Below are 143233 nucleotides of genomic sequence, written 5' to 3'. Positions count from 1 at the left end.
CTGCTGGTACACAGGTATGATCCTAGAGCCTTGTTCTGCGAGAACAATGGGCTCTTTTCTTGTTATTAGTCTGGACTAATCAGGGTGACATTTTCTCCAGCAGTGCAAGCAGCTGGTAACACGATCAGAAGCCAGACGACTGCTGATCCTGCATCCCAGGCCCACCCCCAAAATAGTGGCAATTCATGGTTCTCCCTAGGACCCCAAGACACAGTACTAGAAAAAAGGATCAGCTGCACACCCCAAACTCTGAAATTAGAGTCAGATCTCCCCTGAGAGCTTCAGAGCTCTGTGCTCAAACCTCCACAGAGTATTAAAACTCCGAGACAAATTTTTTTTTTAAAGCATGAACTTGTGTTTTTATCTTCAATGAAGAATGTTATCTAAACAGTCATATCCTCAAGGAGCTAAACAGAGAGGTAGACAAGACCCTCTGTCACCCCTTTAATGGGGTACCCACCAGTAATGGGGCTGCTCTTTTGGAATTGTCCATCATTTCCCCCACCTAATTCTCTTGCTAGAGGAGACCCGCCTGGATGGTTAAGACGTGAACTGCTAAATATGATCTTTCTTTAGATTTATGGAATGCAGAATGATGACCTTTGTAGTGCCCTTGTGAGAGGAGCAAACAATTTTGGATGTAAGGGGAGCAAATAACATAAGAATGTAAAGGAAACGAATGGCAAAAGTAACTCCGTCTTAGATAAGAGAGACAGGAAGACACTCCTAAAAACAAACATCGAAGGAGACATGAGGAGCAGACTTCTCACCCAGAAAATAAATACAGCCATCTTTCTCCTAGATAAGGGAGACAGAGAAGCATCTTTAAAAAGATGGGCCCTGAACAAGGATGACAAGCAAATTCATGAAGCGGTCCATATTTTAAAAAAAAGAAAAAAGAAACACCTAAAGAGATGGAAAATCAGCTCCTAAAGGAAAGTAACACAGCAAACTTCCCTCAAGACAGCGATGTAAATGGTGGGTCTCACCGAGAAAGCAAAGGGCAGTCACGTAATGTATATGACAGGCCTCAACAACAGAATGGACTAAAAGACCCTCCTGGAATGTCCAGTTTGATAAGGATGGTGTTGGTGGGGGGGAGCCAAATGGTTGGATTCAGTGAGAAGTTAATGAGATGATGTCTAATTACAAATGTAGCTTCAAAGTGGAGTAGGGGGAGCCTAAGTCAAATAGAGCCCTATATTACCCCCTAGACTTCACCCTTTCTTTGGCTCAGCTTTTTCACTAAATCTCACCCATCAGGGTGCTTTGCTATAAACTTTCAATAAACTTTGTGCTTGCTTTACTCTTAACTCCTGGTCTGGTGTCTTCAATCATCAATTTTGCCAGGAAGGTATCAACAATCCACTATCACCCTCCCAAGACATTAGCTCTATGGTAAATGGCACTTACGGTGTTGCCAACTAACACAAAGCATGTGAGCTAACTTGCAGAAAGCCAGAAGTCTGCCTAAGAAAAAAATGAGGAGCTGACCCCAGTGGGCTGAAGTCAAATTCTATCTCCAAGTTACAAAGATGGAAAAAGAAACACAGTCCTGGACGCTGAAGACCTTCTGCCCTTGGTCTCCTGTAATCCTTGCTTCTGAGTCCCCCAGGAAGGGCTTTGTGACAGAAGTCGGTTTTTCCTCTCCTTGAACTGGCTTTCCGATAGCCATCTTTCTTGCCTCAACGCCTTGTCTCTGGTCTTAAAGGACCTGTTGTAGAGCTGAGGAAATGGACAGGTCCAGTAACACATCCATTTTCCTTTGATCTTCTAGAGAATCAAATGACACCTTTATGAAAGGATAACAGATAGTATGTAGAATAGCATGAGCCAATCTAGCATGGAAAAGGGCAGGCATGTGTCTGTCTGAGGTGAGTTTGAGTCCCTCCTGAGTTGGGGGGATGGGGGACCTTCAGTGGATTGCTTGATGTCTTTGAGTCTCAATTTCCTGAGCAAATATAAATCTTTCATTCAACAAACATTTAAGAAGTTCTCATGTTGTTCCAATTCTACTGTCTCTCTTAACCTTACAAATTTCATGGAAAAATACATGAAACGACACATGGAAATGCTTTAAAAATTGTAAATCCAAAAAATATTTCTAAGTTACTGTTACAAATAAAAAGAATTTCTATTGTTTTTAAGACTGAAACCAAAGCCAGGTGTAGTGGTGCATGCCTGTAATCTCAGCACTCAAGAGGCAGAGTCCAAAGGAATTCAAATTCAGAAGCCAGTCTGGGCTATATGGCAAGACCCTGTCTCAAAAAAAAGACTGAAGCTAAGACCAAAATAAGTAACTTTTGCTGCATTGTAGAACAACTACAATCAAAAAGTGCCCACGGCTGGCTTTTAGGGACCACATCCAAGACCATAAATTGCTGACAGCCAGAGAAAAGAAGTATTTTCTACAGATCCAGCCCACAGGACTGCACTGAGGAGGCCACACTGAGTTTGATGCAGTGTGTTCATCTGATCCCTCTCACAGGGGTCTTTAGAGAAAGAAGGACCGAAGGAATTCAGAGATGAGGATCAAGGATGCATCACCAGGCCCTTCATCCTCTCACCCCATCCCATGCCTTGGCATCCTGATGTCCTAGAGTGAAGACCAGACACCATCACCCCACATGCAATTGCAAACACTGAGCAATCCCAAAGTCAAGGGTTCTGCCACCTTCTCGCTCTGAGCTCCACGGCAAGGTGCTTCTTGTGCTGGGGTTTATCCAGCCAAGGAGTGCTGTGCATACAGACAGCAGTCAGATGCTAAACAAAACCAAGAGAGAAGCTCATTCTGTTCCAGAACCCACCGCAATCAACGTGTGGACAAAAATGTCAGCCAAATGGCGCAATCAGCAGGATTTGGGAGAAAATTAAAGCCGAGAAAAAAAATGAAACAATAAACCCCAAATGTGAAAGTCACAAAGAACAAGAAAATCCAACAACACAATAATCCTTAAGCTCATCAAAGCTTCAGAAAGCAATGCTACACTACTACCAATTGATACACAAGTCGAGTTCAATACGTAAAAAAGATAACTTAAAAAACTTTCTATCCAAAGATAAAAGATTAGACTACGAGGAATACAATAAACAAAAACTAGCAACCATAACCCCCGCCCCACCCCAAGCCCCCAAGGTGTGCCATATTTACTATACAATAGTTTCAAGATATTATCACTACAAGAAAGTGACCATTTGCTAAATAGAGGCCACTGTCCACAGTGCCAGGATTTAAAGCACATCACTTTATCACTCGTACATCTTCCCAATGCTATCCAACCCCACCCTGGAAATAACAAATGGCTAAAGAGATGCCCCTTTGGCAAATGGACCCAGGTTTTAACTAAGGTACTAGAACTATTTCCAAGCCTCTGACATTTTTACATTTACAGACTGTGACAAAAGTCTCACCTTCTTTAACTCTAATGTCATTCAGTATGCCTTAAACATCTCGATTATATCTTTAATGTGTCATTTACTCTGCAATAACCCACTGTACGAAAAGCCTGCTGCCTCTCACACAGAAGATAAGTACATAACAAATCAGCTTGCAATGATTTTTTTTCCCCAGCTCCTACTCACAGGGAGCTCCTAAATTTTCATTTTATTTTATCTTTTACAATTTGACAGCCTTTCTCCTCCTCCTTTTTTTGCTACCTCCCCCAGCCTACCCCTTTGGCACAACTGCCTACCCAGGTTTTACCACTCCTACCAGCCCTGCTGCAGCCACGGCCATCGGGGAGGAGAGAGCTGCTAGGGTCTTGGAAGAAGAGCATCTTTCTGGAGAAAGTCTCTTGCTCAGTGGGGCAGAGGAAGACACACAAGACCTATTTGCATAAGCTTTGATTCCATTTCCACACCCTGCACGCTAACGCTCTCTGGAAAGTCCCTTCTCAATTCCCTCCTCATGTGGCAATGAGGGAGGAAGGGGCTGGGCCGGAATGGAAGGTTCCAGCCTGGCAGTGTCAGTATCTGGGGGGTGGAGGGGAGCCTCCAGCTCCCTCCTAAAGTCAGCAGGGTCCAGACTCATGCCGGTGCAGCCTGGACCCTTTCCCAAAGCCAGATCAGGAGCCACCACCTGCTCTGGCCTGCACGATCTAGAGAGTTCTTTGCAGGCTGCTAGCTGTGCTCCAGGCTCCCCTGAGGAAGTGCTGGTCAGGCGCTGGTCCCTGGCTTCCTGTCTGTACACTCCACAGTGCTGCGGGGAAATCCCAAGAGCTTTATCTGCTGCCCAATGAGCCCGTTGGCTTTTCAAGTAGGTGCTGGCTGAGTTTCGGCCAAAACCTCAATTTAACGTTAACCAAAAATAAATAAATAACATGTGTGGAGGCATTTAAAAAAAGAGAAAGAATCAGCCTTTAGGGTTCCGATTGGGCAGAAAGCTCTTTGTAGCTGCAGAGACATAGGCCTGGATTTGCTCAACAGTTCAACCAAATGATGCTTTGAACAGTAAAATGGCAGCTTAAAGAGAGAGCATCATCCTGGCAGTCAGGAGACTCAGAAATCCCTTCCCAAGCACCCTTCTCTGGAAAATCAGTGCAGTCATGTGCTTCGATTAGTGATTACACAAAAGCTAAATTCTAGTGGGATCCCACTAGGCACTCTGCTACGTGTCTGGAAACATGCATGGTATTCCCCAATCCCACAGCAATCCTTTTAGCTATCCAGTATCATAATCCTCATAGAGAATTTTATCTTTGGTGACGTTAAGGGGACTTGCCTAAGGCCACACAAGTAGTAATTACCTCCAGAAGTGCCCTTCCCTGCTCTTTTTCCCAAACTGAAAAGACCTTACAAGCCCCTTGGTATGTGTGAATAAAAATTCAAATTCCCAGACAAGATAAATATTGCCTCCCCAGGATTGGCCCACAGACAGAAAAAGAGACAGTTCAAAGGATTTTGCTTCCAGTCACAGGTAGTCACTCCCCTGACCTCCCCCAGAAGGTGTTCATTGTTCATCTTGCTGGACTTCCAAGGATTTGCTGAATTTCTATTACAGATCAGTTTTGAAAAAGCAAGTATTTACCTACTGCATGCCAGATCCCATACATATGCACTGTCCTTATTCAGTCTTTCCAACAACTCCAAAAGCAGATAATATCCTTTTCCCCAGATGATGAATGAGGAAACTGAGGCTCAGAGGGATTCAAAAACTCATCCAAGCTGTACATTAACAGAGCCAGGGCTTGAAATGATGTTTGTCGCTCTCAAATCTCTAATGTCCCCCTACACTTACTGCATTGCACTGTTTCTCAAAAGATCCACCTTAAAACTCTTTCCCAGCTGGGTGCCAGTGGCTCACACCTGTAATTGTACCTACTTGGGAGGCTAACATCCGAAGGATTGTAATTTAAGGCTAGCCCAGGCAAAAAGTTGGACAAACCCCCATCTCAACCAGGTGGCATGCACCTGTCATTCCAGTGACAGCAGAAAGTGTAAAATAGAATAGCAGTCCAAAAAGCAAGACCTTTTCTCCAAAATATACAAAGCAAAAAGGACTGGAGGCATGGCTCAAGTGGTAGAGCACCTGCCTAACAAGGGTGAAGCCCCAGTTCAAACCCCGGTACCACAAAACAAAAACAAAACTCAATTCTTTCCTTAAGTGAAATTCTCTCCCACTGGAAAGGCAGCTCCTTAGAGTACAGGCCAGGTCCCATCCAGGCTCTGAGCAGACCTGAAGTTGCTAGCCAGCATTTGCTGAAACGCTGGGGTGGGGGGGCGGCGGGGGGTGGTATGGGGGAGGCAGCAATTAGGATATCAGAAGAGTTAAGAGCCATGTCCTGTTAAGGAGTAAATGATCTAATTGTGAGCCTTTATAAAAGGTCAAGAACTCCACAGTGTCAATTAGTGACGATCCTGTTTAAAGAAATGTGAAATCATTTGGATCCATTAACCAGGGTGAGACCAGAAAGGGATAAACAGGAGGAGCTCAGGCCTGGCCAGTTCCTGCTAACACGTTCATTACCCAGTTCCAGGCCATGAACTTGTGCATTCCTAAGGGTTCCTTCTCATTACCTGCTGCTCATTTGTGATGGTTTTCCAGAAGCAGGCAAGTGGATGCTTGAGGCAGGATTTAAATAGCATAGTTTCCTTATGCTGCCTGCTGGTGCACTGCCTTTTGCATCCAGAACAAACTAAAATTGTGAGGCAGGTTTGCATGGATGATATATGAATTGAGCCTCTTCCTTTTACAGTTAAAATCCATATCATATTTTTTTATTTTGTTGGGGGAAGAGATGGGGGTGGAAGTGAGTTTAAACACTGTTCATGGAATGTAGAATCCACACCAGGCAGTCTGGTGCACTTGACCACCATCATCTCAGTGCTTATGGGATGAGTTTTACCGTCCCATGCAATGGAAATCTACAGCAGACAGCCGCTCAGAGAAGTGAGCAACTTAAAAAAGAGTCAGTTGGAGATGCTGGGAGGAAGGGCGCTATTGAATGCGTATGACTTTCCCTTGGTGATAAGAGCACTGTTTTTCCTGATTTGGAGCCCAAACCAAACCACCAATCATGCTACAGTCCCAGGCTACAGGCAATCAGAAATGCAAGAATTAATGGAATTATTGGAGCTATTTTTTACTCTGGTGCTGGGAAGCAATCTTCAACACTAGTATGAAGACTTTGTGAGTCCTGAGCTGTTTTTTCTTTTCATTCTAAGCAGAACCACTCTTCCTTTTGAATCTCTCACTCCTCCCCTCACCCCCACTGCACCATGTCCCTCAGCAAATACTACATACAGCCTGTCCTCAATCTTGCACAGTGCTGTGTTACTGAAACTTGCAAATGCCAGAATCATGAGCTCAACTTGCATAATTCTGTGATAATGTGGATTTGCGTTAAAGTTGATAAAGTAATATAAAGCACTTAATACAAAATTTAGCAGTTTTGATTTTATAGTTCCTTTTTGAATTTGGGAGCCATTTTTTCCCCATGAGCCTTGTAAAGCATATATACACAATGCCCAGAGTCACTGATGTTAATATACCTGGTTCTAGGTTTAAAGCTTGGTTTTGCTCCATGTTTTACATGAGACATACAGGGGGCTCGAGAATCTTGCCACTGGTCCCCTGAAATGTCACAGTGGGGGTTCAAAGATATGAAAATGTACAAGTGGAAAGGTGACCCTCAAGTGTGACCAGGTACCATGAGGACATCTCCACCTGAGGTCTTGGGCGATCAGACTCTTTGATCTGCTATTTGGAAAGTGTGACACAGACGGCTCTGAGAAATACCCCAACATCAGGACGGTGTTTATGTTTCCAGCCCACTCAGTAGCTGACATGCTTGAGGCTCCTAAGCCCAGGAAATCCCCTACATAAGCTGCCACATTGGGGCTGAGGGTTAGAGTTGCTACCTTGATCAGCATGAAGTTCAACTGTGGCCCAGGCTTGGGATTCAGCTTACCTTTGGCTCCTGCAGATTCAAGGGAGGGTCAACTCTACCTGCTGGACTAGCCCTCAGGCCAAAGGAAAATGTGGCCAAACACCCATCACCCAGGTGCTACAGACTCAGCAGTAGGCTTATCACAAGCCCCCCAGGCTGCAAGTCTCCCCTTATTCCTCATAGCATGGGACTGTCTGGCTTGGACCTTATCCCATTTTTTTAACTTTTCATCTGTGCACACTCATCTCACCAACTGACTTCTATGCCTGTGAATGCAACAAGGAGCAGTAGAAGGAGCCAGACCCCTGGACTACAGCTGAGAAACACCAACGACCTCTCTGAGCCCTTTTTCAAATAAAATCAGGAATCACAAGTGGACATCCAGAGAACTATGTTAACCTTTATGAAAATCCACAATGCAGGGAAGCAATAATAAGGCCAGTTGCATTCCTGGATTTTCAGAATCTGGTTTTTTTTTTTTTTTTTTTGAGGTATTGGAGCTTAACCTCAGGGCCTACACCTTGAGCCACTCCACCAGTGCTTTTTTTGTGTGTGTGAAGGGTTTTTCTGAGATAGGGTCTTGAGAATTATTTGCCCAGGCTGGCTTCAAACCAAGATCCTCCTAATCTCTCTGCCTCCTGAGTAGTTAGGATAACAGGTGTGAGCCACTGGCACCCAGCCAGAGTCTGCTTCTGAAATTGCAAATATATATAGGGAAAATCTGCATCACTGGAGGTAGAAACAAAGGAAACAGACCTGTATTCACCCATTTCTGTTGCTGTTACAAAATGCCTGTGACTAAGGACTTTATAAAGAAAAGAAGTTTATTTAGCTTACACTTTTGGAAGCCGAAAGCCCAAGATTGGGTAGACACATATGTCGAGGGCCCACATGGCTGAGCCACAACAGGGAAGTTGGCACCACAGCACAAACACGTGTGAGAGGGAGCGATCGATCACCCAGGGAGTCAGAGAGTGAAGGAGAGCGGTATGGTTCTTTTATAGCAACTTGCTCCAAGAGACCAGCACGAATCCCTTGTGAGGGATTGACCTAATCACCTTCCTGTAAGCCCCACCTCTCAAAGGTTCCACCACCTCTTAACTTCACACTGGGTACAGATCCTCCAGTACATGAGCCCTGGGCCAGGGTGTGCAGAGGACAGGGGAGGGGATGGCAACAAACAAATCCAAACCAAAGCAGTGCCTAAAAGTGAAGTCAGGCATCCCTCCCTTCTGAAGGTGACAAATGCCAAAGAGTGACTGGACACACAGGGGAACTGGTATCTGTCTTCACACTGACATGGAAGACTTCACCCTTGGGGAAGGCAAGCAGAGGAAGGTCAGGCACTACCTACCAAGAGGGAATTATCAATAAGGAGATCAGCAATATGATAAGGAGGGGAAAGCTTTAGCCAAGTGATGTTCAGAGTAAGGCTGTTTAAACATCAAAAACTGACAACGATCCAATTGTCCAAAATCGGAAGCTTGTTAAGTAAATCAACAAGTAAACCTACCAAATGAGCACGTTGACTCTACTTAAAATGATAACATTTTTTAAAGTCCCCAGATGTGTTTTATGTTGGGGTTTGAATTCAAAGCCTCACACTTGCTAGTCAGGTGCTCTTGCTGCTTGAGTCACTCCACCAGCCCCTTTTTTTGTGTTGGGTATTTTCAAGACAGGGTCTCTCGAACTATTTGCCCAGGGCTGGCTTGGAACACAATCCTCCTGGTCTCTGCCACCTGAGGAGCTAAGATTACAGGCATGAGCCATCAACACCCATCTCCCTAGATGTATTTTAAAAACCCTAACCATAGTGGGGATACATTGAGAAATCACTGACAATCAATTAATTCCAATTGACTTGGGAATTAATAAGGAAAGACAGGACTGTAAAATAGGTACTGTGGAAGGGAGGGGGTGCTTGTGAGGGGGGAGCATGAATGGAGGATATGAAGCTGAGGGGATGTGGCTGATGGGCTTCGTATACATATATGAAATAGGATGGTGAAAATTCTTGCAATTGCTTTAAGTAAGGCAGGAAGGAGGTTGTGAGGGCAATCTAAGCAATGTACAGTATAAGGCTATTGGGAATTGTCACAATGAATACTCCTGTACAATAAATATATCCTAATTAAAAAATAAATAAATTTTTAAAAAGGGAAAATAACACTATCAAAGGCTTGAGATGGTCATCTAATTTCTTGAGAAAAAGTGAAGGCAACATATCAAAAAAAGATAAGAGTAGTTAGAGAAGTGAGATGGGGCTAAGGGAGATTTTTTCCCTATCTTTTCTCATCTGTGCTTTCAACACTTTAAAAAAAATTCAAACGTATTACACATTACAAACAGGGGAGAGATTATAATTTGAGAGAGAGAATAAGGAAAAGAAGAGAAGGAGGTTGGAAAGCCAAGGTTCACAGACATCTTCCCATCAACTGTCTCCTTTTACACACCTTTCTGTTCTGACTCTTCAAAGCTTCAGGACCAGGGAAAACAACCCTAACCAGGCTGTGACTAAAAGATTACGGATGAAAGACCAGGAACATGCTAACAATAAATATTTATAGATCAAAGATAAGTGCAATTGAAGGGTAATTTTAAACACAAATTGCTTTGTCTTTCCCATGTACCCCCAAGAGCATGAAAGCATTCTGAAAATACCCAAAAGCTTTCAACTAAATGGAATGACCCACAGCAGTGTGTGAACATCTTCTTCAGACCCAATTTACAGCAAACAGCATTAGGAAAGTGACGCTGTGGAATAGAACCTCTCGTAGGTCCCCACCTGCATCTGGCAGAAACCATGGCAATAGTGTAGCCTCAGGGAGCAGCACTGTCTAGGGCCTAAGGAGCCAGATGGCTACCAAGTAGACCACCTGTTTGATCCTGTTCTGCCTGTTTATTCAACCTGAAGATTGAAAAAAAATTAGTGGTGCCCCAGAGGGCTTTTATTAGGATTAAAGAGTTGATTCGCGTGTTGGATGCTCAGAAATAGGTGGTTGATTACTCTGGTAGACAGTTCCAATGTCCTGACTGCCCAGTACCCACTCGCCTTCCTAACACTCAGAAGTTACCACTCTGCTGTGTTCAACCCTATATTCTGGGTGGAATTGATCCAACTCTCGCTCCCAAAGGTGAGCACTGATCGGCTTACTCCATTCTTCTGAACATTGATGGGGTTCCAGAAAGGGCCCATGACCTAAGAGAGGCCGGTGAGCAATCCTGAGGTTTGTGAAATGACTCCAGAAGACAGCCTTCCCCACCACCCCTGCAAGTGATGTTATGGACGAATGTGGGGCCTGCAGCTGCCATAGGCATTTGGCAGCCCTAAAAGGAAGTCTAGAGCTGCTTGAGAGCCCCTTCTAAGAACTGAAAATGAAAATAATACCAAAGAAAGCTCTCACTAAGGTCACTGGAGTGCCTGGATCCAGCCATACCTGAGATCTTAGTGACAGGAAGCAATGAATTGTCTGTTATTTAAGCCAGTTGGCTTTGGTCTTCTGTGACTCACATGTAGGGAGCCCTAATTGGTGTTGCATGAAAGGAGAGAAGGTTAGCACCCCCCTTGACAAGGATGGAAGAGACCCTTGGGCCTAACAACACGCATGGCCACCTAGTCTGTGGCTTCTAATCATCGTTTTTGTAAATTTGTGCAGAATGCTCCAGACCACACAATCAAAGGGAATATTCTAGATGATATAAGAGTTTTGTGTATCACTCCTCAAGAACTGTGGACTATGTATTCTTTTTTTTTTCTTGGCAGTACTGGGGTTTGAATTCAGGGACTTGTGCTTGCTAGGCAGGCACCCTACCTCTTGAGTCACTGTATTTCTAATTCTTACCCCTGAGAAGCTTCCTGCTTCTCGTTCTGTTGTCTGCCTGTAAACTCAGCTGCATGGGAACCTGTGGCAGGCCCATTGTGTAAGCCAATAAATTGGATACTAGCAACAACCTGATTTAAACAACAGTTCAGTAAGAGGAAACTAAGTGCATACTTCTGTAAGGTGCCATTCTTCTGTAAGTTGTGTTAAAGCAATGTGTTTCAGTTTCATTTGTTCTGCCTTAAGTCAGTTGATTGGCTATTTATACTTTGATTTAGAACTGGATTGATGAGTGTATTATAAACATATATATATATATAGTAATTTTTCAGGTGGCTTAATTTTATGCAGCATTTGAGTAATTGTCATTAATGTGCCAGTCAAGAGTGTTGCTGGGCACTGGTGACACTCACCTGTAATCCTAACTACTCAGGAGGCAGAGATCAGGAGGATCAAATTTCAAGGCCGGGCTGGGCAAAATGAAAGTGAGGCCCTATCTCAAAAATATAAGAGGGAGTAGTTACTTCCCTTTCAATCTTGCTGTCTTGCTCTATCTTTTATTTTTTACTGATATGATATGCTTTGATTTCTTTTTCTTTGTCATTGGATCTCTATTAGAAATGTATTCTTTGTACTTACCACGAGGGTTACATAAAAATATCATATGGTTATTATATTCAAAATTTAGCAAACAAAAACTTTGCTACAATTGAATATAAAGACTCTACTTTCATTTCATTCCCACTGCATGTTTAAAGTTATTCACGTCATACTTTATATCTACTCTATATCAAGAAAATATATGTGTATTTGTTTTTAATGTTTGTTTTCACTTATTGAAATTAAATTTTTTAATACTCTGAAAAAAAGGAGCCCTAATTGATTTGCTTTTCTGAGTTGAACAATTCTTTGCATTTCTTTTTTTGTGGGGGGAAGGCAGTATTGGGATTTGAACTCAGGACCTCACCTTGCTAGGCAGGCACTCTCCCACTTGAGCTACTCCACCACCCCTTTTTTATGCTGGCTATTTTTGAGGTAGGGTGGCGTGAACTGTTCTGCCCGGGCTAGCCTCAAATCGAGATCCTCCTGATCTCTGCCTCCTGATTATTTTTGCATTTCTTTATCTGCACACCAACCATGTTCCAGGCATTCCTGCATCAACAGAATTTGACCAAGAGTTGACTCTCAGAAACTCTGAAGGAAACAAAAGTAAATCAGCCTTCAGCTGCCCCCACCCTTTCCTCCTCCTCTATTTCAACCCACCCCAAGTTCCAAGGTTACCTCCCAATAAATGGTTAGGACATTTAGAATAAGAAAAACAGAGGAAATAAGTCAAGTGCATAACACTCTTTGTTCCCTCTGTGTGTGCTTCAGGCCAGTAACTACCCAAGAGGAGAAGGCAAGAAACATGACTTGTTACAATCTAGTCACCCATGATGATGAAGTTCCATTCCAATACAGATGGTTCTAAAATTCGAGATGAACTGCTAGAATGGAGCACACTGATCACACAGCTTTGAATCCCCTCGACACTTAGGCCAGTGTTTCACATCTAACAGATACCAACACACTGGTAGAATTAAAATGACCATCACATTTGAATGCTACCCGGGCAAACCACAATTGCAGCCATTTATGGAGCACTTACTGTCCACTGGGCACTTTTCTGGGCAATTCACACAAAGCCTCTTAGATCATTTGCCTCAGAGCACATCTGCATGGTCAGTATTGCACTTCCCTTCCTATTTATATAGGAGGAACTAGGCTCAGGCAACCTGCCTGAGGCCAAACAGGTAGTCAGTGATAGCGCTAAGATTAGAGTCCTCGCCCAATATGTAAAAGACACATTGACAGTGAAACACACATCACATGAAGATCAGTAATGTGGTTACAAGATGTAAAGGTCACGGGCAAAGATATCTAAGAGGTAGGAGGAGGAGGAAAAAAAGCATAGGCGCTTTCTTGCACAGCTGCTAATCAGGCCACGTGCCCTTCAGCAGAGAAGCCATTCAGGCTTTAGATCAATGAATGTATTAAGAGCCTTCTCTGTACTTAGAACTCAAGAAATAATAGCAAATGTGGCTGGACACAGTGACAAGGTGGTTGGATCTTGAGTTCAAGGCCAGCCTGGGATACATTGCAAGTTCCAGGCCACTAGTTAGTGAGATCCTATCTCAAGGGACAAAAGGGAAAAAGAAGGAGGGGAAGGAAGAGTATGAGTGGGGGAGGAAGAGGAGAGAATGGAGGAGGACGAAGAGGAGGATGGACAAGAGTGGGAGGAGGAGGGAGAGGAGGAAAGAAAAGACAGTGAATGAAGCAAAATTGTGGAACACGGAATCTCTTAAAAGTTGTAGTCATGGAAAGACCCTTTGAGACCATCTGGTCCAATTCTCCCTGTGACAGAGGGAAGGACTGAGGCCCAGAGAGAAGGGTGGACTTGCCCAAAGTTACACAACAGTGGGTTTGTGGCTGAGCTGGACTAAAACCCAGTTCTGCATTCGGTCCACTATGTGACTTCACGCACGGGAAAGCTAATGGCCTGCTCCGGCCCCACCAACTCCCAAACCCGAGCATCTGCAATCGCAATCGTGTAAAAGGCTTATTATCACGAATAAAGACGCCTGTCGCTGCACTGTCAGAGTGCATGCACGTGTACACACAAAGACGCTGCACTAGAAACAGCTTACTGTGTGCGTCAAGCCAGGGGCTGTCACATAAACTACAACATGTTACCCTAGTGCGTGCTACAGAAAACCTAAGAATGACAAATGGTCGATCTTTTTGGCCTGGGGTATGGCTATAGTGTCTAGCTACACAAGAGCAGAAAACAAGCTGCGGACGAAGGAGTGTCACATAATCTCATTTCTTACTTATTTCTTGGTTTTAAGAAGAAAATGTAGATGTGTTTATATGTTTTGTACCCTCAAGTTTGACCACAGAAAAAGGTGTGAAAAGACATACAGCCCTGGTTTTTCTCAGGAAGTAGGACTAGGTGACAGAAGGGGGAAAAATATTAACTTTTTCATTTGGCTTGATGAGAGAGAGAGAGAGAGAGAGAGAGAGAGAGACTAGGGATCAGCCTCAGGGCCTCTCACATGCTAGGCAAATACTGTACCACTGAGCCACTGAGCCACACATCCCCAGCCTTATTTACTTTATTTCAGACGATGTCCCACCAAATTGTTCGGGCTGGCCTTGAATTTGCTATCCTCTTATATGAACTTCCACAGCAGTAGGGATTACAGGTGTGCACCACCACATCTGGCTAATACTTTACTTTTGAATAGATAACATATTCACATGGTTCAAAATTTTGAGAAGAGTAAGGAACTGGAGGTATAACTCAGTGGTAGAGCCACCTGCTTGGCACGTGCAAGGCCCTGAGCTCAATCCCCAACCCTGCAAAGAATGAAACAAGCTTAAAAGATGAAAACAGACAAAAGCATACACAGTATCCCACTCACTCTGTACTCTAGAGTAGGCACTAGGTTTTCTAGAGGTGTCACTTTCCAGAATGTGATACACAAGTCTACACTTTGACTTTTTTCACTTGAAAACTTGGTGTCTTAAGCTGTCATATTGTCTCAGGCATCTCAGGCTGCGATAACAGAATACAATAGAGTAGTATATTGGTGGCTTAATAAAATATTTATTTCTCACAGTTCTGAAGGATAGAAGCCTGAGATCAGTGTCCCACCATGCTTGGGTTCTGGTGAGGGCCCTCTTCTCAGTCTTTTTCCCTGGGTCTGAGACAAAGAGAAAGATGAGAGAGAGAGACAGATAGGTGAGTTGGTGAGTGAGAAAGGGGGAAAGAGAGAGAGAGAGAGAAAGAGAGAGAGAACAAGTTCTCATGACTTACTTCCCAAAGGCCCCACCTCCATCTATAATCACATTGGGGATTCACTTATAAAATACAAATTTTGGAGAGATGCTGACATTCACCCATCATATACAGATCTTGTCAGTCTTCCACTTAAGAATCTCCTGTGGAACCTGCTTTTATTCAGACCAAGAATGAAAACCCTTCCACTACACAGCCCAGTGGAATCTGCCCCTCACCTCACCCCTCAGCTCTGGGACCTCATTTTCAACCACTACCCTCTTCCCTTTCCACCAGGTGACAAAGTCTCGGAGCTGTTCCTTGGAGCTCTCCTCTCAGCTGTTCCCGTGGCTCCCGCCTTCACCTCACAGAGTTGCCCCTGTTTTAAATAGCACACATGCTTCAGTTCTTTTCTTTCTGATCAACTCCACCATTTTATCTCACACTCACAACCTTCTAACACATTACACACCTTCTTATTTGTACATTAGTTGTCATCTGTTCCTTCCACTAAAAGGCAAGCTTCCTAAGGACAGGAATTTGTGTCTGGCTCACTCACCCATGTTCCTCCAGTGCCGAAAACAGTAATTGACACATAGTAAAGACTTAATAAACACTTTTTGAATGAGTGTGAGTGAATTTCACAGGTATATGAGTATAATTTTATTACATAAATAGTTTTACCAATTAAAGTGTAGGAAGGAGGAAGGGCATACTGTGTTTGGAGGGGAACAGAGGAGCTACCTTTGCCTTTCAAAGCAAAAACTTTGCATAGAGCCATAGTGCATAGCTCATGTCATTGGTTTGTTTGTGTGACCTTGAGTGTGCCTCTCATTCAATCATCACAGTAACTTGTGAGCTCCACTGTTACTCCCCTTGAGAATGGCCACAGAGCAGTGAAGCAGTCTGCCAAGGGTCACACAGTGGGAAGGCAGAAGGAGCCACAGATTGAATGCAAACACACGTACCCTGGTTCCAGAAGCATGCTCTTAACCAGCACACTTTAATTCAAGTTTCAAGTCTCTCTCTGCACTTTTTAAGGGAAGTAATAAATCATCAGAGTTCAATCTTCTTAATGTTATTTTTACATGTCCACACATTCGCAACACAAGAGAACCGGGAGCCTGGTCCAGGCTAATGACACACTGAGATTTAATGAACTCACTCAAGGTCACAATGTTGCAGGTTCTGGAGCCAAAATTTGAATCTAAATATTCCTCATTCCTGAGCTTACTCTTAAGTACAATACCACTGTGCTTGTACTTGAACCAGAATGAAAGAAAAATAAGTAGGAGGTTTGGTTGCATGCAGAGGCCAAGGAGCTTCCAGGGATTTCCTCATCCCCAAGGGCTTACACAAGCCACCAAGGCTGCCATCTTCTCTGGAGACTTTTGACTTACAAGGTTCTTTCAACAGGAAATGTTTCTGGCTCAAATAGCACCTTGATCAGAGGCTGCGAGTTCTTGCAACATTGCTAACAGAACACGAGAGAACACACTGCAGGCTTGAAATATCATCTAATATCCTCCAGACTACCAGTGTGGCCATCAGGATGTCTGAGTGATAGACAATGTCAGCACACATTAGGCCCCCAGACTTGTTCACTGCTGTCCTCCACATCTCCTATTGGGACATTATAAATCAGAATTCCATCTCAAGTGATGCATCCTTCCAGGACAGCAGACGCTGACGTTTAACCTGCCACTCATCTAGAGCAGGTGACACCTGTCTGTACTTGTGAATAAAAATCAAGTTTAAGGCTGCATTTCTTTATGGGAGACTTCCTAGGTTTAACCTATTTTAAAAGACAACAGCACGAGAACTGGGAGACCTGAGTTGAGATGACACCTCTCTGGGTACGAGTCTTTTCTTCTGTAGAGTCAGCAGCTGGGACAAGGGCTGTGAATTCAGGCTTAGCTCCTCTCTGAGTGCTGACCCTGGCCAGTTCCAGGGCCTGGGATCCATCACTTCTTTGGCTATAGCATTTCTCATTCCCAGCAAGCACAGAAGGCAGACTAAGACTGAGCTAGGGCCTCCCAAAAAGCAGGGACACCAAAAAAGCAACTGATATTTTAACAAAAATACCAAGATGGTCCATGTGGAGAAACATCTAGATTTTTTGGGATTTTCTTAGACTAAATTATGGTTTTTACTTATGAGTGAGACACCCTAATCTTTCCATATTTACAACTTTCCAATCTAACCCTGTTCTCCAACCCATTGTTTCAAAAAATTCCTAAAAACCTCTTTGTTCCATTTTAAAAAGGGAAGGGTTGCCCAGAACTACTCCACAAGGGTACATGTTTACATGTAAGGAAAACAGATTACTGACTGTGAGGGCAAAGTTTGTACAAGTCTATCCTTACAGTGTTGTAATACCAAAATAAGAGAAATTAGCTAAGTGTATATGGGCACAGTGTTTATTAAATCAACCAGCTACCCACTGGGGAGGACTGGCATGTCAGTTCTGAGAGATACGAGGCTCCTCTTAAAGAGGATATGGTACATCTGCATGTGTGAAGTGAAATGCTCCCCAGAATCCATTTCTAAGAAACAAAAGCAACATGAAAAGCAATGTGTACAAGGATCTCACTTGGCTGGTTTTTTTTAAAGGAATCTATATTCACATATGCTGATTTATACATGGAATTTTTCCAGAAGGATAAACAAGAAATCATTACCATTAGTTGCTTCAGGGATTATACTAGACAGCCTGACTACAAGGAAACAAAACTTTATTTTTATTCCATGCACTCTTATACTGTCTTCTTATCATTCATGTACAGCTTCTATTTAAATAAATAAAAAGTCCACATTCATGCAGGGTATTTTTACCAATATCAATGACAGAAGATAGTGATGATCACAGTCCCTCAATACTGATTAAAAAGCATTCATTCATTGAAAAGACGGATGGAGTACAGATTGTGCTGCTGCACTGGCCTTGCAGAGATGCCCAAGATTGGGCTCCTTCCTTTGGTCAGTTACCACAGTTGTCATCCCAACCTCTGGGGGGAAGCAGAGTAGATTCAAGTTGACCCCCAGGATTCACCACTTCCTTACAGTTTGAGTGTGGGAAAATCAGACCACCTCAGCTTCACTATCTGCAAAATGAGGGTTTTCAAAGAACCTACTTCTCCTACACCACAGAGCTTATATGAAGAACTAGGGAAATAAAGCAGGGAAGATGCTCAGCCTTGGTTCCTAGTAACTAGACAAACATGGCCATTATTATAACCGTTGTCTACTCTACCTGTTCTCTACCTACTTACTCTAGAAATAAGGAATCTCTTAATTTTTGGTAACCCATTGCCCTTCCTACTGAGGCATGCTATCTGTACTTGAAAACTAAACAAATTCAGAGAATAAGGAGCTATCTTTACTCTTAAGGATCTTAGAGGAGGTTACCAGACTCTGGTGGCTCACACCTGTAATCCTAGCTATTCAGGAGGCAGAGATAAGGAGGATTGGGGTTTGAAGCCAGTCTGGGCAAATAGTTTACAAGACCCTATCTCAAAAATACCCAATATAAGGGTTGGTAGAGTGTCTCAAGTGGTACAGCACCTGCCTAGCAAGTGTGAGGCCCTGAGTTCAAAACCCAGTACTGCAAAAAGAGAGAGAGAGAGAGAGAGAGAATCTTAGAGGAGGAATCTAAGCTAAGCCTTGAAGGAAAAGTAGGACTTCAATATACAGAGGAGGCCAAAAAAAAAAAAAAAAAGAGAGAGAGAGAGAATAGGAAGTCCTTGCCAAGAAAGTAACATGAATTAAGAGAATAAAAGAATGAAGCATTAAATGTGTCCACATAACAGCCAAGAACCCAGATTGAACTCCTCCATCCAGGACAATCAAAAGGTCAAACAGGTTGAAGTGTCAAATGCTGTCATGAGAAGCTTTAAGAACAAAGTAGATACCTAAGATTGAAGAGAAATGGAATTTTTTGACCAAACAAGAAAGCAATGAGGGCAAAGACATTGAGAAGGGGAATGAACACATGGAACCTGAATGACCCTAGGTATGGACTAGCTGAGGTTTGGTAGCCTTAGCTAGTCCACCAAAAAAAAAAAAAAAAACTGGGTGCTTAAGTTAGGGAAGGTGAGGAAGAAGTAGAAGACAAACTGCAGGTTTCTAGTTCATGCACTCATTCCAAGCTTTCCTTGACAGCAGCAGGGGAGAGGGGGCCGACGGGAGTACAAACGATGCTGCCACACAGTTCAGCCTTCTGGTTTTAAAGTCCAACTGTTGGAAGCACTGAGCAAGTTTCTCTTTCACTCATTCAGTAAATATTTATTGAGCACCTATTGGGTGTCGACAACTAGCCAGAAACATGACAGTGAAGAAAACACAGCGCTTGATCTCAGACCTGAAAGTCTCCTGGGGAGCACAAGCAAGCTGACAGTCCAGGGTAATCGTGACAGGCTAGGCTAGTTTCTGGGACACTGGGATTTCAAGTAGGGACCTCTGCCCCAGCAAGGCTGTCCACAAAAGCTTCCCAAAGAAGTTCAAAGTTGAGAATAGAAGAAGTAGGACTGAAGAAGGCAAAGGCCAGGAAAGAATATTCCAAGCAGAGAAAACAATAAACATGATGACCTTGAAACCTGAAGGAGCTAATGCTCACTGTTTAACATGATTAGATGGAGAACGGAGATGGGGTGTGGTGGAAGGAAGGCCGCGATAGGAATATAAGGTTTCTGGATTTCAAGGAAAGGAGCCACTCTCTGGGCATCTCTCAGTGCCAGCATGAAGCAACGGTGACCCCCCTTTCGCTTCAGTTTTCACACAGGAGAGGACTGGCCTCCAGGCACAGAGACCTGGAAGCCTCCCCTGAGCCTAGATAGAAGCTGAGTCAGGCCAGTGAGGCAGACTGTTGATTGCAAATGATGACCTTGCTTTTGTATCAGATTTCTAAACAGGGAATTTTTTTTTTCAGCCCCACCAATGTCATGTGCATGGAGTTCCTCCTTTCACAACTTTTTTTTTTTTTTTTTTTTTTTTTTGCGGTACTGGGGTTTGAACTTAGGGCCTATACCTTGAGCCACCCCACCAGCCCTTTCTGTGTGCATGTGTGTGATGGGTTTTTTCGAGATAGGGTCTCTCAAACTATTTGTCTGGGCTGACTTCGAACCAAGATCCTCCTGATTGCTACCTCCTGAGTAGCTAGGATTACAGGCATGAATCACCGGCACCTAGATCACCAACTCTTAAAAAAAAACTCATGCAAACGTTCATGTGAAGATGGATATCCTTGCTGGTACAGAACCAAATACTTCCTTTGGCCACAACAATGGCCACCAAGACCCTTATATCCATCACTCCAACCCAGGACAAAGTAAGAGCCTGTTTTATTTTTATGTCAGCTCTAACACTTGGAAATACATAACTTGCCTAAGGTCACCTAGCAGTTTGTGGGTTTGAAAAGGAAGGATAGCTTGGTTTACTGTCTTACTACTTACCTCTCCCACTCTCTTCCTCTCCACTCATTTTCCCTTCCCTTCAGTTGCATATAATAATTACTTCTTTGCTTGCCTCAAGTCATGGCGATAAGGGAAAAATGCCAGCAATTAATAAGCCAAGAGAGGTAGGGGAGGCCAAGACCTTAAGTGGAAATAAAGGTTGGGCAGAAACATTCCAGAGGTCAGTAGGGCATATGCTGGTCCTTATCCAAGGGGGGCCCAGGGACACTCAACAGGAGGTCCTGCCATTCCTGTGATGCAGCTATTTTCAGGGAGTTTTTGTACCCTGCCTCCCTTACCAGCCATCTTTACAGTGGTGTTTCTCAATTGGTTCCTGGAACTCTAAAGAAACATGAAAATTAGGTGAAATCACTAACCCTAGATAGGATCCAGAGCCTTATAAAGGACATTGTCAGGATAACTGGTGATGTGGTATTAATGATAAGATAACAATTCTGCATCCATGTTGAATTTCCCAAATTCAAGCACTGTACTTTGACTATGAAAGAGAATAGCCTTGCTCTGGGGATTTAAATACTGAAAAATTTAGAAATAAAGGGGATGATATATGCAAACTATCCTCAAATAGTTCAGAAAAGGGCTGTGGGAGAGAGAGGGAGATAAGGAAAGAGAGAGGAGAGAGAGAGTGTGTGTAAATGCAAAAAAAATGCTTAGTCATACAGTTATTGAATCTGTTGAAGAGGTATACAGAAGTTCTTATTCCTGGAATTGGGAATTCAGCTTGGTGCCAGGGTATTTGCCTAGCATATTTATGGCACTAGGTTTGATTCTCAGCATAGAAAAAGGCAGGCAGGAAGGAAGGAAGAAAGGAAGGAAGGAAGGAAGGAAGGAAGGAAGGAAGGAAGGAAGGAAGGAAGGAAGGAAGGAAAGGAAGAAATATTTAAGTTTGAAATTCTTTTAAGAAATAAAATTACAAGAAACAAAATTAGCTTTTTTAAAGATCCAAAATGTGGTCCTGGACAAGATGCATGAGATTCACCAGGGGGCTCGTTTAAAATACCATTCCAGTGCCTAATTTCCAACCCAGAGCAATGGGCTGTGCATCTCCAGGACTGAAATCTGGGAGATGGCGTGGTAAGGAGGCATCTTAAGTAACTCCTGGGGACATTGACAAGCCTGCTTTTCACCTGTTGTGTCAGAACCTCACAACTTCAGTGCCCTTGGTATTTCATGGGTCAAAGCTCTCAGTAAAGAGACTCCAATGGCTCAGCCCATCTTTGGATACCAGGCCCTATCACGGGCACCTACAAACTTACTTTTTGTCTGCTTTGTGTTCAATGCCTGAACCAACAGCTCTGGCTTAGGAGCTTCATCCCTGGTCCTCTTGGGAAGGCCACTTCAACTTTCAAAAAGCAGATAAGAAGAAAATTGTCACTGACTCATGTAGTGCATATTCTTACTAAAGATCCCACAGCAGACTATTTCAGCAAACATCATGCATTTCTTTTCCCCAAAAAAGCTTATTGACCCCTGGAAATGGGAAGTAATGAGAATGTTTTACCAATCTAAACACAGTCTTTGAAAAGCAGAAGCTTGGGACATCTTTACATAACTTAAAAGCAAATATTGCCCCCAAGGACCAATGGTTTCATTACAGAGTCATAGACCATGTAATGCATTTGAGTGCATGAGACATAAATGGACTGAACAGTTCTGTCGAGACTTTCTGAGAAGATTTCAAGATGGCTGAATCGAGTGCCCAGCACTCACTTCCTCCTCCTCCATAAAAAAAGAACCAAAGTAACAGGTGTATAGATGCATTTTGAGGTGAGTAACCATAGAATAACACTGGAACTCAGCAAGAGAGGGACTGAAACCTTGCAAGATTCAGAGACCTGGGACAATAGCATAGAAAAAAAATACCCCAATATCTGCCACTCTGACTCCACAGTGAAGGGAAGAGGAGTCCCCCCTTTTACAAAGTAAGGGGGAAAGAGGAAATCCCAGCAAACTCCATCAATCACAATCCTCCAAGCTTGCAGCACACTTAGGTAAGTAACCTGGAAATCTTACAGTTGCTTTGGAAAAAGATCTCACATCATCTCTCAGTAAACCCCCAGGGTGCCATAACCAGGTGCCACCTTGAGAAGGGCCCTACTGTCTTAATTTGGACTTTGCCAGGGATCAGAAATCCCTGCATATTCCCATCTCTGGAACCCCATAGAAAACCCACTGCACTGGTTCTGGGGGTAGTTACTTTACAAACACAACTTGGTCCAGCAGACTGACTGTGACCCAAGACTACTAAGTGTCCTGCACTGTAGGGGACAAGTATTATGACATGGAGGGGAACAAACAGTTCTGCCATTGAATACCAGATCAATGAGACCAGGGGTTTGGTCAGTCACATGTAGGCTTGTGTCAGTGCCAGGACTGAAGACAGGTACCCACATGATTCCTGCCACTCCTCCACCCTGCACTGTGCTCAGGCACTTGCTGCTAACAGAGCAGGGAGTGAACACAATAGTTCCCAATGTTACCTTGCCCATAGAGCATACTCAGGAGGGCTGGAGCAATTCTGTGGCTCCAGTTATCACCCCATCCCTGGGTATGTTATCAGAGGAGCTAAAAGCAATTTTGCTGGCTGTCGGAACAGTCCCACTCCTGGAACAACAGAGAGGAACACCATGGTTCCTGCTGTCATGCCACCTATGCAGTTCCCACTGCACTGTACTCCTGGGCTTTGTTTGACTATGCACTGTTACCAGGAATGGGTGTGAGCACCACAAAGAGTTGCTGCACCTCCCACCACTGCCCTCTCCATAGAGCATCTTGTCTTGCACCACTGACTGGTTGGAGGACAAGTGCATCAAGCTCAATACCAGTACTGGGACCACCAGTGCAAAAGACTCTTCCACAACAGTACCTGAGGAAATCCTCATCACCCAGTAAGGGCCACAACTCCCATTTTAGGAATAGCCACATAGTAGACATCCCACAGCTACTGCTATCTACATCACACCTGCCTAAACTGCTAGTATCCCCACTATTGAATGGCCTACAGAGACAGTATGTCTCTTTCACTATGGTATGCAGTGTGCATATTAACTGCCCAAAGTCATTAGTCACAGCCAAGGAAGCTATGACGACACTATGATGTCAGTTGCATAACAAACACCTTCAAAATAAATCTCTAGCAACAGATTCCAAACAAATTGATATGGATGAAATATCTAATGAAGAATTTAAAAGATTATTATACAAACAACTCAATCATGGGATAGGGCTATGGCTCAAGTGGTAGAGTGCCTACTTAGCAAGTGTGAGGCTCTGAGTCCAAACCCCAGTGCCAAGAAGGAAGAAGATGAGGAGAAGCTATTCAATGAGGTCAAAGAGAACATAGATAAACAGTTAAATGAAATAAACAGTGTGGGGTATAAATGAGAAATTCAGCATTGAGCAGAGATTTTTTAAAAGGAACCAAACTAGATTTCCAAAATAAATTTTGGAAATGAAGAATTCAATAAGTCAAGTAAAAAAATACAGATGAAAACCTCAAAATAGACTAAATCAAGCAGAAGAAAGAACATCTGAACTTGAATATAGGTCTTTTGAAATATCCTAATTAGACAAAAAAGATAGAAGAATGATAAGAGCATTCAAGAATTTTGGAACACCATGAAATGAACAAGCACCCACATTTTCAAAATACCTAGTGATAAGGAGAAAGAAGTTAAGAACATAGAAAATCTATTCAATGAAATAACAGCAAAAAATCCTACTAATCTGAAGAAAGATACAGATATCAAATGCTAAAAGCTTATAGGACCTTAAGTAGACATGACCAGAAAAGATACTCACCATAGAATATTATAGCCAAACTGTCAAAAAATACATGACAAAGAAAAGTTTTTTAAATCTTCTGGAGAATGCATTTAAAGGTATATCCATTAGACTAAAAGGAGATGTCTTAGCAGATGCCTTACAGGTCAGGAGGGAATGGAAGAACATATTTCAGGCACTGAAATAAAATGATGTGAACCAAGATTACTATACCTATGAAGGCCAATCTTCAGAAATGAGAGAGAAATGTGTATCTCCCAAGATAAGCACAAATGGAGGAAATTAATAACCATCAGACCTGCCTACATTCAGAAATGAAAAATAACTCTACCATCATGACAGCATGACGAAAAGTAGATACAGTGGATAGTTTCAGAACAGTAGCTATTACAAAAGAGAAATAGAAAGACTCTGCCAGGTGCTGGTGGCTCACACTTGTAGTCATAGCTACTCAGGTGGCAGAGACCCAAGGATTGTGGTTCAAAGCCAACCCAGGAAAATAGTTTGTGAGGGCCTATCTCAAAAATATCCAATACAAAAAAGGGCTGGCAGAATGGCTTAAGTGGCAGAACACCTGCCTAGCAAGCACAAGGTCCTGAATTCAAGCCCTGGTACCAGCACACACCCACACAAAAAGAAATAGAAAAGACTCAAGCACCATTAATACAGAAAATCATCAAGCCACAAAGATTAAAAAGAATAAAGAATACTCAAAACTAGAAAGAAATCAACAGGAGTAAATCTTTACCTACCAATTGTAATATTGAATGTGAATGGATTAAAACCTCCAATTTAAAAGATATAGCTTGCTGGTGGAGTGGCTCAAGTGGTAGAGTGCCTATCTAGCAAGCATGAGCCCCTGAGTTGAAATTCCAGTGCCACCCAAAAAAGAAAGAAAAGATTTAGATTGAGTGGGGAGAAAAAAAAAAAAAAGGCTCAACAATATGCTGTCTACAAGAAACTCACTTCACTAGTAAAGACACACACAGACTGAATGGGAAAGGATAGAAAAGGATATTCTAAGCAAATGGAAACCCAAAGCAAGCAGGAATGGCTATACTTATATCTGACAAAGTAGACTTTAAGACAAAAACTAAGAGATAAGAACTATCTAATGATCAAAGGATAAGTTCAACAAGAAGATACAATGATTGTAAAGCTATATGCATTTAAAGTCAGAACATCTGATTTTTTTTAAGACAAATGCTATTAGACCTAAAGAGAAGAATAGTACTTGGGGGATTCTAACACCCCACTTTCATCAATGGACAGATCATCCAGAAAAAAATCAGCAAAAAAACCTCAGAGCTAAACTACTATTTATCAAATGGACTAAACAGACATTCATCAAACATCCCATCCAACACCTGCTGAAGACACATGCTTTCATCAGCACATGGAAGTCTCTCTGGATTGGAGCATATACTAAGCCCTAATGTTAAGTCTTAGCAATTTCAAAAATATTGAAATCATTCCTGTATCTTTTCTGATCAAAATGGAATAAAACTAGAAGTTAACAACAAAAGTAAATACAGAAATTATACAAATACATGCAGACTGAACAATGCACTTTTGAATGTACACTTGTTTCACTGAGGAAGTTAGAAGAATATTTAAAATTTTCTTGAAAAAATGAAAATGGAATCACAACATACCAAAACTTGTGGGATGCAGCAAATATGGTACACGATGAGTGCCCACATCAAAAAAAAAATAGAAAAAGGTGCCTGCCCCCTCCTATAAAGATCGATGCTGCATAGTATTGTGACAGTGGCCTCATCTTTACCTTTCTCCTCTCCCTGTGTGGACACTGCCCCACTCCCATCAATCTCCAGCCCACCATCTTCTTGAGACTGAACACCACATCTTCAATTAAGTTGCGAACTTTCTGACTGAGTGATAATTGAGGTTGATGTAGAAATTGTCAATCTGTAGACATCAGAACCATTTTTGGAAGATTTGGGAACAGATGATGAAGGAGAGGATGACCCAGTTCCTCTACCAAATGTTAATGCAGCAATATTTTAAAATGTCATTCACTGGTGCACCTATCATAAGGAAGACCCTCTTTCTCCTGTGGATGACGAGGATGAGAACAAAGAAAAACAAACAGACAGCATCCACGTTGGGACTGAGAATTCCTGAAAGTTGACCCAGGAACACTTGTCCATCTTGTTCTGGCTACAAACTACTCGACATCAAAGGTTTGTTTTGATGCAAGAATATTGATATTAAGGGGAAACCTTCTGAGGAAAGTCACAAGACCCTCAATATCAAAAACAACTTTTCTGAAGCGAAGGAAACATAGGTGTGCAAAGAGAGCTAGGGTGTGAGGAGAAGAGAGATGCTGTGCCTGGCAATGTCACATCTAAGGGCTGTCCCAAACACTAGGTGCACTGTACATATCCATTGCGTGTTGTTGTATACTATACAAACGGGAGGCAAATGCAGCAGCACCTCAACTGTGTTAGCTTAAGACTGTTCCCATTGATGTGCAGTGTGAGTATAATTCTAAACCTATGTCTGAGTTCTTTCTAGTATGAGTAAAAGCCTCCTATTTTCCTTACTCTGAATAAAACTGAACCATGGGCTCTCTGTAGAGCATGGTATTTTGGGTATTCCTTCTATCTATAAAGCAATTTCTTTTTTTAAATTTTTTAATCTTTTTTATTATTGTTGTACTGGGGGTACATTGTGACATTTACAAAAGTTTTGACAATATGTCATAGTTGGATTCACCCGCTCCATCATTCTCTTTTATCTCCCCTCCCCACCATTCCTGGAATAGTTTCAATAGATCTCATTTTTCCATTTTCATACATGAGTTCACCCTCCTATACCCTTTCCCTACATCCTCCCCCCTCCCACTGGTACTATCCTCCAGACAGTACCTGTTTTACCTTCCAGTTCTCCATTTTTAAAAAAGATATTTTTGTTTGTATAAGATAATTTCTGCCTAGTTTATTATTGTCCAGTTATCTTTAGTGAGGTTTTAAAAGTTGGCATTGGAAATAAAACAATGAACAAAAGGTTTTCTGAAGTAGAGTTAACAAAAGATTATCTTTATTCAAAAAACTACTTGAAGTTAGTGTTCTGAGTGGGAGTGTTGGTCTCCTAGTGTTAAGAAGTACCACTGGTGCTGAGTAACCTGTGTATAGTAGGCCTCTCTTAATTGGACCATGGGGTTTTAAAAAATAATAATAATAATAATCTTTTCAGCTTTGAATGTGTTGCCTAGAGACTCAGTTACCACCCATGCTGTGGTTTGTAGGGAGAAATGTGACTAGACAATTTGTTAGCTTGTCAACAATTCAAAAAATACAAAGATTTCAAATAAGCAACCTGCATCTCAAGGGCTTAGCAGAGCAAGAACAGAGCAAAGTCAAAATTAGTAGCAGGAAAGAAATAACAAAGGTTAGAGTAGAAATAAATTAAATACAAACTAAAAAAATACAAAACATCAGTGAAACAAATAATTGGTTCCTTAAAAAAATAAAATGGGCAAAACTTTAGCTAGCTTAACTAAGAAAAAGGGAAAGGATACAAATAAATAAAATTAGAGAAAAAGGAGACGTTACAACCGCTATCACAGAAACACAAGGGATAAAACTATATGCTAACAAATGGGAAAACCTAGAAGAAATGGAGACATTTCTGGACACATATGGCCTATAAAAATCGAATCAAGAGTATATAAAAAAAGACTGAATAGACCAATAATAAGAAATGAGAACGAATTAGTAATAAAAAGTCTCCCAATAAAGAAGAGCTCAAGACCAGATGGCTTCACAGCTACATTTTACTGAAATTTTAAGGGTCCAATACCAGCCAGACATCAGTGTCTCATGCCTATAATCCTAGCTACTTGGATTCAAGGCTGACCGGGGCAAACAGTTCCAAGACCCCACATCCAAAATAATCAGAGCAAAATGGACTGGAGGTGTGGTTTAAATGGTAGAGGCCTCCTTTGCAAGTATTTAAGCAAGTTTTAAATCCCAATTCCACCAAAAAAAAAAAAGGACCAATAACAATACTTCTCAAACTGTCCCACATGAACCCTTCTAGATTCTATGAACTCAGTATTACCTTAGTACCAGAGCCTGACAAGGACACGACAATAAAAGAAAACCAAAGACTGCTACCCTTGATGAACAGCGATGCAAAACCCTAGTAAAATACTATACAAACAAATCCATCAGCACCTGTCTCTCCTTCTGCTCTCTTTTCAACTGTCTCCCAGTATTCAGAAAAAGGGAAGTGAGAAGTTTGGAGACACCCACAGAGGTCCTGCTTGCAGTTTCCTCAGCCCTACCCCTCCCAGCTTTCCTCCCTGTGGCAATAGATCATCCCCCCTCTTAGTCAGCGTGTGGTCCTTCCTGCCTCAGGCTGTGCAGGGGCCCTTGCTCAGCCCTCTCCATGGAGATCTTGGGCCTGAGGACATGTTTTCTCTCATACTGAAACGTAAAAAGTCGATCTGAAAGCAGAATAATGATGACAAGGGATTGGGAAGAGTGCAGTGGGAAGGAGAGGTTGGATTTCATCAGTGCACACTGTGTATGTGTGTATGAAAATATCACACTGAACACCATTAATATGTATAATTAATATATTAATAAAAAATTTAAACACCAGATGTGGTGGTACACACTTATAATTCCAGCTACTTGGGATGCAGAAGCAGGAGAACTGAGTTTGAGGCCAGCCCAGGCAAAAAAGGTGGAGACCCTGTCTGAAAGAAATAAAAAGGTCGGGGAGGGGAATCTGGGCATATAGCTGTAACATGCATGAGACCCCAAGTTCAATCCCCAAGACCATACAAAGAAATAAATAAAATTAAAATATTTAAAATTTCTAAAAAGATGGACTTCCCCTATGGAATCTGTGTGTGTGTGTGTGTGTGTGTGTGTGTGTGTGTGTGTGTGTGTGTGTGTGTCTGGGGTTTGAACTCCAGGCTTCACGTTTACAAAGCAGGCGCTCTACTCCTTGAGCCAAACCTCCACTCCATTTTGCTCTGGTTATTTTGGAGATGGGGGTCTCACAAACTATTTGCTCTGGAAACCACTATCTTTCTGCTTGATCTCAGCTTTGCAACTAGCTAGGATTACAGTCATGAGCCACTAGTGCCTGGTGGAACCACAATCTTGAAATACCATTATTGCTGGCTACTTTTAAGTCAAGGGTTGAGCTTAAGAGGTGTGAAGGTTGTCAACACCAAGATGAAGTCACCTCTGCCAAACTCAGACTAAATAGAATCATGAGGCTAAGAAGGGAGCTTCCTCATGTAAGCATGCCTTTGATAAGACTATTATGAAGACGATGAAGGGCTTGTATACACATATGCCTACAACAAGAACTTCCACTGAGGAATTTCCAAACTTTAGGTTGCTATGTGAGGTCTTACAAGGAAAGCTAGTCGAATGTGCAAGAACACTCATTTGATTCTTTGGCTCCACTAATGAACTGACATCAATTCCTGGGATAAGCCCCTGTGACTGATGTTCTCAGTTTCAATACAACTTAGTGCAGTCTTTTGAATTTAAAAGCTTCCCCTCTTAACCAGGAAGTGGTGGCTCATGCCTGTAATCCTACTTACTTGGGAGGCAGAGAAGATCTCAGTGAATAGTTCATGATACTCTATCTCAAAAACACCCAACACAAAAAAGGGCTGGCAGGGTAGCTCAAATGGTAGGTTGCCTGCTTAGCAAGTATAAGGCCCTAAGTTCACACTCCAGTACTGCCAAAATAAAAACAAAAAAGATGTAAATATATATGCACTGAACATCGGTATACCCAATTTCAAAAAATCCAGCATTACTGGACAGAAAGGGACAGATAGGTCCAGATAAAATAATAATGGATGACTTCAAAATCACACTCTTAGCAATAGATAGATCATCCAGACCAAAGGGGGAAAAAAAATAAAAAACTTCATAGTTAAACTGCACAATAGATAAAAAACCATCTATAGAATATTCCATCCAAAACCTACAGAATACACATTCTTCCCAGCAGCCTATAGAACTTTCTCCAAATTATATCATCTTAGTCCATAAAGGCTGATATAACAAATACAAAAAAATGTGGAGTAATTTCTTGTATGTATCAGATCATAATGGAATAAAATTATAAATCAATAACAAGGAAAATTATAGAAACTATACTTTTTTGAATGATTGGTCATTAAAAAAATCAGGGAAGATATTCAAAAATTCCTAGAATCAAATCAAAATGAAAATACAACTTACCAGAAGCTTTGGATACAGCAAAGGCAATTCTAAGAAGAAGGTTTTTGTTGTTGTTTAATTTGTTATTACAATATATTCATTATACAGGAGAGGATTCATAGTAACAATTCCAGTTAGGCTTATACTGTACATTAGTTACATTGCCCCCATTATTTTTTCCCCCAACTTCCTCCCCACTCCACTTAAAGCAATTGCAAGAGGTTTTTTTGTTCTATTTCATCAAGGTATATGAAGTTCATCTACCACATTCCCTCACCTTAATCTCCTTCATTCACCCTCCTTCCACCCACTAGTAACTCCCACATATACTGTATCTATTTTACAGTTCTGTCTTCTGCTATTAATATTTAAATTAATGTTCAAACGGGTGTCTCAATGTATCCTCACTGTGGGTGTACTTTACTTTGGTCCATTCCACCCCTTCCATTACTCTCCCTTACCCCTTTACCTCCTACCCTCCATTTTTCAACAGCTTTCAATACACATCCTTATATTACATACCTTCACAGATGCTATGTTTTAAAATATTGCTGATGCTCTCTCATTCTCTTTTCCTTTCCTTCTTTCCTCATGTTCCATAGAGTAATTCCACCTTTGCAAACATGTCCTACAGATGAGTTTCAGTATGATCATGCTTGTTTTTGTGTATGTTTATCTTTAAGAACTACCTTCTACATATGAGAGAAAACATGCAGCCTTTATCTTTCTGAGACTGGCTTACTTCACTTAACATGATGCCCTCCAATTGCATCCATTTACCCTCAAACCACATGTCATTATTCCTTACAGCTGAGTAATACTCCATTGTGTATATATACCACAATTTCTTGATCCATTCATCGGTTGTAGGGCATCTGAGTTGTTTCCAGAGCTTGGCTACTGTGAACAGTGCTGTGATGAACAATGGTGTACAGGTGTCTCTACTGTATTCTGTTTTATGTTCTTTTGGGTAGATGCCCAGGAGCAGTATCACTGGATCATCTGGCAATTCTACCTCTAGTTTTTTGAGGAATCTCCATACTGCTTTTCATAGTAGTTGTACTAATTTTTGCATTCCCACCAACCATGCATAAGGGGTCCTGTTTCACCACATCCTCACCAGCATTTGTTGCTGTTATTACTCTTGATTCTGGCCATTCTAACTGGGGCAAGATAAAATCTAAGTGGTGTTTTGATTTCCATCTCTTTTTAGCCAGGGAGTTTGAACACTTCTTCAGGTATTTACTGGCCATTTTTATCTCTTCCTTTGAGAATTCCATGTTTAATTCATGTACCCACTTTTTCACAGGGGTGTTGATTCTTTGGGGGCTGAGTTTTTTGAGTTCCCTGCAGATTCTGGCTATTAGTCCCTTATCAGATGAGTAGCTGGCAAAGATTTTCTCCCATTCTGTTGACTATATCTTGAGTCTGGTGACTGTTTCCTTTGCTGTGCAGAATCTCTAGTTTGATGCAGTCCCATTTTTTCATAGTTTCTCTTAGATGCTAGGCCTTTAGAGTTTTGTTTAGGAAATCGTTCCCTATACCTATCTGTTCCAGTGTATTTCCTACTGCTTCTTGGAATTGCTTCAATGTTTCAGGTCTTTGATCTACTTTGCATTGATTTTGGTACAGAGTGAAAGACAGGGACCTAGTTTCAGTCTTCTACATGTGGATATCCAGTTTTCCCAGCAGCATTTGTTGAAGAGGCTGTCTTTTCTCCATTGTGTCTCCCAAGACAATGTTGAAGACAAGCTGGCTGTAGATGCATGGGTTTACATCTGGGTGTTAAGAAGGAAATTTATAGCTATGAGTGCCTACATTAAAAAAAAAATCAAAGATCTCACTGGGTGCTAGTGACTCACACCTATAGTCCTAGCTACTGGGGAGGCAGAGATCAGGAGGATTGTAGTTCAAAGACAGCCTTGGGCAAACAGTTAGTGAGACCCTATCTTGAAAAAAAAAATCATGAGAAAGAACTTGCAGAGTGGCTCAAGCGGTAATAGTGCCTGCCTACCTAGCAAGTGTGAGCATGAGACCCTGAGTCCAAACCCCAGTTCTGCCAAAAAAACGTCAGAGCTTTCAGATAAATAACCTAACTTTGAACCTCAAAGTCTTAGAAAAATAAGAACAAACCTAACTCCAAATTAGTATACAAAAAGAAATTGTGAAGATCAAGGCTGAAATTAATAAAATTAGTACAGAAAAAGAAATAATAAAGATCAAGGCTGAAATTAATGACATGGAGACTAAAGGAACAATACGAAGACTCAACAAGACAAAGCTTGGTTCTTTAAAAAGATCAGCAAAACTTTGACAAACCCACAGCCAAACTAACCTAAAAAATGATGCAAATTAATAAAAACAGATGTTATAGCAGATACCACTGAAATCCAGAGGGTCACTACAGAATATTTTGAAACTTTGTATACTCCAATAAATTGGAAATTTTAGAATGGATAAATTTCTAGACATAAATAACCTACCAAATACCCTTAAAAAAACCTGTAATGAGCAATAAGATTTTAGCTGTAGTAAAGAATCTTCCAACAAAGAAAAGCACGAGATCAGATTCACTACTGAATCCTTCAGAAGAGGTAACAACAATGCTCCTCGAACTATCCCATAAAACAGAAAGGGAAGGGACACTACCCAACACATTCCACAAGGCCAGTAGAAAACCATAGACCAATTTCCTTGATGAACACAGACACAAAAGTCCTCAACAGAAAACATGCAAGCCAAATTCAGCAACACATTGAAAGATCAAATTAGTTTCATTCCAGGGATACAAGGATAGTTGCACATATGTAAATCAATAAATGAAATACAGCACATAAAAAGAATCAAGGATAAAAAAAATCACATAATCACCTCAATAGACACAGAAAAGCCTTTGACAAAATCCAACATCCCCTCATGATAAAAGCCCAGAAGAAACTAGGAATAAAAGGATCATAGCTTAACATACTAAATGACAAACCTTTAGCCAGCATCATACTGAATGGAGAAAAACTGAGACCATTTCCTCCAAAGTCAGGAACAAGGATGCCCACTTTTCCCACTCTTTTTCAATATAGAGCTTGAATTCTTACTCAGAAAAATGACGCAAGAAAAAGAAATAAAAGGGATACAAATAGGAGAGGAAGGACTCAAATTATCCCTATTTGTAGACAGTATGATCCTATACTTAAAAGACCCTAAAGTCTCCACCAGAAAACTGAGACCTGATGACCACCTTCAACCAAATAGCAAGGTACAAAACTCAACATACAAAAATCAGTCACTTTTGGGAGGTGGGAAGGACTGGAATTTGAACTTGAGGCTTCCACAAGTACTCTACCAGTTGAGCCATGAACCCCTGTCTAACCCTTTTAGCTATAGCTATTTTTCAGATAGGGTCTTATACTTTTTGCCTGAGCTGGCCTTGGACTACAGGATTCTTACCTATGCCTCGGACACAGCTGGGATAACAGGCATGCAGCACCACACTCAGTTTGTTTGTTGCATAATGTCTCCTCAACTTTTTTTTTTTGGTGGGATTGGGGTTTGAACTCAGAGCTTCACGCTTACAAAGCAGGTGTACCACTTGAGCCATGCCTCTTGTCCATTTTGCTCTGGTTATTTTGGAGATGGGGGTCCTGCGAACTATTTGCTTGAGCTGGCCTCCAACCACTAACCTCCTGATCTCACCTTCCTGAGTAGCTAGGATTGCAGGTGTGAGCCACTGGCACCTGGCTCTCGATAACTTTTTGCCCTAGCTGGCCTTAAACTACAGTTCTCCCAATCTCTGTCTTCTGAGTAGCTGGGATTACAGATGTGAGACACCATGCCCCACCCAAAACTCAGTAGCTTTTCTATGTACCAATAATAACTATGCTGAGAAAGCAATATGGAAAGCAATCCCATTCACCACAACCTCAAAAAATTAATTCCTAGGAATGAACCTAGCAATGAGGTAAAACACCTCTACAATGAAAACTATAATAATTAAACAAAGAAATTGAAGGAGACACTAGAAGATAACACCTTCCATGTTCATGGATTGGCATAATTAATATTGTGAAAATGGCCATATTACCAAAACAACCTACAGAGTCAATGCAATCCCCATCAAAATTCCAATTACAATCTTCACAGAATTTTTTTTGAAATCTTAAAATATATATGGAAGCACAAACACTCCAAAGAGCCAAAGGGATCATGAGCAAAAGAGATCACACAATATCTGATTTCAGATTATAGTAACCAAAACATCATGTGAACAAATGCACAAGAACATACATGTAGATAAATGGAATAGAATAAAGGATCCATAGATAAACCCCACATAGCTACTGCCATTTGATTCTAGACAAAGGTGACAAAGCTGAGAAAACCAGGTATTCACATGTAGAAGACTGAAACTTGACCTGTCTGTCACCCGGCACCAAAATCAATTCAAAATGGCTCAGATGCCTCGATGGAAGACCTGAGACTTTGCAAGTACTAGAGGAAAACACAGGAAAGACTAAGATGTAGGGATAAGCAACAACTTTCTCAGTACGACAAGAACTGACTTGTATCAAGTTTTAAAATTTCTGCACAGCAAAAGGAGGGCTTGAGGCTTTTGCTTTTTGCCTTTGACTCTTTGCTTTGGAGGGTTTATTGGGCTTTGGCTTGGTTCTTTTGCTTTGGGCTTTTTGGTGTGGGAAGCTTTTAGAAGGGAAAAGAATTACTGCAGGGAAAAAACTGCTGAAGGGAAATTACTAAAGGGAAAAGAATGGCTAAAGAGGGGTTGATAGAAAGTCTGCACTGAGAACTTTAACATAGGTCTTAGGAAAGCTAAACTAAAGAAAGAACTCCTTCAGGGCCTTTCATAAACAGCTGCAAACAGGGTGGAGCAGAGGCTCTGGGGGGGGGGAGGGCATGACATTGTAGCAGGAGAAACCTGCATTCTTGCTTCTCTCAAGGCAAGCTTAGAAGACGCAGCTTTCTGCTTTTTCTGTTTCTTGGCCGGGGCTGGGCCTAACTTGGCCTACAGGTTAAAGCAATTAAGCCACATCTCGCCTTGCTTACATCCAGTTCTCATAGGCTTTTCATAATCTGCTCTCCACAGAGGTTTCCTCAAAAAAGTAAAAATAAAAGTACCAAATGACCCAGTCATACACTCCTGCATATATGCTCAGAGTTACCTGCACACCCATGTTTATGGTGGTGCTGGTCACAATAGGCACGTTATGGACTCAGCCTAAGTGTCCATCAACTGATGGATGGATAAAGAAAATGTGACATATGTACTCAATGGAGTATTATTTAGCCATGAAAAACAACAAAATTATGTCATGTACAGGAAAATGGAGGGGACTGGAAACCTCCATGTTAAGCAAGATAAGCCAGACTCAGAAAGACGAAGATCACATTTTCTCTTACATGTAGAAGTTTGATTTAAAAAAAAAAATGAACCATGAAAGTAAAAAGGGGACTATTTGGGAAGAGGAAAGGGACAAAAGGAAGGTAACAGGGTTTGATATGATAAAGTACATTGTGTAGGTGTTCCAAAATGTCATGGACTGGAGGCGTGGCTCAAGTGGTAGAGCACCTGTGTGGCAACTGTGAGGCCCTGAGTTCAAACCCCAGTGCCACCAAAAACAAAAACAAAAACAAATTGGCTGTGTGGTAAGTTAAAGATGGATATTATAAACTCCAAAGTGACCATTACAAAAGCAAGACAACAAAGAAGGTCATTTAAACAATGTTCAACCCAAAAGAAGACAGAGAAAGAAGCAAATCAGGTCAAATCGATAAATAGCAATATAATAGACTGAGCCATATCAATAACCAAAGCCAGAGGAGGTTACAAGAGTAACTTCTCATGCGGTATAGAGTTCACGCAGATTCACCAATGCTGCTTTTCAGGCCAGGTGGTTTGGTTTTGGTGTTCTGACAAGGGGTCTCACTATGTATCCCTAGCTGGCCTTGAACTTGAGCTCTTGCTTCGGCCTCCCAAGTGCTAGGATTACAGGTGTGTACCGCCATGCCCCACCTGATTCTCCATCACTTAATGTTACTCTGTTTGCTTTATCACTCACCAGCATCCTTTCTCCTAAACGTTTTGAGAGGATATTGCAGACGTTATGCCCTTTCACCACTACACACTTCCACATGTGTTCCCTGAAGCAAGAGCATTCTCTTAAATGACAAATTATCAAATTAGGAAATTTTGCAGTGTCTCAGCAATCTTCCCTGAAAAATGTCTTTTTAAGTCTTGGCAGTTTCCCCAGTATTATTCCTTACACCGACTTTTTTCTGAGCCCAGGATCTAGTCCACAATTGCACAATGCATTCAAGGTCATGCCCCTTTAATCGGAAACTCTTCCTCAGCCTTTCTGTGTTTTTTAGGACCTTGACATTTCTTATTTATTTATGTTGACAGGGTCTCAATATCCAGGCTGGCTTCAAACTCCTGGTCCTCCTGCCTCAGCCTCCCAAGTGCTGGGATTATAGGTGTGCACCACCATGCCCAGGTGAGTGCTGGCTAGTTGTGTAGTTGTCTTTGTTTGATTATAAACTATCTCTCGATTTGAAGTTTTTTAATAAAAAAATAAAATGCCAGGCACAGTGATCCACATCTGTAATCCCAGCTACTCAGGAAGTTGAGATCAGGGAGGATTGTGATGTGAGGCCAGCCCTGAATTCAACCCCCAGTGCAACAATGATAATAATGCTAATAATTCTTAGTCTACTGAGATTTTAAAGGTTTAGTCAGATTATAACACTCTTCTACTTGAGTCGCTCCTGTGGTTTCACCTATCGTTAACCAAGCCATTCTGGACTGACCTGGATTCGCTTCCCCATCATGCCTGCCCCTCACTGTCCAGCAGAAGCCCCATTCCTGTCACTCAGAAGCTGTCACTCTGCTCCTTCTTACCTCCAGGCTGCTGCATTTGTTGCCCCTTCCTTCAGCTCCCACCCCTCAGAGCTCAACTGAGAGTCAGTTCATAGGCTTCTTCCCTGCACATCCTGTGGAAAACAGCCCTCCCTCTGGACCAACGCCTGTCCCTTCTGAATGTCCTTCAAGCACTTACACCATCAGAAAGAATCTTATTTATTTGTTTACTTGCTTTTCACTGAAATAAAAGCACTGATTGTCTATCTTGTTCACAGATGAGTTCCCAGCTTGATTAGGCATACAGAAGTCTGTTTCTTAGAAAGAATGACTGGAAAAAGGAGAAGGGAGACCAAGAAAGACAGAGAAGAAAGAAATCTACTTTGGAGGAAAAGAAATCCCAGTGATACAACATCTCCTGAGAGCTTTCTACAAGCTAAGCGCTCTTCTAAGAGCTATCTGTGGGCTCACTCATGGGACAGCCCGATCTTCAGGAAATCACTTCATTTTTCAGGCCTCACATGCCCCCTCATGAAATGAGAAAGGCCTAACATTTTAGGAATATAAGAGCAGCAATGAGGAGGGATGTCCAGGCCTTCTGCAGGACCCCAGGAGACAGGGGAGGAAAAACGGTGTAGAGCTGGGCGCCAGTGACTCACACGTGCAATCCTAGCTGCTCAGGAGGCAGAGATCAGGAGAATCCAGGTTCAAAGCCAGCCTGGGCAAATAGTTTGCAAAACCTATCTCTAAAACACCCATCACTAAAAAAAGGCAGGTGGAGTAGCTCAAGGTATAGGCCCTGAGTTCAAGCCCCAATACCGCAAACAAACAAACAAACAAACAAAACGTGTAGAACAGCAGAGACTCAATTCGGGTGTCAGAATGAAGGTGTGAAGGGGAAGAGCCATGGGAGGGAGACTTCAAAGACCCTATTTTTTCCATATAAGCCCACCTGCTTACCTGAAGAAATGAGATGACACAAGGCAGAGAACATAGGAAGGAGAACAGCGCACAGACCAGAAAGAGTTCCACTAACTGGCATACCTTGCAGAGGGCTGACTCCCCTCCTGTCCTTGGTTTCATGAAACGCCCTGCTGCTGCTTGATTGAAGCCAGATCAAGTTGATTTCTGTTCTTGCGCAATTCATGTTGATTTTGGAGGACTGCCTTAGACTGTTCAGGAAATTCCCCTGTGGAACAGCATTGGTGGGAAGCAGAGAGCACCTCCTGTTGAAAGTTGAAACTGTCGCTTTGCTCTATACCTTGCAGCTGGGATGGATGAGCACATGACTCAGGTTGGAGCAATTAGGTGTGCATCTGCCATGAAATGAGGCCCTAGGGCATTCATTTTAATGGCGGTGGCAACAGCTATGACCTCCTCCATCCAGTGTCCCCAATGGCTGCAGTGTAAGCTGGGTTTGTTTGATGGCAGTGAAATCTATGCCAAACTGGCACTGTCACTGTCACTCAGATTGCTGCCCCGGCTGAGCCCTGACCTCCCTGAATACTGGCCTTCCTCTAGCACCTTTTCTCTGGTGTCCTGGTATTTCTCTGACCAGTTGACATCCTCTCAGGAAATTCCTTTTCTGCTTCAGTCAGTCAGAATTAGTTTCTGTTGCCTACACTGAAGAACTCCAGGGGATGGGTTACTTCTTCAAGAGACGTCACTAGTTTAAGGAGCTGGGCTTCACTTGCGTCTTCCTTAAGTGTATATATTTCTAGCCTCTCCTGACCCTTGTTCCCAGACACTAATTAATAGTGTCTATTGAAACCACTAGAGAAAAGTGGCTGCAGGTGAATCTTTCAGATGGAAATTTTCTGATGGACTGTATTGGTTTTTTTTTATGGCACTAGGGTTTTGAACTCAGGGCCTCATGCTTGCTAGGCAGGGGCTCTTACTGCTTCAGCCACTCTGCCAGTCCTTTTATTTTGTAATGAGTTTTTTCTGATAGGGTCTCACAAACTATTTGCCCAGGTCTCAAACCATAATCTCCTGACCTCTGCCTCTTGAGTAGCTAGGATTACAGGTGTGAGCCACCAGTGCCTGCCTGGACTGTATGTTTTGATGTGAAGTATACATTGCAAAGGCTGCTGCTGGCTGTGTTCCCCTTCTTGGGGATTAGGAACGCCTGACACACAGCTAACAAGGCCTTGAGCGGGGAAGGACACACACTGCCACAGCCAAGGTCTTGCTAGCAAGTGTCTCCAAGGCCCTGCTGGGCTGAGGCTGGCTGAGTTGATATTTGAGAGAGAATTATAATAGACACATATTTACAAATGAGCAGAATCTTCATTTTCATTAGGGCTAAATAGGGAAGCCAGCTGGGAAGCTGTGGGCTTCATAGAAGTTTATAAACTGAATGAAGCCCAGAATCAGTGGTTTGCTATCTGCAATCTGTGGTTGGGTTTTTTTTGGGGGGCGGGGGGGGGAGGTGTTTGCTGAGGGAGAAGTGCTTGAAACATCCCTGAAATTTTATATTAAAGAAGTTATATAACAAACAATGCATACACGTATGAGTAAATGTAAAAACGATAAAATAAAAAATAAGGAATTGACTAAAAAGTATGTATTTTTATTAAATTATCCACCGTATAAATATACATGTGAGATTATGTGAATAATTTAAATTTTGTATATAGTTTCCTTAATAAATGTTTCCATACATTGATGAACAGATAAAAAAAAAAGAAGTTATACAAATTTAAATGTCGTAAGACATTGGGAACTAGACCTTTCTGAAAAGAGGGTCTGTAACTCATCAGCTTACCAAAAGGCTCCAAGATCTACCTGCCATGCACACAAAGATAAATTTTAGCTTAAAGGCCACTAACAAGCTCTAATCTTTCAGTTTACAAACAAAAAAGAACAACCAGAGGTCTCAACGTTTTGCCCAAGGTCAGTGGTCTCGAAATACTACAGCAGCCTAGATAGGACTGATGGCGACAGGATGAAAATCCAGGGACACAGCTTAAATACCAGAGCTCTCTAGACTTAGGAAGCATTCACCTTGTCATCCCGACCAGATGACTTCATTGGAGGATTCGATCTGTCACGAATGTCCCAGAACCAGCAGCAAAGACCTCAGAGGAATCTCCCGGCACTCACACCATGCTCCTCCCTCAGCGTACCCAGGCCAGAGCAGCTTGCGTGGGGACAGTTCCCTGGGGTAAACTCTGCCTCTCTTCTGCTCTCCCCTCCACTCTTTCCTCCCATCCCCTCACCCCCCACTGCGTGTAGGAGCCAAGCAGAGATTGGGAAGCCTGTGGGTTAGAAAACCACAAGTCATTCAGAGAGTGCTTTAAAACAAGTTTTTAATATTTTTCAAGTCCTAAAATCCACAAAAATACACTTGGCCATCATGCTACCACCAAGGTCACATGCTAAGTGACCACGTGGTGAGACAGTCTCGTGTATTTACACTGTGTCAAGCAAGGCTTACCTTTCTTGTGTACCTACAATATTCATTTCATTCCAGCCACTTAAAAATATGATACAGCAGACCTACCAAATATTCTATTCTCCCCTAGGTCTGACCTCTGGGCAGTTTCACTTTTAAGAAAATCTCAGGAATTACCAGAATAACGGGAATAATTGCTACCACGGTGCCAGGAACTGTGACTAAGCCCTTGGTGTGCATGTTATAATCTTCCCAGCAAAGATAAATATCACCATGGTTCCTACTGTACACAAGGGAAACTGGAGCCAAAGTTGTCCAGTAAATTGCCTAAAGTCACAAATGAGTAGGAGGCAGAGCAAAGACTTACATCCAGGTCTCTTGGACTCCAGGATCGAAGCTTCTAGGACCAGTGTAACTTTGTTAGAATTTCAGTCTCTCACAAGGGGAGGCCAGCTGGGATTTTTGAGGCTCTGAAGCTTTCCCAAACCCCCTCCAATGTTCCAAACAACAGAAGAGAATGTTATCCTAAATTCTGTATCATCTTCCAATGAGAATCAGAGCCTCGAAGAGTCTAGACTATTAGATCCAGAATTTTAGAGAGATCATCTACTCCAACCTCAGCTTGCAAGTGAGGTCAAAGAAGCCCAGAGAGGTTATGAGCACAAAGACGAACACACACGGCTGTTAAAAAATCCCCTGGCTTCTTACTTGTGGGAGGGGGGAGGGTGAATGAAGGAGACTAAGGTGAGGGTGTTTGGTAGATGGACTTCGTATACTTATATGAAATAGAACAAAGTAGCCTCTTGCAATTGCTTTAAGTGGGGTGGGGAGAGGGTTCAGGGGGAGAGACAGTGGGGGTGATCTAACCAATGTACAGAATAAGCCTATTTGGAATTGTCACAATAAATCCCCCCTGTATAACAAATATACCCTAATAAAAAATTTTTTTAAATCCCCGGACTTCAGTCCAGGGAGCCATTTGCCATACCAATACCTGTACAGTGGCTAGTATTTTGGTCACATCGAATGAGAGACCACTTTAGGAGTATGTTAAAGCCTTAAATAATGTTGACCAACATAATGAGAAAATGAAAAGGGTCTCACTTCTCTGTTAGCACTGCTGATCGCATTAAGGATGGTCCCAGTTTGGTGCTAACATGTCTTTAATACTTGCTAAACTCAGTCCTAAGACACAGTCGGACCTTTGGTGGGAAACAGTGGCAGCAATAATAGCAAGAACTCAGTAATGTTCTTTTCTCTCCTTTATGTCACCCTCTAATTATGTCAGATGACACAAGTTTTCCATTTATAAAGTTTCCGTTTAAATAAATACATATATATATAAAACATCTATATATATGTATATATAGGTTAAAGAAAAATATTAAATGAATACTGACCACGGTTATCATCCAAAGAACCTTTTAAAAAGTGATTTCAATGGAAATAAAACAAGCACGTTACTTTATAACCACCTTGCAAGCAAATAACTCAGTAACTGTAAACGAAAACTGCAAAGCACATGACTGCTCACGTTGGGAGCATGTGACTAATTTAAGGGTCAGCTTATGCTCTGTGACTCTCCTTCCACATCCTCTCCACCCAGGGGACCTCACAGGTCCTGTAACAGAGACTAGTGCAATGGGAAGGGAACAGCCCCTTGGCGTTGGGGAGGGGTGACCCTCCAGCAGTTTGCATTCTTGAAGGGGGTAATGCTGCCCCTGGTGGACGCTTCGGAAATGGACAGTCTCTGCCTTCTGGTACAGACAGGAGAGTCAGATAGTCCCTTGCTAGCATTTGCTTTCCTTCTAGTCTCTTTCGTCTTATGCCTATCCATTCATAAGCAGACCTGTAAGCATAAGTAGATGATGCCTGTGAATTCCACTTCAGGACAGAAAAAGGGAGTGTTTGAAATGTTATGAAGAAAAATTCCTTAGACCAGTTGTGTTAAGAGTTCAGTTCAGCAAAGAGCAAAACAAGACAGGCACAAGTGACTCACACATGTAATCCTAGTTCCTGGGGATGCAGAGCTCTGGAAGATTGTGGTTCCAGGCCAGCCCGGGCAAGTAGTTCACAAGACCCACATCTCAACAGAAAAAGATGGGTGTGGTAGTGCCCACCTCCCATCCTGGCCACTCCAGGAAGCATAAATAGGAGGACTGTGGTTCAGGCTATTCTGGGTAAAAAGTGAGACCCTATCTCATAAAATAGCCTGAACAAAAGGGCTAGAGCTGTGACTCAAGCAGTAGAGCACGTGCTACCAAGCACAAACCCTGAGTTCAAACCCTAGCACCACAAAAAAAAAAAAAAAAAGCAAAGAAAACACAATTCTCAAATCCTCAAATCAGGCAGTCCCCAGGACCAGAGCGAGTTCCAAGAACTCCAGCCCACAAGTGATCAGACAGCATTTACAGAAAAACAGAAATGAGACACAGAGTACTTGATTGCTACAGCTGAGTCTATCGATCAGCATATTGGTGGCAGTATAGTCATTGGGCTGCAGAGCCTCCTGCAACCAACCAGGACTCAGTGACTGCGAGACTCAGTGACTAGGATGACATGCTACACAGATTTGGTCTGTTGAGATCGGAGCTGGTGGCTAAGCCAAATCCATGGCCTGCTACAAAAATCTTAGGCTGACAGCTACTGTCCTAGATAGTAAGACCTGCTTCTTGGGCTGGCAGAGTGGCTCAAGGGGAGCACCTGCCTAGCAAGTGTGAGGCCCTGAGTTTAAACCCCAGTACCATGAAAAAAGAAAAGAACTGCTCCCTGCTGAACTTACAGCCAGGGTGGGACAAGCTCCTCTTGGGGGCCATTTCCCTGAACCAAGTGTCTGTCCTAGCTGGATAGTGCCTAAGTTACTAACCCAATTAAACCCCAAGCTTCAGCTGCTACCTTGAGCGTCTGTGCATACCTGCACCCATGGTGTGGTTCAAAGACCCCATGAGGTGACACTTATGCAGTGCACTTACCATGAATCTGTCAAGAAACAAATGCTCTGTGAATGGCAGGTGGCGGTGGCAGCAGCAATGATGCCCTTTGCACCAATCCCCCCACCCCAGTTTTATCTAAAGAGGTCTCGGCACATATGCCGTGACTGATAAAAACAGACTTTGGATTTTCAGGCAAAACTTGCCAAGTTTCCTCACCAAACTGAAGCTGTCCTAAAGACATTCCATCTCCACTCAGCACCCATCTCAGCTAGACCATTTCCAGATTAGTAAAAGCTGCAGAACAGTGCAAGGCAAGAGCTGCCCTCTAGTGGCAAGATTACATTATCACCAGGAGAAAGGTACATTCTGGAAGGGGAAAGCAGTGGAGGATTTAAGAGTAATTTTTCAAAGGGAAAGACAAAACCAAGCATTAAACTGAGACAGGAGGTTGGGATGTCTGAAAGGTCGAAGTGGGAATTTGCTGTGTGTTCAGTGGGTCACCATAGATACCTTTTTATCTGACTTCCCAACAGGAAGTAGCATACTCAGGATCAGAATGGAGTCCAGTCCAAGTTGCTGACTACAGATCTGGAAATCTGTTCCCCCGGGGAGTCAGCGCCTACCGAGTAGGAGCTGTGACTCACACCATTTTACACCCTCACAGCACTTAGCACAGGGATATGCATATATAATAGATATCCAATCTGTTACGTGATCAAATAACATTTATGAAGTGATCGCTGTGTCTGGCACTATTCATTTGTAGCTCAGAATAACTATATGAAGTAGCCTATTTTTACCAAAAAGGAAATTAAATCTCAGAGAGGGCAAATAACGTGCCTCAGATCACAAAGCCAGAATTTAATCCAACATGCTAACTCCACAGCCTAGGTCTCACCCACAAGACCAGTGGCTTGGTATCAGGAATTTTTTTTATTCATTTATCCACATGAGTGTACATTGGGTCATTTCTCCCCCTTGCCCCCACCCCCACCCTCTTCCCCCAACCACCCGCCCCCCCATATCAGGATTTGTTTTTTAAATGGCAGTACTGGGGTTTGAACACAGGTCTTTATGCTCACTAGGCAGGTGCTCTACGGCTTAAGCCATGTGTCCAGCCCCTTTTCCTCTGGTTATTTTGAAGAGAAGGTCTGACTTTTTGCCCAGGTGAGCCTAAACAGCAGCCTCCTATTTACACTTCCTTCTGTCACTGGGATGACAGTCATGTGCCACCATATCCAGCTTTTTCCCACTGAGACGGGGTCTTGCAAGCTCCTTGCCTGGGCTGGCCTAGAACTGTGATCCTCCTGATCTCGGCTTTCAAAGTAGCTAGGATTACAGGCATGGCACCACTGGCGACCAGCTTAATCTCAGGATTCTGTTAAAAATTATTAAGGACCACAAAAAGCTTCTGTTTATAAGGACTCTATCTACCAACATTTATAGTAATAAAAATTAAAACAGAGTAAAATTTTTAAATATTTACTAATTGATTTAAACATTACCGTAAGTCCACTAGTATTAACATAATATATTTTATGAAAAATATTTTTTCAAACAAAAAAACATTCAGAGAGAAGACTGACTTTGCTGTACATTTCTGGTGATCTCTTAAATATCTGGTTTACAAGAAGACATATGGATTTTCATAGCTTCTTCTGCATTCAGTCTGCTATTATATCACATTACAAGTAGTTTCCAGAAAATACCACTGTACATTTATGAAAGAATGTGTTAAATAGGCAGATAATATCTTAGTACTATTATTAAAATGGATTTGAACTCATGTACTGCTAAAAGGGTCTTGAGTACTCCCTGGGATCTCTGGACACCTACTGGGAATTGTAATTGGACCACGGGCTCTGTCCTCCTACAAGTCACATCTCCAGGGGATTCATTCCATCTGCCATGCTCTTAGCGACTTCACAAGGCCTTTTCATACTTTCTCCCCCTCCATCCCTTCTCTTCCTGGTGTCTTCTAAGCACCTTTTTCTTCCTCTGTGCTCTGGACACAGCCACCAGGGCAATGAAGAACTGAAGCTGGAATCCTTAAGCAATGAAGAGAGGTGTTCTTAACCCTAGATACCTCTTGCTCCTTGTGACCAAAGAGCATAAACTATTCATTCCTGTTGTTCCATTCCAGGGAAAAGAATTTCTGAAAAACCTTCACCAAATTTCACAGGGACTAAGAAGCTCGGTACTCAGAAGTGACATTTTCATGTATGCTTGTTTAAAATATATAAATGAGCCATTAACAGTAGCACCCTAAAAGGCACATTTTACACCTGGAGAGAACCAAATCTCCCCTGGATGCCAGCTCTTCCCTGATCACCAATCCTCAGTGGAGGGTCCCCGCTCCATCCCCAACTGGAGGGTAGAATCAGGTCTCCTGGGTCCTCACTGCTGTTGCAGACCACTCTCTGCCTCTGCCCCAGACTCTGGCTTAGAATCTCAGGTCAGCAGATAGCCCTGTCTACTGCCTTGTCCCAAACAACAGTGTCATTTTCTCCCTTCCTTGAACACTTTGGTCCTCACTCACTGCCATTCTATCACAGCTCATTTTTCTGCAAACCAAAGAAAGAGGCCTCCAAAGGAGTCAACCCTGCTGACACCTTGGTCTTGAAGTATGGTCTCCAGAACTCCATTCTGAAGTACTGTACTACGGCAGCTATGATGTACTAACTTAGCATCCTTGTCAGGATCAGTCTTAAATTTCAGGAAGAGGTCCATCCCATGAGATCCGACAGCCCTGACTGAGCCTATGCTGTGTGGTTTTAGGTTCTGATTCTTTCTGCAAATATGCCTTGTCCTGTCTCTCCTCCCCCAGCTATCCCTGCAGCACTTCACTGACCACCCTCACTTCCTGGCCTCTGACCACAAGGCAGAGCTGAAATATAATAGATAATAAGTAATGTATAAATAAATATAAGCTGTTGTATTGTGCCAAGTTTTCAACCTAAGAACACAGAACCATGTGGTCACTGTATTCTTTTCAGGAAAGTGAAGATGCTTCCCAATCTTGTGTCCTTTCCCTGCCTTCCATCTCCAGGTTAGACTCCTGATCCTAGGGTGCTGGTGCAAGGTGTGCAGTGAGCCAGGAGCCAGCTGTGGCCAACCACAGGCAGCTCCCACCTCTGCAGCAAGCAGCAACCAGAAGTGAGTGATAGTGCGTGCCATTGCCATGGAAACCCCCTCCCATTCCTCAGGCACCAGAGGGAGGACGGGCCTGCATTCTGCTCCACTGTGTGCTCAGAGAAGTGGTTCATCAATCCTTGACTCCTCTTACAGGAGAAAGGGGCCTCCTCATAAGGACTGTAGGCACAAATCCTCCTAAGAACCTGTACACACAAGGACAAAGGTGGCCCCTTTTGCTCTCTTCTTCCTGTTGTAACTCAGTTTCACAAGCTGGTCATCTATCCATTCCAGTGAGAGTCTGAACTTGACTAAACAAACAAGACCCTTGGGAAGAGTCCTCTTTATTTGAAGAGGAGGAACAGAATGGCAGTCTGATTGTTCCTATCACTTAGGCTAATGTCCCAAAGGCCACTGAGTGCAGCATATTCAAAAGTCAGCTCTGGGCTCACTGAAAAATGCCAGCCCTATGACATCAATTATCAGGTGAGGAAAGAGGCCTAAGAGGAACTGGCCAGCTTTTGGGGGGTCTGCAGAGAAACAGTGTCCGTGATGGGAGAAGGGTTTCTCTGTCCCTGCAGAAGCAGCTCTAGATAACTAATAAATATTGGCATCTTCAAGGAGAGGAGTGGGATCTAGCCCCAGATGCACACAACTGAGCTGCAGGACTGGAGGCCCACCCTGGTAACACCAAGAGACAAACATGGTGAGAGACAAGGCTCTTGGAGGAGTGTCCTGGGAGACTGAGAATATGGCATGTGTCCTTTTCAGTCTTCTTACCATGCTACTGGGAGAACAGGAGGATCACTGGCAGAGACTTTACCTGAATGTAAAGACTGGTACCTGCTCCTGGTCCACAGATTTCTCAAGGCAGGACTCCTGTGAGAGTCACCCATCTGACAATCCTGATGTGCTGGGTCTGGGAAACCTTCACCTATTCCTGTTCTCTGGAGCCTTTGAAGTCGAGGGAAAGGATCCCAAGGTTATTAATAGAAGGGCATAGGCTGTGAATGACACCTGGACCAAACAATCGGAGGACCCCTGGGAAAGTTGTGGGAAGATCATGGTTGTCATTCTCAGAGACCCTCGTGTGAATGGAGGCCACCAGCCCTGTACAGAGCCCAAAACCCATAACAAAGCCAGGATTTTAAATGTCACTCTGAGGCTGGGTGCAATGGCACATGCCTTTAATCCCAGAAATTGGGAGGTAGAATCTGGATTATGAGTTCAAGACCAGCCTAAACTACATAGCCAGATCCTGTCTCAAAAATTTTTAAAAACAGGGCTGGCAGAGTGGCTCAAGTGGTAGCACCTGCTTAGCAAGTGTGAGGCCATGAGTTCAAACCACAGTACCACAAAAAAATAAAAACCCACAAGCATCCAGTAAAGCTTTGGTCACTGCAAAGGTGACAGCTTTCATGTGAAAGGTAAAAAGAAGTGAGCAAACTCAATATATGCTAGAAGTGGAATCATCAGGCCCGGTTTTTAGGATGGATATGCAAATAGATGGAGGTGACAAGGATAATGCCCGATGTGTGACAGGAGTAAATACCATTCGTTGAAGTAGAGAAGGCTGACACGGGGAAGATTTGGGAGGGAGAATTGAGAGTTCCATTTTAGACAACACATGCGAGATTGCAAGTAAGCAACTAAAGAGGTAATGGGGAGAAAGGCAGAAGCTTAAAAACATGATAGTACAAATAAAATGACTTATTTCAACAGGTGCCTGAATTTAACAAGGTAGCAAAACTCCCCATGTGATAAAAGTTCCCTTCACTGGGGAAGCAGGGACAAGATAGAGACAAGGATGAAGAAAAGGAAAAGAGATGGTACGGGGGAAATCTAACCAGTGTACAATGTAAGCACATTCAGAAATGTCACAACGAACCCCCCTGTGCAACTAACGTATGCTAAAAAAAAATGCTCCGAGGAAAAACAAAACTCCTTGCATTTGTAGAGGAGCACCTGCTTAAAGCTCTCAAAGAGAACTCTGATCTGGTTAACAGGTGAAAGGACCAGGAAGCCCTGACAAAGGACAATAATTGTCAGGGGCTAAGTAGTCCCCCCTTCTCTCAGCCCTAGGTTCCTTCTACTCATAAGAGACAATTCTCCTGTTTCTAAGTTTGTATTATACCACATGAAAGTCACTCAGAACACTTTGCTTTTCACAGTGGCCATAGGACACCTGAAGTTCAGATCTAATAAGCTCCAGCAAGCCAAGTGCCCTGACGGTCTTATTGTATTGTAGTTTCCACTCTCAGAAGTCTGCCTTTCCACTAACCCCAAAAATCTACTCATTCAGTTGTACTTAAAGATATAAGAGTCCCAAATCAGTGGCTATAGGTGTTCAGGCCTCTGAGCTTCTTCCAACAATGGCAAAGAGAGGGTTCACATTCTCACCTGACCACAGCCGCTACAGGTGTCTTAGGGGAAAGGCCTTCCATATAGCCAAGTATCAAGCAACGATCAAATTCAATTACATGGCCAGGAAAGTAGTGTGGATTAAGTAAAGTAGGTCTGAAAAGAGACAAAGAGCAAAAGGAGCACTCCAGCTTCCCCTTCAGGCCATTCCGATGATCTGTGGGATAGAGAGCCCACGCTCCACCTAAAGGGAGGTGGCCCCATTCCATCGCCAGGGCTAGAATCGGGGACTATTGCCAGATTCACTGTTACTCCAAAGCCACAGATAGTGAAAGTTTTAGAATTATGTTTAGTGGAATAGATTGTTTTAAATAGTGGAAAAGATTTTGTTTTTAAAACACAATCTGCCCCCTACCCAAAAAAGAAACCCTCAGGCAACCATTTGCAATCTCTACTTTGATTCCAATCTCAGATTTGTCATCAAAATGAAGCCAAGAGAAAATCTGAACACACCCTCGAGCTTCACTTGCTTATACCCACCAATTTTAGAGGTCATGTAGCCAAGCAGTTAGATTTACTGTGGGTAAGGCCTCTGGCATACGGCCATCTTGGTAACATTTGCCTGAGTGTGCTTCAGGTACTGGGAAGCTGCTATTGTTGATCTTCAACCCTTCACAAGCACACATAGGTGTATGATCTGTACCTTTAGACATCAGAGTAGAAAACTCAGATCACAGTAATGCCAGTTTTTGAACACACATCCTATGTAAAGTCATAAAGTTTGACTATACACGTGCAGACCACAGATTACTTCACTTCTGCCTGCCTCCAGTCACCTTTCTCCTCACCTAAGACAACTTTACACCTTTACCTCATAAACATCCTAAGCACTATCCTCCAGATGGATATGAGGTTTAGGGGTTCCTTGTGAGTAAGCTTCCTTTTGCAAAACTCAGTTTCAGTGAGTACACACTGGGCAGTAAGCACAAGATCACTGGTAACAGCTCTATCATTTTGTTTCTCCAGCCTTTGCCAGGTCAATGCTACTGAACCTCATTGTCCTTATCTGAAAAGGATCATAAACACTGAGCACAATAATGCTTATCAAATACTGAATGTCCAACACAGGATAAGCAAAGGAATACTAGTTTCCAATAGGTAGAGTGCGTTCTAGTATCAGTACATTATCTGAAGTGATCTTCAGAGGACCAAACTGAAGATTCCAAGGAGGTTGAATTATAAGATTTAGAGCCTTTCAAATTCTGATTACTGAACATTATAAGTTATTAGAAACTTAATAGAACCAGCACTAAAAAATACCTAGCAATAAATACTTAATGAGTTGGAAGTAGCTCTTCTAATTAAGAGATCTAATAACTCAGCAGCTAATGGCCACAAAGACGCAAACTGAAGAGTATACTTTTCAGAGAAAACAGTGGTAGCTTCTAAAGCCAGCCCTGAAAACATAGGATTTTAAGTTTTACAAATCAGGCAAGTCTGTAAAACACTTCAGCTAGTTTTCATACTGCTTTAGTTTCAAGGAATACTAATCACAATGTCACAAGAGTCTGCTAAACAAAGGAATTCTTTATTAATACAACATACACAAGCTATAACACATTAAGAAATTTAAGTATCTAGGTCATAACACACAGGTGGCAATTCAACATCCAGGGTAGAGAGTATGCTCGAGGGAGACTGCAACAGATCTAGAAAAGAGGAATTTCTTATTAGATTTCTGAAAATCCTGAGCCATTGTCCCCATCACAGATATTAACTTTTAATCTAAATTCATGTTTTTCCCTCTGTCTAATGAATCCTACCTCCAACCCCTCCTCGAACACATTTCCTAAAATTGACCTCCATCAGGAAATAAGTCTTGAAAATACCTAAACCTCTACCGCTCTCAGAGAGCAGAGTAATAGCCTCACTAAATTATGACAGTACAAGTTTACTGTACACAACTTACAGCCTAAGCTATAGGTTAAATTTAATCTCTTGCCATATCTAAGACTGACCAGATTCCAGATTTCATTTTGCCAGAGTATTTGAGACTAAAATATAATACCAACTGAGAAGAGTTCATTGTTCTGGAACTTCCCCTATAGTTCAAAGAACAGAAATGACTCATGGGCCAACTTTCTGCATAACTCTGTCCCCACAGCAACAGAAGTGTATGAAACAAGTTGGTCACAGCCCTTCAAGAGGGCACTAGCTCACTTACTAGATTCCCACGGTGCAGGTGGCATCTTCACAGGTGAAGGGGGGCCCAGCTGCAACAGCTTTTCAAGTCCTCTCTCCTCGTCGAGGACCATGAGAGGCACTCCAGTCAAGGGGAGCTGTGCGATCTGGTGCTCTTCAGGCAGGTCAAAACTCTCAAAGTCTGTCATAAAGGAAAGTGTGGTGTCATGACAACAGTTCTCAGTCTAGTCAGCAGATTCCTAGAGGTCTGAGACCCTACCAAGGGTCCAGGAAGTCAGGACTACTTTCCCAATGACATGAATAGCCTTTTCCACTGTGTTGACATCTATGATGATGGCACAAAGGGAATAGTTGATAGGATCACTGCTGCCCCCACACAAATCAAGGCAGTGGCAGTGAACTGTATCAACATTCCCTACATTCCTCACTACTACTCACTCTTAGTAAAAAAGAAAATCCACTATCGCTTAATGTCATTTTGCTGTACACGGTAAAAAGGATGTTTATTAGCTCTCAACTCTGAAAAGAAGTCCTTTTAAGATTCTGTGTGATACAGTGAGCAATATGCAGTAAAGCATTCCTGCTCCACAGGGAAGGAGAATGATCTCAAAGAAAAAGGAATTGTGCACTTGTGAGTTGCAAGCTAAAGCAGATGACCTTTTCCTGGAACACTATTTTTACTTTAAAGAACTAAAGGACAACCTATGGTCAAACTTGGGGTGTCTGTTACACATCTTCAAGAGATTGAGGGAAGTCTATCACACTTTAAGGAAAACAGTCTTTGTTGCCATTGACAGAATTCAAAAAGCGTCAAGAAAAAACTTACCTGCAATAGTTAGCTGGACATAGTTTAGAAAACTTATCTTGCATTCATTAGCTTATACTTATATCCTTCTGATGAAAACAGTGGTGATATTAATGAATGTGCTGTTGATGTTTCCTAACACATTTCAACATCTGGATATCTACATCTTAATGAACCAGAATTTCTAAGTAATAGATGCATGATAGATGCAAGGATAAAAGACACATTTCACATGCAAAATAGATTAAAGGATTTTGCTACTGGAATACTGTTCATCAGTATGGTCTCAGATTCCACACTGCAGTGATGTGTTCAGACAGTCATTTGATCAGTCTTAGTGACAGATCAAACAATCCACACTCATCTGAAGAGACTAATACTCCCCCTTTCCAATCTACACGTGTGTGAGGTCATATTTTCTTCATTTACATTAAACAAAACAGATGCAACTCTAAACACAAAATCTGACAAGAATCTAGGTGTTATATTAGGCCAAGTTAAAGTCAAAGTTATGTTTGAAATATATTATATTTCATATATAATATGTTATATAACATTTCATATATATTTCAAAATATATTTTTTGAATAGTATTTCAAAAATATAATGCAAATCTTGTCATTAAACTTTATTTTGGAAAAGTTATTTTATGTTTTAAAAAGGCTGTTTACATTAATGTAATAAGTTATTTTTTAGTGAATAGTCCTAGAATTTCTCAATCTTAATTTCCAATACAGGAAAAACAAACAGAACACAGTAGTGAAATTGTTTGGGATAATTTCTGGAGAGTATATAAAAGGGCCCTGCAACCAAAAAATTTGACACCACTGTTAATTGGTAGCTCTTCTTAAAATCCAAGTACCTTACTTCTTACAGATTATTCAAAACTGATTTTTCTAAACAGTAACAAGAGTATGCTCATAATATAAAGTCTTTCAATGAGGTTAACTGTTTTCCAAAAGCTCAGACTAGTTCTCATCTATGTCCTTCAGCAGTAAAAGCCCTCTAAAACCTAAGTACTTGGGAATTAGTCTGCTCTTTAAGACTGGTAAAACCTAAAAGTCAAAAAGAAACTGAGCACATGTGACCACTCAAACCCACTGAATTTTAAAGGAAACCGTAAACAAGACTCCAAAGTCTGGGTTAATTTTCTTTACACAAAGAGCTCATTAAAATTAAGAAAAAGATCAGTAATAAAGTCACATAATCACAAAAAAAAAAAAAAAAAAAAACAGGGAATTTTTAAAAAACTATAAATGAGCTAGACACCAGTGGCTCATGCCTATAATCCTACCTACCTGTTCTCACACCTCACCTGCTAAGCTTTTGAGGATGGCAACAATGGCTCGAACAGTTTTGCTTCTGTTCCTCTACTGATCTAAGGTGACACCTTGCAAATGTCACCTGCAAAACCTGAATGAGAGGTTTATTCAAAGCAATCCAGATTCGGTCTTACTATAGTTTGGGATTATATGTTATATCCATATCAAGCCACAGCTGAAACAAATTCAAAGAGAAACTAGAGGCCAAAATCATTATCAAAAGATACAACCTAGAGGATTGAAGGGAAAGAACTTTTCTATTTCTGGATAGGTGTCATCAGAGGCAGGAATGGAGCTTTTTGCTTTAACAGTCTTCTCAGTCATCTGAAACAATTCAAGAAAATATGGATCAGTGAGAATGAACTCTTGTAGATTGTATGGCTTCTTCGAGCAATTGTTTCAATTTGTCAATTTCATGCTGTCTTTTAAGAAGCCATAATCCTTAGTTCTCATGATTACATCTAAAAATTCCAATATAAAGTAAATAAAATTCAAATATAATTCTAGTAGCATAGATTAAAAGTTAAATCAGAAGTTTAAGTATTAACACCTGTCAGCATGTTACCAAGAATGCTGAGTTAATTCGGAGCTAATTAACCAATTGTTTAAACCTAACCAAGGAGAAAAAGGGCATGAGCCATCCAGAATAGTAACTAATCCCTTTTTACTTACAAAGTTTTTTCTACCAGGGTTACCTTAATTTTTTTCTTGGCTAATATTAACAAGTTACGTTCCTCAAATACAGAGGAACAGTAAAGATAGTTCTGGACTTTTGAAGAATTGTTAAGTAGTATGTACCATAGGCTAACATGGAAGCCCGAGTATCCTCAGTTTATCTTTCCTTATATGTATATACCTAGAGGAATTCCCTACCACAAGATTTCCCACACTTCCATTCTGGGCAACAGCCTTATTTTTATCCAGTGACCGGGGACAAGTCTTGTAGTTAACATTTCCTTTTTTTGTTTTGTTGTTTTCTGAAGCAGGGTCTCACGCCATGCTATCCTCACACTCGAGTACTGGGATTACAGGTGTACTCCACCACCCATTTTCTTAGTTAACTTTTTACAAAGACCTCCTTGACCTAAAATTGCACTACATGTACAGGTTTGATAGTTTTTTTTCTAAGACACTAGACAAAACAATTATTCAAGGTATTAATCCACATGCTAGAATTATCTTTCACAGCAAAGTCCTCTCAGTCTGGGAGAGGACTGTCCTGTAACTTGTGACCACACTCAAAGATCAGTGTACTAGCAAAGTGTCATCTAAAAAATGAATATTGGGCTGGAGGTGTGGCTCCAGTGGTACAGCACTTGCCTAGCAATCGCAAGGCTCCAAGTTCAAACCACAGTACCACAAAGAAAAACAGCTAAAAAGCTGGTATTTGCTCTGGGAGGCAGGGAAAAGGATGGCAGTACCTGAGCAGTATCAACAATGTGATCTCTTGCAAGCACCCCCCCTCAGTAAGTATGTACCACCAACAAATCTGCTTCCACTCACTAGCTAAGGACAAGTGAGGCAAAATTACGCATTAGCTACTTGTAAGGCACAGGGAAGCCTGTAAGTACAACAGAAATCATCCTCTGTTGTTAGCTTTTGTTTCCCTTCTCCTCAGAAGAACGTAGTCATTTCTGCCCACCAGAAGTGTCGCAGGGCTCAATCCGGTCCTCACAGCCGGCACTTACCTTCTTGGCAGTGAAGCTTGGTTGTTTCTGCTTGGGAGCCCCGTTAGTCTTCACTGACTTTTCAGTGGCTCTGTTGACAGTTCCCAAAGCCTTTCTGGCAGCTTTAGGTAAGGCTGGTGGAGCACGGAACACTTTGCCAACCTGTGGTGCTGAAACCTGAGCTCTGCCATCTAAGGCTTTGACTGCCAAAAGAAAAAAGTTTCACCATGCAACACCAGGCCAACAAAGACCTTTGGAGCTCTAACGCCCGCCGACTGCGGGTGCCCCAAGCCAGACCCTCACTTCAGGCAGCTGGCATAGCCAGGAGGTGCCTGGCAGCGCAGCACTCCATGCGGGGTCCGTCAGTCCTGCAGTCATTCCACGAAGACAGTGAGCCCGGGAAGGTGGCAGCCCTGGCCACCGCCCTCGGAGCACAGTAAAGGCCGCCTGGCTCCCAGCCACGCTCATCGTTCACCCCAGACTGTGACCGCAGCCGTGTACTCACCAGGCCCGCACCCCGGCTTCAGCCCATTCTTAGGAGCCACACGGGAGCCTGCTTCTCCATTTTCCTTATCCACGAAGATCAGAGTAGCCATCGTGGGTCGCTCTAGGGGTGAAACAAGTACCAGATAAGGGGGTTGGGAAAGCGACAGCACAAGTCCACCTTTCTACCCCGGGAGGCGTCCGGGCGCTGGGCCAACGGGCACAAATCCAGGTCCCAGACCCTCAAGCCGGAGTCAGAGGCTCCAAACCGCAGACGAGCAGGTTTGGGACGGGTGCCCGTCAAGACAATCGCCGGGGTCCGCCAGTGGCTCAATCGGGCTCGGAGCCACGGACGCCCCAAGGAAGCCCGAGTCCCGGCCCGGCCGCAGCCCCTCTTCCCACCTCCTCCCGCCAGCCTCGGCCGCCCAGCCACTCCCGACCCTCGGGGTCTCCCACCGCGCTGCCAACCGCCACGCTCACCCGAGACATCGCAGCCACAGCGCCGCGCACCCGCAGTTTGAACCACAACTCGCGACCCAATTGGCCCGTCCGCGAGGAGGCGGGACCTGGAGGAGGAGGAGTCTGAGAGTAGAGCCAATGAGAGGAAGCGAAGCTGCCAGGCCCCGCCCCAAAGCGTTAGGAAAACTTGTAACTCCCTTCCTGGGAAGAGTATCCAGAACACCTGAGGGGGTTTTTGTTCTCCGTCCGCCACGTTGAGTTGTGCGGGCGGAGAAACTGAGCCAATAAAGCTGTTTTATTGCCTGAAGGTCTTTTATTTAAATGACACTGTAGGAAGGACTGAAAATAAGTAACAGAAATAAAGCGTTTAACTGTGCTGTATTTATTTCGGCTTTTCAAATACTGTATAAATTTGACAGCTTTAAAAAAAAATAATGGAGGTCACCTGAAAGCCCAACCCTTGTTGGAAAGCCCGGTTAACTTACTGGTGTTTCCCGCCAGCTTTCCCCGATGCGTGTGATTACATCGCCTACGCGATTCTTCCGCCGGCTTGCACTTGGACGGCCATCGACGTATTCCATGTCACGAGTTCTGCATACTCCGCAAAAGTGGGCGTGAGAGCCATGATTTACTTTTTCCTCCTGCTGACATTGAGTGTCCTAAAATGCAGCCGTCACAGGCCACTGCTACACGAGCAGATGGAAGGACCTAACGACCTTCCATCACAGTTGAGGAATTTAACACGGCGAACCAAATCCCGCACGACCCAAAATGCACGCATTTCCCTCCAACCTCACTCTGCTCCAAACACATGGGGCCCTTCACGTCCTCAAAACCTGCAAATTCCGTTCAACCTCAGGATCTGCATGAATAATTCGTCTACCTAGACAATGCTCCCTGTCACCCGAGGGGTGTCTTTGAAATCAAAAAGAGAAGTAGAGAACAATTTGTTTTTGTGAAGTGATACAGGCAGGGATCTTGGTGCTGACATTTATTTGAAAAGTTTCAGATACACAGAACAACACATACTACTATAAAATGTAGGAGTTTTAAAATTTACAATTAAGAAAATGTCTATAAAAATCTACAAAGAAATGAAATCTAACTGTACCTCATCTCTCCCCAACAAGTGCTCTACAAGAACGCTCAAAAGGAGTAATTTGCCCCAGAGACAAAAGTAAGTAAATTCAACCTCCAACTCCCAGGAATAAATACTATGAACATCACATATCAAGAGATAGAGAGGTTTTTCCCCAGGACACTTCCGTGGCCACAATGTCCTTAAAAGACTCAGATGAGGTTCAAAACGTCAAAGTAAGAAAGCCAAATGTGGTGGGTCCCAGCTGTCATCCCAGCTACTCAGGAGGCAGACCTAGAAGGATGGCAGCCCAATGCCAGCCAGGACTCTGGAGATACAACTGAAAAGGGGCTGGAGGTGTAGCTCAAATAATGAGCACTTATCTAGCAAGCATGAGGCCCTGAGTTCACACCCCAACACTGAAAAAAAAGTCAAAGCCAGGAGGTGATCAAACTATTTTGCTAATGTCTCCCAACTGATTAACTTTTCACCCTAAAAGTAAACGGACCAGATTGAGTTTAACAAGAGACAGCATTTGAGGAAAGGTACTGTAGCCATCAGAAAGTAACTGGGGGAAAATGGGTACATAATTGTCTAATTTTTTTTTTGGCAGTTTGAACTCAGGGCCTCACGACTGTTAGGTAGGCACTTCAGCCACTCCACTCCTTCCCCCTTTTTATTTGTGATGGTTTTTTTTCCAGATAGGGTCTTGGGGCCTTTTTGCCTGAGGCTGACTTCAAACCACAATCCTCCAGATCTCTGCCTCCTGGGTAACTAGGATTATAGGCATGAGCCACTGGTGCCTGGCTTGTCTAACCTAATTTCAATTACAGAAATAAAAATACGTATAAAGGGAGGTGGAGAAAACAACTGATATTGAGTTTAGAGAAGATCCGCAGGGCAGAAACAAAAATTAAGAAAAAATGCTCTGTGCCAGTGGCCCACACCTGTAACCCTAGTACTCAGGAGGAAGAGATCAAGAGGATCAAGGTTCAAAGCCAGCTGGGGGCAAAGAGTTCCTGAGACTCTCAGGAAACCAAACACACACACACACACACACACACACACACACACGGGCTGGCTGAGTAGCTGAGAGAGCACCTACCCACCAAGTGTGAGGTCCTGAGTTCAAACCCAGTGCTGCCAAAAAAAAAAATGAGAAAAAATATAACATGGACAAATAAAACAGTACTGTTTCAGTCATTCCCTTATGTTTGATATTAAGAAATGATCAATTTCTCCCTAGTCACACAACTATGATCAACACTTCATATCAGATGCTGTCTCTCTTACAGCATCACAAATCTGTTTAAGAATCATAATAAATATGTAACTCAGGTTTCCTTTAAAACTATCACTTAATAATGACTTATTTTAAACCTCTAACATATCAATAAAATATTCATTGAATCTGCCTGGAAGGACCTGGTGGAGGTACAGAGAAGACCAGAGGAATAATAAAGGTATAAAAAAGGAATTTCCAGATAGGTGGAAAAAAATTTCTTGAAAAAAGTGGTAGCCTTTTCCCATTTCTAAAGAAAATGACAACATTAACAAATACGAGATAAATGAATAGATTCAAAAGATCAAGGCTGATCCATGCGATCCAAACTCTACTTCCCACAGGCCCCACAGGTTAACCTGCAGATAAGACGGTGTTACACAATACCTAGCACACGCACAGTCCTCAGCATATGCCAGTTCATTGTCACTTTCAGGACCTAAACTTATTGGTTTATCCATCCAACAAAATATTTATAGAATAACCAGTAAATGCAGGACACTGTGCTAGGCAACAAAAAGACCCTAACTCTAGAAGGTAAAGAAGAAAACAAAATGCATACTTTTACTGTCTCTTCTCTGTCCTTCATCTTTTATTCCCTCAGCCCCTTAATTTCTCCCAGTATCTCCTCCTAAATTCCACATCTTCATATTATATCATTGGCATACAAAAATATTGATTTTTAAGAATAAATCTGAGCCGGGTGCCAGTGGCTCATGCTTGTAATCCTACCTACTCTGGAGGCAAAGATCAGGAGGTTTACAGTTCGAAGCCAAACCCTACCTCAAAAATATGCAGCACAAGAAAGGGTTGGCAGAGTGGCTCAATTATAGAGCAACTGCCTAGCAAGCATGAGGCCCTGAGTTGAAACTCCAGTACCACAAAAGAAAGAGCAAATCTGTACAACATGTGCAGCTTCCAAGCAGTCATTCTCCATTTCCTAAGGTTTTAGGGTGCAAGGTTCCTAACTCCTTAGGAGGTTTTCTCCTGTTTCTCATCAACAGAAAGTATTGCTTTCCCCAAGGTCACACAGCAGTTGTAAACCACAGCCACTTTGGTTTTCTTACTGATCCTCCCAGACCTGCTTTGTTATTCTCACCTATTACTAAGGAAAAATCTACCAAATTGCTAAAATTAACATCACACAGACACACTTACCACACAGTCCCTAGTTAATCCCAGTTTCTCCTAAACTGACTTTACAAAAAACCACCACCAAGCACCGATCCCTGCTTCTGAGCCTCCTCAGAATCCTCCATAGAACCCAAGCCTTAGAAAAGATTCCTCACTCTTGTCCAGCACAATCTACAACTCCTTTGGAAAATGTGTTCTCTGGCTTCTGTCTGACTAATTAGTCCTCGAGGCTCATAAATAAAATTCAGGAATTTTTTAAGTGGGGGAAAAAAGAAGTCTGAGTGATCCATAGATTACGCACCTTCAGGCTAGTCTCTCCTATTGCCTTGAAAAATCAAAATTCATATTTACATTCCTAAACCCGAGGCATTGCAAATTCTTTTGAAAAAAAAGTCTATTGCGTTGGAATCTTTCATAAAGACCGGGATGTTGGTGACTTAACTTTCAAATTTACACTTAAAAAGGAAGACGTATGGAGGGATACGTGAAAGAACAGGTAGCACAAAGAAATCCTACCACAAACGTTGTGCCTATTTTCCAGTATTTTGTTTTATATGTATATTTTCAAAGGAGGACTGGGATGTCAACACTACTGTCCGTCCAACAACGAAATTGTTTTGTAGTATTTTTCTATGAGAAGACGCACGCTGGCTTCCGTGTGAGCCGTCCAATTACCAAAACTTGTCCTACCTTCTCAGAGCTCCTGGTATTCCTTTCACGGTGACTTTTTACAACTGACAACTATTTGAAAATCTATTCGTGCCTTTCTCACTCTGGATCTTGTAAACTCGAGAGAAGACACAGTGCTAAACACTACCTCGCCAGCGAGTCGCAGAGCCTGACTACTAATTAAAACTAATTTAATTACTGGTTTTGCTTACTACGTAACGAACTTCCCCACTCACTTCACACTTCTCTAGTGAGACCTAAACTTTTGTCAGTTTTAGCTGTTTTTCGGTTGTTCAGTCGTTCTTACGTCCGAAAAATTCTGCAACTCTAAAAGACACAAGAATTCCCAAGCTAAGTGCCGGAAAGCACAGCGTCGTAAATAACTTTTCAAGACCTCGGGTAAACAGGGAAGCAGGAAGCTAGCATCTCGCGACACCCGTGGCGTAAAAGGACCGTGAGCGCCAAGTACTTGTTAGTGCGCATGTGTCGACTGTCCGGAAGCTGGCGCAGTGGCTGCCGGGAGAGGGCAGAAAACCCGGAAGTAAACATTAGCGACTTGGATTCCTGGTTGTCGGATGCTTTCGCGTTCAGCTGTGGCGGGACTGGGTAATGAACGATTCTGAGAAATTGCAAGCGGTGGACTGGGGTAGGAGGAGAATTGGGGAACCTCAGAGAATGGATCGGGGGCTCCGGGTTATTAAGTTATGCCCTGGCGGGGGTGATGAACCCCCTGGGTGAGGACAGCGAACCGAGAAGGAAGCTGCTTCCTTAGGACGCTGGCGTGATACTGGTGTCCAGCCAGACCAAGCCTGCGTCCTCAGAGAGAATCGGTGGGTCGAACGGAGATTCCTACCCAAGCTGACAGGCTCTTTCCTCTCCACAATTTCTTTGAGCCTTAGGTTTCTCATTAAGTAGAGAAGGTTCCTTTTCCAAGGCATTAATGAAGGTTAAAATAATTGGTCTGTGTAAAACTCTTAACAAGCGCCCAGTTAGTGGGAGAGATTGTTTTTACCTGGTGAAAGTAGGCGGTCTATTCACAAAGAGGGAATCTAATGAATACAACTAAGTGACTACAGGAACTTTATTCCATTTTAATTTTGAACGTTGCAGGCCCCATGGAGTATACAATAATGGTTTAAAGGAATTAACGTTACAGTCAAGCCTGGGTTGGAGATCTTTGTTTTTGTCGGTGGGAGGAAGGGACTGGGGGTTGAATTCAGGGCCTCACCACTCGAGTCACACCTCCAGTGCATTTTGGAGGTGGAGTGTCAAGAACTATTTGTCCCAGCTGGCCTCGAACCTCGATCCTCCCAAGTAGCCAGGATTACCGACCTGAACCACCAGTGCCCAGCGAGGAGATCTTTGTCTCTTACTAGTGTATATCCTAGGCTGAGAGTCTTAACTTCTTAGAAATTGTTTCTTCGCTGTAAATGGAGTTGTAGTGTTAGATGAGATTATGCGTGGTAAACTCAAGAAATGGCACTTCAAGTGAATGTGATGCATGTACCATTGTCCTCCTTTACCTCACAGTATACTTAGGTGATCATCAGTTTGTATATTACACAAAAATCTGTGGAGATTTTGTATGGGTCAGAGACCATAGAACACCTTTGAGCGGCATCATAGACTCCTAGCCATATTGAAAAAAAGCTGTGCAAAGGCCCAGTGTTCTCAGGGAACCTGGTTTGTTAGAGGAAGTATGAGAAAGTCTGTAGTTGGGTGTGGAGTAGTTGTGATAAGGCTGGAAAATAGTCAAGTGCCAAACCATGGTGGATTAGGCTAACTGAATAGAAAAGACGTTGGTTTTTAGACTAGGAATGATGAGATCTGTTGAGTTGCACTATCCAATATGAGAGCTACTAACACCCTGTCACTTTTGAGACTGGAAATATGGCTAGTCCAAATAAGTATAAAACCCATATCAGCTTTTAAAACTGTTGATTTTTTTATGCTGAGTGGAACTTGACAGTATAGAAAATTGAGTATATTAGGTTAAATAAAATTGGATAAGTAATTTTGTTTTCTTTTTACTTTTGTGTGTGTGTGTGAGAGAGAGAGAGAGAGAGAGAGAGAGAGAGAGAGACAGGGTCTTGCTATGTAGTTCAAGCTGGCTGCAAACTCAGTGTGTAGCCTAGGCTGGCCTGGAGCCCTCCATCCTCCTGCCTCAGGCTCCTGAGTGCTGGGATTACAGGCGTCCAGCACCACCCCTGGCTCTTTTTACTTTTTTAATACAGTTACAGGAAAACATAAACTTATATATGTTGCTGGCATTACATTTCTCTGACATGATAAATCACTGAACGGTTTTAAAGTTGAACAGTGGGACACGATATGGTCAAATTCGTGTTTTAAAAAAAAAGTGTCTAATTGGAGAGACTGGAAAGGAACCAATAAGTCAGAAAAAGTAAAACTCATGCTAAGTTGGAGCATTGAAAGGTGAAAGAAGTAACATTTTAGTGATACTCAGAAAGTAAAAGTAATTCCTAGTGAAATAAATGTAGGGATAAGCTGAAACACTTGTAAAAAAATGGTGTTGTCTTTCATTGAGAATAGGAACAGTGAAAGGAGACTAGATTTCAGAAGGAAGATCAGGAGTTTGAAGTATGTTGAGTTTTGGGGCCTCTGAGATGTCTAAGTAGAGGTGTCAGATACATAGTTGAATATATCTGTGTGAAGCTCAAATGAAAAGTGTCGAGTAGAGAAATAAGCTGGAACACCAGCCGTGCTGTATTATGGCTGTTGAACCTTGGAATCTGGTGTAGTTTGAAGCTCTGGCTCAGCCTTGAGGAATCTTATCATTATATAAATGAGCAGAAATAGATGGACCTGCAAAGGAGTCAACAGGAGCAGTGAAAGAGGTACAGGAAAAACCAATGGAATGTAGTGTCATGGAAGCCAAGGAATAAGAATATAAGAAGGGAAGGAGCAGAACTGGAAAATGTCCAATGGATGTAGCACATTAATTTTTGATAACATAGTGGTAAGTCTTCGATGGGAATAGTTGCAGGTGGAAGCTAAGTTAGAGGACTGGTACAGACAATTCTTAAGGCTTTGGGTCCTCAAGAGGAACAGGTATGGGTGATATATTCTCTCTTTAAGGGTTACTGTGGTGGTACTTTGAGACACATACATGGAAAAGGGAATTCAGTAAAATATATATGAGAAGGTCTTTGAAATTTTATGTGCATTGCTCCCTCCATTTGTAACTTAGCATTGAGGGAAAACACTACTAAGAATATATAGAGACTTTTAAATACAAGAAAGAGACCCTTTAATAGAAACTATGAAAGAATAAGAACATATGGCTGGTGTGTAACTCAGTGATACAGTGCTTGACTAAGATGTGCAAGGCCCCAGGTTTGATCCTTAGCACCACAAAAAAAAAAAAAAAGAGTGAACATATGAGACATAAACAGCCCTCAGTGTGTGTTCTAGGATGTATATTTTGTAGTTTCAGTGAATTCATGAAGGCTTACTTTTTACTGTAAACAACAACTTCTTTTTCTTAGAGAAAACCAGTTCATTATGTCGGCAACAGCAGTGGATACGGTTAATGCTGCACCCCTTTCGGGGTCCAAAGAAATGAGTTTGGAGGAACCAAAGAAGATGACCAGAGAAGACTGGAGGAAGAAGAAGGAGCTAGAAGAACAGCGAAAACTGGGTAATGCTCCTGCAGAAGTTGATGAGGAAGGAAAGTAAGTAATTTGTTGCATTATCTATTCATTCAGAACTTAGATTCAGATCTACTTAGCTTATAACTTCTCATCCTTTACTTTGATAGCAAGCTGTCCTGCCATTTACAGTGTTTTTATTATTTTATCAAACTCATAAGCATAAGGTTTAAAATCAGGTAATGTTGAAGAGCTTATAATGAACAGCAGTCATCCTTTTTCACCCTTCCTGCCCCTGTACCAATCCACAGTGACTACTTTTAAATTTTAATATTTCGAGCTTTTCTGGTCATTACTTTGACATCTTTGAAATATTAATCAATTGACTCAAGACCTTAACTTCTTGCTCTGATATATTTAACTCATTAACACATTCCTCTCTTCCTCTCTTCTCCTTTCAGTTAGATAATTAGTTTTAGTATCTTGACTAGAAATTTTTTAACTATACTATAAATTACTTCTTTAGCTCTTTACCATGTTATACAGATAAGCAACCGTATTCTCTTTTCCATCCACTGTAGTATTTCTATTCTTAGATTCTGTGTAGGCTTCCTTTGTAATTAAAACACTGTTTTCAAACTTTATTCTTAAATTTTATTACAGAGATATCAACCCACATATTCCTCAGTATATTTCTTCAGTACCATGGTATATTGATCCATCAAAAAGACCTACTTTAAAGCATCAGAGACCTCAACCAGAGAAACAAAAGCAATTCAGCTCCTCTGGAGAATGGTACAAGAGGGGTGTAAAAGAGGTAGGCAACTACATTTTGTGTGTGGAGGTGCAAGCTGCTAATGCCAGAAACTCAGAGGGAGGCTGAGGCAGAAGAATTACGAGGTGTTTTGTTTTGTTTTCTTGTGGTACTGGGGTTTGAACTCAGGGCCTATACCTTGAGCCACTCCACCAGCCCTTTTTTGTGATGGTCTCAAGAATTCTGCCTGGCCTGGCTTCAAACCTTGATCTCCTGAGAAGCTAGGATTACAGGCGTGAGCCACCAGCAACTGGCTAAATCTTTTTTTTTTTTTTCTTTTTGGTACTGGAGCTTGAACTCAGGGCCTCATGCTTGCTAGGCAGGCACCGTACTGCTTGAGCCACTCCACCAGCCCTTTTTCGATTTATGAGTTTGTGGTCAGTCTGGGCCAGTCTGAGTTCAGAGTCAAACAGGGCTACATAGTGAGACCCTGTCTCAAAACGAAAAGAAGAAAAAAAAAATGTAGGTTTTATTTTAAGAATTTAATTTAAGAACTGTAATGTAGAAGCACATTATATACCCTTTTTTTTTTCTGGTATTGAAATTCACAATGCATACAAGTTTATCTGCTGTACTTTCTCATATAAACTCTTTTGTATGTAAGTTTTATGTTGCTGAAATCCATAAGCTTTCACATTTATAAATATGTAGAAACTCTTAACTAGTTTTCTTTTTAACAAGTAAATCAGTTCAGTAAACAAGATAGTAATGAAGTAATGACAGCCAAAGCTATTTTTAACTTCCCTGGATAAATAAAACATTTGCTTTGTTTTTCTTTATGTCATTCAATAGAATTCCATAACTACTAAGTACCGCAAAGGAGCATGTGAAAACTGTGGGGCCATGACACACAAAAAGAAAGACTGCTTTGAGGTAGGCTCACCTTTGAGAATTTTGGAAACTGTTGTCAAGAATCTTGTTTCCTTGTCAGAGAGAACTTCTATTTTTCTAAAATTATCTACAGGCAGGTCTAGGTTAAATAAAAATTAATTTGAATAAAATTAGTCCAACGCCATCAAAATTTTCTGCTGGAAGACTGATTGAACAGACTCTGAAAGTTCTGTAGTATGTTCATGCCTGCTTTGTAAAAGTTAGGTGAAATTTTCTGGACTACAGGTACTTAGGGGAAAAACTGAAATCTTCTGTCTTCCAGAGACCAAGGCGCGTTGGAGCCAAATTTACAGGAACTAACATAGCTCCCGACGAACATGTCCAGCCTCAGCTGATGTTCGACTATGATGGGAAGAGAGATCGGTGGAATGGCTACAACCCAGAAGAGCACATGAAAATTGTGGAAGAGTATGCCAAAGTCGATCTGGTGAGCAAAATTGCCTGCTTTTCCACTGTTCTTAAAGAATGTGCATTTTGCTGTGTCTCTAATAGAGCAACTATGTTTTTCCAGTCTTGGTGCACTGTAAAAGTGGCATCATTTTTATAGTAATAGACTACAACTTTCTTCTGCAACTTACAGCTGCTTCAGGTAACATTTAGGGATACTCAAAGGGGAGTAGATAACTTGTTTTAGAAAATTGAATTTGATTTAATTCAACTTCTATTGTGATTCCACCTACTTATTCCCATTCCCTCAAAGCCATAGTCAACACTGCCTTTTTTTTTTTAATTTTTTTTTTTTATTATTCATATATGCATGCAATGCTTGGGTCATTTCTCCCCCCTGCCCCCACCCCCTCCCTTACCACCCACTCCGCCCCCTCCCGCTCCCCCCCCTCAATACCCAGCAGAAACTATTTTGCCCTTATTTCTAATTTTGTTGTAGAGAGAGTATAAGCAATAATAGGAAGGAACAAGGGTTTTTGCTGGTTGAGATAAGGATAGCTATACAGGGAGTTGACTCACATTAATTTCCTGTGCATGTTCAACACTGCCTTTTTAAAAAAAAAGAAAAATTTAGGTAATTTTTTAAAATCATGAGATTTCACATAAAAATCTAGATTTCATCCTTTCTTTTTTTTTTTTGGCAATACTGGGGTTTGAACTCAGGGCTTCACACTTGCCAGATAGGTGTTCTACCATTTGAGCTATGTCCCTAGCTCATCTTTTCTTAAGCACTGAAACATTTGGTGGTCTGGTGGTCAGGATGGGAATCAGTCATCTGGAGTCAGCTGGCATTTGGTCAGGGTTCGTCCCTGCAGATTGCTACAGATGCCCTTTTGGCCTGGCTTCCATTAAAGCCTGGTTCAGACAGGAGTTTGTAACTCCTCTGTTTTGGAAAGTCATAGGCCTGGGGCTAAAAGGAAACTCTTGTTTGGTGACTTTTCTGAATACAATAAAAATGCTTACTTCATATCTATAAAAAACAAATAGCCATTTGAATGTTGTAAATAAAATTTAATTTTTTTTTTTTTTAGGCAAAACGAACATTGAAAGCCCAGAAACTGCAAGAAGAATTAGCTTCAGGAAAATTAGTGGAACAAGCTGTAAGTAATACAAATGACCAATGCAAAATATTCAAAGTCTTTTAAACAATGAAATGAAATTTTAAACAAGAGTTTGATTCATATCTGTCCAGTTAGAAAAGATTTTAGGGAGAAAAAAATATAATACAGGTTGATCATCACTAATCCAAAAATCAAGCATCTGAAATGCTCCAAAATCAAAAACTTTCTGAGCTTCATCATGATGCCACAAGTGGAAAACCTGACCTCCTGTGACAGGTCATGGGCACACTAAAGATACTGAATATATTGTTATCTCTAGGCTATGTGTATAAGGTACATAGAAAAGAGAGATGAATTTCGTGTTTAGACTTGGGCCCCATTTCTGAGATATCTTGTTATGTGTATGCAGTTATTCCAAAATCTGGAAAAAAAATTCGCAATTCAAACCATTTCAGATAAGAGGTACTCAACCTGTACTGCTGAGGAGGAGTAAAATTGACACTGTTAATACCAGTCATGGGATTGTGACAGGTGCAGTCATTTCAGAAGGAAAATATTCATATACACTTTCTGAACTTAAATTAAGTCTTTCCATACAAAAGAGTTTTATAGAATTCAGAAAAATCAGTATGCACAAAGGTGTTCGTTGCAATGTTTTTTACAATTTAGGTAACTAAAATAGCTTAAATATCCAGGCACAGGGAATTAAGTGGCCATGTGTCTGCATTCCAGAATGTAACATAGCTCTTAAAATGGCATTTATTAAGAGTTTCTTGATGTTACTGGGTAATACTTATATTTTAATGATACAAAAAATATGATATTGCCACAAGAAAAAGAAAAAGCAGAACACCTGTGGGTTTTTTAGTCTTTTCCATATTTTTAGTAGTAAATGTGTATTAATCTTATAGCAGAGGAAAATATTTTTCATACTAAAAACCAAAAACATGACTTATAGCCAGTTTCTTTTTCAATCCATGTCAACTTAACAGAATAAATATAGTATGTATAAAATTTTTTTAACAACATCCTATTCCAAATATATCTATACTATGTATGTAATTGTATATTTTTTAAATGGGTTTATCTTTACATAATCATTTATTACCTGCTTTTTTACTTTAATAACATATAGTGTAGCTGGAACTTGTTTTCTGTGTCATTAAATAAAGACACAGAATAACATTTATTTTTTTTTTAACATAAAGTCACATGGGTCAATTCTTAAATTGAAAGAATTTAAGAAGACGTGTAGTGAAAAAGTCTTCTGCCCTGCCTCCATCCACCCTACCTCTCAACCTTACCCCCACAACCTTTTTTTATTCTTGTGTAAATCAAACAAATGCAAGTATGTAATCTTACTCCTGCCATCCCACCATCCCTGTTTTTTTGTGACAAAAAAAAAAAGCAAATATTTTCCTTTACCTGGGATTGCAGTTGTACACCACCACACCCCACTTGGATAGTAGGGTTTTGGCCATGGGGGTGGTGGTGCTGTACTGAGGTTTGAACTCAGGGCCTCAAACTTGCTAGGCAGGAGCTCTACTGCTTGAGTCAAACCCCCAGCCCTACTTTGGTCATCTTTTCTTTCTGTTACTTTGATTATCCTATGTCAAAAATCATTTTCTTAGAACTGTTCTTGGGTTGTAGACCCTATAATAAAATGAACTGTTCACAGTGGCATACTTGTATTCAGGATGTTTGTGCTCATTACTAGTGAGCAATAACAGGAATTTGTTCAGGTAGAAGTTACTCTTTTTTTTGCCTTTAGTGGTGGGGATCATCCCCAGGCCCTCATATATGCTAGGAAAGTGCTCTGCTTTGAGCTACACCACCAGACTCAAATTATATCATATTTTTTAAGTGCTAAATAATCAGTACATTAAATGGAATAAAATTACAAATACTTTTCCCGTTTTCACTATGCAGAATTCTCCAAAACACCAGTGGGGAGAAGAGGAACCAAATTCTCAAACGGTAATAAATATTTGCCTCCTCTGGGTATACATTAGCTTTTTAAGATTTCACTGACTGATTTAACAGTAATGATAATAGTAGCTTTGAAATAAGTAAGCAGGGGTTTGATTTATTTGAAATCGAAACAAGAAGGAGGTGCTGTTCTTTTTTACTTACAATTTCTTACTCCCTCTTTCAGGAAAAAGATCATAACAGTGAAGACGAGGATGAAGATAAATATGCAGATGATATTGATATGCCTGGGCAGAATTTTGACTCTAAGAGACGAATTACTGTCCGGAATCTCAGGATTCGAGAAGATATTGCAAAAGTAAGTCTTGACAGCCTAACCTGCACATTTGAAAAATACTCATCTCCCCACTCTAGTAAGTTTATGTCCTCCTGTTGTATCCTGGTGATACTTGTGTAATCTGATCAGAGTCTTTTCAAGATGAGGAATTATTCTTTTTTTTCTCTTCACCTAGAAAAGTACACACAGGCATTTAATTGATCGTGATCAACTCTTCCTACCAGGTGAAATCTTTTTGCTAGAAGTAAACGTTAATTCAGACTTTAAACATTTTTTTCTTCTAGTATTTGAGAAATTTAGATCCAAATTCTGCTTACTATGATCCAAAAACTAGAGCGATGAGAGAGAATCCTTACGCCAACGCAGGAAAGAATCCAGATGAGTAAGTATCCAGTTAGATTTAGAGATTTTTCTGATCCACCTACAGATGGTGTTTGTTTTATTTTTTTTAACTTTTATTAGGGTATAGTCATGACACAGGGGTGTTCATAATGACAATTCTTATTAGACTTACGTTGTACAATATTTACATTGCCCCCATCATCTCTCGCCCTCAGCCCTCTCCCCACCCTACTTAAAGCGGTCACAAGAGGTTTTCTAGTTCTGTTTCATATAGGTATCTAAAGTCCATCAACCATATACCATCACCTTAGTCTCCTTCCTTCACCCTTCTCCCCCCCGCCCCCACCGTGCCTATTTTACAGTCCTGGTTTTCATAATTAATATTTGAGTTGACATTCAGAAGGGTGTCTCAATGTATGGCCTCTGTGGGTGTGCTTTACTTTGGTGTGTCTGATCTCTTCGAATACTCTCCCTTAGCCTCCCCACCACCCCGGGTTTCAGCATCTTATATCCTCTCCCTTCACATCTTGTGGTATGCAGTATTACTGTTGCTCTATCATTCTTTCTCTTTTCTCTTTCCCATGCCCCACTGAGTTCCATAGAACAGTTACATTGTTACAGGCATGTTCTACAACTGAGTTTGTATTTGATCCTGCTTGTGTGTATGTGTTTCTCTTTGGATCTGTCTTCCACGCATGCCTCTTTTGTGTTTCTAATCCTGGCTTCACTTAACATGATGTCCTCCAATTGCATCCATTCCCCTTCAAACCCCATGTCATTATTCTTTGTGGCTGAGTAACACTCCATTATGTGTATATATACCATAATTTCATGATCCATTTATCAGTTGTTTCCAGAGCTTAGCTATTATGAATAGTGCTGCAATGAACATCAGTTTACAGGTGTCCCTACTGTATCCCATGTTACATTCTTTTGGGTAGATGCCCAGAAGTGGTATCACTGGATTCTGTGGCAATTCTAGTTCTAGTTTTTTGAGGAATCTGTATACTGTTTTCATAATGGTTGCACTAATTTGCATTCCCACCAGCTGTTTATGAGTTCCTGTTTCACCACATCCTCACCAGCATTTGCTGTTATTACCCTTGATTCTGGCCATTTTAACTGGGGTGAGATGAAATCTAAGTGTTGTTTTGATTTGCATCTCTTTTATAACCAGGGAAATTGATCACTTCTTCATGTATTTACTGGCTATTTGTACCTCTTCCTTTGAGAATTCCCCATTTTAATTCATGTGTCTATTCCTTCATTGGTGTGTTGATGCTTTGGGGGCTGAGTTTTTTTGAGTTCCCTGTAGATTCTGGATATTAGACCCTTGTCAGATGAGTAGCTGGCAAAGATTTTTCTCCCATACTGTGGGCTGTCTCTTGAGTCTTGTGATTGTTTCTTTTGCTGTGCAGAAGCTCTTTAGTTTAATGCAGTCCCATTTGTTCAGTTTCTCTTAGATGCTGAGCCTTTGGAGTTTTGATTGGGAAGTCATCCCCTATACCTACCGGTTCTAGTGTATTTCCTACTGCTTCTTAAAGTTGTTTCAAAGTTTCAAGCCTTATATTAAGGTCTTTGATACACTTTGAATTGATTTTGGTACAGGGTGAAAGTCAAGGATCTAGTTTTAGTCTTCTGAGTGTGGCTATCCAGTTTTACCAGCAGCATTTGTTGAAGAGGCTGTCTTCTCCATCGTTTTGGGCTACTTTGTTGAAGATCAGCAGCTATAGTTACATGGGCTTATGTCTGGATCTTCTATTCTGATCCATTGGTCTTCCTGTCTGTTTTTGTGCCAATACCATGCTGTTTTTATTGTTATAGCTCTGTAGTATAGTTTGAGGTCAGTTATTGTGATGCCTCCAGTATTGGACTTTTTGCTCAGAATTGCTTTGACATTCGAGGTCTTTTGTGTTTCCATATGTACTTCACGATTGCTTTTTCTAATTCTGTGCAGAATTTTGATAGGGATTGTGTTGAACATGTAGATTGCTTTTGGTAGTATGGCCATTTTCAGAATGTTGATTCTACCAATCCATGAGCATGGGAGGTCTTTCCATCCTCTGAAGTCTTCTTCTGTTTCTCTCTTCAGTGGTTTATAGTTTTCATTAAAAAAGTCTTTGGTTTCTTTTGTTAAATTTATTCCAAGGTACTTTATTGTTTTTGAGACTATAGTAAATAGGATTGTTTCTGTTGTGGGGTACAGGGGGTGAGGGTGCCCCAGGGGCTCTTGTCTTCACTGGGCTTAGGAATAAGCTCACAAGACATGATAGTGCACACACAGGTAGATTTATTAGAGAAAGAGAAGGCTACAGCTAGAGCAGTGCAGTGGAGCCTGGAAACCGGTGGCTCCTGTTCAGGTGAAGGCTGGGACTTTTCGAGGATGCTTTAACTCTGGGTTAGGTAAGGGTTAAGTGGGCTCTTTCCATTGGCCATGGATTCACGCACATGGGCTCTCTTCAGTGAGCTGGTCTGTTTGCCTCTTATGGGAGGAAACAACCTTGAGAGCATCCTGTCTTATCAACCCCGTGGCAGATTTATGAGACTATGTATGTCCTCTTCAGGGTGCAGGAATGCAGGTTTATGACGCCATGTATCCTTTCTGAGGGTGCAGGGCTCACAGTGCTATCCATGGGGGATAAGATACTGACTCACTCACTGTAGTTTCCAGACCCAACATTCCCCTGATTTCTTTCTCAGTCTGTTTGTTGTTGCTGTATAGAAAAGGTACTGATTTCTGTATGTTAATTTTTTTCATCCTGTTACTTTGCCGAAAGAGTTTATTATTTCTAGTAGTTTTTGGTAGAGTTTTTTGTTCTCTTAGGTATAGGATCATGTGATGGTGTTCATTTTAATTCAGATCCAGTTTTACAGATTAACTTTATTTAAAAACTGAGATTTTTTTAAATTTGTGTTTACAGAGTGAGTTATGCAGGAGATAACTTCGTAAGATACACAGGAGATACCATTTCAATGGCTCAGACACAGTGTAAGTGCTCTATGAAAAGCCTTCTATAACAGCTCATAAGAAATTGAGGATTGTTTTTTAAAGCTTGCCTTAAAGAGCATGCAGTAAAAGTAGTTTTCCACTCATGAAGATGTTTTTCATTACTCTAGTGTTTGCTTGGGAAGCCTATGACAAGGGATCGGAAGTGCATCTGCAGGCAGATCCTACAAAACTAGAGCTGCTATATAAGTCTTTCAAAGTCAAAAAAGAAGACTTCAAAGAACAGCAGAAAGAAAGCATCCTGGAAAAGGTAATTTTGACCAAAATGCTAGAATCGCTTTCCTTAAAGAAAAGTTACTAGTTAAGAAGTGTTCTTACTACATTTGGAATATGATACAAAGTAAGTCCCTTTCAATCATGAGGAATAGCCCTTTCCTTCCCATGACATAGTCAGTAGGTAGAGACTCTTTATATCAGTGAGCTTTTGCAGCAAAATATACCACTCCAAAACCTAGTAGCTTAAAATTGGCATTTCTAATTTCTCACATTCCTTTATGTCAGCTGGGTCTCCTGGTCTCGTCTGCTCAGCTCAAGCCACATGCTCCAGTCTGCACTAGTGTTCACTGGCAGGCTAATTGTCTTGATGGGACCTCATCTGGAACTGCTCATCTCTGCCTCCCGTGGTCACTCATCATCTAGTAGACTAGCCCAGCTTTTTAAATGATATGATCAGGGTCCCAAAAGGCGTCCCCCACCCCAGTCTCAGGTGCCTTAGTTTCATTGCATTTGCCAGGTTCCCATCCAAAGCAAGTAACAGCCATGCCCAGATTTAGAGAATGGAGCAACAGCCTCCATTTCTTCATAGGAGGATCAGCAAAGTCATGAGGCAAAGGACAGCCACGGAAAAGAGGGATTTATGGCCATCTCATAGTCTACCCCACTTGACAGATGGATAACTACTAAACAGATTTTATTTGCCTATAAGAAGGTGGTGACATTTTTTTCTAACAAAGCATAGTAAAAAGCATTCATCTGATCTTTCGCATTGAAAATAAACCTTTCCACAGGGATTTGAATGTGAGTCTTTGTTTGTTATAAAATGTATTTAATAATGTGCAATGTCCTTTTAGTATGGTGGCCAGGAACACTTGGACGCTCCTCCAGCTGAATTGCTATTAGCCCAGACCGAAGACTATGTGGAGTACTCAAGACATGGAGCTGTTATCAAAGGGCAGGAGCGGGCTGTGGCCTGCTCCCGGTACGAGGAAGGTGTGAAGATCCACAATCACACGGTAGGTGCCAGCAGACCTCTGCCTTGGTTAGGTTGGCTCTGGATTGCATTGTTTTGTTATAACTTCTTTGCTAACCATTGCTGTTCTTTTTGTTTTCTGTTAACATTTTGACTTTCCTTTATGACATTTTTCCAAAAATGTGAAAAAATTTATCTGTATACCCACCTAGAATCAAAACTTTTTTTAGCATGTTGTGTTTTGTCTAGGTTTGTATGTGCACTGGTGTGTGTGTGTGTGTGTGTGTGTGTATATACACATACACATATGTATAATTTTTTTTGGGGGTGAAACATTTGAAATTTGGAGATCTGACATTTCACCCGTAAGTACTATATCCCATCTCCTAAAAATAAGAATTTTCCCCTAGATTCCCATGTTACCATTATTACACTTCAGAAAATTGACATTCATTCCTTAATATCATCCCAATTTAGTCCTTTATCACCTTTTAAAAACACCAAAATGGTCTTAAAAGCTTTTTAATTAGAACCACTTTAAAGTTTCCTTTGGTTATCATTTGGTTGTTATGTCTTCTGTCTAGAGTCTATCTCCCTGTTTTCCTGACAGTGACCATTTACCAGACATTGCAAACTATTTTGTAGCCTGTCTCATATTCTATAGTTGACTATTTCCTAGTAATAGCATGACTTATCCTCTTTCCCTTGTATGGCCTATAAACAAGAATTCAGATCCAAAAGCTGTAACTTAAATATTTTGGCAAGAATACATGGTAGATGATACAGTGTATTTTATTTTGCATCACTTCATACAGCATCTTGTCATTTTTCATCATGTCTTCTGCTGTATTTTTTTTTTTAACAGCAGTGCCAGCTTCTCAACACTTGAGGTCTGTCCTCTATGTCCCTGTTAACCAGCCCTGAAATCACCAATTTTTCTTCCAAAGTACCTTTGTACTATTTTATACTCCCATCAACAGTATATGAAAGTCCCTAGTTTCAGGATTTTGTTTTGTTTTTTCATGATACTAGGATTTGAACTCAGAGCCTATGCCTTGAGTCACTCCATCAGCCCTATTTTGTGGTGGGTTTTTTCAAGGTGGGATCTCACAAACTATTTGCCCAGGCTGACCTCAAACTGTAATCATCCTGATCTCTGCCTCCTGAGTTGCTTTTTTTTTTTAAGTAACCTCTCTCTTTCTCTCTTTCTGTCTCTCTCTCTCTCTCTCTGCAGCATATCTGGGGATCTTACTGGAAAGAAGGCCGATGGGGATACAAATGCTGTCATTCTTTTTTCAAGTATTCCTATTGTACTGGAGAAGCTGGGAAGGAGACTGTTGTAAGTAATTGTCCTCTAGTTAAAAGTATAAGACAACCAAAACTCTTATGTTAAACCCTGCATAAAACACATCTCTCATGTTTCCAACTTCCAACTTTAACTTGTTCTTTAATGATTAGTAACTGTGATGCTTTTTTCCACAGAACTCAGAGGAATGTGTTATAAATGATGCAAGTGGGGAAGAATCTGTGAAAAAACCCCAAACCCTCATGGAGGTGAGTTAAAATCATTTGTTCTAAATTTGTAAGTCCTGGCGAGAGGACTTTAAAACTTGTGGTGGGGTTTTGTTCCCACACGAATAGCACTGTATTTCAATCTTCTCTCTCAGATACATCAGGAAAAACTAAAAGAAGAGAAAAAGAAGAAAAAAAAGAAAAAGAAGAAACACCGAAAGAGCAGTTCAGAGAGTGATGATGAAGAAAAGAAACATGAGAAACTGAAAAAGGTACTTTGAAGTCTAAGTCACACATAGCAGTGTCCTGTATTTGTAGGGACTTTAATGGAGATTTCATGACTAAGTGTTGCTGTCTTGGACTGTTTGATAGATATTGCTATTGCACTGAAGAAATGTGTTTGTAAAGCTGTCATTTGAGAACTGTGACATATTGCCCAGAGAGAATGGCCTTCTCGCTCCATCATTTGTAGGTTTTGGCAAGTCCTGGAGAAAAATCAGAATTGTGCTGTACAACAGAAACATCAGCTGTGGGCTTGTATCAGAAAAAAAATGGACCTCATTCAGTTTTCATTACAAAGTACAATTTCTTTAACACTGACTAAAAATGTCATAGAACATTCTATTCTCTGTGAAAATATCTTACGAGCCACACAGTAACTTGTTGTAGCTTCACGGTGCAAGGGCTGGCTCCTGAGCTCATTCGGGTAACGTGAGGCTTTGAACACAGGCACTTCAGATTCAGTGGGGTCTTTGGTGCACTGCCCCTTCAGAATTGATCTGATGTAGTCATGATACTGCTTTTCTTCTCTCTCTAGGCACTGAATGCAGAGGAGGCTCGCCTTCTTCATGTCAAGGAGATCATGCAGATTGATGAGAGGAAGCGGCCTTACAACAGCATATATGAAACTCGGGAGCCCACCGAAGAGGAAATGGAGGCCTATAGAATGAAGCGTCAGAGGCCAGATGACCCTATGGCCTCTTTCCTTGGACAGCAGTAACTAGTCTAGAAGACACAACCCACACAACCCACATGTTCTTTTCAGCTTCCTGCTGATGGTGACTATTCTTGCTTCCTGACTTTAATAAAGCTTTCAGAAGTCTCAAAGTAACTTCATTCTTTTCCACAATGAAAAACAAAACAGAAGGAGGCACAGTAAGTATAGATTAAGATTGGAAATAATCCAATGTAATTAGTGATGTAGAAGGTAGCCTTGACTCTCTACCTATCAAGAATGTCTTCCTACAAGTGGTGATGGACACTTGCAAGGCCAGCCTGGGCTACGTAGGGAGACCCTGTCTCAAAGATTGAGACAAACCAAAAAATTTATACTCAAAAGTTAAGTCTCTGACTTTATTTCCTCAAATTTTGTTTATTATTTGCACACATTTTAAAGTAGATTATTCTTAAAACCAGGGATTCATTTTTTTTAGTTAGTAATTTAATAATTTACCTCTATAATTGCAGTTATTTTATAATTGCATGTTTTTGCCTTCTATAATTTTCTTGGTCTGAAACTAAAAAATTTTTTCTAAGGTAGAATACTACCAAATACTAAGGTAGTATTTGGATCCTGAAAGAAAGTCTAAATGTAATGTAAATAACTTTATCTTCCATAATCTGTAAAATAATAAATCTGGTTTTCATTTGATTGTTTAATTTTGCTTTTTAGTGCATTTACTTTTACCTTACATCCAGAAGTAAATTACCTTTGAATGGAAGGACAGCTATTCTCTCATCCTTCAGTCGGTACTGACTGATTAGCACTAGGTCTCTTACCATACTGATCATGAGCTTTTAGACATAAAGGAAATTATTCATGACATTTATTGTTCTAGTTGTGATGCCCTTTATGTAACAATCATGATATTAAATTAGATTTTAAGATGATAGAAGTCTAGAGGACTTCTTCTATGATAGATGATAGAAGTCTAGAGGACATCTTCTATCAAGCAGTAGAGTGCCTGCCTAGCAAGCACAAAGCCCTGACTTCAAACCCCAATGCCACCAAAAAAATAAATTATAGAACCTGCAGTGTACCTAATCTTCATAATCAGCTAGTGTCACGTTATAAAATTTGCAGAGACCAAAACGAAATTGAAGATTTCATCAAAATGTTGTAGGGCTGGCTTATAGGCATCTTAGTTACTGATTTTGCCATGACTCTCAAACCTTTTCTAAGAGCTTTGTGAATATAATGCTGACAGAGTGGGGTCAGTGAAAACAGCCTGTTAAAAGATCCTGACATCAGCATGCATAGACTTAACCACCAAAAGCCACTTGTAGTGCATTAAGTCCACGTCTCAGAAGTGGTGGAAGGGAACTTAGATTACCAAATACTATGGACACATGACGCAGATTTAACATGAAATTAAAACTGCAATGCAAAGCGAGCTCTTTAAGCAGGTCAAAATTCTTGTTTTCATAGTCCTTCCTTAGGATTGTTCAACAGAAAGTCTGACATTGGTGTCTATTTTGCATTTTATCTTTTGTTAATAAAGAATTAATATTTGACCATGAGTGGTTTGTAGCATTATTTCAAATATTTTGTAGAGAAATGGGGTTATAGAACTAGCAAGGAGCCTGGTTAACTTTTGCAAGTTTGTTTTACAAAGTTTCAGCATCCTTTACCTTAAAACTAGGTCACTTTAACCTTTTTGTTCCCTACTCTCTAAAGTAAGCTTATCCTACTTTTAGAAAGAATTATGTTATACCCAAGATCTTGTCTTATTTCTTTTAAATTTTGGGGAAAAAGGTAATACCTAGAACATCACTCAGAAATGATCTCTGATTTTATTGTCTCAGTAATAACTGCCTTTTGAGCATTGGGACTATGTGCTGTAGTTTTTATGTGTTGTCTTATGCCTCAAAAGAATTTCACAGACTGGCTAGGTGTGGCTCAAATGGTAGAGCACCTGGCTCGCAATTGCAAGACCCTGAGTTCAAGTTTCAGTACTGCCAAGAAAAGAATTCCGTGCAATAAAGGATTGTATCCCTATTTTACAATTAGCACATATTCAGCAACTCCAAGTAGGTTCCTTGGTTCTTAACAGTTAAAGCACTGGAGCAAGAATGTGAAGCCAGGTGTGTCTAATTAAAAAGTTTAGTATTCAAGACCCTGGTTGCCAACCAGGCGGCTGGTCTCTTGTAGCTTTAGGTGACATCTAGTTTCTACAGTAGGATTGTTCTCTAAGATCTCTCTAATATAGGTTTATTACATTTAGACATGTCATTAAAAATAATTTTAGTCCAGTATGGCAAACCACACCTATAATCCTAGCATTCAGGAGGCTAAAAGAGGACTGAGTTTGAGGGCAGCTTGGGCTACATAGACACTGTCTCAAAAAACCAATAGTAATTAAATAAAATCTTTTGTCTGAGGTGGTTTGAGTCTTAGGACAATCAACATGCTGTAATTTAGGGGAAGGGGACAACTGGCATGAGAACCAAGCACAAGCTGTGGAAGCCTGTTCTCCACTGGCTTTTTTTTTTTTTTTTGTCAGTACATTATTTTTACAATTTATACAGGGGGGTTTCATTGTGACATTTTAATGTGCTACAGTGTATCTTAGATTCACCCCCTCCATCTTTCTCCCTCATTCCCCCTCCCTCTCAGAACAATTTCAACAGGTTTAATTGTTCTGTTTTCATACTGGTATAGAAAGTATACCCAATGATGGCATTTGCCCTCCACCCACTATGTTTACCCACCTCCTTCCACTGGTACCCACCCCGAGGGGACCTCTACCTTCCTGTCCTTCATCTTTTAAAGTGTATATTGGTTGTTTAAGAGGGTTTTTGCCTTGGTATTTCAACAGCTATTATTATTCACTGTATTTCAGAGTTAATTTAAGTATGATACAGCTCTTCCATTCTATTACCTTCTATTACTCTTTATCGTCCTGATCCCCTATTACTCAGCAGCTCTCATTGCATTTTGTTACGCAATCTTCATACAGAGGTGCAGTGTATTTCAGTATTATTCTCTTTTCCTCTCCTGCCTTCTTTAGTCCCCTTAGATGCACTATTGCATTCTCTCTCTCTCAGTTATGTGTACATTTCTCCACTGTATCTTAATGAAACTTAACGTCTCCATTTTCCCAAGTGTTCAACTCAAGAGTACATTGAGTTTCCTTCTCTTTATCCTCAGTTGACGCCACATGCAATACGGGAACTGTCTCAACTCTGAAAAGCTTTGATGACAATATAAAATGTTCCAGTGCTCTAAGTGTTAAAAACTGTGACTATGTGGACTTAACCGTACCATTCGTCCCTGACCTTGAATGATTCAACGCCTTTGGCCCACACAACAAAAAACCTCCAATTTCCCAAACTAGGAGGCCTGGGCAGAAGCAGTGCACGCGCGCCCTTTTGTCCTCCGCCCCGCCCCTCCGCGGTGGCGACTGCGCATGCGTGCAGCGGACGCCACGCCCATTTGTGGGCGGGAAGCAACCAAGGACCCGGATGGAACCCATGCCCTTGCTGGAGTGCAGCTAGCTGCTCTGGTTTCCTCTCGCCCCTCAAATTTCTACTCTAGGGTCGGACCTAAGGAACCGCCGCCCGGACTGGTTCCGAGTCCCTGAGCCCCATTCTGAGCGGACAGCAGAACTGGAGCCCGAAGCGGGGCCTGCGCCTCGGGTTGCCGGCGGGCTGCGGAGAGCCAACCTTGGCTTCAGACCCCAAACTCCGCTCCGGCCACGCCGTCAGGGCCGCAGCTCAGATGCACGCGTTGTCACTCTTAAGTGTCCCAACGGCCGGGTAAGGTAGGTACTGCCATCTCCAGCTGAGGAGTCGGAAGGTCCCGTCTCAGTGACAAAGCCAGGACGCAGGTGCAGCCTTTGCCTGTGGACGGTCACTGTGCAAGGTCTCGGTCACTTCTGCCGCCAGACACCGCCCACCTCGGACCTTACAGGAGAGAGGTTAAACTATTTGTGGCTTCAAGCACTTCGGTGTTTTCACTCCTGAAAAAAAAAAAAATATATATATATATATATATATATCTCCGGGCTCTGCGGCTCACTCCTGTAATCCTAGCTACTTGAGAGGCTGAGATCTGGAGGATCGAGGATCAAGGTTCGAGGCTAGGCAAATAGTTCACAAGTCCCCATCTCCAAAACAATCAGAGCAAAATGGACCGGAGGTGTGGCTCAAGTGGTAGACCGCCTGCTTTTTAAGTGGGAAGCCCTGAGTTCAAACGTCAGTCCTACCCCTACCCCCAAAAAAATACATATATATAATGCACACATACGTATCATGACTGTATTTATGTATGCATTATATATGCATTTCCTAAATATTTCTGTTACATGAACTCACTTTTAACTGATTTTCATCTCACCTGTGGTACTATTTCATGTCTACACTTCACAAACTTGCAAAAACATTTCACTTTGTGATGTCAGATCTTTTATGCATCATTTTAAGATGGCTTAAGACTGTTGGAAGTGTTCTGCAATTGAATTATAGCTGCCTTACGGCAATGCTTTGTTTACTTTTTACTGCAGAAAACTTCCCACGTACATAAAAATAGATTATAGGCTGAAATGAAGTGTGCCTATCGTCTGGCCTCAGGACTTGCAGGGGCTCAGATGGCTCACACCTGTTATCCTAGCTACTCAGAAGGCAGAGGTCAGGAGGAGCATGGTTTGAAGCCAACCCAAGCCAGTAAGTAGTTCATGAGACCTCATCTTGACACACAAAAGGGCTGGTGGAGTGGCTCAAGACCTAGGCCCTGAGTTCAAACCCCAGTGCCAAAAAAAAAAGTTACCAGCTCAAGGCCAGTCTTGCTTCTTTTATCTCCACACCACATTACGTATGCTTATATTTGTGTGTGTGCTAGAGTACTTTCTTTCAGAGGAAGTCCCAGACCTCACTTCACTTGTAAATAATGAAGTCCATATCTAACAAATTAAAATGTTTTTAACACAACCATGATACCATTATCAAGCCTGTGTAAATCAGTAATTCCTCATGATGATGCTTTTTTAATGTTTACATCTTTTAGGATATTGTTATTCCCAAATACCACAAAAGAGCAAGTGACAACTGTGAGGTTCTAAAATAAGAAAGCCTCTTGGGCATTAAATTCATCTTCAAAGATCTTAAAAATTCTTGCCACCTATTCTCCCTTTCTGAGGGGGATGGAGAAGAATAAGTGGATTTTCCTAAAACTCTTGTTCAAAATAAGTCTATTTTTTTCTTCAAGACGGTCTCATTATGTATTCAAGGCTGGCGTCAAATTCAGGAGCCTCGTACCTCAGCCTCCCAAGTGCTGGGATTACTTGTGTGTACTACCATTCCCAGCAAGTGCCCAGGGATGAGCATAGTTCCAGGGTTCCCCCTGATTACAGTGTGCTGCTTTGTTTCTGTTCCTAAGAATTACCTGAAGTGCTTATGTGGAATGCATATTCTGGGTCCTCACCTCAGAGGTAGAGGATCAGAATCTCTAGGATAGGGCCTAGGAGCGTGCATTTTAGCCTGAGACTCGGCTGATTCCTCCATAACTAAACTGTTGAGCCACTGGCCCTCAACCTTCTGTCTCTGGATTAGGCCACATCTTAGGGACGCTGCATATTTTCATTGTTATTCTGGTTTCTGTCTTGACCATTTTTCCTGGGGCGGGGCAGGGGAGTAGTTATATGAAGAACACCATGAACATGCTTGTAGTTAAGGGCATCCTCATATGAGAATAATTTTCCTGAAGTGTCAGTAATAAGAATACTTGTGAGTCTCCTGAGCACTTAGTTTTGCTTTTGTATAGAACGTGAACTGACTGTGTTAACACTTAGCAAGGAAGCTGTGAGCCAGATTTGTAACCTTTGTGTCAAAGCAGATTTAACAGCCTTAAAGACCTGTTTGAAATTCTTGCTTAAGCTGAGGTCAAAGCTGCTTAAGGATCAAACAGTTTTACAGGCCTGTCTTTAACTGTTCAAAAGAATCATCCACCTTATCAAAATATGCCCCGCCTTTGAGTATTCATGAATTGCTCCTTTCTCTGTCCAGTGGTTTTTAACTGAGCACGTGTGTACATCTTTGGCATAGGAGGGAAGGAGGGGTGATACAGTATGTACCAGATTTGTTTGTAAGAGACATTGAAAACAAATTAAGTCATAAATGCAGTTTGCCTGTAAAGGACTTACAGGTATTCATAACTTGCCTAACCCCAAATCTCCCACGTGTGACTTGCTAGGAAATCACTTATTCTAGAGCATTAGCTCTGAGTTGCTCACTTTAAGTTGGACCGTCATGCTGTCACGGCTTACTTTGAACTGACATGTTGAAGGGCATTTCCTGACACAAACAGGATAGCATGTGAGACAGGACAGCATATAATGTGACTTATTAACTCAGGTAGCCACTGATTTTTAATGTATGGGTTGTATTTTACTCCCAAAGCACAGTTCTGTGTCATCTTTGGAATACACCCTGAGAATTTTTGTGAGCCATGTCAAAGAAACGCAAATGGGAAGATGACTATGTCCGCTACTGGTTCACCTGCACAACAGAGGTTGATGGAACTCATCGGCCACAGTGTGTATTGTGTAACTCAGTATTCTCCAATGCTGACCTCAGGCCATCAAAACTCTCAGACCATTTCAACAGACAGCATGGTGGCGTAGCTGGGCACGATCTCAAGAGCCTGAAGCATGTGCCAGCACCATCTGATCGGAGCCAGACCTTGAACACACTTGGAGTTGCGTCTCAGGAGGATGCCTTATTGCAAGCGTCATACCAGTTTGCGTATTTATGTGCCAAGGAGAAGAGTCCTCATACAGTAGCTGAGAAATTAGTCAAGCCTTGTGCACTGGAAATAGCACAGATAGTTTTGGGACCAGATGCACAAAAGAAGCTTCAGCAGGTACCTTTATCAGATGATGTGATCCATTCTAGAATTGATGAAATGAGCCAGGATATCTTACAGCAAGTTGTGGAAGACATCAAAGCCAGTCCTCTCAAGGTGGGTATTCAGCTTGCTGAGACTTCTGACATGGACGACTGCAGCCAGCTAATGGCGTTTGTGCGATATATAAAAGAGAAAGAGGTCGTAGAAGAATTCCTGTTCTGTGAACCTCTGCAGTTAACCACCAAAGGAATGGATGTATTCAGTCTCTTTAGAGACTTCTTTTTGAAGCACGAGATAGCGCTTGATGTGTGTGGCTCTGTTTGTACTGATGGCGCCTCCGCCATGCTGGGAGAAAATTCAGAATTCATTGCCCGTTTGAAAAAAGAGGTGCCTCGTATCCTGATCACACATTGTCTGTTGAACCCTCATGCGCTTATCACAAAGACATTGCCTGGAAAACTGAAGGAGGCTCTGTTGACCGTGGTGAGAGTAATAAATTTCCTCAAAGGGCGAGCCCCAAATCATCGCCTAATCCAGGCTTTCTTTGAAGAAATCGGTGTAGAATTCAGTGTCCTCCTTTTCCATACTGAAATGAGGTGGCTTTCCCGAGGCCAAATTCTAACGCATATTTTTGAAATGTATGAAGAAATAAATCAGTTTCTTCACCACCAAAGCAGTAATTTAATTGAAGGCTTTGAAAATAAAGAGTTCAAAGTTCACCTAGCCTACCTCGCAGATTTATTCAAGCATGTGAATGAACTCAGCGCCTCTGTGCAGCGGACTGGAATGAACACTGTGTCCGCTAGAGAAAAGGTATCCGCTTTTGTGAGGAAGTTTCCATTTTGGCAGAAACGAGTTGGGAAAGGAAATTTTACCGACTTTCCGTTTCTTGAAGAACTAGTTGTTTCAGATAATGAGGGGGCAAGCATTGCAGGGGAGATAGTCCTGCACCTGCAGGAGCTGAGCTCCTCCTTCCATGGGTATTTTGCTGTTGGAGATCTTGATGAGGCAAGCAAATGGGTGCTAGATCCGTTTCTTTTTAATCTCGATTTTGTCAGTGATGGTTACTCAGTGAAAAAGGATCTTGCGGAGTTGCGAGCTAGTGGCCAGATCTTAATGGAATTTGAGACGAAGAAACTTGAGGACTTCTGGTGTGCTCAGCTCAAGGCGTTTCCAAACCTGGCAAAAACAGCTCTAGAAATCCTCACGCCTTTTGCAACTACATACCTTTGTGAGTTGGGGTTTTCATCGCTTTTACATTTCAAAACAAAGTCCAGAAACTGCTTCAATATGAGCGATGATATCCGCGTGGCTATTTCCAAAAAAGTTCCTCGCTTCTCAGACATCATTGAACAAAAGCTGCAGCTACAGCAGAGGTCACTGTAGAATGATGTACTTTTCAAATGTACACTTCTTAAATACATTCTTACTACCATTGTAAAATTAAGCTGTAATTCTGTTTTCTTTCCTTTTATATTTATGATATACTCAGTTCTATACTTAAAAAGTTTAGCTGATTTAACTTTTAATGAGGCATATCGAATGTGTTTTGAGAACAAGTGGAACATAAAAAGACTGAGTACCACTGCCTGGCTGATTCCAGGATTTTTCCAATGCTGAGTTTCTATGTAACTAAGCACTGGAATATCCACTTAAATGGTATGGTGACTAGGGATTGAGCCAAAAGAAGACCTCCCCAAAGTTAAGGGCAAAGTGACAGACTGAGTCCTCTCATCTTCAGAAGGCTTTTTTGGAGAGGTCGATGAAATTAGAAGAGGGTTATAAAATATAGTGAGGGAAGAGATGATCTACTGTATATAAGACTTTTATTTTTTTTTGTAAGGAACTGTTTATTTAAAAGATACTAGGAAGACGTTTTTAAATGTTAAGAAAAACTTAAAAAGAAGTATGTAAAGAGAAAACGCAAAGTTCAGTATATCCTGAATAAAGCCCTGAAACATCTACCAGAGGGCAAATACAGGTAGCATCAAATGCTACTGTGCCTTTTTTTTTTTTTTTTTTTGGTACAGGAGTTTGAACTCGGGCCTTATGCTTGCTAATAGGTGCACTATCCCTTGAGCCACCCCACCAGCCCTGTTTTGTGTTAGGGATTTTGGAGGCAGGGTCTCAAGAGCTATTTGCCCATGCTGCCTTCAAACCATAATTCTCTTGATTCTGCCTCCCGAGTAGCTGGGATTATAGGTGTGAGCCACTGGCGTGCAGCAAGGAGCCTCGTTCTTAATCAGTTAGGTCTAATCTTATTTTCCCATGCTTACTTTGTCTTTACCCTAATTTTCTCACTTATATCTTATATATTTTTTCTAAGATAGTTCCAAACTTTAAGTGGGCCAGAATATGAATTTTTAGTAAATCAACGGAAAATCACGGAGTAATTTAGGGCCATCAAAAAATTCCCCATAGAGGGTGGGCCTGGTGGCTTGCGCTTGTAATCCCAACTACTGGGGAGGCAGAGATCCAGAGGATCATTGTCCAAGGCCACTCAGTGTAAAAAGTTGGTGAGACCTCATCTCAACAAACAACCTGAGCATGGCAGCACAAACATCTGTAATCCCAGCTTAATGGGAAGCTGTAGGTAGGATCACTATCCAAGGCCTACCCCACGAAAAAACTCAATACCTTATCCAAAAAATAACTAAATAGAAAAAGGTTGGGGGAATCACCTGCCTAGCAAGCGTGAGGCCCTGCTTCAATCCCCAGAACCACCAAAAAAAAAAAAAAAACTGTTAACAATAAACATAAATGCATGCCTTTCATTTAAAAATAGAAATACAACATTCAGCTCTTAATTTTTCTTACATCAAGAGCAGTGGGAAAAATTCTCAAAGCTAATATAGGAATCTAGATGTGTATAATAAAAAGTTTAATGTGTCTACAGTTCTAAAGACAGGAAGGAAAGAAGTAGGGAGAGACAAGGGTATGTGGAAGCCTGAAACTTGACAGCACAATACCTGACAGCAGGATTGGGTGACATGACCTTGACAGCCAGTCTTTCATTAACTCCATTAGGATTCTTTCTTAGACTAACTTAATTTCTGCTCTGAAACAAAAACCCAAAGAACAGTTTTAAGGAAATGGCTAACTAGGGTTTTTGATTCATTTTCAAATTCTAAAATAAATTATTTTCCCTTGATCAGATGAAAGAGCCTACAGTGTTTGCTAAAATGAGGAAAAGACTCAGATGTTTTAGTTGAAAAAAACTCCCATAATAATACAACATATAAACTATATATGTTAGTTTCTCTTTTCTCAAGAAAGAGATAGCCGGTTTTCTTAAGTTTTACTGTATGATAAAGATCACTGATAACATCTCCAGAAGTTCAGATGGAGTAAAGATGTGATTTTTATGACCAGCAGGTGTCACTCTCGGCAGGTTTGGGTGAATGTAAACTTGCATTGCAGATTTTGCCCCGTACCTGATTTTAAACATCTCTAGGAAAGGTATTAGTAACCCCAAGATGCTTAGCCTGAGCTTCTGCTGGCCCAGACCAACAGGCAGCACTCTGGTGGGCCCTGTAAGCAACAGACTGTAAGAGGTCACTGGGAAACAGGAGGTTTAAATGGCTTTTCCTATAAAACAAATGAGCATGTGGATTTTTTTCATCCAAAAACTTAACACATTTAAAAGTTTATTATAAATTGGGAAATTATTTGCTGTACTTAGCTAGACAAAGCTGAAAGCGTATAAATACCAATGTATACATACAAAACTGTAAATTATTAGAAAATCCAGAAGAAAAATATATTTCATTATAGAAAAAGTAAGCAAGAAACATAATGACATTTTCAAATCAGGAAAAAATGTACCAGTCAATAAATACATGAAGACAGGTTAAACTTAATATATTGGTTTGCTGTAGATGCTACAACAAATGGCCACAAACTTGGTTGGGTAAAACATTCTCTCAGCTCTAGAGTTCAAGTTCACAGTTTCATTGGGTCATCCTCAAGGTGTATGTAGGGCTGTGCTTCTCTCTGCCTCTTCTGGGTTCTAGTGGCTGCTAGCATCCCTTAACTAGTGGTCACATCACTTCAGTCCTGCCTCTCTGGCTACATCACCTCCTCTTCTGTGAGTGTGTGGACTTGATGATATCTTGGCTGTTTTTCTACAAGCCACCAAAAGCTGCTCAAAGTGGATGAATAGGTCAGCATTTCAGACACAATCCAGTGGGAATCAAAGCCAAATAGACACAGTTTTAGAGCATAAGTGTTACGAGATTTGAATTATATTTCAGATAAAAATATCAACTCTGAAGATCTATAGTATAGGATCTTTTTTTAGCACTGTTATATCAAAATATTGTAACCTTGGCTTTAATATCTGCAAAGCTCTTGAAGAAGTGAACTTGAAGCTTTCAAGGCCTATATTGTTTTGTGCGGCAGTATAAAACTATTGTATTTTGTACTTTATCTTCAGAGAGACCTAAGATTATTTTCCTTCTGTTTTATAAATGTGCTTCAAACCTTACTCGGATTCAGAAATGGTTCAGGTCCTGCCTCAGCTCCCCACTGGCCATGTCCTCCCTGGATTTCCACTATCTGTTGCACTTCTTATTCACAGAATGAGGGTAGGGCAGATGATAAATGCATTTTGTGGAGTTCTAGCTCTAGCATCACAAAGTGGAGTGCAAAGTATGGAAGGGGGGGGTTGAAGCTGGAAGACATTGGCTAACTATCTAGCACATTCTACTCCTGTGACCATTCTGCTCATACTTGAATTCCTACACAGTAGACACAGCTTTGTGTTTTGCTAAGATGTCACTGTCCTTTGTAAAAAAAATAAATAAATAAATGTACTTGTTCCCTAGAATGAGGAGACAAAGTCAACTCAAATTTAGTAGCAGTCTAACCATTCTTTTCCCTATACACTAGATTGTAAAGTTAACTACTAGTATTAATCCTTACTTAAAATAGTGAACAACTCCTACATAACTAATAGGTCAAAGAATAAACCCAAAGAGAAGTTAGAAAACTTTGAGATGAATGAGAGCAAAACTCCCACATAGTCCACACTTACAGGGAAATGTGGAGCTGTTTATGCTTACACTACATGAAGAAAAACCAACCTAAACTTCCATTTTAAGAAATGAAAAGCAAGAGCAAGCCATACCCAAAGCAAAAAAAAAAAAGAAAAAGAAACAGATGAAAGTGGAAATAAGTGAACTAAAGAAAAATGGAGAAAATCAATGAAATCAAGAGCTGGTCCCTTGAAAACATCAAATTTGATTTAGCTAGATTGTCCTAGAAAAAAAAATCAAGAATGAAGGGGAGGACATGGCTCCTATCTTACAGAAAAAAGGCTTATAAAGAAATACTGTGAACAGTTGAATACCAACAAATTAGATAACCTAAAAGATGGGAAATTTCCTGGAAAGACGCATTCTCCCAAAAGGGACTCAAGAAACAGACAACCTGCGCAGACAGCAATGAAAAGCTGACTAACAGCCCAATACTCAGGTTTGTGTTACTGTGACACCACTCATTCAGACATCAATAGCTGACTTTTTACTTTCTTAGCTCAGGTTCCAACTCCTACCAGTCACCCCAAGGCTCTGGCAACTTCCCAGCTGCCTCTCTGGCACCCTTGGGGAATAAAAAACTAAGCAGGGACCCAGTAGAGGAGTCCTATAGGGGAGGGATGTCATCAGAATCTATCAGCAGCCAGACTCTCAGATTGTGAGAGAGAGATGGAAATTACTTCACTGTGGCCTTGATGAGGCTGGAGTCACCGCCCAGAGGAGATGCTCTGAAACACTGCACTAGGAGAAGCCACAAAGCCAACATTTGGGACACCAAAGTGGCACTCCCACACGTCCCCTGGGTGATGGAACTGAAGGCAAAGGAGGCAGCAAAGTCTGAAGGGGCCTGAGAGATGTCTTGCAATATTTATAAACGTGTGTATTTGGAATACTTTTATTTTCTCATGAATTCTTTACTGAATACAGTGCCACTTTGCCGGGGGTGCTGGGATTTGAACTTGCACTTGCTAGTACCACTTGAGCCACACCCCCATCACAATGCCATTTCTAACCCCAGTATTCATATAATAACCCAAGTGGAAATGACAATCCTGGACTTGACCTCTTCCTCCACCATTGCAACCACTTTATCACTGTAGCTTTGAGCAACTGAGATGGGCCTGGAAGACCAGGTCAAATGGGACCAAAAGAGCTGCCTCCTTCAAATATGTTTGGACCACGAAGCAAAACCAACTGTGTGCTAGAAATCTAGAGAACAATGGCAACAGAAAAATCCTGGAAAAAAATAAGACTCTAGCAAGCTCATGGCATACAAGGTCAATATATAAAAATAAATTGTAAGGGCTAGGTGTGGTGATACACCTTTGTAGTTCCAGCCACTTGGGAGGTGGGGATTGGGAGGATAGTGGTTTGAGGTCCCAGGCAAAAAAGTTAGTGATACTCTATGGCTCAAGTGGTAGAGTGCTTACTTGGCAAGCACAAGGACCTGAGTTAAACCCCAGTACCACCAAAAATAAATAATAAAAAATCAATTACATATGTTTTCCAGGAATGAACTTTAAGAAAATGAAAATTTTAAGTAATACCATTAATAATAACATCAAAAAGTGAGATACTTAAGGGTAAACTTTAAGATCTGAGCAGATCTATAAATAAAGAATACTAGTCAGATTTCCATTACTATAATGAAATACTTTATTAAAGAAAAGAGATTTAGCCAGGTGTGATGGTGCACATCTGTAATCCCAGGTACTCAGGGAGCAGAGAACAGGAGTATTACAGTTTGAGCCCCAGCTTGAGCAAAAATTAGCAAGATACCAATCTCAACAAATAAGCCAAAAAAAAAAAAAAAAAAGGCTTGGTGGTGCGAGCCTGTGATTACAGCTACAAGTAAGATCACAGGTATGGGGGTCACAATCTGAGGCTCTCTCCGGGCAAAAAAAACCCACAAAGCCCTACCTGAAAAATAATCAAGACCAAAAAGAGAGCTGGGTTGTGGCTCAAGTGATAGAGCATCTGCCTTGCAAGCCCTGAATTTGAACCTCAGCACCACCAAAAAAAAAGAAAACTTAGCTAACAGATGTAGAGGTCCAAGAGGCATGGCGCTAACCTCCATCCTCCATCTGGCTGTGGTGAGGGATCCACTATGGATGGCATCACAATGACAAAACCACTGTTACAGGCAATGATCACATGGTGGTACAAGAAGCCAGAGAGAGACGGAAGGCCCAATGATGACCTCCTACTGGGTCCCACCTCTTTTTTGGCAGTACTGGTACCTTTTTTTTTTTTTAAGTCAGGGCCTCATACTGACAAGGCAAGTACTCTACCACTTGAGCCACGCCCCCAGCCCTTAGACCCAGCTCTTAAATCTCCCAAAACCATCACACTGAGGACCAAGCTCCCACCACATGAGCCCTTGGGGAACATCCAAACCAAAGTCATCAGTAAACCAAAGAAGCCCAATAGAGAAAAGCAGAACTAAATAGTTTCATTGTCATCCAGTGAGTTCCACCACATTTTAAAGAGCACCCAACTTCTAGAAACTCTTCCCAAAAGTTGAAGAGGTTAGGACACAACTCATTCAATAATACCAGTCAAATATCACAAGAAAAAAACCCTCAGACCAACATTCCTTAAGAACATGGTCATAAAATTCTTCCACAAAATACTACCAAACTGAATCCAGCAACATTAAAAAGATTGTATACCATGACCAAATGAAATTTATTCAAGGAATTCAAGGTTGGTTCAACATGACAATCAGTGTAATACACCATACGGATAGAGTTTTTAAAAAACACACATGATCATCTCAAAAGACATAGAAGAACACTTGAGAAAATTAAATACCCCTTAATGAAAAAAAAACACCTAAAAAATAGAAGTATACTTCATTAATTTGATAGGAGCATTTATGAAAAACCTACAGTTAGCATCATATTGAGTGGTGGAAGGAAGCCTTTCCTGAAAGATCAGGAAAAACAAGGGTGTCTACTCCTGCCACTTGTATTCAACATTATGGTTGGAGATTCTAGCCAGAGCAATTTGGTAAGAAAAAAATAAAAAGCATTCAAATTATAAAAGAGCTTTTTTTTTTAATTATTAACATTTCCTATTGAATGTGAGAGCTCTACACAATTGCTCCAGAGAAGTCACTGGTATACCAAACAGTCTTTTTTACTCCCTTTGCGTAGCAGCAGTTCAATTTCTCTTGGGCAACATAATCAATCACCCCAGCCAGTGAAGTGTCCTGTTCTTTTCCTGTTGGTTCAGTGACATGAGGCCAGCACCAATGATAACAGAACTTGATTGCTTAGTAAGACTCCACACAACAAATTAACAAATCTACAGTTTAGTACAGGAAAAGGATACTGTAGAGTAGCAGCATTAAAATACAGATATGAAACAGAGCCAAAGGCTGCCTCACACCACGCGGTCTGGAAAGGACAGTTGTGAGCTGTAATTGTCCTGTGTCAGGACCTATGTAGGCAGAATAATGGGCCTTCAAAAGTGTCACTGACCTAATACCTGAAACCTATGAATGTGTTACTTTACATAGCAAAGGGGGCTTTGCAGGTGTGATTAAGTGAAGATCTTGAGCTGGACACATCGTCCATTGAGCTCACTGTGGTCACAAAGAGGGGAGTGGAAAGGTTAGGAAATGGGGGACAAATACAAAGGTCAGGGAGTGATATAGAAATGCTACTCTACTGGCTTTGAGGATAGAGGAAGGGCCCAAGCCAAGGAACACAGGCGTCCTCTGGAAGCTGAGAAAGGCAAGGAAACATTTTCTCCCTAAACTTCCAGAGGGATCATCCCTGATGACACCTTCGCTTTAGCCAGTAAAGCTGACTTCGGACTTCTGATGTCCAGCCCTGAACAATAGCAAATACGTGTTGTTCTAAACAATAGGAAATTAATATGGGACACACCTCTAAATCAGGAACCACCAAACCAAGCACAGAACAATTCAGAACTGAAGAACCCAAAATGGGGTTTCAGCTGGGGTTTCTTACACTCTGCTGGCCACATAGGCATATTCTTGTCACATAACCAAGCATTTGTGACTCCTGAGGGAAAAGGAAGAACAGAGGGATGGACAAAGGTCTCCAGGTATGAATTATCCATCTCACTGTTACAATAGATACACTGGTTACAAAGTAAAATCATTGATCTGGTTGTACCATACCTTGATGAGGAGTTGATGCTGTCCAAACTGCTCAGGCCAATTTCAGGCCCACTGTAATCCTCATAGAACAAGTCCAAAATGCCCAGTAGCAGACTCAACTTCCAGTTCAATAGAAACACTGAAAGCCCTGGAAGCATTCCTCCCTTGGAAACAAACACACAGCAATGGGAAGCAAAATTCTTTGAGTTATTAGACATGGTAGTAAGATAAGCCCCTCCCACTTCCACCCCTTCATTCCTGGACTCAAGTAGTCTGACCTTGGGGTGGGCCCAGGGGCCCTTTTTGCTGGTTACCAATTCAAAGCACATTCTGCATTCTGTGAGATAGAATCTCATCCTTTTATGTTATTTTCTCCCAGTTGCAAGTAACTGAATCTCAATTAGAGCATTCCACCTTTCTAATAGCTCAGCTGCTTCTAAAAGACAAAGTATATAACAAGAACAATAAATTCTGTGGGCCCCACTGTTACAGATTGTCTTTTTCTCCCCAGATTCATATGTCAAAATCCTAACTTCCAGTCAATGTGACAGTATTTGGATATAGGATATTTGGGAGGTAATGAGGGTTACATGTGGTTGAGAGGGTGGGATTCTTGTCCAGTGGGATTAGTGCTCTTGTAAGAAGATACATTAGAGTTTCTCACCCTTCTCTATGCAGAGGTTTGTGCAATATGGCCAAAAGGCAAGCCGAGAGAAGAGAACTCAAGAATGAAACATACCTTGTCTGGTACCTTGATCTTGCGCCTTACATTCTTCAGATCTGTAAAGAATACATTTTTATTGTTTTAAGTCGCTTAGTCTATGGTATTTTGTTGTCACAGCCCAAGCAAACTAATACACATTCCTTTGCTAATTTTTGACAAGCAGCGTGGTGCAGGACACTGGCAAGTTAATGAAATCGGCAGAAGTACTAAAGGCAAAACCACATCTGGAATACGTACATTTTCCAGTGAGAGCCAATAGTTGCCCCTTCTATGGGAGAAAGTGTTTGCTGTAATGTAATCACATGCCCCTCCAAGTACCCATATCAAGGGCTCAGTATTGGTCTCTACTGGTGGCAAGTCATGCAGATCAGGCTTGGTGAGGGGAAGTCCATGTTGTTGCGCCTGTGAATCAGCCTTCATCCTTGCCAACATGGCCACTGGGCAGTCATTGGCTGATACTTACAAAGTACTTCAGCGTTTCCTATTGATTTTCAGAGCCTCCTCCACAGTGGTTGGATGTCTGTGTTAGTTTAGATTCAGCAAGGCCAGTGGAATGTCCTCACTCCAAGTCAGCAGGCACAGGAAACCCAAATGTCCCAGAAACAGGCATGGCTTAGTACTCCCATCATGCTCAGTCATTCGTAGGGATTGGTTCCTGGGAAGTGTAAGCCAGCCAAACACAGATGAATTTCAGAGTGTAGCAACTGGGGCTCTCAGTTAACTATGTTCTCCTTGAGTTGTGCATCTGCAAAATGTATTCTCATAGTTGCACAAAGGCCTTTGGTAAGCATCACCTAGAGCACCATTATCTTTAATTCTCTTCTTATTCGGAGAGGTTCATTTGCACACCTGTCCTGCAGACCGTCTTGTAATGTGCCTTCTAAATCTGCTTTTCCCAAGTCTCTGACATCCGTCAAACCTTATGTAACTGCCCTTGATTCCTGCAGTTTAGACCCAGGCTTGCCAGTATTGCTCAGTGCAGGCATAGCAGACAAACAATTGTTCGGCTCAGAATTCTGCCTAGGGATAGTCCCCTTCATTGGGGACTTTCAGTGATTTACCTGATGGGGTTGGAGTGCTGCAACAGTTTTTGCAGCAGTCAGCTGTAAACCATGTCAAAGTTTCTTCCTCTCAGTCAGCTGGTCATGAAGAGCCCCTCCTGCCATGCAGCCAAAGTTTGAGAGAAAAGAAGCCTTGTAGCAGAAGTAGGTGGCACAGGAGTTGAGCTACTCAGACAACTTGCTTGTGCCTCGCAAATCTGCTTAATCCCTGTCTTGTCAGCATCTTTTCCATGCAATGATGTATTGCTGCTGTGCACACTCCAGTTTATGGCTTGCTGGATCAAAGAACACCACATCCTATGTTAGAGGCTGAGTCTTGACAGGATTTAGTAGCAAATCAGGCTATTTCTCAAAAGGAGAATAGATGTTATTTATAAGAGAGACTATGGATTTTCTCCAAAACCCTAAGGTCTATGTTTCAATTCTCCTGTTGGCATTTGCCAAAAGCCCCATACTGAATCCCCATTTAATATAGTCAAGTGTCATTAGATCTGGGGGCCTAAGCTCCACGTAGCAAAGCAGTTAGCACTACAGCCTGGACTTGGTGCAGAGCCTTTTTGTGGGCGGTCTCTACTTAAACTGGCAGTCTATGGATTCCTTGGTAAATGGGTCAAGGAAATACCACTCTGAAAGGCAAAAAGGCCTATCAAGTATTATTGCCTCTGCCAAGGTGGTAGGAAATTCAAGGAACAGTGACTTGTCTTTCACCTTGAAGGGGACATTGCAACATACTCCAAATGATTAGCTTATCAGAAACTTCACCAAGATCATGAACCACTTTGTTTTTGCAGTGTTTATCTCCTACTCAGACAAGGAGATACTTTCTTATCAGATCCAGTCTGCATAAAGGGAAGCAGTATGACTTCCTGTGAACTGTCAAGTTGATCAAGATCTCCGAAGACTGTATTTTGGAGAACAGTAAGACGATGTAGTCTTAGGGCAAGTCTGGGAAGGGAGTCTCTCATATCTGTCAGATAAAAACACACTGCTTCTGATGATCATTGCAAGTTGGTATTAGAGAGTGGGGAAAGCAAGTGTCTGATCGCTAAGACTTTTTAAGTCTTTGGATTCCTTTGTCTGCATTATGCCAGGAAGTTCTGGGGTCTCGAACTCATTATATGTAGGTCACTGTCTAGTACAAGTTTGTGTCATTCAAGTAAATTAAGTCCTTGATAAACACTAATGCACTAAATTCAGAAACCCTGGTAAGAGTAGTCATATGAGTCAGCTTGGCTTCTCATATTCTGCCATCTTTGGTCTAACATTCTTAGGATCCCATTTCCATCCATAGTCACCAGGTTATGCATTAGGGAAAGCTTGACGTTCCTTTGTGTTATAAAATCTTACCTTCAGGATCAGACTTTGTTCTTAATTGCCTTGAAAAATAATAGGTCAGCCTCACTCAAGATAGAGATGTAGTAACAACAAAGAGGATGAAATAAGTCTTGAAGAACATAAACATCTCTTTGAAAGGCACCTGCCTTTGGGGAGATCATTACAGGGTCTTCAAGCATAGGACGGCCAATCTCAGACATGAAAGGTGAAGGCAAGAAAGACTGACTTAGGAGCTAAGATTTGAAACTGCACCTCTCTCCAAGTCGGGACACGTTCCCAATCCTTACTCTAACTTTCCCTGACAGATGTAGGCTACGATTTCAATTTCCATTTAATTCTGCAGCCCTTACAATGAAATACTTTAGCAAGATTAGAGCTACAAAGCACTTGAGATGCTTTTGAGGCTGCCATAGACTCTCTCTAGCTCTCAGACCAGGACTTGAGCTGAGATTTTAAGAGCCAAGTGTCCCAGTTTCTTTCTGTAAGCACTCCAGTGCACGCAGAAGCAAGCATCCCACCTCACTGTCCCTGTGGTCATCCTGGATTCCAGCAGCCACTCAGCCCCCAAGGCACCACCTCCAGGGTTCTTTATCACATCAGTCTGCATTTGAAAGTTTGACTAACCAGTGCTACTGCATGCAGTGGAATGCTAGCGTCCCAGTCCCTGATAAGGAAGTCAGCATTACATTCAAGTCTAAAGACAAACCAAAACACCTCAAAAATGTCATCTGTCAGGGAGTATTTCCTGGGACTCTTGCTCCCAATTCCTGCATCAGGGTTCAGTGAGGAGAAAAGTGCACTTTCACAGAAAGGATTTAATAGAAGCATCAACCAGGTGCAAGGGCAAAAAAGATACTACAGCACATGCACAAGGCAACTCCCATTCCTGCAAATGTATGAAAGGAGGTGGGGAATCGTGGGAGTTTTCAAATTATTGAAAGCTCAAACGGAGGGCCTCAGGCCGCCAGGACAGAAAGCATCTGCCAGCTGATACTAATTGTCAGAAAAAGTCTGATGACATGATGCTAGTTCTGGGATTATGGGAAAAATGCAAACTTGAACCAGATGCTCCATGGGAAGTAACTATGTCATTGCCTGGATGAGGAGCTGTTGCTTGGAGATGCCAAAAGGAACTGAAGCAAAACAGACAGGACCAAGTTCCTGTCTCCAGAAACAGGAACTCCTCCAGACTTCCAATTTCCTTCTAATGCACCTGATTTGCAGACTAACAAAGGCAGCTGGAAAAGGAGAAACGGAATTTGCAAAGTCCCAGCCTTGGCATCACACAGCTGAGTTGAAAACAGAATTGCTGAAGAACCAACAGTGCAGTGCGCATGTGTTCTCATGAACATGCGTGCTTGCTCCTGTGTGTTTTCTGAGTCATCTATCTCATCTTTATTTTATTTTTTGGTGGCACTGGGGCTCTGAGCCATCTTGAAGTGAGCTTCCACATCACACATCTTCACCCCTACATGTGTCAGCACACGTTTCTTTAAAATAAGAACATTATCCTATATAACCACCAAAAACATTATTTATTTACACCTAAGAATTCCTTAATATTACCTAGTACTCAGACCATATTCAAAGCACCTCCAATTGTCCCCCAAATCCATTTGAATCCTGATTTTTTGAACCACCTATTAATTTTTCAGGACATTGACATTTTGAAAAAGTCCTGCTCTCTAAGTTGACTTTCTTGAACACTATTTCCCTGTGTTTTCTGCTAATCAAAGAACATCTGAAGCCTTGATTAGATTCAGGTTAGAATTATGTTAGTAAGCACATAATGTCAGGTTGTTACTCCCTCAGCAATGCTAAATTTGCTTACTTGGTTAGCATAGTAGACTCTAACATCATTATAAAGGTGTGTGTTTTTCCTTTTGAGATGAGATTTTTTTAGACTGTGTTTCACTTTTAATATGCAATACATACTTTTGTAAATGTCACAGTGTACCCCCAGCACAACAGTATAATAAAAATTAATTAGAAAATATGCAATTCACACATGTAGGTACATTGCACTGGTACTGTGAAAGGTGTGCCTCCCTGCGCAGATCCCAGTCCCATGGTTCTCCTTCCCAGATGGCCACTGTCACCAGGTTATGTATCTTTAAAGAGATTATGCATAATCCACAACTTACTGTGGGTAGACTAAATTTACTAAACAAACTAAGTGGGTGTGACATGTAGAACTAAGTGTGTTCTGAATGTTACTTAGCAGAAATCTGTAGAAGTGTTTTGAAACACAAGATTTGAAGTGATTAGTCTCCTGCTTTACAACAGCTATAGGCAAGAAGTCTCCTTCCAAATACTAGCTCAGTTCACTTACAGACTTTAATCGTGTTTCATTTCCTTTATCTGGGGTTTCTACTTTTCTTCCCAGCCCAAAGACAGAAGTAGATCCTTTATTTCCCACATTCTCTTCCAAAATTATGCTTGCAAATGTGGCAGAGCCTATTTCTAGACCCCAGGGACTTTCTTTAAGCTTGATTCTACAGAGCAGAAGCCATAGAACTTTCCTCAACTCATGTCTGTTCATTTCTGACCCACATGCTGAATTAAGAAGTCTCATCAAGAGCTTTTGCATCAGATTGAAAAATGAAATCTCTCCAGCCAAGACCCTTCAAGTTACATCTGGAAAGCAGTTAGAGCTTTTCTGGGTCACTTCCTGTTGAATATAAGTAGTGTCTATTTTGGTCTGTTTCATTTCTGCTTGGAACTCTAGCTGTCTCAGGGCTTCAACTTTCCTGAGACCTTAGGCCAGAAGAGTCTTCCGGCGCTCCCTGGTTCTTCTCTTCCTTCCCACAAGGAACTACTCTGCTTGTTGAAGTCCTCTGCCCAGCAAGGTGCGGTCTCATAGAGGAACTCATGACTGGGTGCCAAGATTTGAGTCACCTCAGCTCTGCCCCTCATTCACATGTAAACTTGGAAGATGGCCTGCTACTCTGACTTATGTCCTTCTGTGCTCTACACACTTGGCCCAAATTTGGAAGATGGAACAAACTGCTATTTTAAATGTTTTTCTTTTTCTCTTTTTTTTTCCGCAGTACTGGGATTTGAACTCAGGGCCTCATGCTTGCTAAGCTCTACCACTTGAGCCACTCTGCCAGCCAGTATTTTTTTAAAGAAGGTGTATAATTATAGGTGTTCACTATTAACTTTCTGAACTCTCTGCCACTCCTACTGATCCAGCCCATCCATAAGTTCCAAGAGCTGCCACATGATGTGTAATTTAGTTTTGACTTAATTGGAGGGAGGGGTATTGAACAGGTAAGACTCTGTCATGGTTTTAAAATCACATCATTCCAAGCATCAGTGAAAAATAAATGTGCCTCTCACCATTGTTTTCCAGTTTCTCTTAGAGATAACTTCCTGGGTTACAATTGTTTCTTTCCTTGTTTTCTTTCCTTTCCTTTTCTTTCTTCATGAGTTACCCTTCCTTCCTTCCTTCTTTTCTTCCTTTTTTTTGTTCTGTTTCTCTTTCCCTCTTTCACAGTGTATCACTACATAGTCTAGGCTGGTCTGGAACTCATGATCCTCCCACGTCAGCCTCTTGAATTCTGGGATTACAGGCATGTACCACTATACCACCCAGCTACAATTTCCTATGTATTTTCTGAATTATACTTTTATAATCATGTGTGTATATATACATAATGATTTGTTTAATTAGTTCCTAGTGCTGTGCATCTAGATGATTTCTAGTCTTTTATTAGTTCAAACAAGGTTGCAAAAAATAGCCATCTGGCACACTTCCAGAATAAGTTACTGGAAACAGAACTGCTATGTCAAAAATTAGTGTATTTATAATTTTTATAAGTCTGCAAGCTTTCCTTGGGGTTGAATGATTATCTTGCTTCATTCTAATTGACATAATACACAGAGCAACAAACATCTGCTTCAACCTTATGATCTTTTAACTTGAGACTGTTTTGTCCTTTCCCCTCAAATGACATCACAACAGGGAGCACAATCCCTGGCTTGCTAGCTTAGAGCTCCATGAGATGGAAGCAAATCCTCCCAAGGAACAGCTGTCCCCTAGCCTTGCCACGTTACTTAGGCCCCACCTGGAATAATCTCATTCCAAAGAACTTCACATCCTCAAAGTAAGCATCTGACTACTTGGGTCTTAGCCATGGCTGACAAACCATGTCTATAAACAAGGGTTTATAGACACTTTTGTGCCAAGATTGGAGGAAGGAAAGGGGTGACAAAGGCAGAGAGTGGCCTACATTTTAATAATGGATGTAAATAAAAAGATCTCGGACTTTCTTCATCTTGGCTCCACAACTGTCGAGTCATTGAAATTGGCTGGACCTCTTGGCTTTATGTGTGAAATGAGGAGCATGGGTCAGATTATCTCTTAGGACCTTTCTCTGGGATTCCGAAGATGCAGATGCAGCCTAGGTCAAGGGATACATGTAGATCAGTGCATGATTACTGTGCAAAGGGGGTACAACTGAGAAGGGATTCAGATCGTGGGGGGCAGGGAAGAGGGCCCATCGTTCTCCTCCAGGGTTCCCTCTTCTTTGCCACGATTTTGAATTAGATGTTCATTTGATGCTAGTTTAACATCTGTGTCCTCATTAGCTCCATGGAGGCAGAGACCTCATACTCATCCGTCACTGTGACCCCAAAATCAAACAGTCCTACTTGTCTGGCAGTTAATCAGTGGAATAATCGGCGTGAAGGCTGATGGTAGGATTGAAGCAGGGTTGAAGGGAGGAGGATAGAAAGAGGAAAAGCTGCATCCTCCACATGACCTCCCCTCTTCCTGCTGTACACCCAGCTCCCTTCCCTGACTTTCATGGCACCTGTAGTCAACAAATCAGCTAGGATCAGGTAAGAAATAGCAACTTCAAGCTATTTGAAATAGACATGGATTAGGAAAAATCATAGTCATTTCAGGGCAAGTTCTGGCTTGGACCTTCGCAAATGATTCCCTTAGTGTCAGCACTGACACCCTCTCCCCCAAAGACCACTTACTTATGCCACAGTCTGATTGCTGCTGACTGCTTACTTATGCCACAGTCAGAAATCGAGCCTCTGCCCCGTCTCTGGCCACAGGAGCACACCATCTCAAGTGTAATATGGGACAAAGAAATGCCAGAGCTCCAGAGCCCTAGGTCCCCTTCCAGATCAGCGCCAGCAAAATAGATTCTTCCCAGACTCCTCCCTTCTCCCCACCTAACTTGAAAATTGTTATACCAAGTATTGGTGACTCACACTTGTAATCCTAGCTACTTGGGAGGCTGAGATCAGAAAGATCAAAGTTTGAGGCCAGCCCAGGCAAATAGTTCACGAGACTCCTTCTCCAAAAATAACCAAAGCAAAAATAGACTGGAGGTGTGGCTCAAATGGTAGAGCTCTGCAACTATGAAACCCTGACTTCAAACCACAGTCCCACAAAAAAAAAAAAAATTTAACTCAGTGTTGAACTCAGGTCTTGCACAAGTGCACATGAAAGACCAATTAAACCTAAATGATAATGGGAACCCCAGCAGCCCTGGACATCAGTGTTTAGCTTTCAGCTTCTGTAGTATAGGAAGAGGTTTGGACCATTGTGGGATAAGTCAGGCGGCCACATATGGCACACGGCTGCCCCTGCTGAATTGTAAACTGTCCGTGGTCTCAATGTCACAATGTCATTCATTTTCTCTAGTTTGCTGCAAAACAATTCTCTAGACCTGGATGGATATGAAATTAATTGAACTGAATCAAGCAAAGGAAAATACTCCTCACTTCTTGTACACTTTGTGCCTTTTCAATGGCACTTGATGCCTTTTGCCTCCTTCAATAGTTTGTGTTCAGCAATTCCTCTCCTTTGCCCCACAGTCATAATAAGTAACAAATGTTGTGGAGTGAATTAAAGGCAGAAACACACTAGGGAGAAGTTCTGAGCCCCATTCCAGCTTGAGGCAGCTCCTAGAACCGCCATTTAACAAGTATTTTGGATTGCCTGCTGAGGAAAGCCATCCCCCTGGCAAGAACGCACAAACTCCACAGACTACCAGGCTTCAGGAGACCTCGGTTCCAGTTCTCAAAAGTTAGAAAACAGCCAGGCGCCAGTGGCTCAAGCCTGTAATCCTGGCTATTCAGGAGCAGAAATCAGGAAGATCACTGTTCAAAGCCAGTCCCAGACAAATAGTTCACAAAGCCCTAGCTTGAAAAAAAAAAAAAAACACTAAAAAAGGGTTAGCAGAGTGGCTCAAGTGGTAAGAGTGTCTGCCATGCAAGAATGAGGTCCTGAGTTCAAACTCCAGGGCCACAAAAAGACCGAAAACATCTACCTCCATTCAGGCAGTAAACCTCTTGCAAGATTAACTGACGTGTATAAAGCAGTGGATCCAGTATTAGAATTCAAAGACATATCTGCAGGAAAATTCTGACTATAAACTTTGTGTCAGATGCCAGCTGTTGACCAGATGCTCCCACAGCCCAGTGCAATGCTGCCAGCCAGCAGAAGAGAGCAGAGGAAGGGGTAGAGAGAAGCAGAAACCAGGCCTCTGATGATTTTTTCGTTCCTCCAGTGTCTGCTTGCTACCTACCTAAACAGGATCACTCTGCCTGTCCTGAGAGCTGAGACCCTCCAGTGGGGCCCACCTCAAGTCACTGAGGTTGGTGGGGCAGAGAATTGTGAGGCCCGGAAGAGAGAAAGAATAGAAATGAGAGCCAGGACACGGAGGAACCTGTTTCCACGTGTGTGTGCATGCTCACATCCCGGCAAAACCTGCACCAAACGCATCCATACATACCAACACATACAGTACGAGTCACATGCCACACGGGACGTCCCGATGCACCTTTGGACATAGGACCATGTGCACAGACACACATCTGAACGTGTACACTACACAAAGCCGCTATGGGGTGCGCTCAGCGGGTGAATCACTCCGGTTACACAGCAAGCTCAGCCTTCCTCGTGCACACAGTCACTCTAAGTACATGCTCATCCAGGACACCGGGAGATCTGTCTAGTTATAAGCTGTCATGCCTAGACGCTCTCAGTTCCCCAGGGAGGTACAAGTTCATGTGCGCAGAGGTCTCTTCAGACACACGTACGTTCACTCCCACCCTTGCAAACACGCCAGTAACAATCAGTGGTGTCCTACGCCTTCCAGGACACCGACAAGTTCCACTCGCAGACGCATCGTCACGCCCAAGGTGTCGCCCGCGCTGGGAGTTTTTTTCCAAGCGGAGGCAAAGACCGCGCTGCGCTGTGGCGCCCACGTGACCCGCGGGAAGGCGCTCCCTCCCGCGACGGGGAGGGAAAGCTATGCCCGGGGCCGCGGGAGGCGGACGCCGAGCACCCACAGCTCCTCATCGGACGTGGCGGTGGCGGGGGCCGAGAGGGTGAGTGTCCTGGTCCCGCACCGCCATCAGGTCCTGCAGGGGCGCGGGGTGCGGGCGCGCGGGGCGGGCGATGCGGGGCGCGGGGCCCAGAGGCGGGCGGGCTGCGGAAGGAGCCGGGCTGCGAGCGCTCCTCTTCAGCACGCATTCCTGACTCCCCCTCCACCTTAGGCTTTCGAACATGGATTTAAACGTCTCCTAAGTGCTTCCTGTGTGCCAGGCTCTGGGCCGGTGGTTTAGCCCCTCTGATGGGAAGAAACAGCTCTGCCATTTATGATCCTACTTCATGCCGAGTGCTGCCTGCCCTTTGCTAAGGCTTTCGTTTCCATGACAACAGATACCCCATCTACCGCGGAGGGACAGGCTGGAGACCTTAGTGACCTGAGCCTGGTTTCTCAGCTAGTAACTGACGGCAAAGGGTCTCGAACCATGTGAAGCCTGAGTCAATTCTTGAGTTCACAGAGTTGACTTGAGTGCATTATCTCGTTTACTCTTCACATTTCTTTAATGCAATGCATCATACAGACCGGCACACTGAGCTCAGAAAGAGTTAAATGGCGGTTGACTTGCATCCAGTTCTTCGCGACTGTCTTCACTCCTCCTCCCACCCTTGTCTTAATCCACATTGACCTTATTCTTCTCTGGAGAGACTTCATCTCTCAGCCCAGCTATTGCAATGGCCCTAACGGTCTCCCAGCAACCTCAGTGGGATTATCCTCTGCCTTTGACCCCAAAACTATTTCACTTGGAACCTTTCAAAGGTCCCATCCTTCCACTGGCCATCTCCCAGAGACCCTGTATTCCTGCACACTGAACCAGTAGCACTGCCAATGATGATGTCCCGTGTGGGTCAAACGAAGCCCAGCCCAGTCAGCATTATTTAAAACCTGCTCCCCATATTCCTTTTTTTTTTTTCATTTTTCTTTTATTATTCATATGTGCATACAAGGCTTGGGTCATTTCTCCCCCCTGCCCCCACCCCCTCCCTTACCACCCACTCCACCCCCTCCCGCTCCCCCCCCCTCAATACCCAGCAGAAACTATTTTGCCCTTATCTCTAATTTTGTTGTAGAGAGAGTATAAGCAATAATAGGAAGGAACAAGAGTTTTTGCTGGTTGAGATAAGGATAGCTATACAGGGCATTGACTCACATTGATTTCCTGTGAGTGTGTGTTACCTTCTAGGTTAATTCTTTTTGATCTAACCTTTTCTCTAGTACCTGGTCCCCTTTTCCTATTGGCCTCAGTTGCTTTTAAGGTATCTGCTTTAGTTTCTCTGCGTTAAGGGCAACAAATGCTAGCTAGTTTTTTAGGTGTCTTACCTATCCTCACCCCTCCCTTGTGTGCTAAAGCTTTTATCATGTGCTCAAAGTCCAATCCCCTTGTTGTGTTTGCCCTTGATCTAATGTCCGCATATGAGGGAGAACATACGATTTTTGGTCTTTTGGGCCAGGCTAACCTCACTCAGAATGATGTTCTCCAATTCCATCCATTTACCAGCGAATGATAACATTTCGTTCTTCTTCATGGCTGCATAAAATTCCATTGTGTATAGATACCACATTTTCTTAATCCATTCGTCAGTGCTGGGGCATCTTGGCTGTTTCCATAACTTGGCTATTGTGAATAGTGCCGCAATAAACATGGATGTGCAGGTGCCTCTGGAGTAACAGTCTTTTGGGTATATCCCCAAGAGTGGTATTGCTGGATCAAATGGTAGATCGATGTCCAGCTTTTTAAGTAGCCTCCAAATTTTTTTCCAGAGTGGTTGTACTAGTCTACATTCCCACCAACAGTGTAAGAGGGTTCCTTTTTCCCCACATCCTCGCCAACACCTGTTGTTGGTGGTGTTGCTGATGATGGCTATTCTAACAGGGGTGAGGTGGAATCTTAGTGTGGTTTTAATTTGCATTTCCTTTATTGCTAGAGATGGTGAGCATTTTTTCATGTGTTTTCTGACCATTTGAATTTCTTCTTTTGAGAAAGTTCTGTTTAGTTCACATACCCATTTCTTTATTGGTTCATTAGTTTTGGGAGAATTTAGTTTTTTAAGTTCCCTGTATATTCTGGTTATCAGTCCTTTGTCTGATGTATAATTGGCAAATATTTTCTCCCACTCTGTGGGTGTTCTCTTCAGTTTAGAGACCATTTCTTTTGATGAACAGAAGCCTTTTAGTTTTATGAGGTCCCATTTATCTATGCTATCTCTTAGTTGCTGTGCTGCTGGGGTTCCATTGAGAAAGTTCTTACCTATACCTACTAACTCCAGAGTATTTCCTACTCTTTCTTGTATCAACTTTAGAGTTTGGGGTCTGATATTAAGATCCTTGATCCATTTTGAGTTAATCTTGGTATAGGGTGATATACATGGATCTAGTTTCAGTTTTTTGCAGACTGCTAACCAGTTTTCCCAGCAGTTTTTGTTGAAGAGGCTGCTGTTTTTCCATCGTATATTTTTAGCTCCTTTGTCAAAGATAAGTTGCTCATAGTTGTGTGGCTTCATATCTGGATCCTCTATTCTGTTCCACTGGTCTTCATGTCTGTTTTTGTGCCAGTACCATGCTGTTTTTATTGTTATTGCTTTGTAATATAGTTTGAAGTCAGGTATTGTGATACCTCCTGCATTGTTCTTTTGACTGAGTATTGCCTTGGCTATTCGTGGCCTCTTGTGTTTCCATATAAATTTCACAGTAGATTTTTCAATCTCTTTAATGAATGTCATTGGAATTTTGATGGGAATTGCATTAAACATGTAGATTACTTTGGGGAGTATCGACATTTTTACTATGTTGATTCTACCAATCCATGAGCATGGCTCCCCATATTCCTAATCCTGCTATCTCACTCTGCTTTCCACTACCAGCTCCTCAGAACCCCCAGGACTTTGAGAATGTCACCACTGCCTTCATTCTGCAGGATGCCTGACTTCCACCCATCTCCTACATGGCCCTCGCCGATCATCTAAGCATTTCTTTTGGGGGTTTTGTCTTTTTTTTTGGTTGGTTGATTTTTTTCATTACTGGGGATTGTACCAAGGTACATGCCAGGCAAGTGGCCTACCTATCACTGAACTGCACTCTAGCCCTTACCTTTTCTTTTAAGTCTTGATGCTCATAAGAAATTCAGTTTATAAAGGTGGAAAGTGAAAACCAAAAACCCAGTTCTAAGCGGTAACTTTTGTATTCTTTTGAAAAATCCCCATATGTGTGTGTGTGTGTGTGTGTGTGTGTGTGTGTGTATCCCCTCTATACACATATATATGCAAATTATATATGTATATATATCATTACATATATAAATATAGTTACATAATTTGCAAGTCATTTGCATTCCATGTTGCACCTGGCTTTCTTCACTGTTCAGCAGGGTGTCTTGGCCACGCTTCCATATCTGCCTAGAACACACCTGCTTTGCTCTTCCAGCGGTGTCACAGTGTGTCATTGTGTGGGTGAATTGAGATTCTTTTCTCAAGTCTAGGGTCATCTTTGATGCTACTCTGTCTCCATCAAATATTCAGCAAGTTCCCCGAGAAGCCCCTTTTTTCTCTGCAAATCCCACCATTCTTCCCTGTCCCACTGGTCCCTCTTTCATCCTAACCCTGCAGGTTGGACATTCTTTCCCCAGTCTCAAACCCACAGTTCCTGCCCCCAAATATCCACTCTGGGGTGGCAGAGACGTTTCCTGGGCCTTCTGCCTGGTCAGAGGCCGGCCTAACTTACTTTGCCTCCATGAGAAGAACCCTGCAGTCAGATTTCTTTTCATCAAGCTGTATTCTAGGTTTGCTTTCGAAAGGAATTCTATGCCAAATATTTTCCCAAGCCAGTAATCCTGCCCTGGATCTGTTCACGTCTATAAATGGGTCACTTCTGTGACATGCACACAGTTTTCCCTGCCCTGTGGGTGACTCTCCTGTTAGCAGAGGGGCCGTGGAGGAGAGTCATGAGCTCTAGGCCCCGAGTCGGCAGGCCTGGGTTCCCAGGTATGTTTGACATGGGAAAATGATTTTCATGTGTCCAATCTCTGTTTTCTATTCTGCTAAGTGGAGATGGAAGTATCAAACTTTTAGAACTGTGGGGAGAATTAAAGGAGAAAAGAACTTCAAAGCTTTGCAATTAGAACACATGACACACCTGCATAATCATTGCTCTTTTCCTCTAGGTCAGGGTTTACAAATTTAGGTGCCCACTGGGACTGTGCCCAACACGTCCATAAGTGTGATGGATGGCATTTGGAAGTGATGAGTGTTCTGGATGCTGAAGAATGCAGGCCTTGCATTGTGATCAGCTCTGGCCACCATAACAGAGTACCACAGTCTGGAGCTAAAGCAACAGACATTTATTTCTCTCATGGCCAGAAGTCCGTGATCAAGGTTTCAGCAGATCCAAGGCCTCTCCCCTTGGCTTCCAGCCATTCCACCAGCCCCTTTTTTTTTTTTCAGAATAGGGTCTCTCAAACTATTTGCCCAGGCTAGCTTCAGACCAGATCCTTCTGATCTCTGCCTCCTGAGTGGCTAGGATTATAGGCATAAGCCACGTGAGCCACTAGTGCCCAGCCCTATTGGATGAGGGCCTGCACAGGGGACTCATTTTACCTTTCTTGCCTTTTTAAAGGCCCTACCTCTAACACAATCCCCTCTGAGATTGTAGGGGTTGGGACACCAGCATATGAATTTGGGGAAGACAATGCAGTCTTCATCAGCACCCTATGTTAAGGGACAGCCAATTGGTGACCTTCCAGAATGCAGGCTCATGTGCTTAGATTCTCCAGGTCCCCATGAAAAGCTGCACATCTTTATTTTAATATAAAATTGCCCAAGTTTTGTTTTGTTTTGTTTGTGGAACTGGGGTTTGAACTCAGGACTTCACGCTTGCAAAGCAGGCACTCTACCACTTGAGCCACACCTCCAGTCCATTTTGCCCTAGTTATTTTGGGCTGTCCTCGAACTGTGATCCTCCTGATCTCAGCCTCCCAAGTAGCTAGGATTACAGCGTGAGCCACCAGCACACCGCCCATGTTTTAAATTAGCAACCATTTCAAATTGAAACAAAAACAAAAGGCACAGTGTGATTTGTCGTCTATATAAGGCTGTTAGTTAGCTATCTGGTCACTCTTGGGAAGATACAATTTCCTCAGTGGTGGGGGTCATTTTCTATAGTTTTTCAAAGCCCTCTGCTGGTTCTTGCACACTGCAATCTTAATAAAAAGCAGATCATGGAATGACTGAATTTGAAGCTTAGAACCTCAGTTAAAGCAGGCGCACCTACGGATGTCCTGCGCCTTTGCATTCATGCTCTGCTGGAAGTAGAATGGGCTGGTCTAACCCCTTGCTGTTTTTCATCAAAGCTCACAGATGTTCTCCCCACTCTGAGCTGGCTGTTACCACCATATTACAGATGGCGGAACAGCAGCCCCAGGTCTGCTGGTTTATCCACACTCGTGTAAGTAACCTTCTCCTGTGGTGCGACCTCTCTTTGTTCTCACGGTGATTCCTGTATCAGACCATCACTGTCACAGAGAGCCTGCTGTGGACTCCTCACTGCATCAGCTCATTTAATACTCACAGTTACTTTATAAGAGGGTTAAGCTGTCCAGTTACTCAAAGGACACATTCCTGAAGACTCCAAATCATTCCAAATCCACTTGCCAAAGGATGGCAGGTGTGTCTGCTTAACTGGTGGAACAGTACGATCACATACGGTACAGCATAAACACAGTTTGCAATTTGCAACCTACACTGCCTTCAAGGTTCTTGACCAACTTCTGATTTGAGAATTTAGGATGATGTCAGATTTCACACATAAAGTGAAAGAATAAGTATTTTTACATCATGCTATTTCAAATTCAGATGATTCAAATAAGGTCATACGGTATTAAGGTCCCCAGTTTTACAAATAAGGAAACTGAGGCCCAGAGGTTAAATAACTTACCCAAGGTTAAACAGCAAGTTCAGTGTTAGACTGGCTCTGTGGTCTCTCAGGCCAGATGTGTATCATATCTATAGTTTACCCTGAATGCCCTGGGCTTGATCAGAGAGACTCTGTGGAAGCCCTCGGGGCAGCTAGAGAAATCAAGGAAACAGCTTTTCTCCCCCACCCCTTCACAGTTCAGAATATGTTTTTCTTCCCCAGTTCCTGGATCATCACTGCTATGCCATTCTGAGGATTCATCCAGCCCCCAAATTTTCTTTCCCTGCCTCCTGCCTGTTCCTGGATGCTTCGTGGAGAGACTGTTATATTACAAAGACAAAGGAAGAGCAAGGCATGTTTTCTGTCCTGGTCACACAGGTGGACCAGGCTGGACCCTCAATACAAATACAGAGTTAGAGGGCTTGACTGGACCCTCAGGGAGCAGTGACCACATCTTTTCTCCTCCAGATCCACAGTGTCTGGCCTCAAAGGCAACAAGCAGCACAACTTACTGGGCATCCATGTGCAGGCCCATGGTACCCAGCCCCCTGGCACACACACACTCCGTGTCCCATGGACCCTGATCCTTGGTGAGGTGGGCACCACGTGCACGAGCACACAGTGTGGCTCAGAGGAAGAGGGCCAAGGCGGCATGCCATCCTTCCTCTTCTCTTGCTGTCCTTCTAAAACCACTAATGCCTCACGGGACCTTCCCTTATGCCCTTGTCTCACCCTAACTGCCTGCCAAAGGCCTCACCTCAAATTCCACTAACGCATGAACTTGAGGGTTACATTTCTGACGCGAACTTTTGGGGTACACATCCAATCCGTAGCAAAGTCATATCAGCTAATGGTATTTGAACCCAAGTAGCCATGCTAAGGCTAATCCAGTAGGCACACGGTGTGGAGTGTGCACAGTTTGAATTGAGAGGTGCTACAAGTGTAACACACAGCACTGGGTTTGAAGACTTAGTCCTAATTAAAGAATGTAAAATGTCTCATTAGTAGTTTTTGCAGTGATTATATGTTGAAATGACATTTGGGATATATTAGGCTAAATAACAGATTGAAATTAATCCCACCTGCTTATTTATTTATTTAGTGTTTCTAGGGTTTGAACTGAGGACTTTGCATTTGCAAGGCAGGTGCTCTACTACTTGAACCACACCTCTAGCCCTCCTTGCTCTAGTTATTTGGGAGATAGGGTCTCACTTTTTGCCCAGGCTGGCCTTGACTGCAATGCAATCCTCCTATTTTCTGCTTCCTGCCATCGCTGGGATGACGGGTGCATGTTACTACACCCAGCTTTCTTCAGTTGAGATGGGGTCTTACAAACTCTTTTGCACAGGCAGGCCTGGAACCATGATCCTCCTGATCTCAGCCTTGTGTAGCTTGGGATGACAGACACAGGTCACAGCACCCAGCTATTGGTTGAGATGGAGTCTTACTGATTTTTTTGCCAGGCTGGCCTGGAACTGAGATCCTCCCAATCGCAGCTTCCCAAGTAGCTAGGATTATAGGCGTGAGTCACTGGTGCCTGGCTTCTTTTTACTTTTTAAATGTGGCAGTGAGATCATTTAAAATGAAATATGTGACTTTCATCATTTTTGCTATTGGACAGTATTGCTGAAACAGTCCCCCACTGCCCTGCCACCTGGGGGAGGCTGGCCTCAGGAGATGCACCCTGCCCCCGGGTTTCTTCCTTCCCCTCACCACCTGCACAGCACACATTCGTCTCCTTTGCTGCCCTCCTTGGTCTCCACGTGGCACAAATAGCTATAGGCAGGCCAAGCTTGATGACTTTGGCTTTAGTCACCCTAAAACATGACTCTTCCTTCAGTGTTCAGGGAAGCAGCTCAGACTGGAAGCAGCCAGGGCCAGAGGACTGGGATGCACTGCCCACCACTTTATATGCTGTGTTTGTTGCTTTGGAAGGGCTTGGGGTGTATATATCAGAAAATACGATTCTGCAGCACAAATTCCAAGGCTGATTTCCTGTGTGCTTTCAGGAATACTTGCCGAAGCAAACCTCACAAGATCCTGTTTTCTGAGACCCCTCGTTATGTCATACTTTGTCCTCGGACCTCTTTTTCTAGGCTGAGCCAGAAATGAGGGGAGAGAAACAAAAGATCATATCGAATATTTTTTTGGTACCTGGTGGCAAGTGGGCCCATGCCTTTTGACCCTCTGCATTTTACTCTGGATACTGCAGTGTTTCCAAGTGGGCCTCAATCTTGAGAGCCCAGGAAAAGGGGATGCTTACAGCACACTGTGATTTGAGCTGCAGCCAGCCTCTCCCTCCCCTTCAGGCAACCTCTGTCCTTTTTCGAGAAACTGGAGAGGGCTGCTTCCAATTTGCTATCTGGAATTTCAGAAGGTGGGGTGGTTCCCATTATAGAATTCCCACTCCCATCAAAGTGGATTTTTTTTTTCAGCAAGTTTCCTCTGCAAGCAAGCTGTGTCCTATTCCAGCCACCAGCCTTGTCCCTTTTGACACCATGCATGAGGAGAAGAGAATTACCCTGTTAGATCAGATTCAGGTTTCCTCCTTCACCCAAGATAGGGTGTCCCCCTTAACACTCCAGGGTGTCCCCCTTAACACTCCAGGGTCTCCTAGTGGGAGATCAGGACTGCAGTCTCCAAGTTCAACTGCAAGTGGTGACAGCCGCCATTTTAAACCAGATTCTAACTCCTGTAGAATGTTTTGCTCCCACATCTGTTATCTTGTTTGAGTCTCAGAACAATTCTGTAAGGCAGACTGGGCAAATGTTATTGTCCCATTCTACAGGTGGGGAAATGGAGGCCCAGATAGGATGAAATGACATTCCCATGGTCTCATGACCAGGAAGTTACAAAATAAGGGTTGACACTCGGGGTCTTCTGAATCCAAGATCAGTCATCTCACATGGTTCCCAGTAGCAAAGGGTGGTTTTGCCAACCAGATATGTGTTGAAATCCTTGTGTTCCTGTTGGTATTGTATTAATTACAAGAGTGACATTTCATTCAAGGCTGAGTGTATGGACACTGTACTAGGCTCGTGTGGTACAAGAGAACAGCAGCAGGGCACCTATCTTCATGGACCTTCCAGGGGGGAGAGAGACTGTTAAGAAGTTGTGAGACAAGCAAATGCATAACCATGAATTGGGCCAGGTGCTTTGAAGGGCAGACCAGGGTGGTGAGAGAGGTGGATGGAGAGCTGAGGCTGTGCTCGGGGCAGGCTTTGTAGGTGACCAGGTTGGACCTGAGGCTTGCAGGATGAGCCAAGCAGCTGTGAGGGCTTCCTAGGAGGAGGTTAGGTCTGGGGGCATTTTAGACAGAGTTCCTTCCAAATCTGAGTGCTCTGAAGGCATCACCTGATTCCTCACACAAACCCTGTGGAGTGAGCAGGCCGTTATTTCCACTGGACAGTTAAGGAGACCAAGTGGCTGGGTTTCCCACGCCTTTTAACCACTGAGCTAAGAGTTGTTTTAAACTTTGACTGAAACAACTTTTGGGCATAATTTTACCTTCGGATCCCTGAGGGGAGATTGTTCAACACCCAGGCCCAGCAGCCTCACTCAAGCCCCAGATAAGTGTTCTTATGGTTTGTGCTGGCAGGTCACATTCCAGAAAATTCCATGAGAGTCATAGTCCTCAAGAATGAGCTGCCAAGCTGTGTCCTGTGGGCTGGGATAAAGCGGGGATGAGGAGGGCTCTTCCCTCACCACGGGCTCCAGGTTGCAGGCCGTCAGCTCCTAGGGCTTGCCTGGGACGTGTGTTTTTAGGAATCATTAGCTCCTTTCCCCAGAGGTGAGAAGACCAGGACTGAGAAATTAAAACCAGACTTCAGAACCCATCCAAGTTTAGCACCTTATGTCTCTACGGTTTAACCAACTAACATTTTCCCCTTCAGCAGGAAGACTTACTGAAGCCCTCCTCCCTTAGGTGTGGAAGTCACACCTTTCCACATCCAGAAAGGACAATTTAGATTCTTTAAAAGGTAAAGGAAGGCTAACGCTTACTTTTTTTCTGATCAACTGACCACTATTCCTGGAATATTTTCTATATGTAAGGTGTTCTACAAATCCAGCCCAGGGGGTGGGGATAGAAAGACCCAGCCTTGTCTCTAGGACACCCTACGATCTAGGTTGGGCTAGTTCAAGTGGTAGAGCACCTACCTAGGAAGGCTGAGGCCCTGCGTTCAAACCCCAGCACCGCCAAGGATTTGTTCAGGTTCTAGTCCAAGGATCAGAAAAACTGAGAGAAAAAGAGAAGTTACTTGAATCGGGGAGCCCTTCTGGATTTAGGCCACTGCCTTGTTTTCTCTTCACTGTGGACTTTCTTGAGGTTCATGTTTCAAACACTTATTAATTAAGCAGATATTTCTTAAATACCCAGTGTGTGTGAGGAAATTTGAAGCCAGGTAGCCAGCCTTGGGTCCCACGCTTGGGAGACTTACACTTTAGTGGGAGAGGCAACCAAATAAATTAAACACCAAGATCTGGCAGAGTGGCTCAAGTGGTATAGCACCTGCCTAACAAGCGTGAGGCCCTGAGTTCAAACTCCAGTACCACCAAAAAATTAAATAAATAAATACCAGCGAGTTTTTGCAAAGGCCAGAAAAGAAACGAAGGGTTGGGATCCAACAGAGAGCTGCCCTGGAAGAAGTGACATTTAAGCTAAAATACAGCAGGACAGGGCCAGCAAGCCAGAGGGTGGAGTCACTAGGTCCCAGGCAGAGGCTCTGGAAAGGAGCTGGGCCTGTAGGAGGCCCTGGTGGCTGGCAGGAAGCAAGAGAAGGGAGGAGGGAGAGCTGAGGCCAGGCGGAGGCTGGGACCAGGTCATTTAGGGCCACATCAGGGGTTCCATTGTTTGCTGTTTGCAGTCAGCAGCTACTGGAGGGGTTTAGGGAAGATATTTTTAAATTTCTCGCAGCTGAGGAATGGAGAATGGATGAGGTTGAGACGGGTGTGCCTTGTGCACCCCCATCTCTTGGCTCAGCCCCAGGGCACATGGCCATGAACACCCCAAAGGGGTTTGTGCTGGGGAGTCAGGGCCCAGGCGGCTCCTGCCTCTCAAATGACAGCAGGATTTCCTCAGCTCTTGATTTTTCCAAGTATCCTGAGAAAGCAAAAGTCACAGAGTGTGCCTGCGTGGGTATGAAACCAAAACGTAAAATACAAGCTATCAAAGCAATTCCTCCATGGCTGTGTGTGGCTTTGGCATGGGTTTCAAGGTCTCTTATGTAATTTGGGGTGTTTGGGAGGAAAAATCTAAGAAACACTGACATAATGGAAAGCATTTGAGCATTTGGGGCGGCCAAACTCAAGTTCAAATGCAATTTCTGCCGCCAACTGGTTGTGTAAACACGAGCAAGTTAGCATCTCTTGAGTCTCAGTTTCCTCTTCTGTAAAACAGGAGAAAAAAATATTGGGGGAAGGGAGCAAGGGACAGCAGGGTAAACGTGACCCTCAGAGACCTGTGTTCAGTGTCCCCATTGCTCCCTGGTTCTGTGACTGTGGGTAAATTATTTCCCTCCCTGGAGCCTCTGTTTCCTTCTTTGAAAAATGAGGCAAAAGGTATTCTGCTCGTGTAGGGTTTATTGGTCACTTTCAATTTTTTTTACATGTATATGGGAGACTGGGGTTTTGAACTCAGGGCTTCACGCTTGCAAAGCAGGCACTCTACCACTTGAACCACACTGCCAACCCATGATCACTTTCACTAACGCAACATAAGTAAAGAACTTCATACGTGCCTGGAGCATTGGAGGTATGCAGTCAAGTCAGCTTGCCTTTGCCTCAGTTTCCCCATCCAGAACTGAAGGGGTTGGATTAGATGGTCCAAGATCATGATTCTAAATTTATGTACTGGATTCCTTGGGGTCTCGGCTCCACTCTTAAGCACCACCAAAGTGTAGACAGTGGGGTGTACAGTGGGGCACAGGCTGGTTGCAGGGCGATTTGGAGCCTTGTTTTTCTTGGAGGTGCCCTGAAGGCTGGGAGACTCTCCTCTCCCTCCGTCCAGGCTTGAAAAAGAATCTAGCCTCCTGCCTTTATTTCCAAAACAGTTCCTGGCTCAGACACTGGAACTCCTCTGGGGCTTTCAGGAACCTCCCGGCTCCAGCTGTGAGAAAAGCCTTCCTCCTAGTGTGTCCCAGAACCTCCCCACCCACCCCCAGCTCAGAGCCAGCTGTAGCTGAGAGGCGTCCTCTGGCGCAGCACAGGCCTGGGCTGAGGAGAGGAAACTGGGACACGTGGCTGGGCGTGGAGGTCAGAAGAAAGCCAGAGCCTAACTGGGACAGGTAGTCCATCCATACCCACCTCCCCATCTCCTCCCTACCTGTTTGTTGTTTGCAGGATTCTCTGCCTTGATCACTCCCTCCCATTTCCTTCTTCACTCTCTCAGATCTGTTTATAGATTACAACTTCCCAAATCATTTCAAACCTGCTTTGAAAATGCAATTCCTATTCTGTGAGAGGAGGTTTTCCAAGACACTCATCAAATAGGAAAGGGACAGAGACAGTGAATCACAGGGCCTGCGGAGTGGCTGGGCCACGCTTTTCCAAAAGCACCTGTCACTCACGCAATATGTGCGTGACATTGGTCATACCTGCCTGGCACCTCTTCGTTATTTATTATGTTGAGCAAATGTGGCACGAGAAAGAATCACACCACAGCTTCACTTTTGCCTCCGTCTGCCCCGCTATAAAATTTGGTTAGTGACTTGCCCCTAGCTGAAGTAATCCACACTTCAACCTTCATGCATTCAGAAGGGTTAGCCAAGGGGTGACCCTGTCAGAGCCACTCACTCACCCTCTCAGCTCAGCTCACTGCAGGGTGCAGGGAGCAGAGGAAGGGGACAGAGAGTGACTCCTACATAGTTTACTCCTGGGACAGGGACTACACTGCTCTCATCTCCAGGCCTGGCAGACATGTGAAGCTGCCTCTCTCCCTTTGGGGCTCTCCTACTGGGTGCTGTGACCGTAGCACTCATGATATGGACACTACACATTTTCCTTCCTCTGGCAAATCCAGGCCTCCCCCTCAGCTGGAGGTCTTCTGGTGTCTACCCCTCATGGTTGTCACATTGGAGGTCCTACTTTCCATCAGAATCCCTTGGGGCCTAAGCCACTCCTACTGCAGGATGTCTGAATCTTCCATCGACCAGGGGAGAGCACAGGGTGGTCAGCCCCCTTCCCGCACAGCAGCAGCTGTATCTTGGCTATTGTAAATAATATTGCAATGAATATGGGAATATGGTTATCTTAAGATCCTGATTTTCATCCTTTTGGATATATAGCCTGAAGTGGGATGGCTGGATCATATGAGAGTTCGATCTTGTCTTTTTTTAGGTTTTGTTTGTTTGTTTGTTTTTGCGATGCTGGGGCTTGAACTCAGTGTCTACACCTCAAACCATTCCACCAGCCCCTTTTTGTGATTGTTTTTTTCCAGATAGGGTCTCACAAACTATTTGCCTGGGCTGGCTTGGAACTTTGATCCTCCTGAGTAGCTGGGATTACAGGCATGAATCATCAGCCCCCGGCGGGAGTTCTGTTTTAAAATTTTATAGCTACCATCCCATTTTATATCCCCACCTTTGTTTACCTTTCTTTTTCTTGATTTGATGGTGCAATCCCACTTTCTGCTGTATGTGAGATACCTGATCCTCAAAATCTTTCCATTTTCACATCTTATCTTTTCAAATGAATATTGGTATCAAGTTAAATTAAATTTGGCCTAAAGCTGACTCCATACTTTGAATCCCTCTGTAGCAAACTGCAACCTAACTTAATGTATAAACTAGCTGCAACCTAAGTTACCTTCTTTGTAACAAATTAACTGAGCCTCATCCAATCACAGCAGTCAAGCTTCAGCCAATCAGAAGCTGCCAACTGATCAGATATCCATCTAAGGTAAATGCCTCATCAGGCCAGTAAGACTTAATTTGCCCAAATAAGGCAAAATCTTGGCTATAACTAATCAAGCTGTTTCTGTGTACCACTATCTTTTTTTCTATCTATAAATACTGCTGCCCATATTGCTGAGCAGAGCTCTCTGTTCTCTTGGTTCTGGGTGCTACCAAATTTATGAATTCATAGTTGCTCTAATAAACTGCTACAGTGAAAAAAATACATGCACACACTAACTCCCTGTTGATGGTCTCAATCTCCTTCCTTTTCTTTTTGCCTTCTTTTCGTAGCTCTACATACCAAATTCTACTTATTAGAACCAGCAGAGTGACTTAAGTGATAGAGCACCTGCCTACCAGAGCGAGGCCCTGGGCTCATCTCTCAGTACAGCAAAAAAAAAAAAAAAAAAAAAAAAACCTAAATATTGTACTTATTTATGTTTATTGTTTCCCCCGCTAACACATAACCTCCAAGAGGGACTTTAGACTCCAGGCGTGATGGCTGAATTCTCAAAGAGGAGTGCCTGGCACTTGGTAGGTTCTCAATAAATACTTGTTCTAACTTTTTTTTTTTTTCTTGCATTACCAGTGTTTGAACTCAGGGCCTTGCACTTACTAGGCAGGTGCTCTACCACTCGAACCACTCCGCCAGACTAATACTTGTTGAAAAAATGACTTAGTATGGGAAAAAGGGGGGGATGGGTCTGCACTGCTACAGACGGGCATATGATTTGATAGCAGGAGATATCAGAAAGAGGTTAAGAGACAAGAAAGACACCGTCACCAAGCTGAGACTTTTCCCCCCAAGAAACTGGAAAGAATAGTTGTTACTCCATGACTCTACTGTATTTTAAGTAACATCTGGTCCTGGTTCTACCTGCCCAGTGGCACCTCTATGACATTTCCCCAGAGAAGCCCACTGGAATCCAGAAAAGGAAGGTGGCTTGCCTGAAGTTACACCCCTGGAGCATCAGAGCGGGAGTTGCAGTTGACCAAAGACAGCCCAAAAGCCTGGACAGTTCCCCATGCCAAGGGCAAAGCAGGGTCACATCCAAAAGGATGTGGAGGGACCAGAAAGGAAACCTGAGCTCCAGGGCTTGAGCAGTGTCACCATCCTCCCCACAGCCTTGCAGTCCCATGAGCCCCTGCAGGCTCTGGTTAGGGACCCAAAGGCTGTGTGAGGACAGTGAAGCCAGCAATGCTTCAGATACAGAGAGAGAAGGAAGATCATAGGATGAGGGCTCAGCATCCCAGCTGGATAGGACCTTAGAAAACAGCTAGTCTAGCAGTTCTCCAGGTGGGGTCCCCAGGCCGCCATTCACAGTGCCACTTAGAAACTTACTGCGAGTGCAGTATCCAACATGCCTTTGAACTAGTGACTCAGAAACTTTTGGGGTGGGACCCTCCAGGCAGATCTGGTGCACACTCAGATTGGGAATTACTGCTGTAGTCCAACCCCTGTTGTTCAGGTGGGGAGACTGAGGACCAGAGAAGGAAAAGGGCACAAACCAGTCAGCAGTCAGGGGCTCCTCCTCACAGCTGAAGTCATCCTGGAATGACACTGTTGATTACCCAGCAACAGAGGCGATTTGTCAGGACATCTTGGCAAGCTACTTATTTCTGCTTTGGGCCTCAGTTTCTGCATCTGCACAGTGGGAGTGGGGAGGAGAGAACGTCAGAGTGCAGAACCCACTGATCAGTGAGTTAGAACCTTAACACCGGGCTTCAGGGATGGCTGGGTCCAGCCTTAAAGACCGTCTAGCTCTAGATCGGCATGGCCTTGCTCCCATCCCAGCCCTGTTGGCTGTCACTGCATGACTTAGAACCACAGCTCAGCTTCTCTGACCCTCTGTTTCCTCACTTGCATCTTTGCCATAAAGGTCTCTGTTATTGTATTGGGGGTACACTGTGACATTTACAAAGTTCTTACAATATATTGTAGATAAATTTACTCCCTCCGTCATTCTCTTTTATTCCCCTCATTCCTGGAACAGTGTCAACAGGTCTCACTTTTCCACTTTCATACATGAGTACATAATATCTCCACCACATTCACCCTTTCTTATATCCTCTCCCCTCCTACTGGTGTCAACCCCCAGACAGGACCTTTTTTTAACCTTCCTAGAAGCAGCATAGGACATTTCTCCCACATACAGCTCCCAGGTGTCCATCCCTAGAAAGTAAATTCCTTTGTCTTTCAGCCCCTCTGGAGGAAAATGGACTGATGAGGTCTGATGAACTCTCACCCTCAGATAGCTCCACATTGTATCGGGACACGTGACTCAGCTCATCCAAATATGTCCACACGATACAGTGACACTCTGTCCAGCTCTCTGAAGGTGACTCTGGAAAGAGCGAGGGACAGAATCACCCTCACAGGTGTCTCTACCGTCACCTGCTCCTCTGCATGCCTTTCAGCTCCACGGCCACTCATCTGCCACCATTCTCTTGCCTCCCACAGGCAGCCACCATGATCCCCTGGGTGTTCTTGGCCTGTGCCCTCCCCTGTGCTGCTGACCCGCTGCTGGGGGCCTTTGCTCGCAGGGAGTTCCAGAAAGGCACCCCTCAACTCGTCTGCAGCCTGCCTGGCCCCCAGGGCCCACCTGGCCCCCCAGGAGCCCCGGGACCCTCAGGAATGATGGGAAGAATGGGCTTTCCTGGTAAAGATGGCCAGGATGGCCAGGACGGGGACCGAGGGGACAGTGGAGAAGAAGGTAAGAGGCCTGGGCCTGGGTTCAGTTCCTGCCTGGATTTGACAGCACCTGGCACAGAGGGCGCTTATTCAGTTGCTGAAACTAGTATTAGTTCTTTTATTTTTTGGTGGGACTGGGGTTTGAACTCGGCCTTGTGCTTGCTAGGCAGGCGATCTATCTCTCGAGCCACGCCCCCAGCCTTTTTTGCTTTAGTTATTTTTCAGGTAGGGTCTCTTATTTTTGCCCAGGGCTGGCCTTGGACCACAGTCCCAATACTTACACTTCCTGTGTAGCTGGGACGACAAGCATGCACCATCACATCCAGCTATTCGTTCAATCAGGGTCTCGCTTACTTTTTGCCTGGGCTGGCCTTGAACCCATTCTCTACTTCCTGAGTGCCACCATGCATGTGACCAACTCTTTTTTGTTAGTTTGTTTTTGTTTTTTTTTGAGATAGGGCCTCACTTTGTAATCCAGGCTGGCCTCAAATTTGAAATCGTCTTGCCTCTACCTCCCAAATGCTGGGATTGTAGGCGTGACCACTATGCCCAATTTCATTCCTTTCTTTATAGCCAAAATTTCTGTCTCTTTATAAACTGTTTCTGAATGGAACAGAGGACATCAAATCAGGTGTTCCTGACTCTGCTGCACCTTTGAATTGCTAAGTAACGTGGAACAAGTCTCCTGAAATACTATGCAAACGCCTCTTTGGGTTGACGTGACTGAAACCCAATTTATAGCCCCAAGTAGAATTTGTTAACTCAAGAAACTGAGCCGGGTGTCAGTGGCTCATGCTTGTTATCCTAGCTATTCAGGAGACAGAGATCAGGAGGATTGCAGTTTGAAGCCAGCCCAGGCAAATAGACCCTTTCTCAAAAAAAACCCATCACAAAAAGGGCTGGTGGAGTGGCTCAAGGGTAGGCCCTGAGTTCAAGCCCCAGTACTGGAAGAAAAGAAAGATAGAAGGAAGAAAACAAAGGAGGGAGGGAGGAGGGTAGGAAGGAAAGAAGGAAGGAAGGAAAGAAGGGAGGAAGGAAAGGAAGGAAGGAAAGGAAGAAGGGAGGAAGGGAAGAAGGGAGGAAAGGAGGAACGGAGAAGACCAAGAGCTGGGCTTCAGGAGTGGCTAGATGGAGGGACTTAAATACTTGTCGGGGCTCTGCTTCTGTCTTTGTTGGTTTCATCCTCACAAAGGCTGGAAGTTCTGAACCAGCGACTGGTGGGTCAAGTCTACATCCTGTGACTTTGTCCATATAGCAAATCTCAGAATGACCAACGCTGGGAGGTCACAAGTGTACCCTGGCCCAATCCCTTGGATCACGGGGTCTCCCGTGTGCAGGACTGGGTAATGTGTCACACCTGGTGTTTGTGAGTGGGTGGTGAGTGCATTTAGTCCTTGGGGATGACAGCTCCACTGGGAGCCATAAAGTAGTGAAGGATGAGTCCCCAAGGAAGGGATGCCTGGCCACCAAACGTACCGCATAGCTGCAGGCTTTCACCCAGCACTCTTCAGTGTCACCATCCCCAAATGCACATGTTAAGCAGTGAGAAATAATAATAACTTATTTTTTGCCGCTAAGGACTAAACCCAGGGATTTGCTCACACTACATACACGCTGTATGCCACCAGCCTTATACCAACTTTTTTTGCCTCGAGTTTTAATAGGCATTTTTGAGTAACTTTCTCATCTGACCTCCTGGCTGTCAATACCATCCCATAAAGGGGATATTCTTATTACCTCCTAGTACATGTGAGGAAACTGAGAGGGTAAGTTAAGAACAGCACATCAAGCTGGTGTCTGTAGCTCACATCTGTAGTCCTAGCTACTTGGGAGGCTGAGATCGGGAGGACTGAGGTTTGAGGCCAGCCCAGACAAAAAAGTTGTCAAGAGCTCATCTCTAAAATAAATAACCAGAGCAAAATGGACTGGATGTGTGGCTAAGGCAGGAGAGCACCTGCTTTGTAAGCACAAAGACCTGAGTTCAAACCCCAGTCCCACCAAAAAGAAAAAAAAAAAAAAGAATAGCACATCCTAGTCGTAAGGAGTTGAACTTTGGAAACTAACCTGGAATCTAATTTTGGCAATGCCCTAATCTCTCCCTAGCCATCAGTTTCCTCATCTCTTTGACAGGGACAATGGTAGCACCCATTCCGCCAGGCTGTGGTGAAGGTGAAATAGAATAGGGGTAATGCACTAGTCGATGCATGTTAGTCACCCCTCAGTGGACTGCTGAGCTCCCATAAGCTAGGAGCAGACCCCAAATCCAGGCCATTTCCTACCACACCCAATCAACTCTGCTAAAAGTACCTCCCTCTCAGAAGTGTCGCTCTAAGAGGAAGGACAATGGCTTGGACTTTATGCCAGGTGCTGAAAGTCAGGTGCTGGCCACCGTGGTAGACTGAACACATGCTCCAAGCAGGGACTTTCCTGGAGATTTGCCTGTGATGATAGGCAGAAAGTCTCCGCTGCTGATGCTCCCCTGGGTCAGAAGCAGTGAAGGCAATGCCTCCAGTGTCCTGAGGAAGGCAAAGTCAAGAGGCAGAGATGGAGAGTCCTGACATGCATAACCCAGATAAAGCCAGGTCACCCGGGACCACTTCAGGGGTAGCAAACAACCACCCCCAACACATACACAAATCCATCCCAGAAAGCTCTGAAAAGCAAACTCAAAACAAGCAAGAAGGAAACATATCACACAGCCCATGGTAGAAGTTCCTGGGAAACCAGGCATGGTGACACTTGCCTACAATCCCAGCTACTCATGAGGCAGAAATTAGGAGGACTGCAATTTGAGGCCAGCCAGGGCAAAAAGTTAGCAAGACCCCAACCCCACAAACAAACCAGGCATGGCGGTGTGTGCTCGGGGGTCCAGCACTTGGGAGGCTGAAGCAGGAAGCTCACAAGTTCAAGGCGAGCCTGGGCTGCATAGTGACATCCTCAAATAAAAAGCTACTGGTACACGTCCTTACTTTTGTGTCTCCTGGGAAATAACTACAAGCCACGACGACAGTCTCTATTTCCCTCCTCCTGGCCCCTTCTCCCACCTCTTGTTTATTTTATCAAGGAACAGCTCTGTGGCCTTCTGGTTTCATTTTTTCCCTATTTTTTGGGTACTGAACACTGAACTTGGGCTTTCTTGCATGCTAAGCACTGACCTACAAATCCTTTTTGTTTTTTTTAAATTGTATAAGTAATGCACAAATACGACCTCGTCATAATATATCCAGACAACACAGATAAAGCACAGTCCTCCTTAGCCATTGCTCCCTCCCTTCCTCCTCCTCCAGTCCTCCAGAGATGCTCTATCCATCCACCACATGTGCTCTCTCTGGCCCTCTCCTGAGAATTGAATACTAGTGGGCGAATGACTCCAGGAGTGTAACACCAGGCATTGCCAGGAAGCAATCTGCTCCTGAAAATTAGGCTTTCAGTGAGAAAATGCTGCTTGGAAATCTCTTTCCCAATGATTTAAAAGAGGAAATCCAGGTGCCAGTGGCTCATGCCTGCAATCCTTGCTACTCTGGAGGCAGAGATCAGGAGAATCGACGTTTGAAGCCAGCCTGGGCAAATAGTTCATGAGACCCTATCTTGAAAAAAACCCATCACACAACAGGGCTGGCAGAGAAGCTCAAATGGCAAAGCAACTGCCTAGGATGCACAAGGCCCCGAATTCAAACCCCAGTATCACCAAAAAAATCAAATAAAAATTAAAAAAGGAAAAATTTAAATGTATGACATAATTCAAACCTCTAAAACTCAATGAAAAGCCTACATATGTTCATAGACGATACCTTGTCAAGACATGAAACATCTAAAACATTATTTCCTCAAAGCCCTCAGACACAAGACCACGGATCACTTTTTTTCAGTACCTCTATGCTGGGACTGGCAGTGTGGCTCAAGTGATAGAGCACCTGCCTAGCAAGAATGAGGCTCTGAGTTCAAACCCCAGTACTGCCAAAAAGAAACGAATACATTACATCTACACTCAGTTCTGCTGTTCTACTAACCGGGGAGTCAGGACTTGTGTGACCATGACAATAACAGTTGTATTCAGATGCAACTCAAATCTTTGTCCATATATATTTTGAAAATGTTGTATTGAAGCTTAAAAATGTAGTACTGAGAGAAACTCATATGTTATAAAATCTGAATACTGAAAACCAACAAGTGTTGCACAGCAAAATGTGATACAGAAAATGTTCTCTCACACGTGCCATCTAGTGTGTGGTGAGCATTTAGGCCGGACACAGTCCTGGTACCTAAGTGGGTAGAGGGATTTTAGTGTCGTGGTTTTCCTGTAACATGAAAGATTCTGCCATCTGCTCTTTCCTCTTGGCATCCTTTATTTTATTTATTTCTATTTTGTTGGCGGTACTGGGGTTTGAACTCAGAGCCTCACACTTGCTAGGCAAGTGCCACCTGAGCTACTCCGCCAGCCCTCTTTTGTGATGGGTGTTTTTGAGGTAGGGTCTCAAGAACTGTTTGCCCAGGCTGGCTTTGAACCATGATTCTGATCTCTGCCTTCCAAGTAGCTAGGATTACAGGCGTGAGCCAATGGAACCCAGCTTGGTATCCTTTAGAGCTGGTTTCTTACAGTATGTGTAAATCTCCTTATTTCTTTCTAACACCTGTGTAGAGTTCCACAGTATGGATGGACCATAGTTTTTCATCATTTCCCTTGGGTGGGCATTTCCTTGTTGCTATTTTTTTTTTCACTAATGTAATCAGTGCTGCAGGGAAGCCCCTGTACGCGTGTGTTGCCAGAGCTCTGGGGCACTAGACCGGACTTTACCAAAGCTGATGTTCTTTGTCATTTTTTTTTTCCTTTTTTAATTGTTGTACTGGGGGTACACTGTGACACTTACAAAAGTTCTTACAATGTATCATAATTTAATTCACCCCTTCTATCATTCTCCTTCATGCCCCCCATTCCTGGAATAGTTTCAGCAGGTCTCATTGTTTCCATTTTCATACACGAGTACATAATATTCCACCACATTCACCCCCTACACCCTTTCTTTATATCCTCCCCCTCCCACTGGTACCAAACCCCACACAGGATCTGTTTTACTTTCCTGTTCTCCATTTTAGAGGGGGAAAAAAAAAAAAGACATTTTTGTTTAAGATAGTTATACAGGCTGGGCGCCCGTGGCTTATACCTATAATCCTAGCTACTCAGGAAGTAGAAATCAGGAGGATCACAGTTCAAAGCCAGCCCCGGCAAATAGTTCCTGAGACCCTATTTCAAAAATACCCATCACAAAAGAAGGGCCGGTGGAGTGGCTCAAGGTGAGCTCAGACCCCAGTATTGAAAAGTAAAAAAGTTTTATAGGGAGTTTCATTGTGACATTTCCATGCATATATGTATTGTATCCTGAATCGGTTCATCCCCTCTATTTTTCTCCTTTCTACCTTAGTCCCACTCATATGGTGATTTCAACAGGTTTAAAAATTCCATATTCATTCTCGTATAGAGAGTACATCAACCATATTCACCTTCTCGGCTTCCTTCTTTACCCTCCCTCTCCCGTTACTGCCCTCCCTTAGCCTGGCCTGTTTTTCATAGCATTGCTTGTATTTGAACTGGGCCTATATTCTCCGGCCTTTGGTAAAGCCAACATTTAGAATTCAAGAGGCTTCTTCCAGTTCTCTTCACCCCCCCATCACCAGAGCAGCAGCTGAAGGGCTGAGCTGGGGACAAACCAGTCTCTTGTTTAGAAGGCAGGAAAAGGAAAGGGTGTGATTCATTCGGAGTTGTTCTTTTGCCCTGACCCCCATGGTTCTGGAAGCCCACACTGGCTTTTTCTGTCTCCCAGGTAAGACCATCAGAATTTGCCCCACTTCTGAGACCCCAAGCCTTGACCTTTTCATTACCCTGGGGGTCTTGCCCCAAGGAGGAAAAGCCTAGACCGTAGCCTCTGCCAGGCTGATGAGGGCCTCCCCATAACACCAGGTGCTCTGTCTTCCAGGTCCACCTGGCCGGACAGGTAACCGGGGAAGGCAAGGACCAAAGGGCAAGGCCGGGGCCATCGGGCGGGCTGGCCCTCGAGGCCCCAAGGGCGTCAGTGGTACCCCTGGGAAGCATGGCACGCCAGGCAAGAAGGGGCCCAAGGGCAAAAAGGGGGATCCGGGCCTCCCGGGCCCCTGCAGCTGCGGCAGCGGCCAGGCCAAGTCGGCCTTCTCGGTGGCAGTGACCAAGAGCTACCCTCGGGAGCGCCTGCCCATCAAGTTCGACAAGATTCTGATGAACGAGGGCGGCCACTACAACGCGTCCAGCGGCAAGTTCGTGTGCGGCGTGCCGGGGATCTACTACTTCACCTACGCCATCACGCTGGCCAACAGGCACCTGGCCATCGGCCTCGTGCACAACGGCCAGTACCGCATCCGCACCTTCGACGCCAACACCGGCAACCACGACGTGGCCTCGGGCTCCACCATCCTGGCTCTCAAGCAGGGCCACGAGGTCTGGCTGCAGATCTTCTACTCGGAGCAGAACGGGCTCTTCTACGACCCTTACTGGACCGACAGCCTCTTCACCGGCTTCCTCATCTATGCCGACAAGGACGGCCCCAACGAGGTCTAGAAGGACCGAGGTCTGCACCGGGGTGCATTCTGGACCTGTGCTCACCGAGCAAGACCTCCCGAGCTGTAGGCTGGGGGCCTCCTCTGCTGGGTTGTTGTTGTTTTGTTTTGTTTTGTTTTGATCATTAAATCCAGACTTTTTGATTCATTCATTCTTTGGTTTTTTTTTCTTCTCTTTTTTTGGCCTTACCAGGGCTTGAACTCAGGGCCTTACACTTGTGAGGCAGGCGTTGTACCATTTGAGCCACTCCACAAGCCCTTTTTTGTGTGGGGTATTTTTTGAAATAGGGTCTCAGGAAATATTTGCCCAGGCTGGCTTTGAACTTCGATTCTCCTGATTCTGCCTCCTGAGTAGCTAGAATTACAGGTGTGAGCCTCCAGGGCCTGGCCATCTGTTGACTCACAAATCGTTTTAGTATCTGCCATGTAACAGGCACTGTGCTACATACTCTGGAAGTTACAGTGATGGACGAGACAGTTTCCTTCCTTTCTCATGGGGCTTACATTCTAGTGGGAGACCAATTCACAAACAAGCAAATAATATTGTTATTATGCCACGATGGAAATAGATAGGAGTGGGATAATCAGAGATGGGAGAGGCTGAAATTTTCTTTTAGAGTTCATCTTTTCAGGTTCACTTATATACACATTTACAAATTTTAAGTGCACAGCTAATGAATTTTTACCTATGTGCACACCTTGGAACTACTATGTAGATCAGGAACAAACTAGGTCAGGCACAGCAACTCACGCCTATAATCCCAGCTCCTTGGGAGCCAGAGATTGGAAGAATCAAGGTAGAAGATCAGCTCAGGCAAAAAGATAGCAAGACCCCATCTCAACCAATAAAGCTGTGTGTGGTGGGGCACTTCTGTGGTCCCAACTGCATAGGAGGCAGAGGCTGGAGGATCACAGTCCAAAGCCAGCCCACGCAAACAGCATGACACCCTATCTGAAAAATAACTGAAGCAGAAAAAGGGCTGGAGGAGTGGCTCAAGTGACAGAGTGCCTGCCTAGCAAGCATGAGACCTCAGTGCCACCCAAAAAAAAAAAAAAAACGAACTTCCAGCCTCCATTCCCCTGTCCTGAGGCTTTCTTAAGACCCCTCCTGGCCAGTACAGATGTCCCTTGGTTCACATGAGAATTACGTCCCCCAAACTCTTCACAAATTGAAAATGACTAGAAGCTGAGCCTGCATGTAAACACGCCTCACCTACTGAGCATCATAGCTTGGCAGCACAGCCTTTTCACTCTTGGCAGTGGCTTGCGGTGTGTTCTTCACAAGAGAACACACACTGCATAATGGTAGGCAGGGGAAAACACAGAAACTCAAAGTACAGTTTCCACTGAATGCATTTTGCTTTGCACCATCACAGAGTCAAAAAGTCATTGAGGCAAACCATCGCAAGGACATACAGCAATGCTAAGGACTGGGGGTGAGGGGGGATGTGGAGGGAGGGAGGGCTCCCCTGGCAAGAGCTGCAGGAACGAAGACCTTGATATAGGAAAGAGCTTGGTATAGTTGAGGGACAGACTGAAGGCCAGAGGGATGGAGAGGTGAAAAGGAGAAGGGCAGCATGAAGCTGGAAGATCATACAGAACCCCGAAGGCCATGGCTAAGTTCATCACACTCAAGAAAGCTCATTTTATCCCGGGATGGTGGCTCATACCTATAATCCCAGCTACTCAGGAGGTGGAGATCCAGTGCAACAGGTTATCAAGACCCAAGTTCAACAAACAAGCTGGGCATGGTGGTACACACCTGTAATTCTAGCTACAAGAGAAGCATAGGTGGGAAGATTGAGGTCCAAGACTGGCCTAGGCAAAAAGGGGGACTGTATCTGAAAAACAACTAAAGCAAAAAGGGCTGGAGGCATGGTTCAAGTGGTAGAGCACCCGCCTGGCAAGCACAAAGTCCTAAGTTCAAACCCCAGTACTATCAAAAAGAAAAACAAGCAAACTGATTTTCTCCGGACGCAAGAGTGAGCACGACACTAAATATAGGCATAATCTATTGCTGATCGCAATATAGACTCACAGCATGAGCCAGGCCACTCCCAGACTCATTGGGCACTTATTATTAGTAACAAGTCACTTGCCAGCACACCCCTCCATCAGTGAGACAGACCAAGATATCCCGGCATTCCTGAGAACCATTGCTCTAAAAATGGCGGAATGGATCCTGCACAACAAATCTTCACCCCCTCCCTCAGCCCAGGAGTTCCCAGTGTGCAGAGATCTGAGGGCCTAAGATGCCACAGTGCAGTGGAGCCGCTACTCCCTGGCAGCTTGCTCTGACCCCTAGAGACAGGAGGCACTGCATGGAGTGGGCCTGGAAAGACTGGCCCCAGGCAAAAAGAAAATGGGGTTGATTTAACATAACTTCATTCTCACTGGGTCACAAACCATGTGAGATTAGACTGGGTCTGAGAAACCCAGGCAGAAATCCGCGGTCCAAACAGATCTATATGTGGGTCCCATCCTGTCCGGCACCCCTGGGAGGACCAGCTTCTGAGAGCCAGTGGTACTTTTGTTTGTAAACACTTCTTTTTCTTCCTCCCTCCCTTCCCCGACCTGGTGATACATACCTGTAATCCCAGCACTCAGAAGGTTGAGGCAAGAGGTTTGTGAGTTTGAGGTCAGCCTGGGATACATAGTAAGACCCTGTCTCAAAAAAATAAGCAAACAAAAAATTTAGGAGACCCTTCAGCCACTTCATCTTCCTTCCCCAGAGATGTAAGATTTGAAGGTAGTAGACTTAACACCGGGTATCCTGGGTAAGAAATCCAGCCTAAGCAAGACGGCAGGACCCCAAAGCTCTGTGGCTGCCATGTCTGGGCCTCACTTCAACCCATGTCTCATTCCTTGGCACCCAACCAAGGAGACCAGGGAGAGCGACAGGGATCACAGGAGAACCCCAGTACTCTGTGGGGGTGGGTGGGGGGACTCAGGTGGGGGAAGAGACCTTACAGGGCCTGGGGCTGGGCTCTTGTCTTCCTTGGATGAGGTCCCAGATTGCTGGAGATGGTAGGTTTCTGACAAGTGACAGAAGCATGTGACACAGTTAAGGGATCTCTGGTGGCCAGCTGATGGCTGGTTTATTCCCTAACCCTTCTGAGGGTGGCTGCTTCTTTGGTGAGCCTCTTAGAGTTCCCAGGATGGCGGCCCAATTGAGGAAGGTGTTCCCAGAAGGTGGACTTCCCAGATGCATGGGGACCCCAGTCCCTCTTCCTAGTTCTGTCACTTACTAGGGCCTCAGTAACCAGGGCCTGTCTTTAGGTCTGCACATTTGTAGGTAATGATGAAGATGCTTGGATCCAAAGGGCTCTTCTCATCCAGGATACACAGCGAAAGGCTCCATCCTCTTCTGGAGAAATTGTGCCAGATCCGAAGCTATGCTTATCACAGTGCAAAAGCGGTGGACCCCACTGCCCTGACAGGGCTCAGGGCAACCTGACAAATGAGGGTACCTGGGGGGAGGTCTTCCCATGCTGACTCACTTATGATCAGAATTATGACTGGGGAAGCACTCACCTAGAGGGTGCCAAAAGCTCAATAATACAAATAATATTTTAATACAATATGCTAACCAAAATTAATGCAGAAATGATGAGCAAAATATCAAAATTTTAAATAAAGACGGGATCTGACAGGGTTGAGGTGGGGAAAGTGAGGGAGGGAAAGCTGTACAAGCACAGGTTGAACCCTGATCCACCCAACAGCAGTACCGGAGCCCTAGGCAGCCCCAGCTGGTAGGAGGAAACTCTTCTCTTCCCTCCTGCTTGTCATCTTCACCTAAGCCACTAGGGGGCGAACGTCTACCACACAAGTCTGCAGCCAAGAAGCCAAGGCTGGAGCTCTACCTTGGTCTCCACTGTTTCCTAGATTCAGAGAAAGAGATCATAAGATCCATGATCTTATGTGGCCATGACCCTAGGCTGGAAAAAAAAGAAGGAATACGAGCCTCGCCTCTTCGTGACATTTTCACTTGCAGGGTTTGAAGCACCCTGTACATGGCAGTGATAACCTGGTATGTGCAGGTTGGAAACAAGAAATCTGAGTTCCCATCCTTCTGTGTCTTCTGGTTCATTGTGTGGTTTTGGCCACATCACTTAATATCTGGTGGCCTGTTTCCCCAGCTATAAAATGAAGGGTTGGGCCAAATGATCTCCCAGTCCACTTTGGCACTAGATATTTGTTTTGTCTCCAAAACAGAGGTAGGGAAAGAGCCTTCAGTTCCTGAAACACATATTTTAACAGCTGGATAAATCCAGCTCCCACACCGGGGCCTCCACTCCCACTGAAGCCTTTTAACAGATTACTGCTGTTAGGCTTCTGGAGCTAGAATGTAAGTAATGGTAACTCTTCCTGACCAGGCTGTATGATACTTGATAGCCTCTTTTCCTCTCCTCCATACCCCTGTGAGCAGGAGCCAGGATCACCCACCTCACTTTACAGATGGAGATATTTGTGACCTAGACAGGTGAGGTCAACGCCAAGGTTATCTCACTGGTAAATGACATCACTGGGATTGGACCCAGCACATCTGAATCCAGTAGGGGGACTGTCACCAGTGGTGACCATGAGCAGGTCAGTCTATGAGCAACAGACCCTCCTGGCCACCCGTGGCTCCCAGGAGGAACGGGGACCCCAGTTCCAGGAGGAACCATGGGAGGAACCAGAGGAAAAATCGCCATGAATGTGAAACCCTCCTGAGTGTCAAGGAGCTCAAAATAATTTCCCTCCCAAAGCAAGATCTTGTCTGTTCAGGAAGGTTTCATTTCAACACAGGTGTTCCAGGGATACTCAGGAAGGAGTGTTCTGGTGATCCCCAAGTCAGGCCAGAATTCATCTGGCTCCAGAACCTACCCAGACTTTCAGAGACTCCCCTAGGGGTGGGGAAACAACTGCCCTTCCTATGTGCCCTCTCTTTTTACAGTCTGACTCTTGAATGGGCACCGCCTCTGAGTCTAGGTAGAGTGTGGCCAGCACTGCTGATCCCTGGGACAAACTTCAGGAGAAGTTCCATCCTGCTTTTCAGAGAGAAGTGAGACAGGCAGGGTCTTTCTGTCCATCCTCCCCTTCCCTGGGGTCCACAGTTGTTCTTAGACACATGCAGATTGAAAATAGAACCTTTTGGGCCACATATGGAGATGTGTGATGTAATCCCAGTTACTCGGGAGGTAGAGATGGGGGGGATCGCAGTTTGAGGCCAGACCAGGCAAAAAGTTAGCAAGACCCTATCTTGATCAATGAGCTATGTGTGGGCTAACGGCATGGCTAAAGTGGCAGCCTGCCTGGAAAGCTAGGGGCCCTGAGTTCAAACACCAGTACTGCTGGAGGAAGGATGGCGGGGAGGGGAGAATAAGGGAACTTCTGTCCGAGGGTCTCAGGTCCAGCTCCTCACCCACAAGGTCAGAGGGCAGAAGATGGTGGCTTACTTGCTATTGAACATCTGTGGTACTCACCATGGCAGCATATATGCTAAAATTGGGACAATACAGAAATTGCATGGCCCCTGTTCAAGATGACGTGAAAACCTGTGAGATGTTAAAAATTCAAGAATCTGAAAAATTCCCAGCATTCCCTCTCTCTGCTCCAGAGACAGAGGCCTAAAAGAATTTCTCAGAAAAAGCCCAAAGATTCCTCTGACCAAATTCCCCCCTTTTTTTCCTTTGAGACAAAGTCTTACTGTATAGTCCAGGCTAGCCTCAATCCCATAATCCCTCCTTCTTCAGCCTCCCGAGTACTGAGGTTATAGGCAAGCACCACTTTCCTTCCTTCCTTCCTTCCTTCCTTCCTTCCTTCCTTCCTTCCTTCCTTCCTCCTCCTTCCTTCCTCCTTCCTTCCTTCCTCCTTCCTCCCTTCCTTCCTCCTTCCTCCCTTCCTTCCTTCCTTCCTTCCTTCTTTCTTTCAACAGGCATTCTTCATCTACTTTACAATTTTGTCTCAGCTTGGCCCTGATTTAAAAGCGAGAAGGAAGAGGCCAGCTTCTTCACTGGCATTTCTTCTTGTCCTTGTCAACAATGTGAGGCCCATGCATTCCCAGCCCACGGTGGTGGTTTTCCCAGCTAACAGTGACAATGACCTAAAATGGCTTCCTGGTGTGAAATGCCCATATTCCACTGGGGGCTCCCTATCACATGAAGCAGGTTTAGTGCGTAAGCAGAATTACACAGAGATCGAGGGCCTCTGAGGTGAAAGGCTGACTAGGGCACCAATCCTGAACTGATTTGCGGCTGCCCCATTCCTTGGCAGTGCTGAATGGACAAACGGCTTTTGAAAATGCCCTGTTGCCCAGAGTTGAGTCTGGTTCCAGGTGTTCTTCAACCTCCACCTTCCAGAGGAAGTGTTACAGCCTGGAAAGGCCACTGCCATAAGGAACAGAGATAAGAATGGGAGCTAGAGGGTGCCTGCCACCCTCGCAGGGTGGTCCTAGAGTTAAAGGCACCTACCGAGTTGAGGATCACTGAAGGGCAGAGCCTAAATGCCTGGCAGACTTGATCAAGTTTGTTTATTCAGCACTTACAAACATTGACTAAGCCAATCATTGAGGTAGGCATTGGGACCCTGGAATGAGCAAAACACAGATATTGTCTCTGTCCTCTTGGAGCTCACAGTCTAGTCCTGGTGATGGACATCAAATAAATGACCACACAAATAAAGGCAAAATGTCAGCTGTGGCAGGACGCCATGAGAACGTCAAGGTGAGTCTGAATGGCTAGGTGTCAGGGACACCTTTACTGAAGTGCCAAGAGAGCTGAGAGCAAAAGGCTGAGTAGGAACTGGCTAGGGGAAGCTGGGTGGAAAAGGGACTGGGGAAAAGGCCCCAGAGTAGAAGAAAGCATGGCAGGTAGGGAGAACCACGACGCCAAGATGAGAAGATGAGGGCCAGAGCCCAGGCTCAGCAGCTGATAGGCCAAACAACAGACTTTTCTGTTGATCTTGAGGATAACGGAAAACCGCACAACGATTTTAGGTGGGCGGATGACAGAAGCAGGGTCAGGTTTTAAGGTCACTCTTGTAGTTAAGAGAACATTTCAACTTAACCTTAAGAAGAGCTTTCTATTGGCCGATTTGACCTCGAGAAAGTAATAACCATAAGAGCTACACTCACTGGGCTCTTCTTGGAAATTATGCCGTGTGCCATCTGTGTTTCACACATTCATATATTTGACCTTGAGGAAGGTATTAATTACCATGATGCACTTTTTACAGACAAGGAAACAGAGGTTCAGAGAGGTCCAGAAAATTGACTGAGGTCACCCAGTTGGAGAAGTTGCAAAGCAGGAGTTCAAGTCCAAGTCTGTCTGACCCCAGAGGCACCATTTGTAATGACTGCTGCACTCGGGTCACCATGAGGCTACAGGAACTGCAGTCCGAGCCCTCACTTTGGATGCACATCGGAATAACGTGGGTGGAGTGTCAAAAATTCCCAACCTACCCTCACCCTCCAAGAGGTTCTGATGCAATCCATCTGGAGTACAGTCTGGGCCTTGGGAATTTTTGGAAACTCCCAGGGGGTCTGCCGTGCAGCTAGGTTGAGACCTTCTGGCCTTTGGTATGGGGAAACAAGAGAGCTCACTGTGGCAGAGCCATCTCTCTGGCTGGACTCGGAGTGACCGCCAAGTCCCTTTCAGCTCAGATAATTGCAATTTTATGATTCACCAGTTCTGCTGCCAGAAGATCTTCCACCAAGGTAGTTGGGTTTCTGGAATTGACAGGTGGAGGCCGAGGGGCCTTCATAGCATCGTGTTGGCTCTGATGGCCGGACAGGCAGAGCCAAGTCCTCAAGGCTGCTTCTGTAAACCCTGCTAGCGCCTTCCCTCTAGCCCAGACCCAGCCTGCAGACAAGTTGAGAGGAGAAATGAATTCCGCAGACTCACAGTGGGCACGGTCACAGCTGGGCACTTCTGGCTGCTGGCCAAGGAGTGGCCCACACCTTTGAGAAGATCAGATGTAGAAGGTATAGAAACCCTCCCAGATCCAAGTCCCCTCAGAGGTCAGAGGTGACCATGCCCATGGGCTGGGTGGAGAAAGCCCCCTAATGGCTCCATGGCTTCTCGTGGTTCGAAGCCAGCCTGGGAAAATAATAGTTCATGAGACCCTATCTCGAAAAAACCCATCACGAAAATAGGGCTAGTGGTGTGGCTCAAGGTGTAGACCAAAGTACTGCAAAAAAACCCCCAAAAGATTGAACTAGAACTCTGGAGTCAGGTGGGCTGGCTTTAAATCCAGATGCCACACATATCAGCTGAGTGACATGAGGCAACTGACCCAAGCGGTCAGTGGTATAGTTTTCCAATCTGTAAAACTGTATCTGTCAGCTGTGGCTGCTGTGAGCGTTAAATGGTGCATTGGATGTGTCAGCAATTCATTTACACCACGCAGACACTGCCGCCTTGACAGTCAGTAACCGTCTTCTTCTTGGCTCTCATGTCACTAATCATGGAGGCTAAAATTAACAAGCACTGAACTTGAATTGGGATCTATTCTTCCTGGTACCTCACTCCCAGTTCTTCGGAAGAGAAGGTGTTTCCATCCCTGTTTCTTGGAGGAGGACACTAATGCTCAAGAAAATGCAGCAGCCACTAGTGGGCACCCAGCTGGGCCAGAGCCTGGACACGTGGTAGGCAGGGCCTCCTAGAAAGTGCAGCTCAAACCCAGGATCGAGGTCCAGGCCAGCACTGGGCATAAACGTGAGACCCTAGCCCAAAACTAACTAAAGCAAAAAGTATTGGGGACATGGCTCAAGTGGTAGAACGCATGCCCAGCAAGCTCGAGACCTGAGTTCAAACCCTAGTACCTAGAGAGTGGGGAGTGGGGGACACACAGACAGACAGAGACAGAGAGAATAGGGATGCTGGTTAGGAGTGGGTTACAACTACTTAGGGGGTTGGTCAGGGAAAGTGCTACTGCAAAGGCGACATTTGGGTTAAAGACCTTTCAGAAAGTGAGATAAGAATGTGAATTGGGGTGGTGGTGGTGGCAGGCAGCATTTTAGGCACAGGGAGCATCAATTACACACCCTGAGACGTGAGAAAGTCCGGCGTGTTGAGGGCACAGTCACTGTCCCTGAAGTAGCATGACCAGTCAGAGTAGATCATGTATGGCCCTGGTCCATTGGCCTGACGCTGGCCGTGGGAACGTTTCCAGTGGTTTTAAATAAATGGTTCAGTGTAAACAGGAAATAAAGGAGAGCTCCAGATCCCCCTGCAGAGGTGAGGATTGGATGGGTCAGGGTGCGACCTTGTTCTGGAGTGGGTTTCATAGTGATTAAGAAGGGGTGGGGAGACGAAACAGCTCAAGGGAAATGCAGGACCCTGAATCCCATTACAGCCAGTTACAGATAAGAAGTAATCCTGCAGAGCAGGATAGGATGTTTTATCTCTCCTTTTTTCTGCTGTGCTCTGATAAGGTGAGGAAGGAAATGTTAGCAACACATGGACTGTAGCTCTGACATCCTCCTCCCCTCACGTCACATCACACCAGGGTTCAGACACGGTCCTGGATGCTTTATTTAAACAACATCTATTTAAACAACATCTATTTAAACAAAGTCAATTCTCACAGCAAACTTATAAGCTGGGTCCTGACCGTGTGGTTACACCATGGAAAAGACATGCCTTCAAGTTCAGAATTTTCCCACTAAAAAACAAGCACTGCCTCTTCCAACAGACTAATTTTAGCACAAATTCTCAATAGTAGAAATGTCAAAAAAATAACTGATAGGATTGAGGGAATTTGGAATTATCACACCCATTTCACAGATAGTGAAATGGAGGCTCCCACAGTTAGAAGTAAATGGAGAGGAACTTGAACCCACAACTGTGTTCCAGCCCCAGCTCCCTCATTTTGGTAGCCGGTAACAACTCCATCCACCCAGGCTCAGCTGGAAACTGTAGTGGGCATTCTGTCCTCCACAGCGCCATCTGAGTCTAAAGTAGTGGCACCTGGAATGGGCGGCAGAAGCGGCCCACACTACCTCCCATCTGTTGATTTCTCACTCCTGGATTTTGCTGATATCTTTTGACCTTCAGAATATATGCTATCTTTGACATTCAACGTATTAACGTCTCTATCAGTACAAACAGAAAATGCTCTTCTCAGCCAAATCTTTGAAAAAGATTGAAGCTTGAAGAAAATGGGCCCTGGCCTTGGGTATCTGCAACACGTCGATAAAGTTGTTCCATTTGGTTGTTGTGTGCAATTAGTCAGCCACAGCTTGGAACAGAGGAAGAAGTTCTGAGCCAGGCGCCAGTGGCTCACGCCTGTAATCCTAGCTACTCAGGAGGCAGAGATCAGGAGGATCGTGGTTCAAAGCCAGCCCCAGGCAAATAGTTCAAGAGGCCCTATCTCAAAATTACCCAACACAAAAAAGGACTGATGGAATTGCTGAAGCGGTGGAGTGCCTGCCTAGCAAGAGTGAGGCCCTGAATTCAAACCCAGTATGACAAAAGAAAAAAGAACTTTTGGTGTCAGCATGAGTGTATAACTAAGAATGAGCCAGTGAGCTGGTGGTATGGCTCAAGTGGTAGAGCTCCTGCCTAGCAAGCTCAAGGCCCTGAGTTCAAACGCCAGTACCACCAAAAAAAAAAGAATGAGCCAGTGAGGCTTGTAAAACATGGTGTGTATCTATAAGTAAATAAGGATGTTGTCAGGCTGAAATATTTGGAAGACAGAATAAATCTTGGAGGCCAGGTATGGTGGCTCAGGGAAGGCAAGAGGATTACAGTCTGAGACTGGCTCAGGCCAAAAGTTATTGCAAAACCATGTCAATCAATGATTCAGGTGTGGTGGTATACACCTATAATCCCAGCTACTCGGGAGGCATAGGTACCAGCCTTGGGCAAAACTTTGAGACCATACCTGAAAAATAACTAAAAACAAAAAAGTGTGGTGGGGAGTCAAGGCTCAAGCAGTACAGCATCTGCCTAGGAAGTGTAAGGCCCTGAGTTCAAACTCCAGTACTGCCAAGAGAGAAAGAAAGAGAATATTTCAATGTGTTTTTTGCATGTTGCTCATACATTTTTGAGCTGAAAAGCAATCATGACTTTTCTTTCTGATGGCGGTGAAGTCCATATTATAATGCTTGTCTATCCATGCCTGAAACACATAACTATTTCTTCTTATCGTTGTCTTGGATTTTGTTGCTCTGTCTTCAAAGCCATTGCTCGGTTATAGGGACTGAGGTCTAATTACAAGTGTGAGGCTAGAGTAGCACTGAGGTTAGTTTTGCCAGGTTTTTAGGCGTAAGAGCACTCTCAGACTTTGAGTGAATGCTTGTGGTAGAAACAGCTCATGTTTCCTGAGCCCTCACAACGTGCCAGGCCGTAACTGTTTTATATTCACCGCCTAATTTAACGTCCTCGTTCCCAGCTGTAATTTCATGGTCCAGCATTAGTAATCACTCCTTTATACAAATAGCCTTCATGTCCGTGCTCCTTTCTTCCCATCACTTTTTCCTCAGCAAAGTATCGATCTGGCCAAACCCAACCCTCCTCTCTCTCCAATCACACATTCCCAGTGGATTGAAAACAGAACACACAACTGAGCTGACTGGTCTCACTTTAAATTAATGTCCGCAATAAGCAAGTGTAGTGGTACATGCCTGTAATCCCAGCACTCAAGATGCTGAAACAGAAGGATAGAGAGTTTGAGGCCAACCTGGCTACATAGTGAGACCTTGTCTCAAGAGAAAAGAATTCCTGTCTACAAATCACACCGGACATAAAATGTAGCTTGGTAAGCCTACCAGCTTCCTCTAACCACCCAGTATTCCCAATAAGAAGTTCCTGAGATGAAACCTACATGGTTGGAGAGGTTAAGAAGCAGGAGATGAGGCAGAGAGGTTCCAAGCATCCAGACCACATGGGACGTGGGAAAGACTTGGCTCTTACAGTCACCGCAGGGGTCTGAGCCCAAGAATGATGCAATCTGACTCAGATTATAACAGCATCTCTCCAGCTACTGTTTCATGAACAGACTGTACGTGGCAAGGACAAGAGCAGGGAGACAGCTGCTGTCTAATCCAAGCAAGACAAGATGGCGGCTTGGACCCAGGTGTTCACAGGGTAGGAGATGACAAATGATCTTATGTTGATTATCTTTGAAAACAGAGCCAACAGGGTTTGGTGATAACTTACCGTGGGGCTGGATAGAAATCGAAGGGGTCAACAATGTCATCAAAGTTTTGATCTGAACAACTTCAAGGCTGCAATTGTCATTTGCTGAGATGAGAACAGAGGGATCAGCAGGTTGTTGGGTTGGAGGAAGTGTTTCCTTTGGGATAAGTTGGGACAAGATGGTTGTTAGACATCAGCATCAACGTCCCACAGCTACTGTAACAAGTCACCACAAGCCTGATGGCTTAAAGCAACAGAAATTGATTTCCTCACAGCTCCAGAAGTCTGAAACAGAAGTATCCACTGACTCAGGGGAGAAGCTGTCCTTCACATCTTCCAGCTCAAGTTTCTGTTGCTTGACTTGTGGTCATGTTGCCGTCCTGTCTGTCTCATTTAAGGACACTTGTATTTGACTTAGGCCCCACCTTTGCCATCTCCCCATTTCAAAATCCTTAATTTCACTGCAAAGACCCCTTTTCCAAATCAGGCCACTCTGTTACTCATGACAAAGAGAAAAGGCTTAGTTTGGCTCATGGTTTTAGAGGTTTCAGTCCAAAATCAAGCAGAACCATTGCTTTGAGCTTCTGGTAGGGGTGACAGAGAGCACGCACGTGTGGAGCACACCGCTCACTTCTTGGCCTGTGGCAAGGAGAGAGAGACAGGAAGGGGCTGGATTCCTGCCATTTCCTTCAAGTTGCCCTCAGTGACCTAATTCCTCCAACTAGGTCCCACCTCTTTAAAGGGTTCCACCACCTCCCAGTAGTACCAAGTTGAGGGCTGTCAATACGTGGGCGTTTGAGGGACATTCCAGATCCAAACCATAAGTCACATTCACATCAACGTTGCAACTGAGATGGAAAATGCGTAGTTGAATATCTGCAAGTCTGGAGTTCAGAAGAAAGGTCTTAGCTGACTCTACAAACTTAAAAGCTGTGAGTCTACCCAGGGTCTCCAAAGCTGTGGCCCCAGAGAGCACCAGGGGAGTTAGAGAGGAAAGCCAGAGTGATATTGTGCCCTGGGATGTTCTAGCATCCAGAGTGTGGGAGAAGAGGGGGACTGGCATGGAGACTGGGGAGTGAGTGGTGGCCACAGGGTCTGGAGACTGTGGCACTGGATGTCAAGTGAACATCCTGTCAGCAAAAGGCAAGACGGATCAACCAACCAGTAGGAAAATAAAGATAAGGAGCATGGGTTGGCCACCAGCTTTAGCAAGATGGAGCTCACATGTGACTTGGGAAGAGAACCTGGGTGGAGGAACAGAGGCAGTACATGACTGAGGAAGGTTCAACAGACTAGTGGGGGCTGCCACTTGGCTGAACGCATTTACAAGCACTAGTGTCTTTCTTGTGGATTCTTTGGGGCTTTCCATGGAGGGCTCCCCAACAGTATAACTTTCATTAGTGCCACTGACTATACACTTAAAATAGTCAAGAAGGCATATTTTATGTTCTATGTACTTTATCATACTAAAAAAGTTAAATTAAGAAAAGAGTATAGGAGCTGGGCACAGTGGCTCAAGCCTGTAATCCCAGTTACTCAGGTGGTAGAGATCAGGAAGATCAAAGTTGGAGTCCAGCCCAAACCAAAAGTTTGTGAGACCCCACTTCATCCAATAAAAGCTGGGCATGGTGGTGTATGTCTGTCAGCCCAGCCATGTGAGAAGCCTAAGTAGGAGGATCACAGTCCAGGCAAATCCAGGCATAATTTCGAGGCCCTATTTGAAAAATAACTAAAGCAAAAAAGGGCTGGGGGCATAGCTCAAGCAGTAGAGGGCCTACCTAGCAAGCTCAAGGCCCTGAGTTCAAACCCCACTACCACTTAAAAAATAATAATAAAACAGTGCTGGAGGTGTGGCTCGGTGACAGCAAACATGGAGGGGGCTTCTGGACGCTCTCCTTCAGTTTTCTCCGTGGGGCCAGAGCAGAGTCATCACTCAGGAAAGAGGAGCGGGGCTGGGGGTGGAGCTCAGCACAGAGCATGCACCCAGCACGCACGAGGCCCTGGGTTCCATCCCTAGTGCGTGTGCGTGCACGCTCACACATGTGACACAGGGGACAGGGTGTTGAAGGCTGAGGAATGGTGTCAAATGCTAGCCTATGAGAGGGAAGAATGAGCAGACTAGGGCCAGCATCCTCAGGTGGGGTCACCACCCCACACAGCAACAGCATCCAGGCAGTCATTAGGAAGGCTCGTCACCAGGCCCGCTCCTTCCTGTCGTGGATCCAGAAACACAGAACAGGGGCAGCCATCCGCATTCACCAGTCCTCCAGGGAGATCTGAAACCTGCGCTGCACAGGCTGTTCTGGAAACCTCATGTAACTTCTACCCAACTTTAGCAGCCCGAATGGAGTCAGCAGATCCTGGGAGGCCAGTGTCATGGCTCTGAGTGTAGATCCTGGTGCTCAGTTGCCAGGTTCAGTCTATTTTTATTTTTTGGTGGTACAGGAGTTTGAACTCAGGGCTTTGCACTTGCAAAGCAGGCGCTCTACTGCTTGAGTCACACTTCCAGTCCATTGTTTTCTGGGGTCTCACAATCTATTTGCCCCAGCTGGCCTCAAACTGTGATACTCCCAATCTCAGCCTCCCAAATAGCTGGGATTACAGGTGTGAGCCACCAGTAACTGGCTCAGTAAGTATTTTCATATTTCAAGTTGGTAGTAGGACTTTCACCTGGTTTCCTCAGCCCTGGGAAGATAGCTGGGTTTGTCAACAGCTGGTCACATGGGTGTGTCTGTGGAAAAGATGACCCAAGGATCTTCCCCAGCCACCATCTTGCCCCACCTCCAGTATAACAAGAGGGCATGGGTGTACTGAGAGGGAGTATAGGGTGGGGCAGGAGTTCACAGAAGTTCCTCTAATTTCTTCTGTGTTCTTGGTATATACAGAACAAGCTGAACATGAAGACAAATGAGGAAGTGCTGACTGTAGGGAAAACACTGCAGGAAGAGAGTGCTCTAGAACAATGATTTCAACATAAGTATGTGCCCCGGACTCACCTGCAGGGACGGGTAAAGCCCAGCGCTGGGCTGGGGCCTGACGATGAGTATTTATCATAAGTGCCATCTGAATATGACACTGCTGGCCCAGGGACCACTTTTGAGAGCCACTGAGCTACAGACTGAGTGCAAAGCCCACTGTGACCCACGAGGGTGAGTTCACTGGAAGGCCATCAGCGTGGCTGTGTGTCTGTCTGGTCACACTCAGTCTCACGGAACCTGGTGCACAACAGGCAGCAAGGTTCAACCTGTGTTGAAGGGTATCGAGACTACAGGATGTCGTGAGGAAGATGAGAGGGCTAAGGGTAAAAGCAATGGAGTGATTTGACCCAGACTTTGGAATTGAGTCTGGAGGAGGTGAGACTGTAGGGAGGTGGCAGCATGGGAGGGGTGAGATCACCGAAAGGAGAGGCTGAGGTGTGGGTGGAGGACAGGTGAATGGAGGATAGCAGGCTTGAGTCTTGGAAGGTACATCTATGGGATTGGGTGTGAAAACACCAAGCATTGCAATTGGAACTGTGTTAGAGAGCAAAAGCGAGCCAGGAGCCAAAATCCTCAAGCAATCAGAAGGCCACCTGGTGACTGCCATGAAGAAGAGGGGAGTCGGAAGATTTTACAGGAGAAATGATGGAGAAAGGATTGGCAGAGGGAAGAGGGCAAGGAGGAGCCCTCCCCATGTGAAAAAGGCAGCAGACAGAGAATTCACCCACCACAGAGCCAGGGCCTATGGGTCTTTGGGTCGCCACCAGACCACAAATTAGGAACACCTGGGAAGTGTCACGAGCACAGTTGGTCTGTTGAGGAGCCTGGGCCCTCCAGGTAATTGTGTAGCCTGGAAAAGAGCTGGAAGGTGGAGGGGACTCTGACCAGAGGTCCAGAATACACAGTGTCACTTTTCAAGAGACAGAGTCAGAATGGGTGAGATTGGAGAACAGGAGGACCTGAAGGTGCAAGGCAGGCCTGGGAAACCTGAGCTACTCAGGTGACAGACACGAAGAGGGTCTCAGGACAGTACTTAGAAAACAGGGATGGGGGCCTGCCAGGAGCACAGACAGACAGGTTGCTGGTCCTCCCTTGACACTGCAGTGGTAGTGTGGAGGCCAGAGAGGAGGTGATCCTAACAGCAACACCTGCGCCAATGGACAAATGTCAACCAGTGGGTTTCCAGGATCTAATTGGCTGGTATAGGCGACTCACAATGGGACAGCATCCCATACACAAAACAGAAAGATTTGTGATGAGCTGAGTGAAGGTGTGGGCTTTAGAGGCAGAATGGCTGAACAAAACAGAAACAGAGAACAAAAGCAGAACTCCAGATGACTTTCTTAAGATGGGGTGTGGCTCAAGTGGTAAAGCGCTTGCCTAGCAAGACCTGCAGAGAAAGGCAGTTGGGAGGGAGGTTAATCAAAGCTATTTCCTCAGAGGGTTAATGCAGAGGAGGGGTCCCCATTGCACTGACTCAGACTGCCTGACTCCTTTCAGTCCCCTGTCTTTTGGGAAGTTGGCCTGTTCAGTTTGGTTGTGTGGCACCCAGCACAAGTCCATTCTGGCTGGATCCGATCTGTAGGATGGAGTTTAGTTACTAGCAGTGGCCTCCCATAAATTTCATTTAATACCTGGACTGCCAGGGCCCCAGCTTGGCTTAGCTCCTGGCTTCCTCTTGTCCTCACCCTCACATTGGTCTCTCAGCAAGTGGGTGGGCTCTAGTGAGGCAGGTGAAGGTAGTGGTTAGTGCTCAGACTGTAGACCCCCATGGTTTTGGTTCAAATTTTTGCTCTGAGCTGGGCACAGTGGCTCACATATGTAAGCCTAGTGACTTGAGAGGTAGAGATCAGGAGGATCCCAGTTCGAGACCAGCCTGGGGGTGGGGGGGTCAGTTTGCAAGACCTCATCTCAACCAGTGACTGGGCACAGTGGCATGTGCCTTTCACCCCAGCTACACAGGGAAGCATGATATAAGGATTACAGACCAGCCTGGCCTGGGCATAAAGTGAGACCCTATCTTGAAAATAACCAACACTAAAGGGCTGGTGGAGTGTCTTGAGCGATAGAGCACCGGCCTAGCTAAGCCCAAGGTCCTGGGTTCAACCCTTAGAACTGCCTTGAGAACTTACTTA

At 43.5% G+C, this 143233-nt stretch overlaps 4 protein-coding genes, 1 non-coding gene and 1 pseudogene across 16 annotated transcripts; 5 read left to right on the top strand and 1 right to left on the bottom strand.

Annotated features, from left to right (window-relative positions):
• Positions 1 to 10918: 10918 nt before the first annotated feature.
• On the top strand, positions 10919 to 11031 carry LOC141418390 (U6atac minor spliceosomal RNA; annotated as a pseudogene).
• Positions 11032 to 50762: 39731 nt separating this feature from the next.
• Pttg1 (PTTG1 regulator of sister chromatid separation, securin) lies at positions 50763 to 60668 on the bottom strand. Of its 8 annotated transcripts, none has more exons than XM_074057680.1 (8): positions 60318 to 60668; positions 56619 to 56792; positions 56155 to 56256; positions 55697 to 55798; positions 55213 to 55394; positions 53755 to 53848; positions 51420 to 51578; positions 50763 to 50904 (listed from the first exon to the last, which is right to left on the bottom strand). In XM_074057680.1, the coding sequence occupies exons 4-8, from the start codon at positions 55785 to 55787 to the stop codon at positions 50825 to 50827; spliced, it is 606 nt and encodes a 201-aa protein (XP_073913781.1). In that variant the 5' UTR covers positions 55788 to 55798; positions 56155 to 56256; positions 56619 to 56792; positions 60318 to 60668; the 3' UTR covers positions 50763 to 50824. The 8 variants fall into 8 exon arrangements, with proteins under 8 accessions (XP_073913781.1, XP_073913782.1, XP_073913783.1 ...); XM_074057681.1 differs by having other exon boundaries at positions 56619 to 56731; XM_074057682.1 differs by having other exon boundaries at positions 56155 to 56240; positions 56619 to 56731.
• Positions 60669 to 60771: 103 nt separating this feature from the next.
• Slu7 (SLU7 homolog, splicing factor) lies at positions 60772 to 77950 on the top strand. 2 transcript variants are annotated; one of them, XM_020164544.2, is made up of 16 exons: positions 60772 to 60902; positions 63806 to 63991; positions 64571 to 64724; positions 65514 to 65594; positions 65875 to 66039; positions 67091 to 67159; positions 69050 to 69097; positions 69276 to 69407; positions 69671 to 69768; positions 72650 to 72717; positions 72846 to 72985; positions 73806 to 73967; positions 75159 to 75263; positions 75407 to 75478; positions 75592 to 75708; positions 76254 to 77950. In XM_020164544.2, the coding sequence occupies exons 1-16, from the start codon at positions 60778 to 60780 to the stop codon at positions 76434 to 76436; spliced, it is 1905 nt and encodes a 634-aa protein (XP_020020133.2). In that variant the 5' UTR covers positions 60772 to 60777; the 3' UTR covers positions 76437 to 77950. The 2 variants fall into 2 exon arrangements, with proteins under 2 accessions (XP_020020133.2, XP_020020134.1); XM_020164545.2 differs by having other exon boundaries at positions 60833 to 60942.
• A 2111-nt stretch (positions 77951 to 80061) lies between these two features.
• C1qtnf2 (C1q and TNF related 2) lies at positions 80062 to 126143 on the top strand. Of its 4 annotated transcripts, XM_074057678.1 has the most exons (4): positions 102794 to 102923; positions 118920 to 119057; positions 119180 to 119432; positions 125383 to 126143. In XM_074057678.1, the coding sequence occupies exons 2-4, from the start codon at positions 118953 to 118955 to the stop codon at positions 125994 to 125996; spliced, it is 972 nt and encodes a 323-aa protein (XP_073913779.1). In that variant the 5' UTR covers positions 102794 to 102923; positions 118920 to 118952; the 3' UTR covers positions 125997 to 126143. The 4 variants fall into 4 exon arrangements, with proteins under 4 accessions (XP_020020136.1, XP_020020135.1, XP_073913779.1 ...); XM_020164547.2 differs by lacking the exons at positions 102794 to 102923; positions 118920 to 119057 and adding an exon at positions 80062 to 80199; XM_020164546.2 differs by lacking the exon at positions 118920 to 119057 and having other exon boundaries at positions 102755 to 102923.
• Positions 80066 to 90790, top strand: Fam200c (family with sequence similarity 200 member C). The gene is made up of 2 exons (XM_020164541.2): positions 80066 to 80199; positions 82832 to 90790. Exon 2 carries the CDS (start codon positions 82881 to 82883, stop codon positions 84663 to 84665), a length of 1785 nt encoding a protein of 594 aa, XP_020020130.1. The 5' UTR covers positions 80066 to 80199; positions 82832 to 82880; the 3' UTR covers positions 84666 to 90790.
• A 5312-nt stretch (positions 126144 to 131455) lies between the features above and the next one.
• Positions 131456 to 131557, top strand: LOC141418312 (U6 spliceosomal RNA). Its single transcript, XR_012442985.1, has one exon. It is a non-coding gene; the product is annotated as a U6 spliceosomal RNA (small nuclear RNA).
• The last annotated feature ends 11676 nt before the right edge of the window (positions 131558 to 143233 follow it).

The sequence above is a fragment of the Castor canadensis genome, chromosome 16 (assembly GCF_047511655.1).
Source record: "Castor canadensis chromosome 16, mCasCan1.hap1v2, whole genome shotgun sequence".
NCBI classification, from domain to species: domain Eukaryota; kingdom Metazoa; phylum Chordata; class Mammalia; order Rodentia; family Castoridae; genus Castor; species Castor canadensis.
Note: the sequence above shows the minus strand (reverse complement) of the source record. Positions and strands in the feature narration are given on the sequence as shown.

What these genes read in the sequence shown, in the direction of transcription:
- Pttg1 (XM_074057680.1), bottom strand. Translation starts at nt 55,787, where the DNA reads ATGGCTACTCTGATCTTCGTGGATAAGGAAAATGGAGAAGCAGGCTCC. An exon ending in CTTTCCCTTCAATCCTCTAG is followed by an intron (nt 51,579 to 53,754) that starts GTTGTATCTTTT and finishes CCTTTATGACAG; the next exon opens with ACTTTGAGAGTTTTGACCTG. An exon ending in ACCTGCACCGTGGGAATCTA is followed by an intron (nt 50,905 to 51,419) that starts GTAAGTGAGCTA and finishes CCTCTTTTCTAG; the next exon opens with ATCTGTTGCAGTCTCCCTCG.
- Slu7 (XM_020164544.2), top strand. Translation starts at nt 60,778, where the DNA reads ATGTGTCGACTGTCCGGAAGCTGGCGCAGTGGCTGCCGGGAGAGGGCA. An exon ending in TTCAGCTGTGGCGGGACTGG is followed by an intron (nt 60,903 to 63,805) that starts GTAATGAACGAT and finishes TCTTTTTCTTAG; the next exon opens with AGAAAACCAGTTCATTATGT. An exon ending in AACCCCAAACCCTCATGGAG is followed by an intron (nt 75,479 to 75,591) that starts GTGAGTTAAAAT and finishes CTTCTCTCTCAG; the next exon opens with ATACATCAGGAAAAACTAAA.
- C1qtnf2 (XM_074057678.1), top strand. Translation starts at nt 118,953, where the DNA reads ATGAACTCTCACCCTCAGATAGCTCCACATTGTATCGGGACACGTGAC. An exon ending in CTCTGTCCAGCTCTCTGAAG is followed by an intron (nt 119,058 to 119,179) that starts GTGACTCTGGAA and finishes TGCCTCCCACAG; the next exon opens with GCAGCCACCATGATCCCCTG. An exon ending in AGGGGACAGTGGAGAAGAAG is followed by an intron (nt 119,433 to 125,382) that starts GTAAGAGGCCTG and finishes TCTGTCTTCCAG; the next exon opens with GTCCACCTGGCCGGACAGGT.
- Fam200c (XM_020164541.2), top strand. Translation starts at nt 82,881, where the DNA reads ATGTCAAAGAAACGCAAATGGGAAGATGACTATGTCCGCTACTGGTTC.